General features: G+C 41.1%; 3 protein-coding genes and 2 long non-coding RNA genes across 5 annotated transcripts in view; 2 read left to right on the top strand and 3 right to left on the bottom strand.

Moving 5' to 3' along the window:
- The first annotated feature begins 846 nt into the window (after positions 1-846).
- On the top strand, positions 847-76,135 carry LOC116452167. Its single transcript, XM_032126360.1, has 72 exons — positions 847-898; positions 1,574-1,734; positions 2,709-2,779; positions 4,754-4,919; positions 5,821-5,958; positions 6,739-6,928; positions 7,984-8,111; positions 13,179-13,282; positions 14,777-14,942; positions 15,180-15,362; positions 16,076-16,228; positions 17,522-17,666; positions 19,111-19,269; positions 20,022-20,140; positions 21,167-21,448; positions 22,458-22,613; positions 23,064-23,248; positions 24,026-24,208; positions 25,581-25,672; positions 25,854-26,023; positions 26,310-26,469; positions 27,521-27,600; positions 28,124-28,304; positions 29,336-29,491; positions 30,407-30,540; positions 30,654-30,812; positions 31,397-31,577; positions 32,028-32,239; positions 32,792-32,980; positions 33,853-33,992; positions 35,370-35,532; positions 35,644-35,730; positions 36,228-36,362; positions 36,759-36,878; positions 37,415-37,632; positions 39,269-39,462; positions 40,637-40,939; positions 41,640-41,860; positions 42,843-43,004; positions 43,224-43,301; positions 43,662-44,012; positions 44,589-44,945; positions 45,945-46,295; positions 47,194-47,325; positions 47,974-48,123; positions 48,571-48,687; positions 49,365-49,538; positions 50,260-50,467; positions 51,474-51,640; positions 53,003-53,115; positions 54,004-54,085; positions 54,280-54,417; positions 55,089-55,251; positions 55,746-56,071; positions 57,441-57,581; positions 58,597-58,710; positions 59,097-59,225; positions 59,707-59,868; positions 61,552-61,716; positions 62,791-62,956; positions 64,264-64,448; positions 64,997-65,089; positions 65,372-65,576; positions 66,491-66,678; positions 67,371-67,468; positions 67,850-68,034; positions 69,080-69,282; positions 69,707-69,896; positions 70,536-70,645; positions 72,340-72,459; positions 72,842-72,981; positions 75,142-76,135. The coding sequence occupies exons 2-72, from the start codon at positions 1,723-1,725 to the stop codon at positions 75,155-75,157; spliced, it is 11,514 nt and encodes a 3,837-aa protein (XP_031982251.1). The 5' UTR covers positions 847-898; positions 1,574-1,722; the 3' UTR covers positions 75,158-76,135.
- A 2,737-nt stretch (positions 76,136-78,872) lies between these two features.
- RMI2 (RecQ mediated genome instability 2) lies at positions 78,873-81,159 on the bottom strand. The gene is made up of 2 exons (XM_032125658.1): positions 80,679-81,159; positions 78,873-80,111 (listed from the first exon to the last, which is right to left on the bottom strand). Exons 1-2 carry the CDS (start codon positions 81,142-81,144, stop codon positions 79,963-79,965), a joined length of 615 nt encoding a protein of 204 aa, XP_031981549.1. The 5' UTR covers positions 81,145-81,159; the 3' UTR covers positions 78,873-79,962.
- Positions 81,160-82,050: 891 nt separating this feature from the next.
- Positions 82,051-108,532, bottom strand: LOC116451820. The gene is made up of 3 exons (XR_004243344.1): positions 108,244-108,532; positions 85,866-85,930; positions 82,051-82,209 (listed from the first exon to the last, which is right to left on the bottom strand). It is a non-coding gene; the product is annotated as an uncharacterized LOC116451820 (long non-coding RNA).
- A 111-nt stretch (positions 108,533-108,643) lies between these two features.
- SOCS1 (suppressor of cytokine signaling 1) lies at positions 108,644-112,152 on the top strand. The gene is made up of 2 exons (XM_032126376.1): positions 108,644-108,799; positions 110,709-112,152. The coding sequence occupies exon 2, from the start codon at positions 110,784-110,786 to the stop codon at positions 111,405-111,407; it is 624 nt and encodes a 207-aa protein (XP_031982267.1). The 5' UTR covers positions 108,644-108,799; positions 110,709-110,783; the 3' UTR covers positions 111,408-112,152.
- Positions 112,153-134,246: 22,094 nt separating this feature from the next.
- Positions 134,247-144,179, bottom strand: part of LOC116452161 — an 11,304-nt gene continuing 1,371 nt past the window's right edge. The window contains exons 2-3 of the long non-coding RNA XR_004243421.1: positions 143,518-143,522; positions 134,247-134,256 (exon numbers count right to left, since the gene is read on the bottom strand). This is a non-coding gene — a long non-coding RNA (uncharacterized LOC116452161). The remainder of the gene's footprint in view (positions 134,257-143,517; positions 143,523-144,179) is intronic.

The following is a 144,179-nucleotide window of genomic DNA, read 5'->3' on the forward strand; positions in this document are numbered from 1 at the left end:
CAGTGCTTTCAGTAACTGCTGCGTGTAATTCTGCCGGGTTTATTTAAGCTCATTCAGCATCACAGCATTAGAATGAAAGTCTTGCTAGTTCAGTGTGCACAGACTGAAGAGAAGGAAAGGAGGCTCTGTATGAGCAGCCCCAGCTGTTTCCCCTGTTAATGCCAATGTGAATCTAAAGCAAGTCCATCTGTGTGTGGGGTGTTCTGCATCCCCTTGAATTCACTGCCCTCCCAGTCAAAGTCTGAATGAAAGTCCTATTGGAAAACAGACTCTCCAGTGTTAAAGGACATCTTAACTAATTGCCTCCCTCAAGTTGTGATGTTTAAATGTTCTTTAACATCCTTCCTGCTGCTGGAAAAGCTTTTCTTGGGCAGTAAAGCCTGCTCTTGTTCTTTTTCAAATGATGCTTAGGATTTCTTTTGAATGACCATGTGCAATATAAATCATAGCCATGTAGAAATCTTCCTGACCTGCAATAAAATTGAAAAACTATGGATATGAAGAAGTGTGGTATGTAAAATACATATTTCTTTCCTGGATTCAGAACCATTATTTTAAGTTGCTTCATAGTCCATGGTATTGTGGAATTTCCATACCTACATCAATAAATACACTAAGGTAGGTCATTCCTTCATGTATATGTTTGTGAGATATAGATGTGTGGAAAGGAGCAAGAGCAAAGTCTTGTCCCTGTATACTTGATAGAAAAACTCTCATGGATTTATTTATTTGTTTTGAGAACCATGCTTTGATTTCAGTAATTTCACTGAAATTTAGAAGCAGCAGGTCCGTGCTGAGCTGCATACAAGTTTTCAGTGCTTTTCTGTTCTGTTACCTGTCATTGCAGGGTCCTCAGAGACTTTAAGTTATGGAGCTTCCTGTTTTGCAGACTGTCCAGGTGAGTAAAACAAGACTGTATTCAGGCTTTTTATATGATAAGGAAAGAGGAATTTGAAAACTTCTACAGGGATGTCGTATTCTGAGAAGAATGATACTTATGTCTGAGTATCAGCATTCATGGAAGTAGCAGAGAAGTTCCACTAAGGTTTAGCAGGCCCACACCTGCCTGAAGTTTACATTCTGTGAACTCTGAAAAACTCCGAAGCGTTAGAGCTGAGCAGAAGACTAAGCCAGTGTGGGACTAAGCCCAGCTATGGGCATGAAGAGCAGATCTATTTCATCTTGCTGTTGTGAAGGTCCTGCTGTGCTGCTCTCTGAAAGGTGTCAAAAGAGCACTGCACTGTAAATGCATTACATTCCTTTTCTGCCCTCGGAAATTAACCTCATGCCTTGAAGGAAATTGTGAGGTTATGTGCTTGGGAGAGGGGGAAGTCTTTCCACCCTCCCTACAGGAGCTATGGCCAGTGTGCAGGGTGCTTTCAGAAACCCAGTTCTTTCAATTTTAAGTCCAAGTGGGAAGGGAACAGTCTGAATATCCAGCCCTTTGCTTAGCTGATTTGAATGGCTGAAAGATTAAAAGGTAGAAAAAAAATAGAAGAGAAAGTTTAGTAGGCTAACCCCTCCCCCCTGCTCCTCTCCACCATTTTTTTTTGTTTGTTTGTTTATTTCCTAGGACACAATGCATCGTACTTCCCCAAAAGAGCTAGATACAGCTACAGGTATTCAGCAGTCACCAACACATTCCTGCAGGGAAATATTTACAAAAGCAGTGGCATCTCTCTGGAGAGCACAGTGATTATTGAAGTATTGGGGAATTGCCAGATGGTTTTGAAAGTAAGTATTGTCATAATTTTCTGAGTTATTGGGATGAGCTGATGTGGAATCATATTTTTCTTTGGGATTATTGCTACATTTAAAACATTTGTTTTTCTTGTAATTAAAAGCCAGTTCAATTCTGGATCTCATCATTAGAGTTGCAGTATTGCTTTGATGCACCACAACTTGAAATTAGGCATTTGCTTGTTTTAAAAGCCAGGTTAAGCAAATAATTGTTTTCTAAGTGGCACAACAGTTTCACTGTTCTGTTGCATGAAGTGCAGAACTGGAGATAAAGCCAGTCCTTGAAAGGAACTTGGTTTATTTTAAAGCACTTCCCAGCAAGCATTATAAAGAGAATTTGAGAAACTTGTATGATGTGCTGGATTGGTGCCATTCCTAGCCCAGTGTAAAATTCAGTCTTGTAACACTCCATTCATCACAACAGGAGATCTGTCTCTCAGTGACAAGAGCAACAGGGCAGTTTCAAGTTGCAGAGCTTCTCCTGGGGTGAGCCCTGTGGTAGGTCATGTGGAGAATTACAGTACTTTAGAACTACAGGGGCAGCAGGGAAAATAAACTTCGCAGCTGCCTGGCTTTTCCTTCAGGTTAACAGAGGGGATGATTCATTGGTTTTGCTGGGGGGGTTGACACATATCTGCTAAATACACATATACCTGAGGCCAACAAAGAATAGGATAGTTATCCTTGTCCTAGGACATGGATAAAAATTAACTGGTCAGTGGTTTGACAATGAAAGGGATATAATAGTGCTGTATAAAATCAGTTTAATAGTAAGTGAAACTTCTTCACAGAAGAAATTTCTGGAAACTGCCTCAGATATGCCACCTGAAGATGGGGCTAATGCAGTTCTGTTGCAACACCGAGCCTTTGTTCATGGTCTGTGACATTCTGTGTAGATATCCTGATGTGATAAAGTCCACAAGTTCCTCTTAACAATGAAATATATTGCCTATAATCTTTGCTCCTAGGTGAAAGACGTGCAGATTAAGAAAAGTTTTGCATCCAGACTGGAGTCTCTGAAGGAAATGGACAGTCTAAGGTAGAAAACCTCCTAATCTGCCCTGGTTTTTGAGTTTTTTTGAAGCTATATGAGTTAGCAGCAGCTTGACTGGACATTGTTCACTCTGCTTCATACTCTGTTTAGTTTTAGGGTTTCTTTTGATTTTTTTTTTTTTTTTTTAAAGCAAGGATCCAGATACAAGCACCATAAGCAAAAATGAGAGATATTTGGTCCAAACAGGTTTTTCTTCAACCTAATTGTCATCCCTTTGTATGTAAAACCATTTGGACAGTAGACAGTTCAAATTATTCTGGGTACAAATCACCAGGCCTCTAGCAGCACGTATGGATCACAGCTCTTAGAGCTACAGATGTTACTTCTACAGACTCTTGATTTTTGCAGTACATTTCAGAAGTTCTTGGTTTGGAAGATTCTCATAAGGCAAAACATTGTGGTTTTTTCTTCCAGGATATTTGAATTGCATTTATTTGTCCAATGAGATTTTTGTCCTTTTATGTTTTTGGGTTTAGTAGCTCATTCATAACATATGTCAGTGTGTTTCTCACTGACTTGCCAAGGTATAGTCTCCAGTGTAGATGGCTATACAAAAAGATCTCCTCAAACTATGGAAGTCTGGAATTTTCCCAGAGAGCTGATGCTTCTTGTGTCATCAAAAAAAAAAGCAGTTCTGTTGTCTGATTAAGCTCAGCCTTGTAACCTTCCTCTTTGTCCTGCCACTTGGATTCTCAGCCTTTAAACAACACTGAGAGCTGAGGTAATTGACTCAATTCAAAGGGTCGAAAAGAGCAAGCTTGGAGTAAATGCATTGCTTTTTATATTCATCAGGAAGAACTTTGTGTTCTCTCTATGGACAGTGGTATCAGAGTTCAAATGATTGTACAGGCACATCTTCTGTGAAGTTATTTGTAGGATTTTCATAGCAGTGAGAGCAGTTGTGTATTGTTCTTTGCAGAGAAGCCAAAAAAGAGAGGTAGCAAAGAAAGCATTCAGTGAAGCTTGGCTATTCAAAATAACTATTCAGACAAGTAAGCCTTATTAGCATTTGCCTCAGCCTATTGTGAATATACAGTAGTCTAGCTTGTCCTCTGAACATGCATGTAATTTCCACAGATAATAGCAAAACCAGGCACAGTTGCCTAGGAGTTCAGAAACCCTTATCCTATGCGCCCAGTCTCTCCTGGAAAGACTTAATCCAGATGTTGGTGTATTAAAATCTTATCTCTTACTTTGTGACCTGATTGATTAGATGAATAGTTAGCTCTCCAGTTAATGTGCAGATGAACTGACTAGCTCCCTGTATGGGAGCTGACCACTGGGCTACTGCAGAATTCTTCCTTTGGATGGTTTATTTTTCCCCATACAGAGGAAAAATATATGATTAAAGTATGTTATATTAGGAGCAAAAATCAATGTTAAAAAGTGATCTCTTGGAAAGGTAGAAAACGCTGTACTCTCAATCTGGGATAGCAAAAGCAATTAGGAAGTGTAGTGACAGCAGAGATTGGGGAATCAATCTGGGATAGAGCCCAAGTATGCACACCTAGCAGAGCAGGAAATTATGGGTTAATTGGAAAGCAGTTGTTCTTGTGTGCATCACAGCTGAAGAGGCATGATGCAGTTACTTTGCAATTCAGACATTCTAAAGGCACCCTGAATCTTTAAATGGAATTTCTCTCTTAATTAAACAAGAATCATTGCCATTAAGTACATTTACTTGTAAATAATCTGCCAGGACTGCTTTTATTAAGTGTTACAGTTATGTTGAGGGTGCTGTGATTATCTTGAGAGGATTTGGTTTTAGGGTTTCACAGGGTTTTTTTAAGGACTTCTTGGGTCAGGGGGAATTTATGAAGAATAGAGGCTTACTATAAAGAGTGGAGATACAGAATTAGATCCATTGCGGAGGAGCAGCTTTGTTGAGGAGAATCTGAGTCTAGTCTTAAAGTGACTTGCACTCTTTAAAGCAAGAAATTATAAACTCTTTTATTGCAGGGAAATACTAGAACAGCATCCTCTTCATTTTTCTTTCCACGATGGGAAAGTTCTAAAGCTCTGTCCTGTGAGGAGTGAACAGACCTGGGCACTGAACATCAAGCGAGGCATTCTCAGTGTCCTGCAGACAGTGCAAGAATTCCTTGCTGGTGCTGTCGTTGAGGAGGTGAGACTGTCAGTTGTGCTCTGAGGTGACTCTTAGCTCTTTGTACATGTTAAGTCTATTTCATATAAATAAAGGGTTTTGCCACTTGGTTCAGCTGACAGTGGCAGTGATCTGATTGCTTTTTGTAGTAAATGTTCTAAAATTATCTATAACTTGCATTCTTGTTGAGGCTTGGAATCTACTACTTGGTTACCTGAGTTCTACTGCTAGGGCTTTACCTGTTCTCTGGAGGAAATACAATAGTCACAATTCATGATTATTTTTTGTTATTTTTTTCATTAATTTCAGGAGGTTTTAAGATCAGGGTTCTCAGAGCTCTTTGCAATTATTTCAATTAAACTCAATTTCTGCTGTGTTACACTGAAACAATAGTCCAGCATACCCTGCTGTCACCTGTATGTTTGCATGGGTTCAGCTGACACACCTCAGGGGCTGCTGTGAAGACCTGTCTCTAGACTGACCTTCAGCGTGATGTGCACTGCCTCATTCTCAGGCTACTGCTGCATGTCAGTACTTAAAGAGATGTTCTGCAGTAAGGCTTGGCACACCCATTTGTAGTTGAAGTTACTCTGCCTAGTAATGCTCTTCTGAATTAATGCTTCCCTGCATGCCCACAAAATCTTAAATGAAAAAGCACATGTTTGTAAATGATCTGATTCAGAATAACACAGTAAAATTACACAAACCAATAGACCCTGGCTACTATGAAGTTCGACCAAGGTCTTTAAAATTATATGCCTTTTCATGGCTTTGTGGCAAAGCCGGTGTTCTGCAAGGGAGAATTTAGGTCTCTGTTGTTATTACAAAAACAGTAATTATTAAAACTAATTGCAATAACCTATACTACCTCCTTGTATTGTATGTGTGCATGTGTGATTCAAGAGTGTATATTTGTTACTAGGTGGATGTCCTGGGAATATGCCCAACGAGGTATCAGCAAAAGGGGCCCATTCTTGTAAAGACAAAGGACCTAAACCTCTGCTCCCATCGCTCTTCTGGTTTGACTTCTGTGCAGTCGGTTGTTCTTCCTCACGTGTCGGTAAGTTTTGGGGAATGGCACTGACTCTTCCACAGGGCCTTTTGACTTATTTGAAAAGTGCATCTGCCCAAACTTGAGTTCTTAGTAAAGAAATGGTGAATATTATTCTCCCTGTTATTCATAGTATCTATTTTAATTCAAATTTGCTTTGTAGTTGATGATTATATATAGTATATATATATATAAATATATATATATATTTATAGTATAAATGCAAGAGGTTTTTAGGCACCTGGATTAAACTCATTAAAATATGTTATACAGGTAAACAAAGGTAGACTGTGGGAGGAATAGCGAGATGTGGGTAAGAAAAAATACATGAGGAAAATAAAACTAGTATTTGTAGAAAACTTTGGAAAGATAGAAGTTTTGCCAGACTTACAGCTTTCCACTGTTGAGAGCAAATACAGTCAATATTTGTATCTTGTGGTATTTTTTTAGGTGAATATTACCTGTTTCTTGTATTGTACTAGATAGTGGTAATTTACCAGCCTTTTGCTTTTTTCTACTTTGCTTACAAAAGATCTGCATAACATTGAGGCTTGTGAACTGAAATGAATTGACACTATTTGACTCTGACAGTTAATAATTGTTTTTCTGTGATGAAAAACTAGGCCAAAATAAGGAGTGCATTAACCACAGGCTGGGCACTGTCAGAGGAATAGACAAGAGACTTTTCACTGTCCCAGAACTGGAATTGTCTGTGAAGTTGGGAGAGCAAGGATTGGATAGGCTAGCATAGGTCATCAAGAATCTTCCTGAAGTATCTGTTCTTCTCAGTCTGAACAGCAGATCCTGTCTTCCCAGCTGGAATGTGTTCAGAGCATTAAGGATGGAGTCCTGGAGGAGGCCAAATGCACTGAGTCCGACCGTGTGACGCTGTTCCCTCACCAGGGCAGCGGGGCAGAGACACAGACACAGTCTTCTCTCAAACTCTTGCAAGTGCAAACAGAGACACTCTACAATAAAGGTAACTATGTTTCTGCTAAAGCGAAGCAAATTTATTTCCTAGAAAAATGTTGTGGCTTTGTCTTGCCTGTGAGAACTCTTTGCACCTATGATTCGTACCTTTAATGTATTAAATTGTTTTAAAGTAGGTGTTCTTACAGGCTGGGCCGAGCTGTCCCTTCTTCGAGGGCTTGGGCCTGCCATTACAAAACTGTGTGGATCTTCAAAACTGGGTGGGTCTCCAAAAGTGACAATCCGTAATGGCCAGCTCCTGTTTATCTACTTTACATACCTAGTGCCCTTGTATGTAGAGCATCAGCCTTCCCATGTCTGTGGACAATTCCTACTTTTTATACAAATGGAGCCTGAATAATTGCAAGTCCTAATGGAACTAAGGACATGCCATGTCTGAGAACTGTTTCAATTTTTGCTGCTTCTTTGCTCTGTGTGTTTCTCTAGGAAAACAGTTTTACTGAAGTCAACAGGTGGCTTGCCTGAGGAATGATTTCAAAGTTGAACTCTAAATACTGAGAAACATTTTTTTCTTTGTCTGTTTCTAAGTAGTTGTTTGGTTCTTTTTTTAAAGGAACCCCCAAATTTCCAGGACACTTTGTTTATAATTCTACCAACATAAGATGATAGGATTCTTCCTCAGGAAGAGGTTCAGAGCCAAGCCATTTATTTTTCTTGGCACCTAGATCTCCTGTTGATTTTTTGGGTGGTTGAAGTGTGGGACAAGTGATTAGATGACATTGGAAAAGGTGATGAATGTAAAGTAGCAGGGCCATACTGAGAGACATATCGATGGAAAATAGGGCTTTTTTTCATGTGTATCTTTGTCTTGTTTCTGTGACTCTTTCTTTTGGGTCACACTTGTCTTTATCCTGTTATGTTCTTAAATTCAAGCTGACTGCAGGCATTCATATTTATCCCTTGGCTGTACTGAGCCTAGAGAGACTCTTAAAGAGAGAAATAAAGCCTCAGAGAGAAACTTTCCCCTTGCATATAAGGGTGAGCCATAGCAAATGGCCAGCAACCACCAGAGATCTGATTTTTTCTTTATGTTCCTTTCTCCAGGGGACTCTGAGGATCTGTATGTGACCAATATTCTCTATGAAAGGGAGGTAACTGAGAGGGAGATCACTGGGGGAGAAGTGACTGAACTGGTATGGAAGCTTTGCTTAGCACACAGTGCAAGTTATGAGGTAAGCTGTACACACAACCTCTGCTTCCTTGTGAGGCTCTGTGGGGGCTGAGAATTCTCCTGCACAGATAAGAGGTGGCCAGGAGAGCAGCAGTTTTGAAACACTGAAGCCTTCCATTGTTTTGGGCATTTTAAAATGTGGAATTAGAGAAAATGGTTTGAGGTGTTGTTTTCTTATAAAAGCAGTAAATCACACTGAGGAGTCAAACCATCCTGTAACCCCTGAATATTAGGCAAAAGCAATTTTGAATTATATTCTAAAATAATCTGAAAGAAAATGTCCCAAATTTTTATTTTGCTGTGAAAAAACCAAAAACATAAAAAGTGTCTGGTTTGGGTTGTCACTGGCAGTTTTGATACTTTATTGTAAAACACCATTTTTACAGCTTTAGTGTGAGATACTACTGCTGGTAGTGCTGTTGTTTCTATGCTTATTGGAGTTCTGCTGTCCTTATATTGCCTCATCCCCTCAAAACAGTTTGCATGTGAAACCCTTGCCTCTGGGTCTTGGCTGGTAGGTTCCTTGTGCTTCTGATGGACTCTGCTAATAACCATCATCTTTTCTGGGGATGCTGCTTGAGTCCAGAGGGAATCTCTGCCCCCTAGACCATTTTCATTGATGAAGGCTGCTAAGATAGGGTGGAATCTTCTGGTCATGTGGAACAGGCAGTGGCTTAAATACTTTTTATGATGACCATCATTTTAGATGAGGGTCTGCCTGTCTCCTTAGCTCACTTAGGTCTTGTATTTTTTGTTGATACTGGCAGCAACTGAATCAGTAATTGTCACTGTGTTTGAAATGAAGATCCCTATCTCTGTGAAATTCAGAGGTTATCAAGAATACCTGTTATGTGCAATACAGAAAGATCAACAGATGATTGTGCTTAACCACTGTTCACCTGAGATCAACCGAGGGCAAAGAGAGGACACTTCATATCCCATTATCCTTCAAATAGAGTGATTCTTGCTGGTAGTGATGTTCCTACAGAGAAAAATAAGGAAAAAAAAAAAGTTCATGTGAAAACAGAACACACTCTTTAAGTAATTTTTGGTCAGGATATTACTAGAAAACAAGTATGGTCTAATGGGAAAGGCACTAAACAGGGCATTGGTGCCTCCATGAATTTGCCACTGATGAGTTTAATCAGCTCATTCCTGATATATTCCCTGTCCTCTGATGTCTTGTTAGATTGTTTGTACTTTGGAGCAAGGTGATTTCCTGTGCAGAGGGGCTGAGATCTCTCCTGTAAATGCACATAGGTACAAGTGATGTTAACAGAACACTTCAGACCCAGCATAGAAGGCACTCACCTTCCTTTGTTTAGATTAAGTCCCGTGTCAAAGAACGAAGCTCTGCCTGTCTTTCCCCTGGGTTGTACATAGATACTGGGGGATGGAGTAGAGGCTTTATGGGGACTGCAGAGAAGTGCAGTGCTGGATTCCAGCTCTGCAGTGATATCTTGGGTGTGTTCACCTTTCTCTTAGCATCACCTGTGATTCATGAGCACAGGTGGGCCTTCATGTTTTGTGTGTGAGACTTCAGGGGAAGGCACAGGGTGGAGCAGGATAAGTCACAGCTGCTGAAGCCAGCACCTTCAGTCAGCTGTGATAAATTCCAACCCCCGACTTTACTCCCAATCTGTTAAACCATGATCGTAGTCTGACCTGGTACCACAGCCTGACAAAGGCCTTGGCACCAGGCTGAGGAGAAAGCAGTAGGTGGCCTTTGTGGGTGCTGGAATACTTGGGATAGACTTCTGTCTCTGAGTTATAAGCGGGTCTGCCATTTCTTTTAGCTGCATGCTGTGGGGACTGCAGCTATGGAGGGCTAAGAGAGCCATATAATAATGGTTGGTGCTAATATAGAATAAAAGCGGCCTCTTTGGGAATGATAATTCTTAACTCCATGTGGTTGTCAGTGTTACAGCAGTATGAAATGGCATTTAGGCCCAGGCTAGAGGGCCACATACTGCCTGGAAAATGTTGAAAAAAGAAATTACTGCAGCAGACCTGAGAAACTTTCTCTAAATCCTGCCTTCTATGGAACACTCTTAATTCAGTGTCTTTGAAAGAATGGTAGATGATTTTTCCCAGTAACAGTGGGATGTCACTTCTGCCTCCAAAGAGGCTTACTGGCTTCATGTGTGGGAAATTTGTTTTGTAAATCACTAAGATTAGCACAAGTGGCTGCTGTCTGTGCCACTGCCTAAAAGAGAGGTGAATTATTCATCATGTGCCCATCCCATCCCAGGGTTTGATTGGTTGTCAACCATTTTCACTGTTTCAGGGTGTTCTTTCTGTGTGACAAGACATTTCAAAGAGAATCTTTATCATCCCTCATTTCAACCAGTAAAATGTCCTTTGGGCCAGGAAAGAAGTTATGGGAATGCCCAGAGCGTTGCTTGGGAGACTGCTGTGCTGTTCTGCATGTATAGCTTGTTTGTCCCCTTATTGTTTGACTCTGAATGAGGTGAGATTATGCATTTCTTTCAGGACACAAAACCAAGAATAAATGGAAGGGAAAATCTTCAACTCCAGGGAAAACAGTGAAGGGATGAGAAAATGGAGGTGGAGACTGTGTCATTTCCAAGGAAGCAAAGTTGTTGTTTAATTTTTTAATGCTATTATGAGACAAGATTGAATTTCAATGTGGATGTAGATTAGCTAATGGACCATTAAGTGAACAAGCTGCATACTGACAAAGAATGGAAAAAGGAATGGGGAGAAGGGACCCTCTCTTGAGAGAGGCTGGAGAAAAGCCTGTCACACCACTTCTTCTGGGGCTGCATTTCCAGTGGCTGGCTGGGTTTTGGTGCTTGGTCAGTAGCTCTGGTGAATGTGGCTGTGTATACACTGAGCAATGTGGGCAAGAGTCAGATTTGCTTTGCCTTGCTCCTGAACCCCAGTCTGACCCAAAAAAAGTTTACTTTCAGGGCATGATCTTTCATGTTTTGGTTGTTTTGTTGTTTTTTTTTTTCTCCTGGCAAGGCATTCTAATTGCTTGCTTCTACCTAGTTGCTTTTTTTAAAATATGGCAGGTCTGCAGGTAGAAGGAAAAGCAAGCTTCTATGTAGAATAAAAGCCAGGCTTTCTTATGTTTGTTTCAGAGGTGGGCATGGAAGTCAGATTTGAATGTAGTTTGTTATTATGATACTCCAAAAGAGGAATTTGCAATGACAGCTCAATTTCAATGCAGCTGACCTTAAAAAAATGAAAACAGCCCACCTGGTCAGACAGTTCATTCTAAAGCTTTATTATTGGAAAGTAAAAATAGCTGTTTCTCTGCAAAATTTTGCACGAAGTTGTTAGATGGGAGCTTGTCTAGTCAGCAGGTGTGAAGCAGAATGAAGTCAGTCTATAGTCTAGAAATTGTATCACCTGAAAGAACATCAGTCTGGCAGTTTTATCTTGAACTGTGCTGCAGGCTCCAGCTGATGGGCCACCTGGGCTCAGCAGCAGCTGTACAAACAACTCCTTGTGATGAGATCTGTGAGGGTCCCCAGCCCCCCAGTCATACTGCCCACAGTGGATTTGCCTGTGGAAAAACGCACATAAGGCCCACACTTTAGAAAGGCTTTTAAAAAATTACATAAAACACAGTTCTCTGAATATTTTATTGACCATAAAATGTAATATATTTCACCAGCTCCATAATGTCCAGGTTTGTAATTTCTTTTTAAAATAGACCTTAATGGTAATGATGGGATGGAGTGGAAGAGAAGGGAATGCATGTGGATCTATCTGAATTTTAGCTATGGAATTATAAATTTTAACAGAATTAATGCATAAGTGGGGCTTCACATACGAGAACAAATTTTAATTTGATGAAATTAATGTATTATTTCTAAAAAGAATATAAATCCCAAAAGAATAAAAACATAAACTATATCTGTGTTGGATCTGACAAATTACTCCCTCAGCCTGTCAAACAAAACCGTAAGAAATTACTCAGACTTCTTACTGAAAGACAGCTTCTTGTTACTGAAAATGTCTTGGCAGTCTTAAAATCAAATGCTGGCACTGGGTTATTCCATGTTTTCATTGTTTTTTGGAGTAGCTCCTGGAAGGAAGGTCAGGAAGTCAAAGTAGGTCTCTCCCCAAACCTTTGGAAATGTGACTTAGTGGAATTGGACTTTGTATGATTTTTACATGAAGAAAAATGTTTTCTTTGGGACCAGAAATTTAGTCCTATATCTAAGCCTTTCACATCTGAGGTGAATAAAGCATTGAAGTCAATCTGACATGGACCATGTTTAAAACTTACACATTATAAAATTTGATTAAAATGAATATACGAGATACTGTATTGAACATTCTGCTAATTTTTCGAGTAATGAGACCTATCTTCTTTCTTGAGCTTTGGATCAGGTCTCAGAGGAACACATTAATGTGCTATATAGCCTTTAAAATACCAGGTAAAACAGCTGCTGTATGATGTAGCAGTTCCTCTTAGCGAGAGAGAACAGCTCGTCTGCCTCCATGTTTCCAGCCAGTCTTGTGCTGCCTGCAGAGGTAAGGGCAGTTATCCTGGGCTTTTCTCCAGTAAGATGCAATAATTTCTCACAGCCCAAGGGTTCTCAAGGGAAACTTCTAAGTGTTGCCCAAACTTCAGTGAAATGATCTTTCGCATAAACCTAAGATTAATATACAGTTAGCTTGACTATTGTTTCATTTGCGTCAAAGCCATGTCAGCAGTTCTGGTCATAAATCAGGATCTTGCTATACAAACTCACAGAAGATTATAACTTTCTCTTCTGGATTGTACCCACAGTGTTGCATTTTGGTTTATTATTCATTTGTATGCCAGTGGTGTGCATGGTGGTTGCTGAGCACTCTTGTCTGAGGGACTGACTGACATGTAAAGCAAAAGCCCTTCTCCATATGTGTTTGCAGTCTGGAGAGAAAAGCAAGTGAGGGAAGGAATGTAAAGACATGGTGGAGAAAGGAGCGTTTACTCCCAGGTTACATGGTAAATTAGTGGCAATGCCTGTATAACCTCTTGTGCTCTGTTCTCTGAAGCTGGTTTCTACACAGCAGGAATATTACAGTTGTGGTTGTGCCCTTACAGACTGCAGACCTTTTCATGACACTCGTGTTTGAACTTCGACGTCTTTCTCTTGAGGCCTTAAGAGCACTATGGCAAAGATCTTCATTTAAGTGCAGAGACAACTGGTAAGGCTCCTTTAGTAATTGCATTCAAAAATATACAGGAAAAAAATGTTTTGCAAATATTTAAAATAGTAAATGTTTTAAGTCTGTGCCCAAATGTTGGATTTAAATTTGGAGCATTTTAAAGGAATAATTTGTATTGCAGATCTTGTTTATGTAGCAGAGGGATAATATTCTCTCCTTACGGAATGAATGTTATGTGCAAAATAGACTTTCTTGTCCCATGCCTATTCCCATTGCCAGACTTCCTGTTTCCAAAGCAAAGTGAATGGGAAACCTGAGTCATGGCTTGGATGGAAATCAGTTCTGCTGGTTTTAAGCTTATGTTGCCATTTGTTATGAAGAAGCTTAACCTGGATCTGTACCTTCAATGCCCTTAGTAGTCGTGGATGAGAGGAGACAGATGTTAGGCTGGGAGTATGGATGTGGTGGAGCTGCATCTTTCAGTAGCAGCTGGATCTCAAGGTGGTTTATACCGACTGTAGAACCATGGCTTTAAAGATCAAGGCCCTACTCCTCTGCAGTCAGGAGTAGTTCTGATCCAGTGGTTTGAGACTATCAGAAATACTAATCCAGTATTACTAAAATCAGTACTAAATTTTTCTCCCTTCAGAAAAATGAAAACAATGAAACAATTCTTTTACTTGGTTTCAGTACAAAATGTCATCAGCTTGTTTGAAATTAATCTAATGCCAGGTTTTATGTTTGCAACAATATCTTTACTTGATGCAAAAGGGGGAAATTTTGTTTTGGGTTAGGTTTATTCTCATTCTTTGACAAATAGTCATGCTAATGTTCTTCAGTATTAGACAGTAATTAAACTATTCTTCCTCTTTTATATTAACTTTAGGCTGATTTTACTCAGGACATGGTTGTTAAGTTTAGGAGTGAAAAAGAATCCCATGCAGACTACTCTGTGATGCTTTCAAGCCATTTATTTTAACTGCTTTCTAGATAATGCAAAAGTGTCCTTCCATCAGTATAGAAGGCAGGTATAGAATATTTACAGAGGGACTCTTAAGAGCCGAAATGTGTATGGTCTGCTGGTGTAAGCTTTCCCCTTAGATAAGGTCTAAAAAAGCACAGGAAGTAAAAGCTAGGCAATTCTGGTTTAATATTTTAATTTGTTACAGGTGAAATGAAACAAAAAAACCACCTTAATAAAAAATCAGGGCTTTAAGGTACCTCAGTCTTTAGAAGTCAAACCTGGGATATGATGTGGCTTAATTTTCAGAGAAAGCAACTGAGTATTTTCTTGAAGATCTGGTTAGATACAGTTCTTGAAACACCAGTGCACTTCCATCACATCCTGGCTGAGGCATATTTCCATAAGGCCACTAAACCAAAAGATAATATTGATTTCTGTGAAATCTGGCATTTGCTAAGCCACTGGACTTTTATTTACTTTGAAAGAAGCCCAGCATCAATGTATTTGTTACGTGATTCTTGAGTATTTTGGTCATTTTAGATTTGCTGTACTTTTTTCTTGTGTTACAGGCAACCATTAATAGATGCTCTCCCATCTTGTGCTACAGAGGCATGTGTTGTCCTAATGAAAGACCTCATAGCTTCTGCAGAAGTTGAGGAAGACAAAGTAGAATATTTCTTCTGGTCATTTACATTCATTTCTAATCCCACCTCAGGCATGATTGAATCTCTTGCTGTGAGTGGATGTTGCTTTTTCTTTTTTAATTTGTAATGAATCTAGGTGGCTCATAATTTTTGTATTTTACAGTAACAGTCTTCTTCACAGATTCGTACAAAGCTCTGTCCAGGTAATTTTGTTGAGATTGAGTTTTAGTATGTAAATATTTTGATACATTTATTATCTGTGGTATGTTACAATAGTCATTCTCATGACTTTTCTGAAACACCTTGCTCTTTTTGTACTTGTTTACAGCCTTTGCTGAAGTCACCTAGAGCAAGCCAGAGCTGCTTCTTGGGAGTAACTGCTCTTGTACATAGGTTTTGTTCAGCTGACAGCTCCTGTGATCATGTACCTGCTGTGCAGAGTGTGATGAGGACTCTTGGGAAATTTTTGGGAGAAAACTGTACTGTGCAAGATTCAGAACATCTCAGCAAGGTATTGGTTATACAGAAGCATATGATATAGTGCTTTCTGTTCCCTTTATGATCTAGAACGTGTTTGATGAAAATGGTATTAATTGGATTTCCAGAAAGCTATGAATACAAGCTCAGTGAATGAATATTCCTTGCTAGAACAGGCCGATAAAATTTTGTAATCCAACAAGTATGACCTATCAGTATGGGTGTTCTTGTGTGTGGAAATAAGGAAAAGTCTTGGGTTTCCTTATGAAGCAAACTTCATACTGTTGATCAGTATGAAGAACACCCACCTGCTGACAAATTACCATTTTAATTTAGCTATTGTGTGCAGAACTCCATGTTGAATCACTAAAAGGTCTAAATACCTGTAATCAAAAGGGACAAAATATCAAAGAACTTGAGAAAATTTTCCTGTACATAGAATTTGTGACTTTTTCTTTTCTGTTGCAATGCAGGCTTTTAAAAATGTTTTTTAATTCCCCCAGGTCTAAGTCAGGTTCTTCTCACAAGTGCCACATGGCATTAGAATAGAACAGGGGTCCATATATGTCTTGTCCTCCCAGTAAAGCCAGAGTATAGGTGGTACAGTAGGGGCTGCAGTAAGCTCTCCAAATGACCAGTAATCATTTTAAACAGAGTTTTGCACAGAAAATGTTAGTGCCATAAAATTCAATGTACAGCAGACAGCACATGGAGAGCTTTCTGTTCTACCTTGATTTGCATTTACAGATGCAGCTGGTGTTGAAAGCCATCGGAAATGCGGGGCTAGCAGCAGCTTCGCTGGCTCCTGCTTTGAGCTCGTGTGCTTCCCTGAAGAGTCATCCCGTGGAAATTCGCCTCGCTGCTGTCCAAGCCTTCCGGCGCATTCCCTGCTCTGTCAGGGTATGTGGTTTACTGCCAGAGGTGACTGATGGCTTCCTGGCACTGCTAGAGATTTGGGAGTTTTGGTATAGTTACAAACCATGCAAACAGATAAGGAACAAGTGTAGACGTGTTCCAGCAGAGCCCCCTCTGCTGTTGGAGAAGAGGGTAGAACCACCCAGATGAGCAGTCCTATAATGTGCTTTGCGGCGGTTGCGGTAACACATCCAGTGACTGGGGCAGTGTTTGTGACTTCCTAATTAGTCACTTCAGCTGGGTGCCTTATGTCTGGGGGCATTATGGCTGAGAACCCACAGGACTTGATTTTTCCCATAGTCTGTTTCACTGTTTCATTCTCTGATATATAAAGTATTAATGTGAGAAGCTTGTTGTGATTTGCAATAACACTGCCATAGTTACAACATTTTGTTAAATGTTTTAATGGAAGAAAGTTCAAAACTTGTTTATCTCTAATACCTTGATGTTTAAAAGAATGGCAAAGCCAGTAGTGCTGGCCTGGGCAAAGCTGACAGAGATGCTCCAGAAGAACAAGAGGCTCCACATGGACTTGCACTTGGAGAAGCATCTCTCTATGGCTTCCTAGAATTTAATTTCAGCATGGATTGGTCACTTGTTCTGCAGTTATGAAGCCTGGTGTTGCTCGTTAGACGTGTTCAAAGTATCAAGTCTCTATGTTGTCATATACCACATCATTGTCTAGCAAATGAACTGCTGAACTGGGTGGACTGGGGTTGCTAAATGCTAATAAAAATGTTCGTAGTGTCAGTCACCAGTTTCTTAATTCCTGGCAGTTCACTAAAAAGTCATCTTTGTTGATACTGGGGAAATAGTGAACAGAATAAATTTGTTGCATTCCTGCTCTTTGATTGAGACCAGAAGTAATGATCTTAATAGCCTGTGAACAAAACCATGGCCATTGTTGTCTGTGTATTGGCTGTGGCACGTGAGAGATATGATAGACAGGTCTCCCCTGTGGTGGAACAAAACCATCCTTAACAGTTGTGCTGGCAAGGGATGCTCTGCATTGCAGAGTCCTGTATCGATTCGTCAGTATAGGGTTCAAGGTCATAAGGACAGTTTGTTCAGGAAATTTGTGGGTAAGGTAGTATAGACAATATGTACATACATTTGTATCCATGTTACACAAAGGCACTTAGTCAGTTATAAGGCAATAGCTGTAAATATAGCAGTAGCTCTTTGAGAACAAAAACCTACCTGGGCCTGAAAGTGCACGTGAGGTATTTTAGGGGAGTAAATCATAATTGTCTTTATATTTTTATCTTTCTCTCTTAGAATGCTGTATTACTTCAGTTGTATCAAGCAACCAGTGAAGATGTGGAAATAAGAATTGCTGCTTATTATATAGCAATGAAATGTCCACATGAAGAGTTATTTAAACAAGTTCAAAAGACTTTGCTGAAAGAAACATCCAGCCAAGGTCAGCCAAGCATCTACTGAAGTCTTACATGTTCCTAACTGATACTTCAATGTGATATTTACTTTGCAGGTGTAATGGTACCAACCTATATCAATTTTTATTTCATCTCAATGCTTTGTAGATGGTTTCTAAACGATTGTTTGTATGAGTTTTATTTTGAAACTGCGATAGTGTTAGTTTAGCAATAGTCAGTAAGGACTGACTTTTCATAGATTTAATCCCTTCTACTGTCAGCATTTCATTCACTGAAGGCTCTTGAGAAGGATGTATGGAACAGCTTTGATGCTGAGTGCATTAGAAATACAAATGGATAACTGTAAATTGCGTTTTGTTAAGGTGAGAAAGAAGCAGGTGGCAGAAAAAAATATTCCCATATTCTAAAATTATTTCACCACGTTCAGTGAAGAATACCTCTAGACTAATCCTTTGCATTTACATCTGTCAAGAAGAAGCAAACATGAGAAGGGTATCTAGAAGATTGTTTGCAGGCAGATGAAAGCAGGCTCTGTCTGCACTGTGTCTGGATCCTGGCCAGCTCTGACTTGGAGCTGGTACCTGTTTTCCCAGGATGTTATGTCCGGACCAGTGTATCCTGCAGTGATGGTGAGTCCAGGCTCAGCATTGTGTTCGCCTGCTGATGTGGCTTGTGGTTTGGAGGGCACTCATTCCTCTCTGTTCAGAGTTCAGACACGGAGAAATTGCATGCACCTCCAAAATCCTGTCAAGGTGTACCCTCAGGGATTCCTCCCTGTGACTCCATGCAGAAAATTTAATTTGTCTGATTTATGAAGGAGCTCTATATGTCCATCCAAAATGTTGTGTATTTTAAACAATTTAACGCAGTACTCCTGAATATTCTTAATTTCTTTCCCTTGTCTTTTGTTGAGGTGGCAGCTAAATAATTTATATAATAAATGTTTGAATAACAAGTGCTTTTGAAGGCATAGGGCACATGTTAGTTTTCAATTCCAACGTTCAGAAAACAAAATTTGAAACAAAGAAATTGTGTTGAGAAAAATGCAGTTACATCCGTATTCGGTATCTGTGCATTGAACTAGCACTGGAGCCTATTACCTTTTATCTTCAGGAGACAACAAAGCTGCTATTTAAGAGCCAGACTCCAGAACATATGGGAAATATTTGCCCCCCACAACACAGCACATACATGGCCAAACTGGGACTCCACAGAGTGTCATGCAGGAATACTAATTCTGAATCACAATTGTTCAATTGTATGTGCCTTTTTTTTTTGTTTAAAGTGCTGTTGCAGTAGGTGCATCAGACTGATTTTAACCATGCTGAAAATGAATGAATTCTGTTGTGGCCAGGGGAATGGCTTAGAATTAATGGTGGTATAAATAAATAAAAATATTTCCTGCATCTGTTTTTAAAACTCTTGTAATTTTTCTCTGATTTCCAAATGCATTTCTTCGTTGAATTCTAGTGGGCTCCTTTGTTTGGAGTCATCTCTCTCAGCTCCTGGAGACAGATGATCCATTGAAGGAGCATCTTCGAGATTCTATTCCTGATGAAATCCTTAGCAAAGATTTTGACCGGGAGACATGGAAATACTCCTCATATTCTGATGTCACATTTCACTCAGGTATGTGCAGTTTTAGAACTTAATGCTTTGTAGCATAAGGATTATTAAAATCCCACATGGCTTTTCTGACACTTTAAGACTTGCTCCAGAGAACTTTGATTTCTATGACTTTAATACTATCCAAATGTAAGCTTGATTCTGCTGTGACCTTAATTGGAGTATATGAAATGTATTTCCAGCAAAGCAGATACCATACACCTTTGCCTCTTGTGAGAGAGGAGACTAAGAACCAATGAACATTTAAGATGATTTTTGTGAGCATCAACATTTAATTCCTTCCTTAGTTAACTTCCTTTGCAGCAACAGGGGATTGGGATGTTTTTTTGTTCTCCTGATTCATGTGCTGTCCTTGGTATAAGAAAAGAGTCAAACTAGTTCCTTCCTGTTTTACTATCTGTTCATTTGTTTTCAGTGAAAATGCTAGATGATGTTTTTCAGAGTCACGTTTTGATTTTCTGTCCATTTCTTCCAGTGCATTTATGTATCTTATGTATTATAAATAGTTTCCTTTTTGATGTTAGTGAAATAATACCCAGTAATATCCAGTAAATACGGAATTCCAGTAAATGGAAGTTACTTACAGTAATGTCTTTGCTGTATTAAAAAGTTAAAGAGTTTCACCTATTGACAATGTTTCATTCACCATCTTCTTATTGAGTGGAGTAACAGTTTTCCAAAGAATTATGAATTTTGCACAGTGTATGAGAACAGCTGATCCCCAGCTGACAGACATCTGGTATTTTCCATTGCAGCTGGTGCAGGTGCAAATATGGAAGCATCAGTGGTCTTTTCTCCTGCATCTTTTCTACCACGATCAGTCATGACAAATTTGACTGTTCACCTTATGGGACAGGCTATAAATCTCCTGGAGGCAAGTTTATGGATCTTTTTTAATTGTGGGGGTTTTTTATTCCCTTCCTCAAATGACATTTGGTATATTGAAGTACAAAACATTTTCTGTTTTCCTGTTGCAGTTCCTTTAGCAAAGTGTGCTTTTCACTGCTGTAGCACAGTTGCCTCAGACTGGTGAGTCCTCTGTGCAATGGGCTTAGTCAAAATAAAAGCACTGTCATTCTGCTAGTGCCATGCACTAGGAAAGTGACTTACACTCAGCTCCTGTTGATTCAAATGAAACATTAAAGTCAGTGCTTCCTGAGACACTGCTCTGGCTCCTGTTTAGGATAGTGAGACTCCTTTTCTTGATGTACAGTGGAAAATGGATTGGCTTGGGTACACCATTCCTTTAATACAGGAGACAGACTCATTTGTACTGAGCTGAAGTCACTGTTCTAGTGCCGTTGAGCATCCAGTGCTTGGGATATTTCAATGACCTGCCTGCAACCTCATAATCTTTAGCTGTGCCTCTGCTGTACCAAGGTAACAATGTGCACGTGAAAGAAAGAATTTAACGTAGCCTTCAGATCTCAAGTTTAAGCTTGCAAGAGAACAAAATTTTTTTTTCAGTGTCACATACCATGGATGTATGTGTGTTAGTAATTCTGTTTTAAGCAAGCTTCCAGACAGAATCTTGTTTCAGAGCATGAAAAGGGTATGTTAGTGTTTTCCAGCCAAAATACTGTTTTTAACATGCCAAAATAGCAGTAGCCCCTTCTGGCCCTTCATGGTGTAAATAAACCACAGTACCTGAATGAAAAAGGATTTTTATTTTGGACTGAGCTTTACATATCTAATTTTTATGGGAAGATCTAATACTGAAGTATCCAGTATTGAATGCTGAAGGAGGTAGAATGCTAAACTTTGTAGACTACTGTGATCTTGCTTGGTAAATCTTTTCTGTTGGTTGCATCTAGTTGTATATTTGATTTTCTGCTTTAGAACTGGCCATGGCCTGTACGTGTCACTGTTAGGCTTTTCACTGCTGTATGCTTTTCACTAGGTTGGTGTGCGATTGGAGAATGCTGAAACCCTCATAGAGAAGGGTTTTGGGCCGAAATCTGCTACTTTCAGTGACTATTTTTTTGGAAATACTAATGAAGAAAACCACAAGTCAGAAACCCCAGTGGAAACAGCAGAGAAAGTCAAGCAGAGGAACTCGAATTTGAAGCGATACAGCCCTGCTGATCATCTTGTGACAAAGTTTGGCAAGCCAAAGCTGAGAAAAACAAACCAAAATTGTCTTGGTAGAAAATACAGTAAGATGAATGAGTTAGTCAAAAAGGTAACTGAACCTGCAGATCTTGGAAAAATTAATGACATTTCCCAGTCAAACACAGGGCCCCATCTCACACTGGACAACTGCTCTGGATTACTGTGACTCCTTTGCATAAGACACATTTAACTCATTCTGCTCACTTGCAGAGAATTTAACAGCTGCAGAAAATACCGAGCAGCAAAGAGCCAGATCTTTAGTATTTTTCAGATTGCTTTATTGTCTCAAAACAATGACATTCAGCCATGGGATTATGTTGCCTGTGTTTTGGGCTTCCTCTCATTATTTTGAGCTCTGGTCCCTTTATGCTGATGTGCTTTTGTCTATTGACTGCTGTGCCACTGTAAACAGCCACTTGATGTTGAGTTCCTGAGTCCTGTTGTTTGCAGTCTGACTTCCCAGTTTGATGTCAGATGTTACATTGACCCTTTGTGAATTTACCCATTTTTGGAGAGCGCTATGTTTTATGCACACAACAGGAAAGCTCTGAGAATTGACTTCAATTGTTGATGTATTAGCTGGAAAACTCAGGGACTGTGATTCATTTAGTTTGTCTTAGATCATCTCTCTTCTTGGGACTCATCTTCCTAGGGTTTCTTGTTAGAGAGTAAGCTCATGATCATGTTGTGTTGCTGAGGTATTATAGAATCATTAGGAGAGAAAATGTAAAATTTTTACTTCCTAGCAGTTTATTTAGCAATCAAGGCATCCCTAATGTTGTTTTGAGATTGTATTTTTAAAAGCTTCCTCTGTTTGTGGGTATGTATTGCAATACTTCTCCTTTGCCTGCCATCTTAGGACTGGACATGAGCAGTGTTCATAGTGACATCCAGCTTGTGTGATATGGAGCTGAAGTGTAGCTGGAAAGAACAGCTACTAATCCAGGGTCTTAAGTGGTCTCCAAAGTATTTGAATGTCTCTTTATTAATAGCATAGCCTGCATTGAGGAATTGTTTATTTTGAGTTTGAAAGGAAATTATAACACCATTCCCTTTGATTTCTTTCTTTATCATGGCAGTTCACTGAGAGAACAGTAAGAAAGGAGGCACTGAAATGTGAGCTAAGCATGAAAATCTTTGGAAATGAACTTAGCTTCTTAGATTGCGAAGATTTAAGAAAACAGATGAAACATTATTCCTTAAATCTGGCTGAGTTGGCTGTTAGACTTCTGAAGGTAAAAGGAACCTTTTTTCTATTTGAAAGTAAATATCTTGAGAAACTGCTTTCTGACAGATATGTAAAAGATACAAAATATTACTTGTTTTTTCTCTAAAGTGAACTCTAAAAGACTCCAGTGTGTATTTGGTTTAAACAGCATTCAGTACATTAGGCAGACTTGTTCTTTTGTCTAATGGTTCTTAATTCTTGCTTCTCGCATTCAAATCCATTCATGCTTAAGTGCAAATTCTTTTTTTAACTGGGGTAGGACTGGTGTCTGACTCCTGCCATGGCCATATGCAGGCTTTGGGCTGCTTTCTTCTTGATATCCCAAATCAGCTCAGGTAAAAACACTTTCACAATAGATAGATGCAGTCAAAAGTTATATCTGGAAAAGTTCTCGAATGCTCGAATTTTGTTATGCAAAATAGAATTCTGGTTTTTGTTTGTGTTTTTTTCACCACAGGGGCAGGAGGTCCAGTTTAACAAAAGGATGAGTTTGGCTGCTGAACAGTTGCAGTTTCCAGCAATTTCAGGCTTTCCTGTTCAGCTGGCAGTCAATGCCTCAGCAGCAATCAACATGAAAATCAAAGGGAATGCAGATTTCAAACAACAGTCCAATTTCTTTCTAAATGGATATATCAAGCCAAGGTAATAAATGCTGCAAATGTGTCCCTTTCACATATTCCTGATGTAAAGTAGCAATTCCTGAAGTGAAAGTTTTGTGTGAATGCCTACTAATTAATTAGGAGATTCCTGAAGAACAAAAGCAGTCATCAGCCTTCTGCTGAATGGTTGCCATGGTGTAAGGGCAGCAGTGCTTTGCTGTCCTTCCTGTCTGATTTTGAACTCTCTTGCTGTGTTATTCCAGTACTGGTTTAAGCTGACTATTCCACTCTATCCCTAAATCAAAATCCTTTAGGAGCCTGCTTGCATGCAGATGCTTTACCTGTTACAAGTGGATTTTTCTCAGGATCAAACATGCTGTTACAGGTTATGGATGTACAAACCAGTGAATGATTTAATGCTGTTTCCTTTCCTGCCTGTTGTAGCTTTTGTATGTGCTGAATACATTGCTAAACTTCACTAAGGGCTGTACAGACAGAGAGAAACTTGCCCTGTGATACTCAGTTCTCATCGCTTTCCCTTTCTTAGTATTTCATGCTGAAGTCTGGGTTCAAATCCCTTCCTTAGGAGATACAGTAAAACTGTACTTTAATTCATGTTAGAGTGTGTGTGTTGGTGTATGTGCAATCTTTTCAGTTATTTCCTGAAACAAAATAGTTCAATTTATCAAAATATATTTTAATCATAGAATATACTGTGTTACAGCATCAAGAGCTGTGTATTTATTGAAATGGTTTAAATTAAGTGCTTTAAAAAGAAACTGCATTTCATAGAAGGATATGTACATGAATCTTTCAACAGTGCATTTGTCCAGCTTTCTGTCCAAATGGGAACTGTGGGGACTCTGGGACAAGCTGGTCTAAAGTGGTTAACAGGAATGAGGACATCTACTAGTCTTGATGGGGGAATCCAGGTGAAGAAAGGGAAAGAGTTCAAAGTTTTCTTGAACACTCCAGAAGAATCTCTGGACATAATTAATTTCAGGTAAGATTAAGCAAGGGAATCTTCTAAACCAGTTACTGTTAACTTTCTTGAATCAGAGCTTAACTAAAAGGTAGATTGATAGAGCAGAAATAGATTTTGTCAGAAAACAAGCTGTTTCAGTCTGACTCATAGTCCAAATCTGCCATTCAGAAGAAAAGGAAGGGGAGATTATTCTTTGAATTTTCTATTATTTTACCATTAAAACATACATTCATATCAAAGCCTTATAACAAAAGATGGAAATGAATTTTTTGTATTACCCTGTTTTTTCCTACTGAACATCAGTGCTGTTTCTGGAACTTCAGTATCCAAAGAATCTAGATCAGGATATTAAAATGGTGGAGGAAAAGTTTAGCTTTGCTTCCAGAGATGGTATTTAGCAAAACACAGGTGTAATTTGGAATATAGTAATAATAAACATGCCCAAACATTTCTGCTTGGTTTTTAGTTAGGTTCCTTAATGTTAGGTAAAGGTTGCATTGTAACATACAACCTCAACAACTGTCAGGTGTTAAGCAGATTAATTGCTTGTATTAATACAATCTAGGCTTTTTAGTTCATTTTGTTCTGCTGGCTTTCTCTTTCATTTGGACTTTTAGTTCTGATAGAAGTCCAAGAGAAGACACATTGTAAATGACATGTCAGCATGTCTTGGACGTGACAGCGGATGAAGTATTTACAGTTTGTGGATTGCTGCTTCTTCGTGTTTCTCTTGATTTGGGACATCATGGTGCCATAGGATATGCAGTTCAGAAAAGTGCTGAAAGTTTCTGGATTTCACATTTAAACCATTCATTCCCTTTGGGCTCTGGGAAACTTACAGATGTCAGGTTCAGTCAGCTAGGATGGATGACAGACCATAATGAAAGTCAAAATAGTCACTAACCCGTACTGTGCACTGTTTGAACAAAAGCCTGACTGAAGAGTCTGTTAGATGTTGCATTAACTCTCTTGCTCCCATCAAGTGCAGAGACCATGATTTTTGTATCAGCAGTTTAATGAAGTCCTGGAAGAATGTCAAGACTGGAACAAAACTGATGTCCCTACATAGCCTAACGGGGGAAAATGTATCTAGAAGCCAGGAAGTGAGTGGAGTTGCTATAAGCTGACTATACCAAATTGCTCAGAACAGAGAAATCTAATACTGACTGTAAGGAACGGCAGATGAATCTCAAGATAGTGACAGATTAAACATGAAAACTGTGGATAAAAGTCAGTGATAATTAGTAGAAATGTAGACTGACCATTGCAGAACTTCATCTTGTTTTTCACATCTGGGAGAAGGTGGCTTATAACTGAGAATTTTGTTTAAATATTACTGTAACTTTAGCATAATTGATTTTAAGTTATTGTTCAAAATTTTTGTTTGTAGCTCTAAACTGTACTTCAGAGTGGTGAATGATACAGAAGATATAGACGTCTTCCAAGACCACACAGAAACCAGGTCTTGCACTAGGGAGGACGGTGAGTTCAGCTATTATGTTTGTCTTAGAAATGCATTCTGAAATATCCACGACAGATCATTTTTATTCAGTAGTTTCTTTTTTCACATGTTATTTCTAAAAGGTCTACAATGCAATGTTAATTTTCATGTTTTCTTTGTTTGCTGTTCTAATTAAATGTTCAACTGTTGTCTTCCCACCAGTATCTGAGATTATTGGCTGGCAGCTGTGTTCTGAAATGTCCTATCCTGACCCAGACAGTGGTTTGGTTTTCCCCCTTAGTGTACCTTTGAGAGTGGCTGTGACATTAGCTAAGCAAGACAGAGGCCTGCAGCAGTACGTGGTGGAAGCTGCCTATAACTACATTGCTCAGGTACCACTGGCACACTGGACTTTGGCTTTTTAGTTGGTTATTCTGATGACAGAGTGCTGAATCTCAGTACTGCATATTCAACCCTCTGGATTCCAAGGTCTACGTTATTATTAATTCCATTCCCAATATAGGAGGAAGATATGTTGAACAAAAATTACTGATGCTGATAGTAGGTATATACTCTTTTTGTCTATGAAACAGCACACACAATCTGTTGTCTCAGTGTGAGAGATTGTTTTGTAAATGGTGTGCCAATGATAACGTGCTTATCTTTTCTTTCTTTCAGGATAATTCATGGATCCCAAGTGAAGCTGTCTTTCACTTCTTCATTGGGACTCCAAAGTCAGCATTGAAAAGAGATGTTGGTGTTGACCTAAGTTTTAGTGTCCCACAGAAGAAATTCAGAATCCAATTTATACAACCTAAGAAAAAAATTGAGATTGATGGTAGGTTTTTCAACTAAGAGCCTGATTGTCAGCTAATATCAGTTAGGAGAACTTTGTTACAATTAACTGAGAAATATCTGTGTATTTCAGTCACTAATCTAATGCTGAAACTACATTATGATGTGATAGCTGTTCAGTTTACTGCTTTAGGTAGCACCCATTCTCAATGGGGTTTGCATCTAGGTTAAGACTATATTTTGCACAGTTACAGGTTCGGTACCTGGTTCATAAAATCATGTTAGAGAAGAAAGCTGTTACCAGGATTGATGAAATGAAGGCTAAAGGACATGGATTGTTCTGACAACTTTTACATATGCTGAACTTGCCTTGCTGTTTCAGTTTGCTGTGTTCTGTTAGTTATGATATGAAGTTATGTGTTGCTAAATCAATTAAGTACTGACTATGATATTGCCATGCATTATAATAAAAAATAACATTTTAATCACAGTTTAATATAGAACACAAAGTCTAGTTGAGGAAATACAAACTGATAAATTCGTGGTAATAATATAGACAACATATTTCAGCTTCTTTGGCATGCTGGTCAAGTGATGTTTTGGGCTGATGTATTCTACCATATCACATATTTAGAATTTTCCACTCCATTTTTATTTTTTTTGATCCCGGTTATTTCCAAATGGATTGCAAGGAAGATTTACCCACACTGTGCAAAGCTTTGTGTGCACAGTGTTCTGAGCTCCTGAAATGTCTTCACAGCACAACACAGTTTACAAATTTTAGCACAGGCCTAAAGGAAGTATATAAATCAGTTCCAGAACTAAGCTGTTTTTGTTGGAGACAGCTTCATTGCCTCTTCTCAATTGTTCTCCTTAGAAAATCCTTTCAAAGTTACTAGTTTATTCAGAGGACACTTTGCAATATACCTTTGCAAATTCTGATCCTAACTTTTTAGCTTTGAGCTAATATTTATTATATTTTCACTATCTCTCTATCTATTGTTCATAACAAGAACAAGTATCATTTCAAGTATAGTTTTAAGAAGCATCACTGAACAGTAAAGAAAAAGTAAAGAGTTTTCTTTTTCTCCAAGGGAGAATTGAGTTTTCTAAAAGTTCACGAGTTGGACACCTGGAGCTGATAGTGGATGACCAAGATGTGTATTACATTAAGGTATGTTTGTATTCAATGAGCTCTCATTCTAGGGCGAATAGTTACATAAAAGCACAGAAAAGAAAGGCAATGAAAATACAACTATTGAAAAACAGTTTTGTGAGCAATCCATCAGAGAAGTTACCAGTTCTCCTTATTACATATTTTTGAGATAGACTCAGTGCTAAATTTTAACCTAAATCTCTGTGAGACTGCCAATATTTTCAGTAACACCGTATTAATTTCTGGCCTGGTATTGCAATGTTCGTAGTGATTCCAGTCCTAAAACCAGCAGAAGCTGAAGGAAGTAGCATCTTGCATCAGTTCAGTGTAACTGGAAAAACAAATTCATCCTTCCTCCCCATTATTTATGAATGGGGTGTGGAAGGTTTGTTGTTAGATGTATAGAAAAACATACATTTTCTTCTTCCTCTCATCTCGTTCCTGAAATACCCAAGTCTATACTACTGCTTTCTCAAAACTCAATCAACTTGTCTTGTTGAGGGTCTTGGAGTTGGCTTTTTGATTTATTTGTTTATTCTAGGGAATGACAGATTTTCAGATGCTGAATGGAGAGCAGAGATACATGACCCAGCTGGAGGTAAAGCTGATAAAGCAAAGCAGTCCTATCATTCTGTCAGGAAACATGACTAAACAGCTTGGCAAGAAGATAGCTTTTTCAGCATCTCTGAATAATTTGTTGAAGGATGCTGCATTTATTTCAGGTTAGAAGACAGTAAGTATTTGCCATATAAATGCAAGTTCTGGAGCACTTATTTGTTAGGATTGACTGGTTTTGGACACCTAGTCCTAAAATTCCTTTCAAATCCATAAAGACTGCATTTTAAAACTATTATTCTTCATAAATTAATATGAATATATACATTTCAGAATAAAAGAAATTTTTTTAAAAGTCTGTTTTGAATTACTGAAAAAGATGGAGAAAATAAGATATAAGGAATTACTTAACAAAAACATACCAAAACAATAGCAGCTGTTTTTCACTTTTGTTAGTACAAAACAATGCAGAGACACATATTTGTAGCTAAATGTCTCTTAAGACCTGTTGTTCTGAACATCTTGAAGACTTTTTTTCTCGCAAATAAGCTGAGGAAAATACAAGAGAAAGTATCAGAAAGAGAGCCTTAATATTTGTATAACATCAATACATTAAAATTAAAATAATACAGTGGAATAAACCCGTAATTTATTTTATCTCATTTTTGACTGAAGTGTCATAGTGTTACACAGTACTTTCAAATAGAACTGACTTTTAAGGAATGCAGAAGATCAGTTTGTCTTTTGGAAGAGGATCTTTTGGTGAAATTTTCATCATTAGCTTTCACGTGGATTGCCAGTGCCTGCATCAAAGCCAGTTCTGGTCTGATTTCAGACTCCTAGCACCTGAGAACTTGGCTGCACCAGTTTTACTGCTGCAAAGCCACAGCCTTGCTCTGACTTTATGTAGAGGTAACCACCCACGTGTTCACACATTAGGCCTTAATTAATTAAAAGGTCTGTATGTCAAATTTATTTCCTTTGAGAAGCAGCTTTGGCTGGATTCATTTCAGTAAGCTTGAAGCAGGTTGTGGGAAGTGTGGTCTGCAGGAGAGAGTCTGAGCATCCAGCTCTGTGTCTTTTTATCTGTTCACTACACAGGGAGTTCATCATGGTGGGAGAGTATGTAGTATTCCTTTGACTAGCTGAAGTAACTTCAAGTTTTGCCACTGCATAACCACTTCTATTCTTTCTGTAGCTTTTCTGGAGAAAAAGGTTGATGATAAGCTGAGACAATACTCGCTGGAAGGGGAGACTCACCTTCCAGGTGTTCTTGGAGTTCATGCCGTCGCTCTTCTCCAGCAGCGTGAGGGTTTGTGGGCTCATGGTCTGCAGATAAAATATGGACTCCTAGGTACACTGAAAAACAGGGAAAGTAAAAGTATTCTGTATTACTCATTTTTCCTACAAGATTTGCCTCTGTGTTTAGAACACTATAGAAAGATTTCAGTTCATTTTTAAACTGTGATCTGTAACCTGGGACAAGTTTCTCTTCTCAGTTGGATAAACTTTACTCTTTGAGTCTGCATATCAAAACAATTCGTTTTTAAAATGGGCTTTTCACAAGCATGTCCAACATTTGATTAAAAATCAGTTTTTCAGTGAGAATTGCTCCTCATTATTTTGTGTTTTTAGATGTTTGCATACATACACTTAATAACAATCAAAAGACTTAAACAGTGTCTTATGATGCCTGGCTATAGCTATGTAATTGTGAAATAAGAGACTCGGAGCATAGTTACACTTTGGTATAAACCCAGTTTGACATCTATTCCACACGAAGTGGTCAGCAAATACTTCCTTGGAGAAGTACTGGATTTTTTGTTTTAAAAAGTTATCCTCCTCATTAGTTGGAACTTCAAATTCCTTGTTTTAATTTCCTTCTCAGTCTCCAGAAGGGCTGGAAGTTCATTATTATTTTTTGTTTCAAATGAAATACCGTGTAATGTCATGATGTTGGGAGTAGGTGGTAACAGAAAATCATCAAATATTGTGAGCTATATCAAGAAAGCTGCAAAGGTTGATCAGGATTAGTTTGTAGTGCTTTTACTTCAACCAGGTAAAATTCTGTTTAAGTAATGAAGTTTGTGCTTTCCTTTGCATTTGTAGGATAAATCAACAAGTATATAGCTGTAAAAATAGACAAATCTAACTTTGATATTTTGCAAAACAGAAGTCTTGAAGCCAGTGTCAGATTTATACTATTAACATTTTGAAAGATTACTTCTGATTTATTTGAATAGGTAACTTTGTGATTTAACTTGAACAGGAGAGGCAAAAACCCCTTGCCACAAGTGCACTACGCAGCAGAAGGTTCAGGTGGAGACGAGTGCACAGGGCTTGTACAGACTGGAGCTGGGGCATGAGTTCCACTGTGTGCAGGCTCCCACCTACAGCCACAGGGTGGGTACAGCCCCAGGCACTCTGTGCTGGATGCCCATGCCACTTGTACTCGGGGCTGTCAACATGGACAGAAAGCAGAGTTCACAGCAAAAAGGTGATGCTCTCTTCTTTAGGTTCACCTGGAACATGAAGCGAGTGCATCTTGGATTTCCTCCCAGATGGAAGTGAACTATGGGAAACACTGGGATGAAATAAACAACAAGAAGAAACTGCTGATCAGCCAAGCCTTTAAGAACAGTTCCAGTTCATCTGTAGTCAGCTATTTCATAGAGGTAATAGTGATGGTTGAAAAGTAAGACCTCCACTTCAAATATTTAATAGACAAACTAAGAAGAAATTTTGATTTTTTTTTTTTTTTTATTATGACCTTTTTTTTTGTAAATATGATATGTACTAATAATATAGGGCAAGTACCCAGACTTAATAATTTTGAGTTAGGTGAGGTCTTAGCCCAGAGACGCTGAGATTGCAGACATTTGCTAAAAGACAAATTTTGCAAATACTGGAAAAGTTTGAGTGTAATTTGGTCTGAGGTTTTTGCGCTGTTAACTCATATAAAATGATTGTAGAGATTTACAAAAGCTGCTTTGCTTGACACAATATGGAAGGAGGTTGCAGGTTATAATAACTCAGAATATTACAGCATTTTTCTTTTTGAATCTCCTGTAGTTGTAACAAATGCATCTTAAAGAAACCTCAGTCTGTAATTGGTGAGCATGCATGAAAATCTATACAGTGAATGGCAAATGTGCAAAAGCAGAAGCTGTGACCTTCCTGCTACTGTGTGTGTATTGACTTAGACACTCCTAAAAACGGAATCTTGTTTTTATTTAAATTTGCTTCACTTCTTTTCCAGTTTACCATGCAAGTCCTGGAAAAACAGGTGAATTATAGAACCCAGCTGCAGCACTTGCACACCTCTCAGGTGTATTTGCAGAGCAGCACCAACTTTGAGGTGCAGTATAATGACCATGTACCATTTGTGGCTGGGTTGCAGTGGAAGGATGCATCCAGAAATGGCCTGAAGAAGTGGGAAGGTGAAGTACCACAAGCCATTTCCAGTCTGTGATTAGAAAAGCAGGTGTTGGAAGCTGCTGCCAGGTTTTTCTGAGCAGTTTTGCGTGAGTGCAACAGAATGATAAAGATTTTTGTTGGAAGAGAGAGACCCGGAGGTTGTCCAGCCCAGCTTTCTGCTCCAATCAGGACTGTTTCTAGCAGTAGGTCACATCTGTTGTGGATTTGTCTAGCTAAGTTTTTGAAATCTCCAAGCCTAGCTGGCTGGTCTCTTCCAGCAGTTCCATTTACACTAGTGAAGGACATTAATTTCATTATATACCTCCCGGAGATTTTAGCAATTGGAAAAGGTTGATAGTAGCATTTTAGCTTCATTCTGAAACCCCAGGATCTTATCAGCCTTGTTGTGGAGTTAGAATCCAGGTAGCTTGAAATCTCACGTTTCTGTCAGCTTTAATGTATGTCCTTTGCAGGTGGGTTGAATATGGACAGCCCATGGCTCTATCTGTACACAGCTCACAAACTGCATCAGCCTCAGCATTCTGCTTATTTATTGACATCTGAGCTGACAACTGGAAAAGCTCTCTCCATTAAAGACCTTGTACTGGAACTATTCTATAAAGATCAAGGCAATGAGAAGGAAGGAAAAGTTCACATTTACACACCAGCTACCACATACCTGCAGGTTGGTGACAGGGTGCTTCACAGAGTGTATGGCTTTGGGGACAGGGCTCTGTGCCATCACTACGCCCTGAGTCTATGGTTTCTAAGCTTCCTCGTAATTTATTTTAGACTGTGTTATGCAGTAGAGGTTTAAAACTAATTTCATCGTGGTTGCTGTGCATTAAGCAATATGGTAGACTTCTGTCATTATGCAATTGTCTAAATCTTTGACTTATGTTTATGATTAAGGTGTTCTTTTATCAGCTTTTCCTCCTTAGGTCACTACTGCTTCAGGCACAGCATGGAGGAATGTGAGAAACATTCTTGAATGAGAAAAAAGGGGTCATCAACTATTTTCTTCTCAACTATTTAGGTCTTTGTCTCTCCTTGTTTAGAGGAGATAAAATGAACTTTGAGCTCTGTATGGCAATTTTGAATATTTTTATAATGGAAAAGGTGGCACACATTTCTAATAGTTCTTGTAAATGATCATTCTGTCACCTCTGTGCTGTGCTGCTGCACAATGGAATGCTGTCTGTCCTAGCTCAGCCTGACTAATGTCTTTGTTTTTCAGGCATCCACATTTAATCATCTTGGGAGGAATGTTCTGCATAGCTATAGTGAAATGATATCTCTGTGGAATCAGCTTGTGAAGAATGAAATTCATTTGGAAAATAATGAACGAGCCAAACTTCTCTGCTTTAAGATTAAAAGTACAAAACAGGAATTTAACTTCACGGCCAGCTATCAGAGTCTGCCAATGGTGAGAAAAAAAAACAAAAGCAATTTTTTTGACTCAGCACTCTCTTCCTGAAAGATGTTATTGCTAGTGTTGAAACTTAAACCCTTCCAGTCCTGCATCTATTTCTGTCTGTTTTGACAGGCTGCAGTGTAAAACTAGGTTCAAAAAGAAAACAAAAACTTGTGTGGCATAGTTTGGAGTACTTCTCACCTATTTTGGAGGCCAGCTACAGACAGTCAGGGAGGAGAGGGTGAACAGAGACTGTGTGACTAGAAAGGGAGCTGGAGATGTGATTACTCACAATTTGATGCAGATATATGACAGGTGTGGAAGATTCTGCTGTCTTGGAGAATCAGAATCTCTTGCCTGCTAGTGAGCATGGTAACAGCCCATGTTTATATGCTGTTTTAATCTCTACATCCCTTCCAGTCTTAAAATAATTTTTCCTTTGCTTGATGTCTGCAGCAGAGGAAGGGTAATCAGCAGTTTCTCCTTGAAAGAGGTACTTTGATCAGTTACTTTGGTCCAGTCATACCTTGCAGGAAGTCTTAAAAAGTATTTTTCTAAACATAGCATTCTATACTTTGAAAATCCAGTTAGGTTTTTCACGTACCAGAGCTTGCTTATGTTGCAAATAGGTGACACTCAAGTGATACATTAGGGGACATTTGTCTTCTGCTGGAGTCAGTTTTCTACTGATGTCACTTTTAATCCCCTGAGAAATTAATGGAGATCTGGACTGAAACTGTAGCAGAAATGGTTTGATCTGTGAAATGACAGCCTTGCTGCATCCTGTTGAACAATATGGTTTCCATATTGATGTTCCTGAATATGAATGCAGTAAATCTGATGCAACTGTCCTTTCCTGTTCTGGTCTCATGATCTGAGTGCAGCCTAAGACGACAAACTTTTCTGTGGAGATTGTATGGAGAGATTATAAGAGTCTGCCTGTCATACTGCAGTGTGAAGGTCAGATAAAAGAGCTGAAGAAGGAGAAGATGCTCTATCAAAAACGTGCAACCCTCCGTTTCAGGTTTAGTATTCTTATTTCTATATTTTAAGAATGTTTTGGCCTAATTTAATGAGCATCTTGATGCTCTTAGGAAATGTTCTGGGCTTTACAAAGTGAGAGTGCCACATGCACGAAGTCTGTGCTTTGTCCTGCCTGGCTCTCTGAACTTGCTCAAGCACAGCATCTTCCTGGGCTGGTTATTTGCATCCATTAGCTTTTGGTCTCTTTGTTGAAATGACAGTGAACAAAGTTGTCAAAGGCAACAAGCCATGTGTGCTGTGACATATTTGTTGGCAACTCAGTCATATAGCCTCCTTGCATGAAAACAGCAGGATTTATGGTGTATCCAAACTTGGAAGTGGTGAGAAGTTCCAAAATCCAGATCTGATCCTCTGTGCCATCCATGTGCCTTTTTCCTGGTCCTTAGGCATTAGATAGCCGTTCTAAAGCCAAAGGTATCCTCTTAAAACATTTAACAAATGGTCTTCTTTAGATTTTGGAATATGTTTCCATTTTCTGATGAGAAGGAGTGCACTGCTTCTACATATTGGCTGTCCCTGAAATTTTTCTCTTCATTATCCATTACTAAAAAAGGCCTGAAGGCCTTTTTAAAAATATATGCTCAGACTAGAGACATCTGGATCACCTCTGGGGAAATCTCAGCTTTCTTAATGCATAGCAGGATCAACAGGAGTGCACAGGCTGCCTTAGGAGCCACTGTGCAACTCAGAGATAACTAAAACACTGTGAGGTGTCTTTTCAGTAAAAAATTATGTAAATGAAGAGCTGTATCAGATATTCTAACATGTATAAAGGCAGTCCAGTGTCTGAGTTTATAAAAGTTTGTGCATGTTTCCAAGAGGTCTAAGTAAATGTGCAGAAACATCTAATAAAGTCCATAAAACATTGCACTGAAGTAGTAAACCACTCCAAGAGCTGTGTAGTGCTGAACATCTGTTGCACTGGATCCTTGACATGTAGATTTTTGTTTGTACAAAAAGCATAAAATGTGGATGGGTGAGATTTTCAAACCTGCCAGGAGCTTTTGGGCACTATCCCTATTTGAACTGAAGTCTTGGTCATGCAGGTATAGAAGGTGTATGTGCTGGTTATACATGTCAGAATTTTAGAGCAGCACCTCCTCTGCCCTTCCAGGCCTTTAGCAAATTAAGGATGGAAACGCTATCAAAAATTCTGGTAAGTGTGTGGAGTTTTTTTGAAGTTGTAATTATGCTTTGTAGTTTCTTAAACGTCCTGGTCCTATGTGTTTTACTTCTGTACCTGACACCCTGGTCGTAAATGATACATTTGGAGTTCAAGCTGATCTTTGCATGATTTCTTTTTGTAGTTGTCTATTAAGATCTTTTACACTATGTTTCTTTCTTGTTTTTTTTCCAGGCATCCTTTTAAAGTGCCCTTTCTGCAGAGCTTCCTTCTGCAGGAGACATTTACTGTTGACAAAAAGCAAAAGCACTATTTCATGGAAACAAAAGTTTTGATAAATGGGGTGGAGGAAACAGTTCAGACTCTTATACTTGGTTACCAGCCTGAAAACCCTTATGTGAGTTATCCAAGAACTTCCTTTAATCTGACATACCAAAACAGCCTGCAAATGAGTGATTTACTGCATATATCTTATGTTCCTTGCATTTCCTCTCAAACTTCTGTTTAGATTTGTGCTGGCTTAACTCATCCTTATAACTACAAGATGTTCCCCAAAGATGTTGAAATGTGCATTTTAACTCTAAGTCATCAAAATGTGAGTAAATTTCCCATTAAATTCAATTAGGAGATGTTAATTACCTGTTTATTTACACTTCACTGTCTTTTCAGACCTAACTTGCTATAGGTCTTTAGTTCCTCACCACGTAGCTGCTGCAACCAAAATGTTCAGAGGTTGATTATGTCCTTGGACCTCCTTAATTTTGTATAATAATATGTTGTGTAGTAATCTATGATAAGAATACTCTATCCATTATTTTTTTAGAATGTTATTATGCATGAATGTTTTTAATAATAACCGGTACTGGGATAGAATGGACTCAGGGTTCTCACCCTTATCTAGCTGTATCTATTCTTCTTTCTTACCAAATGTAGCTATTTTTTCTGCTTTTCTTGTTTTTCATTCTGAGCCAAAACATAAAATCTTGCAACTCTTTCATTTCTCGTGATGTGTAGGGATGACTTCTGTGATCTTTCATAATGCACAGGGTTAATACTCAATGCAGTTTGCTTACTCCCAATCTTAACACACAGGTGAAGCATGAGCTTGAGACTATCTTAAAGGTGAATAAGGAAGATGTTCTCAGTTTTCTAGGGAGGTATCAGGACAAATCCAGTGAGGCAGATTTTAGACATCTTTTACACATGGATGTGACACACTCATTCCAGGTATTGGTGGTTTTAATTTTTGGCATTTTATTTTTTATGTCTTGGTGGCTGTTTTACTGTGTTGTCTTTAGAACTGTAATTGATGCTGGTAAGTGTCCTAATCCAATTGAGTCCTAGTCCTGACAAGAAACTGTAGGTATCTCAGCGGGTCCAATTGTGGATCAATAACTTGTATCAATAATACCTTATAAGACATACATTGACCTTTTGTTTTCATGCTTTTTTTTACTGCATTTGATTTATTTTTCAGTATCTTGGGATAAAATTGGTAACATTTTATACACACATTTGTTTATACTTATTCTCCACTTCATGCTAGAAGTTCAGACATTAAATCACATGAGGCAATTGGTGGGAATGCAATGTTCTGTTCTGATACTTTACTTTGTCAAATAGCTTGAATTTCCACAAGCAATGGGCCTAAGTGGGGAGCTGTTTTCCAGGCAGACTAAACTGGAACACTTTGACTGTGGTGTAAGTGTAAAAGCCATCATCAACAAGAACATGTCTTCACAGGTCAGTCCCCTGGTAATTACAGTCTTGTTGCTTGAACTTGAAGATTTTGCAATTCATACACTCAATGACTGTAGTGGAGAGGTGTAAATTGTTAGGGAAACAGTTAACTCAGAGTTTGTTCTGGCTAGATAGCTGCGTGTGGTTGGTATAGTTGGCTTATGTTTTGGCTGAAATTCAGAAAACTCTTAAAATTGAGTTAAATTGTACTTAAAATTCAATGTAGCTCACATTTTTTTGTTGAAAGCTCTAGCATGGTGACAGGATAAAGACAGGGAGATCACTTACCCATTAACTTCGCAGACAAAACAGACTCAACTTGGGCAATATTAATTTAATTTATTGCTAAATCAAATTAGAGTTAGATGATGAGAAACAAAGATGAGAATTAAAAGCTCCTTTCCCCCTTCACTCCCCTCTCTGCTTTTGTCCAGTCCCAACTTGTTGTCTGCAGTCTCATTGCTCAAACTGATGTTTCAGAATTGTGTATTGTAATCTGAGGTCCTTAATGTCCTGCTCTCCTTTTTCTGTATGTGCAGGCCCAGGCAGTCCTGAAGAGTTATGGTGAAAACAGTGTCAATGGCTCTCTTCACCTTCATTCCAATGGACAGGACGTGCTGATGCTGGAGGTTGATGTGAACAATGAAAACAGGAGGAATGCCAGAATTGTTGAGCTGAGGGCTTTTCTCCATCAGACAGTCCTGACAAACCCAGAATCAGTACAGTTCCGGCTCATGGGCAAAATATTTCCATCAAGGTAGAGAAATCAGAATGTTGGTTAATTGAGGAACTGAGGAGTGTTCTGTGATACAAATTTAAATGTAACTGCTTTCATATGGCTGCAGCAAGGCCACTGAGTAAATGCCAGTTCATGTGTTATCCCTGTCATTGAAATACTTCTGCTCCTTATGCTTTCTAAGTTGGTGTAAGTTGTGTTTGTGTGTTCTAGTTGCTTTCCTAGGACTTTGTACAGAGAACTTTGAATGAACAGATGGTGAAAGCTATGCCAGTGGAAAAGGGCACTTCCCAGTGTTTATTATAAGGTTTTTAAGATATTGTAGAAAGCTTTGAGGCGGCAGAGGTGGGAAATAGAAATTTGGCCCTCCCAAGTTTCAGCTGATTTTTCAAATTTTATAAATAGGAAGTGTATAGGGAAGAATTTTGTGTCTGCAGAGGTCCCAGTGTTTACCAATTGGATGAGATAAGGAAAATGAGGAAATAAGAGTTAAAGAAATCAGAAGTTACTACAATTTAGATGAAGCACATTAGATTTACTAGTAACAGTAAAAATAAGAGAAAATATTCCAAGAAGGATATTTCATGTGGTTCTGCAGCTTGCTTACGGTTCTGGGCATCCAGTACTGCACTAATTTGTTTAAATACCAGGGTAAGCTGTTCGAGAGTAATTTATTACAGTTCACTTCACAGGCAGGAAAACAGAACACTTAAAATTTTTGGAACGAGTATTTGTTTAGGATTTGTTTTACAGGGAGAATACAGAGAAAAATAAACTGTTGAATGTTTCTGGGGAACAGCTAAAAGGATGCAGTCTGTACAGACTTCAGTTGCTGACTGATGGAATGAATCTTAATTCCCTAAGCTTTTAGTTTTGTTCTTCCCATGGAGTGGATTTTCACTCAGGTTTTACTCATCATCAGTGTTTCAGAGGGTTCCAGTGTCTAGGAGGGAAATCTAACGCTATGAAAACTGGAGTAATTGCCTCACTTTTAGGTATTTTGTGTAGTATACTCGAGTCTAGAAAGTCAGATAGTTCAGTGGATAGTTTGTTGAAGGCAATGTGAAAGCCGTCTCAGTCTTAAAACACTGAAAATGGAGCTTTTTGTTGTTCCAGCAGGTTTCCCCAGAAAGCTGTGATGTGTTTCTCTAACACTGTTCAATTCAGGACCAAGATACAAAGAAATATTGTTGGTTCATTTACCAAACTCAAATGATGGTGGCACTTAGAATTATTTTTTTAAGCTGAATTCTTAATGTTGGTTTTAAATCAGCACCAAAGTGATATTTCATATTGTGACAGAGAGGGACTAGTTTCCAACTCAAACTCTGTCCAACTCTTTCTTTTATTAGGAACCATAACAAAAGCATTCAAGAAATTTAAAGAAAAAGTAGTCCGCCAGTCTTTGAAGCTTTACTGAGGAGTTTTAGAAACATCTTGTGAACAACATGTGCTGACTGCAAGGCATCACAACACTGGAACAAGTGCCCAGAATGTCTGTGGAGTCTCCATATTCGGAGATACTCCAAACTTGACCACACACATTCCTGAGCACCCTACTCTCATTGATCCTGCTTTGAGTAATGAGGGGTGTCTTGACAATCCTGAATCAACCATAATAATATCTTACTAGCAATTTTTATGTCTGTCTTTTTAGACTTCTGTTGTCTTCTGAGTTGAATCTTAACGAAAATAGGCTTCACATGGATTTCATGGGAGCCAGGGAGCGAAAAGTTGGTTTTGTTTTGTCCCTAAATGGAAGAGTCCAACACACTTTTACTGGATTACAGGCCATACCTCATCTTCTTTCTCTGGATGGATTACTGAAGTGCAAAAACAACAAACATGATGGTACTCTGTTCCTTTGTGTTTTTTTCTAATCTGCAGCTACCTAAGGAAGCTTCTTAATTTTAGTGTAATCCTTCCTGAGCTGCACAATGTATTCAGCTCTGGTGCCCCAACAGAAGAATAACGTGTGCCTGTCAGGGCAAGTCCAGAGCAGACCACAGAGATGATCAGATGGCTGGAGCACCTCTGCTCTGGAGCTGGGCTGGGAGGGCTGGGGTTGTCAGCCTGGAGAAGAGAAGGTTCCCGGGAGACCTTAGAGCCCCTTCCAGTGCCTAATGAGGCTCCAAGAGAGCTGGAGAGGGACCTTGGACAAGGGCCTGGAGTGAAAGGACAACAGGGAATGGCTTCAGACTGACAGAGGGCAGGGTGAGATTGGATACTAGGAAGAAATTCTTCATTATGAGGGTGATCGGAAAATGGAACAGGTTGCCCTGAGAAGCTGTGGCTGCTCCATCCCTGGAATTGTTCAAGGCCAGGTTGAATGGGGCTTTGAACAACCTGGTCTGGTGGAAGGTGTCCCTGTCCATAGCAGAGGGGTTGGAACAAGATGGGTTTTAAGGCCTCTTCCAGCCCAAACTATTCTGTGATTCTGTATAATGCAGAGGAGAGTATTTAGCATGCAAAATGAACCTTGGGTCATAGGGTTGAGGGTACTTTTCAGTGAACAAACACAGTTTATAATTTTTCATATTTTCATGGATTGAAGGAAATAGTGGGTGGCCTCTTTCCTCTTCTGAAATGTGGGAGCTGACTTGAAACCCTTACTCCTTTGAATGGCTCCATGGGTGGAGCAGGTCACTGCTGAGCTCTGGAGGGATTGTTTCGCCTGCAATTACACTAGTAATAGGTCACAGTCCCTCTGTAAATTTTCCTTCATAGGGAGTGCAGTATAGTCCATGGTCTAAGGGCACAAGCAGCTTCGTGAATAAAAAGGAACAGCTGCTAGAAATACTATTATGTAATTTGTTTTAAACACAGACACTCACTAGTAGAGAAACCCTCAATGTGAAACTGATTTGCTCTCTTGATTAGGCAAAATTATCTATTATAACAAATGGAAATTTTTCTGCTTCCTCCCAATATTAAATTGATGGTTAATTTATATATTACTTCTAAAACTCTGGTTATTTTTGTCCCAAGAATCTCTCTCCACAGTAATAATTTCTGCCTGTTTCAGGTAACATCAATCTGATGGTCAACAAAAGACTATATGGACTCCATGTCAGGAACAGGAACGTGTTTGGGAATACCACCGTACACAATATCACTGTTGCCATGTTTCAGAATGGCAGTCAGGCAATCCCAGTGGAGGCAAGACTGAAAGGACACCTGGAACTGAGTAAAGAGAAGAAAAGGGGGCTAGCTAGCTTCCAGGTGGATGAGAAGGCTCTTTCTGTAGATTTTTTCAATGTCTTGGATCGTGGGCACAGCAGAGTCAGTGGGACTTTCACACATAATATCAACTTTTTAAAAAATGCAGGTAGGAAGAAAACTCTGACTTGAAGGTGTGGTGTAACAAGGTGAATTTATCTAAATGACTGCTGACCAGTGGAAATAGATGAGTTGTGTTTGCTCACACTAGAACAAAATGTGATCCAGTCTTAGCAGCATTCTTTTTAATGTTGTTGAGAAAATACAGTAAAATGGACACAGAAATAATTCAAAGAGTTTTGAAATACTTCAGAGTAAATTGTTTCTCTTTTGTATATCTGTGCTCCTGCACAGGATCTAAGTTGACCAGTTCCTCTAGGTATAGTTTTATGCCAAGTGTTGTTTCCTAAGCAAAGCAGTGGGTTTTCATGAACTGGAATTATTAGTAATTTTGCATGGGTTCTTTTGGACAGAATAAATCTGTTCTGAATCTTTTGGACAGCTGATTTCTGGAGTTGGACACAATACCAATTGGTAGATATCCTTTATTAAGAAAAGGAAAATCCTTGATTTCCAAAGTGAATGCCACATTTTAATTTAGCAGTCCCATTTCAATACAATTTTCACCTGGTAGATCATGTCCTTCTATAAATATTAGTAAAATGATCACATTTTTTTATAAAGGTGTATCTTTTCTTACGAAGAACTACAGAAGGCTTCTTTTGATCTGTAATACATATTCTCTGTATTGGATAATGACAACCCGGAAGTGCTGTGTTGATTTTCCTTCCCTCCCTCCCTGTCAATAGGGTTGCCATTGGAAGGCATCCTTACTGCCACATGTGAGCATGGCACAGGAAATCACACCACTGCCATAGCCCTGCAGAGTGGCAGTGAAAGGATTGCTGCTGTGTTTGGACTGGCCACAGAGCCTCCAAAATCCCAGCTATCTGTGAGCTTAGAGCACAACATCTCAAAGATAAAGAAACATGGGATTCCTTTTTTTGTAGAAGCTGCTGCCTATTATGAGGTAAGAAAAGTTCTGCCTGTGAAAATTTCATTTCTGGGATGACAATCTGTGTATATATAATAACTCTAGGCTTTTCCTGTGCACTGTGTGTATTTGTTTTAAAAGCTGCTCCGTTTTTGAGATGTACTAAATTACTGTGTGAAAGAAAGGTGTTGTCTGGCTCCTTGTCATACTGTTGACCTGTCATCTGAGCTCTTGGAGCTGAATCTAGACTAAATGAGATACTACATTCAGTTCTCATTTATCTTTCCCTTATAAATGGGATGTGGACCAGCAGGCCTAAGGTGTGGAGCCATCAGGTGTCAGCCTCAGGCCTGCATTGCATCTGGTACTGGATTTAACTGGTCCTGATGTCATCCTTTGGATGGCTGCTAAAGAGGAGAAGGGTGGTTAGCACGGCTTTCCCTTTTAAACTTCCTACCCACTGAAGCACTATGGACCATGATTCTTGGTATGGTGTTGCTTTGCCAGTGCTCTCTCTATCTGCATTTCTGCTATAGATCTGTGAACAACATTACAGCTCTTTGGCATTGCAGATTATCTTTCCATGAAAGAATCCTTTGCTATCTCAGACATCAAGTCACTTGCTAATATTTGGCTGGGTTCAACCACTATGGTAGGGTGAGACACACAGGTGTGCAGAGAAAAAAGCAAGGCAAAGGAATTTTAAAATTCTTAGTAGTGTTACTGCTTTAATTGTTTGTGCCTAAGGGCTCAAATCCTTCAGGGTACTGAATGTTCTCAATCTGTTTTGGAGCCAGAAGAATTAGTGGTGCATTGCATTTAGAAGGTCTGGCATAACACTAAAATCTCTATTAGAAATGAGGCTGCCTTGATGAATTTGCACTTTTATTTTACCAGTGCTGGTGCCCTGACACAAGCTGTGATGTTTAAGCACAGTGAAACAGACTCTGCCTTTCCCATTTGTTGCTGGGATGTTGTTGTTTGTTTCTTTCCATGATTTGATTTCTTCTGTGCACAGAATTTCTCCAGAAAGATTGCTGCAGGGATAACAACCACTGTGGAGACAGAGCAGCTCAAAATTGAAATAGAGAAGAAAACCACTGGCATTGCTATGGAAATTTCTCTTTCATTTCACCATGATGTGAGAGGACTGATGGACATTGTTCCACGTGTACTGGAGGTTTGCAGAAATCCTGCCGAATGTCGTAATATATTTAGTGCACTAAACACTGAACTGTTTATCTTTTTGAAACTGAACTTTAACCTTTAATCTTAAATCTGTGTTTTGGAACCTTCATCCATTTGATCCTTAAAGCAGCCCTGTAACTTGCTCCTTTGAATTTTAGTCCTACCTGCTTTTCTTCGTGCTCTGAATGTGCTTTGTTGACAACGTCAACAGGTTGCTTGCAGTGGAGAATCTGCTAACAAACAACTTTCTGGCCTTTGCAATGGTGCAATTGCATTTCATCATTTTGAGGTACTGGCTTAATTTGTAAACTTTGCTCTCAATAACACAATGTCTTAACTACCATGAAGGGAATCTAAGTATTAAAGTGTAGACATTTAGAAATGAACTTGAACTACCTGGAAGTTTTGTGTGCACTTTCAAATATTTTCACTCCCTTAATTGTTGGTTTGGGTTTTCTTCCTGTTATTTCTAATATGGAACTCTAAAGGCTTTAGGCCATTTCTCCATTTGTTTCTGCATTTATAATTATGTAGGATGAATACAAAATGGTGTAGGAGAACAGTTCTCTTCTATTAATATGGGCTTTTAAAAACAGTATGTGACCTGACAGGAAAGCAAACTTGACAACAGTTTTCTGTAATTTTTCAGACTCCAGCAAGAGTTTCACTGAATGGGTCAATATTTACCAGCAACTTTACTGTCATCTTCTTTGGACATGTTTCTTTTCATGACCTGTTTGCCTGCCTGCAACTCTGTGCCACCACTAACACCCAGCCTCATTTAGAAATCGACTTCCAGCATTCTTTGCCTTCACTTCATTCTTTGGGAATTGCCAGAGAGAACCAACTGAAGATGTCAGCCATGATAAGTGACAAGTACAAGGGCATCCTTGGTATTGTCCTTGGGCCTTGCACTTTGGAAGTTGATGGAGAAGTGAGCCTGGCAAGCAATGAGACAGGATGGATACTTGCTCTTAGAAACAAGTGCATCAGTCTAGAGGTAAGCCCAGTTTGTTTTCTGCATGCCCTTCCAGTCTGTGTATTTCACATCACTGACTCACAGAAAGCTGTCTCCTGACACATTTATGGACAGGCCAATTTTGGTCATTAAAATTGTTCTGGCAGAACAATGAGTCAGAGCACTTGCAGGGGGAAGTGTATTTGAAGATGATAATTTGGAGTAATACAATGGTAGATGTTACTGTTGCCATAAAAATGTTGCTTAATAATAGTTTTTTAATTAAAATAAACTTTTTTCCTAAAATCTAGTGAAAAGCATGTTCTTTTGTTTTGTAATTGTGGAGGTTAAGATTTGTTTCTTCTATATTATTTATGAAAAGGCTATTGTAGGATTTATTCTTCTTCCCCACCCCCTGCCCTTTCCTCCCCATTTTTTTTTCAGGTTTTTCACAGAGAAATTTCTGATTTCTCTATGAAACAAGCCTGTCTTGTATGGTCCTTTCCAAAAGCAGATTGTTTCAGAAAGAAGAAATGCTTTCTCTTGAATTAGAAACAAATTAGGAAGACAGTTGCTTTACCTTGTGTGTTTCAAACAGTGTAATCTTTTCTGTTGCAGAGGATGGGATTGCCTCGTGCTGCAGTCTTGGGGGGCTCATTTCGACAGAACATCTGCAACGTGGGCTTGTTAATGAACCTGCAGTGTGATGGCAGAGCAGTGGATGTGCAGATAGACACCTCCTGCAAGCATGAATATACACTCCAAGGGATGCTCAAGCATTCACTTCCCTGGCTCAGCCAGCTTGGGCTGCCTTTTGAAAACTCTGTCTTGTTCTCTGCAGCCACAGACTCCACCACAGAGGGCATTTTCCTGCTGCAGGCTGGCAGATGCACACTGAGGGCTAGAGGGGATTTCTCTATTCAGAATAAAGCTGACTGGACACTGGAAACAGAAACAGACTGTCAACTTCTGCAGGTAGTTCTGGGAAGCTTTTAAAGAGAGTTTTGGGATCAAATGAAGGCCATGTGGCTTTTAGCTTAAATAACAGTGCTGGAGTGTTGGAAAGGCACTGTAAAGGCACACCTGTCTCACAGCATTAGGCAGAGGCAGTGTCTCACGTCCTGCTCACAGGTGCTCTCTGGAGATTAGCTCAGCCTTTGCTGCCTGTTGCCTTCACAGGCCGACACTGCCCTCTAAGGCTGAACAGCAATATTAGCCTGAACTCTGGCAAAAACAAATTCCCTGGTCTGTGTAGATTATATTAAAATAGAATTTCCTTGATTTTTCCAGTTAGCCCCACTGACTACATTAGAAAGAATTACTATGGGAAAATTAGGGGTTTTTTTCTAGATGTTCATAGGCATTTATATTTTGCTTTCAAATCCTCAAATTGAGTAACTTTCTCAACTACAATGTGGCAACATAAAAATAAAAATGACAGGAAAGTTGTAGTGAAGAGGGACTGAAAACCCCTTAAACTATTAAAAATAGTAGAATTTTCAGTGCTTTTAGAAATCCTTTGAAAGAATGAGAAGAAACATTTCATTTGGAATATTGCACAAGACAAGCTGGAAGTTTAATTATTAAAAAAACCAAAGCTTGTACAACCAGATGCAAGAATGTCTGTTAGGCCTATGATTTTTTTGTATGTTAATTTGTTTGAAAACTGAGATTGGTGTAGTCTGAATGAAGCATAGAATGTTCAGTAAACTTTGCCAATCTGAAGAAACAGGTATTTTGTATTTTTGTAAATGTAAAACTTTGTAAAGATACAGAAATTGTGAATTCTGCAGGACAGTCCTTAAATCTTCCATCAGGTCCTATTCAGGAAAAATCACCACCTTTCTTGTAGAGAGGGGGAAAAATGGCAGCATGGAGATTGTAGGTTTTGTCTCTGATATTGTATAATGCAATACACACTTGTCTTAAAGTGTTTGTATATTTGTCAAGGATTTTTTGTTTAATTCTTGATAGGATCTCAGTTTCCCAACTCAGTCACGGCTCACAGGATCCATTCAGAAAGACAAGTGCCAGGCAGAGCTTCTCTCTGTCCTGGAAACAGAAGGCAAAAGTGCCCATCTTGAAGTAAGAGCAGAGTGCAAGCCAAGGATTACTCTGAAAGTTCAATTCAGGCATGATGTCCCCCAGCTGAAGGAAATCCCAAGGGAAAATGAGCTGTCCATCACTGCATGGAAACACTCAAAATATCTTATTGGAATTGGGATGAAATTGGGAGCCTGTGAGATTCAAATGAATGGGGACTTTGACCCTGAAAAGAACCTTCAGTGGAAAATACTTATAGAAAACCAGTGCCAAACAATTCAGGTATGAAAAAGAATTTCCTTCTTTGATGTTGAATTGTACCTGCTAAAGTCAAAAGAGAATAATCTAAGGATTTCAAGGTTGTAGCAGAGAAGTAATAAAAACATTCTCTTTTGATGCTGCGTCTTACTTTTGGAGCCAGTCATTCATATGTTTTTTCATATGGCATAAGCCAAATTTTCTGTTAATCAGTACCTGCAGATAATGCACTTGCTTGTACTAGCTCTGATGTGTTTTCTAAAACATGGTTGAGAATTCTGCAGGTTTTTTATATTCAAGAAATAATGATTATTCAAAGTTGTCTTTGGCTGTATCAGCAGTTACAGTCTCTCAGCAGTCTGAGAAACAAACTTTGAAATAGTTTAAAAATATATGAAGTAAATAGATAATCTTCTAAAAGGCAGTGTATGGAAAGTTTGAGAGACATGTTATCACAGTATGATCTCTGAATTCAATATGCAAGTCAAGGAAAATCTGAGTATACAAAGATATGATTCATCTGCCCTTTCCCAAAACCAGAACTGCCATAATAACCTTATGTATACTGTCTGGTTTCATTGAATTTATGGATGCATTGGGCCACTGGGACAATGCCAAACATAGAAGATTAACTAACTTTTCATTTAGGCGGGAAGAGCTGCCACATTGCCCAGTGTTATATTTATGCTGACTCATTTATCAAAAATATTCAGACATATTCAAAATAAAAAAGACAAAATTTATAAAATGTATTAAAAAGCTGTCAAGATTTGTGGAACATCCTGTGGCTATGCTGCCTGATATACTTGATTTTACAGCTAGGTGTTATTAAAGCTACTAGTAGGAATTAAAAGTTTCAGGGGTATGATGTATTTGTGGTTAAGTGGTGGTGAATTTTTAAAATTTTTTCCTTCTTTTACAGGATCTTGGAACACCAATGAAAATTGATGGTTCAGGCTACCTTTTAATGGATAAAATGAACCTAGATTCACAGACATTGATCACTGTTGATAAAAGTAAATTCCGAGGACTCCTTATACTAAAAGTCACTAATGTGAGTACCCTGCAGGCTGTTGGAGTTTGTGTACAAAGTACTGAGTAATGTACTCTAACCTATTTTATTTGGAACAAATAGTCAAGCTTTAGTAATAAATCCTGGAATAAAAATAAAATAACAAAATCTTTGAAAATTTGGCACCTTCAGTGTGCAGTAACCGATGTGTAGGATAATAGGATACAGGCTCTGGCACTTCCTGAATCATTTCCTTGTCATGCTCTTTATGTGTAAATTTTTGTTGTTTGTATTGTACTGTTGGATGTTCCTTATATCACTGTGATTTACCCTGCAAAATAATAGGCAGTGATTATTCAGACACAGCTGTTTGTTTATTCAGTGAGACAGCAGCACAGGAAAGGCTGTGAATCTCTGGCTTCTCTGTTGACAATTACAAGTTTGGCTTCTCTTGCCATCAGAGCAGGAGAGTAGAGAACACACACAAGTATCTGTTTCCTCATGGTATTTCACTTTCCTGCCACAACTGGTAACTTTTGCATGTTTCTGTGCCATAGACAAACAACGTAGCTAGTGGGAGTTTAATTAATATTAAATGTAGGACAGACAGATTTCTGGTTTGAGCTCTGTATTGCAGCAAGCTTTGGATTCTACACGTGCTTTGCTATCTATGCTGTGAAATATTAACAGGAAAGGCAAGAGTTGGATGTGGTGCTAACCCATAACATTCAAGGAGCTGCTGACATTGGCATTCCCATGAGGGTGTTACTTGATGTGATATCAGAAAAAACCACTGACTTCTATAAAGGATTTATTCATTTCTGTGTGAACAGCAAGCAAGTAAGTGTCTCCTCCATGTCAGTAATATGTGAAATAGAGGTTGAAGTGAGCTAATTGGCTTGCTAAACATTGTTTCTGCAAACAACCCAAAAGCAATACTCTGCTGGGGCTGGTTTGCTTCTAACGACCTTAATTAAATGAAGGCAGTATCTTTCAGCCACTCCTTCTGTGCAACAAATTTGACATCAGCAATGATCCATGACTCCCGTTTGTAAATTACATCAAACCTTCCTTATCAGGTATCTTCACTTGGTGCAGCATATTCCCTCTTATAGTACAAAGTTGTGACTTCTAAAAAAATTAGACAATCCTTCACCATAAAGTTTTCACAGTTTTCATAATTTTATTCTAATGTGTAATTAGCCCAATAATTACATTATTCAGAGAAGTCTCTGTATCAGAGATGTGCCACAGTTAACTTTTGTCATATTTACTTGGACTGAGCAGATTACAGAAGAACTGAATTTTGTCCAGAAGTTGGATGTTGTGTCTCTTAACTACAAACTTGCTCATAACATAGAGACATTGAAGACTTTGCAAATAAAAGACAGGATTGAGTTTCAGGTAGGTTATCAATGGCTGGGGAGACATGATTGTGGAGTCATGCCACGCGGGGAGCAGCAGCTGTGGAAGCGAGATGGCGAAGACCAGCAGCTGTAGATGTGACTTTACGCGCTTGGTGTTTTGGTGAAGGGGGAGTCCAGATGCTCCCTTTGCTCTTGAGGGGAGTGCAGAAGCTCAGTTTGTTCTCATGGGAGAATAGCTTAGACCAGGACTTTCCACAGGCCTGGGGTTGGAGCTTGGCTCCCAGTGTGGAGTGAGAGGAGGGCACTGCATTTGTGTGTCTGACAGAGCTGCAATGTCCCCTGGACACACAGGGCAGAGGGGAGCATTGGTGGGATTTCACTGGATCCTTTCCAAATGGTATTTCCCTCCCAGACTACCTGGCACATTTTTTTATCTGAGAAACACAAGACTTCCAAAAAACCACTTACTGTTTATTAACCATGTAGCTGCTTCAATACCACTAAGGCATGGCCATACTGGAGAATATGCGTTAAATGGTTGAACTCTAAAATAAAAGGGACATTTGTAACTGTGTTGTGTTATAAAATGATAAAAGATGCATTTTTGACACATCTTTGAGATGATACTGTCTCAACCAAAGAAAGAATCCTGACCAGCAGGAGCTTTAAGTTTTACAATTCTGTCTTTTCACAATCTACTTTTGTTGCACACAGACTATCTTGAACCTCAAAGTGACCAGGAGCTTTAGTTTGAAAGTACTTTATGGCACTCACTTAACAACTCTTGAAGGACAAATCCAGGAGTTTGAAACAAGTACCAACATAACAGGGAACTTCCATCACACTTTGCCATGGCTGCTACAAGCCAGAATCCCATCAACTTTACAGGTAGTTTGGTGGTTTTGTTGTTTTGTTTTGGTTTTTTTAAAAATTACAATTACTGTCCTGGATAATGATGTAATTCAAGCCCGTGGCTTGAATGAAAACTACCATTTCATAAGGTACAGGATGGAAGCTGAGATTTTCTGATATTTAAAAACTGTGGATGGCTAAAACCTGAACTACTGAAATGGAAAATTTCTTCTTGACTGCTTTCTGAATGAGGTTCTTCCATTCTGATTAGGGTTAGTAGACTGGGTATTGTTGATACAGTAACTCTACAGGAGAATAGCTTGAGCACATTGCACCAGGGACTGGAATAGTGCTCCTGTGCTCTTTAATGGGAATTTTATACTTAAAGAAGTATTTCCTTGGGTGCTATTTTCAGGGGAGTATTGGAGTACCTACTATCTGATAAATACTGTCAGTAGGTGTAGGTTAAGTATCTTTTATATAAAGGAAGTTGTGTTCGTAGGATAAAAGAGAACCTCAAGAGAATTTGATATAGATCAGTGAGGCTGGCATGGCTTGACATTCATTCGGTTGAATGAGCTTCATACTGGAAAGTCAAGGATGATTAATGAAAGGCCAAGATACATTTTGTTAATGGACAGGTTTTGACATAAGTACAGACTAAAGAATTTTCTTTCACTTCCATTTTCTCCTGTCTCAAGATTAAATAGTATTTAAATATTGTTTTGAGAACTTATATCTACATGTCATTTTCTAGGTAGATGTGGTTTTTCAAGGGAGAACCACTACTCAAGAGAGATATGTGCACATTGCAGCTGGAGAAACATCAATAACATACATAATAAACTCCTATTATGTTGGCCACCAAGTGGATATCTTCTGCCAGAGTGTGCACAGCAGTGAGGTTCTCCAAGCATCTGGCTACCCTAAGGCAATCAACTTGATTCTCAGTTTTCAGAAATCAGGTGGGTACCTGCCAGGAATTTTTTTATTCTATAATAGCTCTTTGAGGATGTTTTAGCTGTTCCTTCAACAGCTACAAACTAAGATTTCCTGGTAGTACCCAAAAAGAAGTTTTATCTTGTTTGTAAGTAAAATTGTCATTCTGAAACTGTATCTGTGATTAGCTGATGAAGCCAGTCTACCCTCAAAGCTTGCCCTGGCATAAATCCTACCTGCATATCCCTCTTACACTGTGATCAGGTACCTTAAATGCCCCCAGGGGAATACATTCATGTTTGAAGAAAACTCAACAACAGTGAGAGCACCAAAGGGCAGGAATTACTGAGGTTAGCAGGCACTGAATCAATACTAGTGTGAGTGGCATCATCTCCTTGCACCCATTCAGAAAAAAAGCAGCAAGATGAGAGGTTGCTCTCAGGACAGCCACAGTCACCATGTGATTGCATTCATTTCTGTGGGTTTTGTCTTATCATAAAGAATTTGGGGGGGTTTCACATCTCTCATCTCATTTTTATCTTTTTAGCAGTCTCATATTTTCCTTTTCAAAAATGAAAAGCTGGTAGGAAAGTGGGGGAAGGTCTTCAGGTCACGCTCTTTGGACATTGTTGAGTTGCTGTAGCTGGAACCAAAGGAGTCAGTGGAGGTCAGAACAGCTCAGAGCTCTTCCCTGGAAGAGGCTGCTACAGGCCAGGAATGCAGTTGGCTGTATGGATTAGTCAGCTCTAGCTGCACAAAAACATTCCTGACAGGAAATGACTTGCCACTTAACACTGGATGTGGGTACACAAGCTCTGTTACCACAAGACTTTGTAAGGACAAAATTCAAGGACATCCAGAAAAACTCTGCCCTTCTTCAACCATAGGCCAAAGTTTTTGTAATGCTGAATGATGACTGTCTTGATGAATGTATTAACCCAAAAGCTGGCTGGATTGATTTTATGCAGGCAGTACTGAAATTTCTCAAAAATTAGCTGCTCAAATTGGCACTGTTTTGTCCCTTCTATATAGAAAACAAAGCCAAGACTATCTGTGAAATCCAATATGACGAGAAAGATGTAGCTGTGACTGTGGATGTTGACACAGACTTTGAACTCTTTGGTATATTTGTGTTCATGGCAGAGGTAAAGCACTCAGTATCACTTTTCCATCACCTGGGACTTCCCTTCTTTTTTAAGGTAACGCACCACAGAACTTTTGCTGTGCTTTGATTCAAGCTGTCACTTGAGGTACATTTGCATTAATCCAGAACACTTCCAGTGGCCTCAGTAAAATTACTCCAGGTTTATGCAAGTGCAGCTGAGAGCTGACCTGGCCCAATTTATCTGAATCCTAGTTTAACTTAAGTACAAAGCTAGTGGTCTGTTTCCAAGGAACCTGGTCAGGTACCTGAAATCCCTGGTTTCAGGGTTAATCTTTTCAGGAAGGCACATGTTTACTGTCACTTTGCAACCAAAAGGGCTCACAAAAGTAGAAAGAACTTTTGGTAGAAAACAGCTGTCCTTCATACCTAGAGAGCTCCTTGGCTTGGTTAAACCACTCGTAGCACAAATACGTAAAATGCTTCAGTGTTGAATAAACAGAAGTAGATGTATATTCCAAACTACTTGATAGGATCAACAAAGGCTGTACCTGTTTATCCCTTGGGAGAAAGAAGTATTAATTGAAATGTTTCCTTCCCTTTTGAAGGGTAGTACACAGAAAAACACTTCCAAATGATCCACCACCTTCTCTTCAAATAACAGGACATGTAGCTAAGGATGCGAGAGTAAAGGTCAACTTTCCTGAACGTAAACATTAGATCAATATTAAACCTGAATATTAAGTATCAGTGTTTCAAAGGAATATTTAATGCTAGCATTTTATTGAAAGGTATAAGACACTTTCACTGCTTCTTTTCCATTAATATTTAGTGAAATGTCTTTTATCCTCTAAATGTTTGAATGAAAAAAAAAATAAAAGCAGAGATGGTAATTCTTGAGGTGCCTTATTCATGTATAAGGTATGAGTATAACCAGGGGACTTCAGAAATTACTGTTCCCACAGACAGTGTTGATATTGAAGTGTTGTAGACGGCCCTCATCTTTCCCAGAGGGATTCTTTAGCATTTTCAGGATAAAGCTGTAGATGATGCAGCAGCTGTGGGAGGAAGAAAATGCCCTGGAGAAAAAAAAATTGTGGAGCCCCATCTGTTTCTTTAAAAAGAAAAAAAAATGAAGGAGAAAAGGCAATTTCTTTCTAGTATATGAAAAATGAGAGTGGGGGAGACGTAAACAAGAACCAGTAGCTTTAGACTTAAATCAGATAAGGGTACATTGAAAGTAACACTAATATTTGTCAATAATGCAAATGAGTAGCTATGTAAAAATACAAAAAAAAAAAAAAAAAGGAAAACCTTTCTTGAGGCTTTTGGTTTACATCTAGGAAGCATCCAGAAGGCCTGTCTGGAAGATAAACTTCAGTCAAGATAATGGTTTTAAGTAAGTCAAATGATGGGTAGAAGTTATGGCATGTGATTTGTTTATTTTCCCCCTCCACAGATAACAATTCAAGAAGTCATGACTGGAAATGAAACCAAAGGAGCTCTGAGGCTGACCTATGAACAACACACAAACTTCTCCTTTTCCATCAGTAGAAAAAAAGACCAGCAAGGGTAAAAGGGTCATTCTGAGCACTATAAAAAAATGTCATTAGGCCACTTTGATTCCATGGAAAACAGTTACTGTATTAATCACCAAATCACTGGTGAAATGGATAACAAAACCTGGGTAAAGTGAGTAGTCACACCAAACAGTCTGTAAACCTCAGGGAGTTTCTAAAGGGCTGCAGACAGATTCCTCCCCTCACAGCTTGGGACATGCCTGTCTCTCTGCCTGCCCACACTGCATCCACGGAGCAGACAGTGAAAGAGTCCATAAAACTCTAGGCCTGAGCCAGACAAGTACTTAAAAATGTAACTTAAGTTGACATAATTGATTAAATTGTTTTGGCACAGTTGAAACTTGTAAAATTATGGAGCCTTGGTTTGCTAAGTTGGTATCATTATGGCTGTATCTGCACAAAACTGTAGGGTTTAAAGGGTGTTTAATAGGTTGATATTTTCAGCCTTGGGGTATTTCAGATATTTCTTAAGTTTCTAGCAAAAAACCTTTGCATTGAGAGGTGTTGTAAGTTCTGTTAAAATCTCTGAGAATTGTAAATTCTAAGTTTGTAAACCATGACAGTGCTTCCAAAGTCAGATTCCAACATACCTTTCTCATTTTTAAAAAGCTGAGGCATTTGCTATGGCAAAGTAATTTCTGCTCCAGTGGGCTACATTTTGTCCCTGGGATGCATACACAGATTTTTTTATTGAGCTCAGAGGTGGTAATTTTGTGTGAATGCATCAAAAACTGGGAGCTGCTGTGTTCAATGGAAGGCACTGCCGTTTGTAACTCTAAAAGCTGTGGCAGACTTGGAGCTAACTCAGATGAACTTGTGCTGCCAGCCAGAGTGGACCTTCTGATACAGTGTTGAACAAAAGTTCATTTCTTCCCTTTAGTGAAGAGTTGAATATAAAAGCACTCCAGACTCATCCCTTCTTTCTACCGTACTTCCCCTGTGCAGCAGAACTGTCTTCTAAGGTAACTATCTGCAAGTAATCCATTGCATACATCACTGCAAAGTATTTTAGGAATCAAGCTGCTTTATTTCTAGTACTAGGATCTCTAACATTTTCGTTATTGTTGAGGATGTTCCTGTATTTAAAGATGTTAACAATCCCAGTTTATTCTTTTTTCTTTTTTTTTTTTTTTTAATTTAATGGGAACATGAAAAGGTAAATTATGATATGAGTGAAGCAAAAGGCAAACTCCACCTCAGGATGGAAAAAAGGGATTTCAATATTTCAGCAAACCTAACTTTCACTGGAGCCAGCTACAGTAATGCCATTGAAGTGGCACAGACCATGGCCCAGGTTGGTACCACCCAATGATGGCAAAGGCAGGCTGTGACAGAAGGGCACTCAGGGGGTGGCTGCCAAGCAGTGAAGGGCAAACGCAGCTCCTGCTGTGTGAGGTGTTCAGCCCTTGATTTCTCCAGTAGCATGAGCAAACATTTGACTGTGGATTAGTTTGAGTTCATATTTGTTTGCTCCTATAGATGGAGCACACATATAGGATTTATAGGGAATAAGAAAAATAATGTGTTACAAACTGAACAATTGCCAGTTTTTATTATACAGGTATCACACATTTCTTTTTCTAAATATGAAAAGATGTCACAATACCTATTGTTGTTTGTGCTGTCTGCTGGATTTATTCTGTAATAGTGGGACTCTTGATATTGTAAGAATTGTTCTGTGAGATAAAAGAAAAACTGTATAATAATCAAAGACTGTTGTAAAGGGAATACTCAGTTGTTTATGTACATTCCATCATTTGCAAAGATGACTTTCTGTAGAAATGAAGACAAGTAGAAATGAATAGTTGCTTGTATAAGAATAGTGGGCTTAGAGTATCATTGTACTAGAACCTATAAAAACACATTCCTACAGACTCCACAGGACTTTGGGGTACCAAAATTACACTTAGGTTTTCAACTTCTCAGAGAACTTGGGGTTTAATGTTTTCCCTCTTTTATTTTTAGTTTAAAATTCTTCCAAGGCAACTTGTATTTATGACAATTTACCAAAAAGGCAACAGAACACGTCTGCTGAGGCACATTGCCCTGTGGGATGGCAAAGAGATAAAGCTAACAGGCACTTACACTGGACTCTTCCCAAAGCTGCCTGGAGGTCATGGCATTCAGGGTAGGTTTCTCAATTCTTTTACAAGTATTCAAAGCAGACTATAAAATAAAATAAACTACATAAATCTGATTTCAAAATACATATTCAAAATGCACGTTCAAAGGGTTTCAATCCTGGTTTCAATTTAGAGCTTCTAAGGTCTTATTTGCTTTAAATTCATTATAGGTCTGGCTGTTAGAAATGTCAACTTCAGAACAGTCTTCCTGCTTTGTGAATATGGAACATAAAATTAAAGTACTGGGTACTGCAGGGAGCACTGGTCACACTGGCTGCTACCTTGAGATTTTAAACCCTTATGTTGAGGCTTTATGATCTGAAAACAGAGAAGATAACTGCACTTACTGGTTTGAGTGTTGTAGGCTGTTCCCCTTCCAATGTGAGGCCATCTCAGTTTTACACAAATTACTTCCCTGGCTGTTGTTGCTGAAGTTGCTCTGGGTGTAGCTGTCAATCTTTTGATTATTGCAGGTAACTCCTGTTTTGCTGGTAAATAGGGAGAAGGTTCCTGTTTTCACTTACATGTTGGGCAGATATCAGCACACTGAAGTCATTGCGGCTGCTGGGTTGGGGGGTGTGTGTGTATGAGCAGAGACCGTGTTTCCCTGGGAACCAAGGGATGTCGTGCTGCCCGTGGGAAAATGTCCTGGGAATGGTCATGATTCCTGGTGGGAAATCTTACTTGTTTGTTTTCCTTGTAGTGGAACTTCTCCATCCTCTCTCCATCCCTTTTCCATGGTATGCCAGGGTCAACTTATATGTGAAACATTCGGCACGCAGTCACCGGGATGATCTTACTGTTGTTTGGAATGAGAAGGACAAGGTACAGTGGCCCAGAGCAAATAAATGTCAGGAGAATGACAGGAATATCAAGAGTTTTGGGGTTTTCTTAATTAAAAAAGGCACTAAGCAAGTCAGGGAATTCAACTATAAGGCAAACTATCCCCCTTCTTGGATATATACAAAGTTCTGACTATGAAAGATGAGCAGCTGATATTCTTGTAGGAAGTATTTTCAGGCCATACTATTTTTTTGTTTGCAGTAACCCCACACCTTGCTGCTTAACCAAAGGTAATGAAATGCATAAACTTCAAAGCACTGGGTAAAGGCCTCTGAGAGTAGGTGGAAAGAACAGCACAAATGTCATGCTTAAAGCAGCTTAGGGACAAAGAAAATCTAAGACAAGTGAGCGAGTGTGAGCATTAGTTGAGATCAAAAAGGATAAAGAACTTGTTGCATGGGTATAATACCCCCACAGAATATTTACCCCCACAGAATAATATTTACCCGCACAGAAGGGGGTACATACCATACACAGACCTTGCTTAGCATTTTCAACTTTACTAATTCAGTCAAAACTCTTTTGTATTTCATTCTTTCACTCTCCTCTTTATTAGCAAGACTGACAAATATGGAACAGTTGAAACCAGTCTTTGTTTTCTTAAAGTAAGTCAGCAGTATTCTTTAAAAATATAAAAGACAGAACTAGAAGAACTTGGGGTAGGTTGATTTCCGGATGTTAAGTGGGGACAGTTTTCTGACTTGCTGCTAACAGCATCTTGGCTGAGTATTACATTATTTTCTGAATAGTGGAAAGATAGAAGACAATGTATAAAATATGCTACCATACATAAACATAAATGTGCCTGCAAAGAGCACAGAATTTCTTGATTTCTTTAAAAAGTGTTAAAATTCCAAAATTTACTTTAGCAGTAGGGTTTTTTTACTATTACTTAAATTACCACAACTATTTAAATGCCACCACTATCTAAATTACCCCAAAAATATTTTGCTCTCAACAACATAACAGAATTTAGTTCCTAATGAACCAAATGTCTTTTTCTTGTGCTTTAACTTTGTAAGCTGTGTTTAATGACTCTGTGGCAGTGCAGCCTGCAGTGCCTAAAGATAAGACCAACATTAAGCCTCAACAAACTTAAGCATTGTTCGTGATTTTAGTAAAATACAGAGAATAGTTCTGCTTTGAGCTGTGCTATGCAGAGAATTCAAGTAGCAAGAATTGTCCTAGTTTGAACATTAACTTTCCTCACTACTTCAGAAAGGTCTTTATTGTGCACATAATTATTCTGAGGACAAGGTACAGGGAAATCTTACTGGCTGCATGTTTGAGGTCAGTATGTGAGACGTGTTTTATTTCACAAGTTCCTTTTCCATCTGTTGATATTGATCAGATATCAGTGTCGTCTTCTCTGAAGTTTGGAAGACACTGGACAAGCTACAGAGCCACTGCTGTGCACCCATTTAATTACACTCTGAAGCAACTGGAGGTGCATTCTCTGTCAGAAAGAAGGGGCAGAAAGTACAACCAGCAGGTGAGATCATGAGACTGGGCTGCAAAATGCACAGCTGTGATGCTGCATTTACTGTGAGTGTGCCTTTCACCCCTGAGAATTGCAGAACCAGATATCACCCTGAAAAATGTAAAGAGCACCAAGTGCTGTTATTGCCTTGTGTCCAAACCACCAGCACTGTTTCCCTTTTTAAGTATAACTGTTCCTAGCTGACAGTCTTGCACTTTCAGCATTGACCCATTTTGGATGGGAGGAACACAGAAGTGCACAGGAACCAGCCAAGCAATGAAAATGAGGCAAATTTGGTCCATAAAGCAATGAACAAACTCCTAGTTTGCACACACAAGAAAAATAACAACAACAAAAAAACCCCACAACAAAACCAAACCAGAAACCCTTTGATACCCCTGTGAAGAAAATGTAAATTTTTGGAGGAATGTAGAGGAAATTGCAACACAAATGTGAAAATGTACATGGCTAGAGAGGCTTTAAAATATAGTTGTGAAGTGCGCTTGCAAAGCACATGTAGGGAAAAAGAGGAGGAGGAACTCCACAAACCATCCTTCAAGATCAAATACTACAGTATAATTTCCATCTGACTGCACTGTGTGGATCATTGCAGCTGCTGAGGCTGAAGACTTTCAGCAATAAGCTGTGCCAGCAGTGCAGTGTTTGTTCATCTGAAGCCCTTTGGTGCTCAGGGGTGTTTGCACAACACTCAGGATGGTTCCAGAATCGTATTCAGAGGAATAAGTTCTCTTGTAGGGTCATTATTGCAGTTGTGCCATTAATTGCTTTGCATGACAGACCCCAGGCAGCTTCCAGAGAGGGTAACAAAAGCCTTCCATGGCCTTGGTTGTGGAAGTGTAGCTTCCCTGTGTTTGTCTCAGGTTTGGAGCTTCCAGGCCACAGATTTCCACTGAGTTTTAACATGGATCTCTCACAGCTTTCACTGTGGCTCTGTTTTCTTCCACTGGATGGGGGTCATTCTGCTGGTTCTAGTCTTGCTGCTGGACAAATCTTTCTCTGCTTTCAGCTGCAGGTCTCAGGAAATGCTGGGCAGCCTGCTCACCTCCAGCTGAGCCTGGAGGATAAATCCAGGATGGACATCACTGCCTGGGGTGGCTGTGTGACACTCACTGCAGGTCAGGTATGAGTTTTGCAGCCTTGGAACGGATGAGTGTAGCCAAATTCCTGTGTTCAGTCCTCACAGAATGACTTTTTTTCTGTACTTGTTACCATATGAAAGCCTTGAAGTCAACCATTTTGTGTCTCAGAGGAAGAAAAATAAACCCTGTGAAAAATTCTGTTTCATGTTGTCAGACATGGTTGTACTTGGGCAGCAGCTTTCCCTGAGGACAGACCTGTCAGCCCCTTAGGTTTCTTGGGAGAGACTGAAGCAGTGTTTTATGGGTATAGACCATCCAGAGGTTCTCACAGGGTGTGTTTTTGCCCAGGAAACCTATTGCCCTAGGATATACTGAATACTTCTTTTAAAAAATTACTTATATGTGTCAATTTTTTCCACTTTTCCAGCTTCAGAGAATAGTAAGCATGGAACACCTGCATGCATGCGGGTCTCTCGAGCAAAGACCTACATTATTTAATGAATACCTCGATCTGAACTGGGATGACAAAAAATTCAAACACAATTTCACATATGAGGTAAGAGAAGGCAGTTATTTGTATCTGACAGATACTTGTATCTGTTGACTCACCATTTTCATGGAAGCTGTTCTCAGTAGATGAGAAATTATTTTGATTTTAGAGGTAATGTTGAGTGGATTTTAAGAAAGCTTCTGTAGAGCACCATCTTCGGTGAGATACATTATTTCACTTTACCGTTTACATATCTCTCTACACAGGAAGAAAGCTAAATGGAGGATAGTTAAGAAAGAAACGGTTCTTACAAACTAGAGGCCTCACCTGTGCAGTAAATTTGCAAACCTTGTAGGACAGGGACCAGTAACAAGGCTGATAAGCCAAAACATTGTCAAGTGGAAATGTTATGTTTTGGAAATGTTACATTAAAATCCTGAAGCTACTGGAATAACAAAAGCCAGCCTGGGGATGGGATGAGTGGGTTCCAAGGAGTGTCTAAGATCCTGCTGTCATCTTTTAACTTTGTTTTCTTGGTTCATTGCAGAGAAATCAACTCTTGTATCCTGATAAGTTTCAGTTAGAAGCTGTTCTGGAAAATATTTTCCTGACCCCATGTACCAAACAGAAGATTCTGAGTAAAATAGAAACAAACTACTGCTCTTGCCTGGATTACTATACAAGCTTTGAGTTCTGTGACCTTCCAAATGTAAGTTTGACATAAACACATTGAACTTACTTCACTCTAAATGTAATTGCTCATTTGGAGACTTAGTTTTCCTCAGCTGCAACTCTTCACAAGAATTACCATACTTCTGTAACTTAAACAAATAAATAAACAGTGTCTTTTGAGGGACTGAGGCAGAAAGGCTCTGTTTGCCACTGTAGTGTATTCTATAGGTCCTTTTATGGTTGTAAACCTCACTTCCTCCATGTTCTTTCTTTCCTCTTCCTCTTTCAGAAGTCTTTTAATTTCACGTTTCTGGAGAATACCAAAACAGGCTCATAAGTGATCAAAAAGAAAACTAGAGAGGAGTAAAAGTGCTTTCCTTCCCCTGTGGGTAAAAGTTTGCTGGTTTTTATGATTGCTCTGCTGGTAGTTGATGGATTTTTGAACTGTAACATAATCTTATTTTTCTATTACACACATAAACTGAAGGCCCATCTATGATCTTCCTTAGGCACATGCTGGACCTCAGAGCTGCTTGTAGAGACTCACAACAAACACAGAACTTGGAACTTGCAATAAATGTTTCTCTCGAGTTTCCAGTGGCTGAAACACATCTTGGTTTCCTTATTTACTGTCAGAGCAGGTCACACTTTGTTAGCAACAGGAAAACTTTTTCCCAGACCAAGGTGTGATAGGACCTGCCTATAATGCAAAGAATGTATATGCAAGCCACTCCAGAAGCAGGTGCCTCTGTATTTTTGGACCACCTCTTCAAAGGCATCATGGTTTAGGCCCAGCTGGAAATTAAGCACCACAGACACTCACTCAACCCCCTCTCTCTCTCTCCTCCCTGTGGAATGGGGAGGACAATCAAAAGTGAAACTTGTATGTTGAGATAAGAACAGTTTAATAATTGAAAACAAAGTAAAATACAATAATAATAGTTAATACTACTACCAGTAGTAGTAGTAGTGGTAATAACAAAAAGGAAAAACACTAAACAAAGTGATGCACAACACAATTGCTCATCACCTGCTGCCTGATGCCAGACCCCCCTTCCCAAACCCAGATTTGCCCCTTCTGGGTAACTCCCCCCAGTTTATGTACTGGACATGATATTCTGTGGTGTGGAATATACCTTTGGCCAGGTTGGGTCATCTGTCCCAGCTGTGCTTTTGTGCACCTCCTCACTGGCAGAGCAGGAGACAAACGCACATCAAAGTCTCCTTGACTTAGGATAAACACAACTGAGCAAAACACAAAATATCTGTGTATAACCAACCCCATTCCCATTCCAAATCCAAAACTCAGCACTGTGCCAGCTATTGAGAAGAAATTAACTCTATCCCAGTTGAAACCAGGACAATATTCACCTCACCTCCCATGCACCCCCAACTTTATCAAAATGTCTGGCTAGAGTAGCTGAGAAATGTAGGAGCAAAAACATTGGACATTTTAACAAAATACAGTTCTCTTGCAACTGTTCCTCTGGTCTTCAGCTGTAATCACAGAACATGCTTTGTTATAGCACAGAAACTGAAGCTGTAATGAAGACAGTGCTGTGAGGAGCAGGAGGATGTGCTGGTTTCTGAAACTACAAGTTTTGTTCATGCTGTAATTTCATGAGAAATGTTGTCACTGTACAACTTCTCAGTACTCAAAGTAGAGCCCATTTGTCTGGAAGAATTTGGAATCTTTAACACCTTTTTTGTGCATACTTAGGTAATTGTTTTATCTGGAAAGCACCAGCTCAACAAAGATGACATCATTTTGCAGTCAGAGGGCAGATTCCACCTTGCTGGTCACGGGAGAGATGAGGGGTTGATTGGAGTATCCATAAAGAATCAGAGCACTGCTGATGTGAAGAATTATTCTTTGGAAATTGAAGTGAGTTTCTATTTTATTTTACTTGCACTGGGGTTTGGTTTTTAAAGGCCTGCTGCCATCTATCTCCCAAACGGATCAGGTGCAGGCAGTGACTGTAAAACAGCAGGCAACACAAAACACTCCTGGTTTCTTTAGTGCTATCTCTAAAGCAGCAGTTAGGCAGTGTCCATGTGGTGTGACCGACATACAAAGGAAAGCACCAACATTAGTTCTTTGCAGAGCTGTCACAAATGTAGTAAGCGTGTTTCTAGTGGAGTGTATCAATTTTAAGAGGCTGTGTGCTGTTATAACTTCCCTTCAGCGTAACTGCTCTGTTGTGTGAGGTATGGGGTTTTCACCTTGTCAGAAGAGGGAAACAAAATACAATGCTTACACAAAGCATCATTTGCCAGAAAAAAGAACTGGCAAAAAAAGAACTAAAAAAGGCACAGAACAGCTCATATGATGCTCATTCCGAGAAAAATATCTTCCTTTTTCTCTACCTCCTTCCCCCAATTTTGCATTTGTTTTTAATTTCCTGTGAAATCAATATGGTGGAGAGGCAGATGGAGACAACAGAGTGAGGCAGAAAACTAATGGGGTCAGCACCATCCAAACTTTTCATTAGCAGGAATGTGGATAGTCAGGCACTGAGACAATAGACCACCCCTTAACAAAATTATCATGATGATTTAATCAGTAACAAATACTAAATTATTTTTCCATGTCTCTCTCTTTAGAGAGGAGGGAGATGAAACAAGTATCAGCCGCTCTGCATGAGCTTGCTTTATTCTGTGTTTTGGAATAAACGGCACAAATTAGCAACCTCACAGAAAGCTGACTGGGACATTGTTTCTTTCATTGCTTTCATTAAAAATTTGTCCACAAGCCTTGTGCTATCCAGTCATTCAGCTCCTGGGCCAGTCACTCTGATGCCTCTCTTAGTGTAACTCCGGCATAGTGCACAAGCACTGGGAAACACTTCCCTCACCACTTACCCTTTTGTGGGAAGCACAGATATTTGAGCACCATCTCTGAACGATCATTAATTCTGTATAGTGGCTTTGAATAAATGTTTTTCCTTTATGGCTGCAGTTAAGAGCCTTTGAAGATATTTCGCTAGGCCTGACAGGAACTGCTGCTTCCTCATCTGTCCAGAGCCAAATCCTGGTGGAGGGGATTATTGATCAGAAAGAGAAAGTAAAAATAGCTGCTTCAAAAGACAAGGAGTGTTTTCAGTACTACATGGGCTATCTGAAAGGTACGTATCTCACTGACAATGCTCTCAGCCACAGGACTTAGTTTTAGGTCATCCTGCAAAGAGCAGGGAGCTGGACATGATGATCCTTATGCATCCCTTCCAACTGGAGCTATTTTGTGACTCCCAGCTATGTGTGTCATTGCTATGAAGAGACAGGAAGAAAGGCCCTGTCTCTAGTGCTGAGCTAGCTCAGTTCATTCAAGCTATGGTCTTTCAGATAAAGAAAAGCTGAAGCTTAAAATTTGTTACAAAGGTCAGTTTGGGAGACATTTTCATATGATTACAATAGATGGTAACAAAAGATAGGATTAATTTCCTCTTGGTTTAGCCATCTTAAAGTTGTATGCCTTAAGACAATCATTACATTCCATATTCAATAAAGGAAATGAGAGGAGGCAACTCCCAAGACTGACTGTAGCACATGCTGGCACAGCTGGGATGTGTGAAGTGGGATGTGTGCAACCACTGGCTGCAGGGGATGGTCTCACAGCAGTCAGCTCTGACTGACAACAGAGAGGTAAAAACGGCTGTTGGTTCAAGTTGTGCCTAATTAGTGTTAGTGAGTTAGGTGAAATGAGCTGCAAGAGGTGGGGCTCATCCACATTTCAGCTACATTACAGTTGAGTGCAAACCAAGTAGATTTGGTGGCATCCCAGTTGTCTCAAACTCGTACTGCTGACAATCCCAGCCGTTGTTTCACTTACGGATTTGCCATCCCACACTTCTGCAGGGGAGTTTCTCTCATGTTCATGTCTTCGCCTGTAAGTGCTATGAGGTTTTTGAGATTAGGACCATTAGTTTGTGAATCACTGAAGTCAGAAGTCTGTAGAAATGACTCAACTCAGCTCTCTCAACCCAGATTCTATGTGCACTTTGCCAACCATTTGTTTATGCTCATCAGTGCTTCTGTAGAAATTACTTGTGTGTGTGCTGGGTGGAACTGACAGGTCTTCATTTAAGGGCTGAGCAATTTTGAAACATCTGCAACAAGGGACAGTGAAGACTAAAGTAGAAAAAAAGGCCTGTAAATCAGTGTGACTGAGAGATTTAGATTTACATTAATCCAGTGCTTCCTTTGCAATAGCGAATCTGTATTTGTAATTCATTCACAAGCCACACAGAAGAGGCGGATCAGACCCTGACACTGATCTAATTTTCTCCTGTTTATCTCTTGTGTTTTGGTTTTTTTTCCTCCACACTTAACACACTCCAATTCTGATTGATCACCTAAGTAATTAAAAGCTGGCTTTGAAACAATGCCTGTCAGCGTTGTTCCTGTAAATGAAGTGCTCTTTTCATTACCTAAGGGGATTTGGAAGAAGGAATGGACGTCAGTGCTTGTTCTGATGGGCAACAAATGGCTGTCATTAACACCTATCTCAGCATCAATGGTGAAAGGCAGGAAAACGTCGGACAAGTGGCTCTAGCAGCCGCTAATGGAAGCTTGAGTTTTCTAGCGCATGGATGTGGAGATCCAGTTCTTAAGGCTGAGGTGAGACCCTTGAGTGGCTGTTAACTGCAGCGTGATTTTCCCAGAATATTATTTGATTTTGTCATTTTGGTGGAGCACCTTCCATGTAGGCTTCAGGTGTGAATCTTGGTGAGTAACCAGGAAAAATTATGCAATTTTTAAATTATTCACGTTGATGGTGAGAATTAAGAAGTTCAGCCATGCCTAGAGATAGAAAATACAGGACCCTCTTCTAAAGGGTGGGTCCTCTGAGGAGGGTAAGGAAATAAAGTGAGAGCAGCAGTAACTGCTCAGCGTGTTGGTTACAAAACTAATGATTAGAATCCTGAATGTACTTTCACTTTTAATAGGGTTTCACATACTCTGTTTGGGGGTTGCTTTTTGCTTTTCATGGTTTGACTTTTCTGTTCCTATGTCTATCCACTGCATAATGCAGAAGTTGTTTCCCTTAAGACGAGGCTACTGTGGCTGTTTACTGGCATTTAAACTAGTACAAACTTTGAATGATTTGGATCCAGCACAAGCAATTTTAAGTTAATGAATTCAAGGTTTTAATAATCTTCTCACAGAACAAGCTTAATGAAATTGGGAGCCTTTTGAAAGCCAAACTGATAGAGAAGATAAAGAAGTTTGATGGAAACCTGTGGAGATTCAGGAGATCAGTAAGTATCTGTACATAATCTGTGAAAACACCATGAAGTGTTCATGCAGTGTTAATTAAACATCGTTATATTGCCTGTGGCTGTTTTGTTTTGCTCAAACATTTCAATGATTACTCCTGTGCTGACCTGTAACTCATACAGAGACAAAAACCATGTTTTATGGTGGAGATCCTGTATCTCTGCACCAACACTGTGGAGTCAGAATTGCCTTGCAATGAAGTCAAAGCTTTGCTTGAGATCACTGTGTGTTTTGAAATTGCTTCTTTTTTGGAACCACTGTAGGTGCAGCATGTTGGTTTCCTGTCTGAAGCAGCTGGCTGGCCTTCAGCGGCCTTGCAAAGGGCAGCAGCATTCCTGCACAGTGTGGGTAGAGCTGTCACCCAGGCGTGGAAGCAAAGTGGCATTGGGCACGTTCTGAGAAGAAAGATCCCGCTTTATCTGGAGAAAATTCAAGACATTGTCCAGCAAATGCTGAATGAATTACAAAGTAAGCAAAACAGTGCAAAGCAAGAATAGGGGCAATGTCAGTGCAGGGCAAACCAAACTTGACTGTAAACCATGAAACATACTGAACAGCACAAGGTTTTCTATTTTGATTTAGGAAAAAGTGCTGACCTTGGCTCTCAGTGTACAGAGTGTGAGCCTTGATGCAATAAGCTCTAAAAAGGCTCTCTGTGAGCACCTTTCTAATGAAATCAGTGGTGAGGCTTTTTCTTGGTCATAGGAGGCTGAGTTATACATGATGAGAACAGAGCTCTTAATTCCCAAGCTGAAGTATTTCTGCTAACAGTCCCCTGGCAAGCCTTTCCTCCCAAAGGGCTGTTCATATCCATCCTTGAGTTTTTAATGCTTGTACTAATTGGATTTCACTTGATCTGTTTTTTTCCAAGCCTATCCAGTAGCCACTAATTCACTGTTCAGCTGGACTGTGGCCCATATGGAAACTTTTGAGAAAGGTGGTCAGCTGGAATTTAGCTGCAAGAACCTTCATTTCTCACAAGGGTAAAAACTCACTTTGAGCCACTTAGCTTCAGGCACTTCCCACTCAAAGGCTGGATTTAGTTGATACACCACGCTTGAAATCAGTTGTGACCAAACTGTCCTGTTGCTCAGCAGGTGCAGTTTGTGCAGTACAGCTCTGATGGAGGCACATTGCAGAGCATCCCTTATGTTCCTTTTGGACAGCAGCAATGTATTTGTAAGGGGGTCAGGGTTAGAGCTAAATGCCTCTTTGAGTTCACAGCTGTACAATGTGCCTGACTGCCATGGAAACACAGCTGCCTCTTCCATTTTTCTGTGCCCCTCCTGCACTTATGCTGGAAATTGGGTGGAAACAAACAAGCAAACAGCCACTTTGTACCAAACCAGGGAAGGTTTGTCTCATTAATGTGTTTGCTTCAGAGCCATTAGCAACTTTGAAGGACGCCTACTACGATGTAACCTTGAAGCCACTGGATGAAGTCTGGAAAGAGAAGACAGAAGAGCACATGAAGAAAATCCAGGCTTTCTTGCCCAAGATTTTAAAAGATGTGTGGCTAATGGAATCAATCCAGGTGGCATTAAAGGTTGTGAAAGCAAGCTTGGATATGGTTGGTATAACTCAGTTCTCCATTTTTAATGGTTTGAAAGACAAGGCCCACAAATTTAAGTCTCAGATTTGAACTATGGCTACACAGAAAAGTTAACTATTTTTGTTTATTGAAATAGTGTAGTTATCTTGCCACATAATAAGCCTGTGCACAGCTGATTTACTGTTCTTGCAATATTTGTCCCTGCTTTCAAAGAGTACTTTTCCAGCTAGAGGAGAGGTTGTTTTACTAGTTCTGGTTGAAATCACAGTAGCAGTAATCTGTCATCCATGTAGTTTTTACTTTGCTTCAATAGAGAGGAGGAATTGTGATTCCAATAAACTGTACAAATAAATCTGGGCTCTTCTAGTTGAAATGAAAAGCAAAAAAAGATATATCATGAGGCAAATTGATATTAATAAAGATACCAGTCTTTTCCAAGCTACTGAAGCACATTAACTTAGTGAAGCATTGGTATACTTTAAGTAATGTTATTTGGGAAGAATATATTTCTGTCCATTATTTGTTGGTGTTGTGACTAGAGTCTGTCCTCTGGATATTAACCTCTACATGACAAGATGCTGGTCGGCAGGTGACAAATGCAAGAGAGACTAAAGCGGAATTTCACATTTATTTAAAACTCACCTGCAAGTACTGACCCTGCCCTGAAGCCATACTGAAATTTGTTTTATAATCTCTTGACTCTTCAACAGGCTACACAGCAGGTGCTCAGGTGGGCAGAGGCCATGTTTTCCAGAGCTGTGAGCAAGATTCGGAAGCCCTTGCTGAACCTGTACAGTTTTTCACCCAGGTAACTGGTAACTGGTGTTTTTGCAGGATCCCTGCTCTGGGCAGTGTTCTAAATGGGTATGTGCACAGTTAGTCTTCCTGTCAGTCTGCTGCTGAGGGTTCTGGACAGCCACCCAACCACTCTTTGCTTTGGGCACATCACATCCTAATGTTTATTTCTGTTGGCTGCCAGGCCCTACTGGGCAGCAAACAGGCTATCAGTAACTGATAAGTGGCCTGAGATGGCCTGGGGCAGTGCAGCTCTTGGCCAGAGTAGGGTTGTGTTTTGCTGTTCTAAGCAGACTACAGTTCTTATGAATATTTCACTTCCACATTTCTAATAATAATGCAATAGCATTTCATCAGTTCAGCAGGTAAGGGGTGTTCTCTTCGTATTCTACAGGAACTGTTCCGTGGCAGGAAAACTGCCAGTACTGCCTAAAGCAGACCTGTCCCTGCAGCTGGCAAATGTTACTACTTACCTCATTGGAGAAAAACTAATGAGGCCTCTGCAAGACCTCTACAATCTCAACATCCTTGCAGAGTACTATAGATTCAAACGGAGGATGATGGAGAGCCCCTTTGAACGTAAGCCCTTTCAAAGTGCTGCTTTGTTTTGTACCTGGGTCTATTTCCACTTAATTCTTTATTTTAAAAATCATATTTGGAATAGTAGTTTACATAGAGATGGTTATTAATAATTTTCCTATAAACTTACATAGTCTTTCTTGTAAGACAGTGATGGTATGTGTAAGAGCAACACTCTGGGCAAAGCTGACATGCAGTAACACTGCTCTACTTAATATTCATGCAAATTTTGCAACTTCTTACACTTCTACTCTCGAGACTAGAAATCAGCAAGTGTCATTTATTGCCTTATCCATATGCTCCTGTGAGTTGATACTACGGTTCAGTGCCAGTCATACCTGTTGGCTCTGTGTCCTGGCAGAGAAGCTTGGAAACTGGTGCCTTGACCTCTGCTGCCTTTAGGATGAGCAAGCTCAGCCCTACCAAAACTTCAGAGACAGTACTGCCTGTAGAAGTATTGCTAAAAGCTAAAGGAATGCACTAACAGTCCCAACTGTCCCTTAAAGAGAATGGCTTTTCCAGAAAACCCTTTTTAATGGTTTCCTCCCCAGAGACAGAGACACAACAGCAGGCTGTGAGAGTAGGTCCTAGTGACCAAATCAGGGGAGTGATGATCAGCAGAATTTCCTGGACTGCAGCTGTTTGATGCACTGTTTTGGAAGGGTCGTTTTTGGAGACAATATTCTTGTTTTTTCTGCATAAGAATGTATAGTGTGTGTGTTTATAAATATGACTATCAAGTCGTATAATGATAAATCAAGATGAGCTTTGAATCCCAATTCAAGTTTATCGAAGTTTTACAGCACTCAGGTAAATATATAACAAAAAATAAATAATGAAATTGCTTTGTTTCTGAGAAAGTTTTGTTGCAGAGCAACTACAGTGTAACTAATTAAAATGTAAGTGTAGTAATGTCGGTGTAATAATAAGTTGAGAAATTATTTTAAGAATATGCCAGCAAGAAGCTGTGTGTGTTGCAATATGCACAGCATTTACTGCTCTGTGGAAAACTCACTGATGTTTCTTCTGAAATGCCGTTCTCCAGATCATGCTATGTTAGTGGGGACCAAGCATCTTGTGACTTTTGATGGAAAAATGTATGATTTGGCATCAAAGTGCAGTGTACTTCTTGCCAAGGATTTTGTTCACAATGCTTTCACTGTAATACTAAATGAGGAAACTAGGAACTCAAGATCACTGTATGTGAAGATGAACCAGACTGTGATGAGTATCTACCCACGACTAAAGGTAGGAAGAGCAAGTCAAACATTTTTTATTTTTGGCAGAAATTTTCTTCAACTGACAAAAAAGAAGTTTTTAAAATATTAATTCTCAAAACATAGATCAGAAGCACTCTCAGACAAGGGCTTTAAAGTAACCACTTCTTAAAAAGAAAATACCTCGTCAAAGCAAAACCCTTAACTCAAGGGCTGCCTCTTTGCTCTCTGTGTATGAAAGAAACTTTTCAACTTTCCTCTGACATGGCCTAAAAGAATGGCAGTGAGGGAGGCTTTGCGCTTTCTGCTCTTTCGGAAGTTTAACACAACCCCGTTCTTATTCCTGTAATTCTGGACTAAGTTGGCCTCATCCCACATGCAAATCCAGACTGTGTTTGCCTGTGACTGAACTTACCCTATGACAGATTTGAAATTGCATTTTCATTTTAAAACAGATATCCAAGATGTATAACTTCTCCTTTACGGAAGAGAACTGCCAAGTACTGGATCAATCCCTTGAAAATAGTACCATGAATTCAAGGCGAGGAACCAACAAAATAGAAATATCTGATCACAAAGGAGTTTCTGTTTCTTGTGACTTTCAGTATGATCTCTGTACTGTCACTCTGGCTGGGTGGCACCACGGTGAGTATCAATCATACAGCTGTTCATAATTTTTGCTATCTCTGAATTATCTGTATGATCAGTAGTACCAGCATCTGTGCAGTCCTTCACTTGTTTTTCTCCATTTATACACACCCTGGAAATGGCCCTAGGCATTCCCAGTAATTGCCATCTAGAGCATGGAATGCACCATTCCAGTAAGAACAACAAGTTCTATTTTACTGTTGATTCAATGCAGTAAAGCAGACAGAAAGCAGAGGCAGAGGTACTGCAGTCAGCCCAGCCCCAAACCCCGGCTGAGAGATCTGCTCTAGAGCAGGCTTAGCTTGCTAGACCTGCAAGACAGCTACAGAGGGACGCCCAAAACCTCACAGGCCTTTTGGTATACTTGGAATGCATTCCTATCCATGTACCCCACACTATTCTAAAACTCACCCCCCAAAGATTACCAGAGAATGGATCTGATGTCTTGGTATGCTCAGGAGAAGCCCATGACCAGCTGAGACATGAGATGGCAATGCAGGCTGGGCAGCTTCCCCTCTTCCACACTAGAGCTGAGCCCTGCTGGACAGAATAATCAGAGCCCAGAGACAGCTGCTGTAATTCTCCTGCACCTACTCTGGACAACTCCTATTTTATTCCATTTTAATTTCCTCCCAGGTATTTCAGCTGGGCTTTTTGGTACCAATGATAATGAAGCTGGAAATGAATGGATGGTGCCTAATGGTTCCTTCACTGACAATGTGCAGGAGTTCACACACAGCTGGCAGGTAATGAACTGAGGGGCTTCTGTGTGCAGAGCTGCTGAGCACAGAGGGCAATGTCTGACACACTTGGTTGGCTTAGATGAACTAAAGCTCAATAGTGAAAACAGCAGCACACTGTATTGTTTTGTGTCTAACCAGGGAAGAGGTTGCACAAATTTGCTAAAAACTGTTTAAGAATTCCCCATAAATAGGCATTGAATATTTTTGGCCTAGGTGGTAAGGTCAAACACAGAGGTGGCTCCTGCTGCTGCTTTCACAAGAAACTGAAGTTGGAGCCAAGTATCTTTGATGTTTTCCTCCTTAAAGCACCTCTTCCTGGAATGCAGGGACGGTGCTATCAGGTCTCGGCCAAATCTGTATCATCACTCAGGCCACAATTTGAAGTTTTCTTTAGAGCTGTTAGTTCTAGGTGGGTATGTTGAGCCTCTTTGTTTTGCTGTAACAATTTTATACCAGTAACATTATACCTCTGCTTACTTCATGTACTCTGTCATCAGCTGAAGATAATCTAAATACACAAACGTGCAGTTGTACAGAACCATTTGTGAATGCAACCAACCAAGAAAAGTAGCCTTAACGTGCTCTCAAGCCATGTTGACAGGATCCTCTAAATCCCTTGTACAAATCTATTACCAAAAAGAAAAGGAAGCAGCATCTTATTACCACAAAGATTTTGTGACTGTTCCATTTATCCTGTTTCACAGAAGATGTCCGAGTTCTGGGAACAGAAATCTCATTTTCTGCTTTATGTCAGTGCTTTACTGTAAAAGAGAGAATTGCTTCAAGTATCTTGTACTACTTCTTGCTGTTGCAGAGATACAGTTCATGAGCTTGCAGCCTATGTTTATGTTAATAATGAGGCAGGATCACAATGTGACTGACCATAGCCACAATTTTCTTAATTGCTAGAAATATTAATTTCTAATATATTCCTAAAAATGGAAAAGTTCCCCAGAGACATTGAACAAAATAATCCATTAAAAGCAATACATAAGAAATTTAGTGTCATAAAGAAGCAAGGCAGTCCTGAGTGCCCTTCATTAGGGGCAGAATGGCTGCACTTGCACTACTGATTGGAAGGGTTTACACTGAACTGTAAACTCTGACTGGCTCCTAGGAGCTTTATCCCAGCCTTTGTCACACAGTGACCTTGCAAAGGACATCAGCAGAACTCCACCATCACAAGGCCAGGGCTGCACAACAGAAGGGGACTGAGTGTCTCACTTCTGCAGGATGAGGGTTAGCACAGATTAAATGGTCAGTTCATTTTCCTTAGTAACTAAAGTAACTACAATTTACACTTGCTTAAAACTTTTTGGTGGTGTAGTTTTGTTGTTTTTTTTTTTTAAAGCCACCTTTACCTTTGACCAACCCAACAAGGATCTGAAGTTTTTTTTCTCCATCAGAAAGAGCTAGTAAAAGCACAACTTTGAAAAGAGAACTAGCCAACTGCCTTCTAAGTCAGCAACTACACAGCAAAATCCTTCAGCGAGTAACAGAATCAATAGGAAAAGGAAACTGGCTAATCTGCAAAGTGCCTCTCAACAGTAATGAACAATAAACATTAGAGCACAGTACTGAGCTGCCCATATCTTTCTTCAAACCAGCTCACACTGGATATCTGAAGAACTTGTCCTACCCTGATGTATGTAAAAAAACCCCCAAATCCACCAACTTCCGTAATTCTGTTTTCTCAGGTGAACAAGTGCAGTCTTGCACCAAAGAAAGAGAAGCCATGTCCAATTACAGAGAAGCAAAACATCTGTAAAGTGTTTTTTGAAGAACCACATTCACTTCTTAGGAACTGCTTCAAAGTTGTAAGTAGAACTTCAGCTAGAAGCACTGTCTTAATTATGTGTCATTCTTCCAAGGAAGACACATAACCATTGCAAGGATATAGAAGTTTAGTTGCAGAGAACTTTAGAAGTAATCAAAACAGCAATCCAGATAGAAAAAAAGGTGGTTTTATCATCATAAATATAAAGGGAAGTTTTTGATATCCACAGAGTAGTGGCATGACTGCACTACTCTTTAGGATATAGGTCTAGAATATGGAAACAGAAATAACCTCCTCACTGCTAGGAAGGGAATAAAGGTTTATGAATGGTCCTAAGTAGGCAGGAGCAAGGGGACACAACCCCAACCTCTGGATTTACCTGTAGGTCCCCCTGCTCCCCTAACTCATCCCTTTTTGCCCAGGTGGAGCCCGAGCCATTCTACACCATGTGTACACAGGACACCTGTGACTCCCCAGCCTTGGGGGCTGCCTGCACCATAGCAGCAGCTTTTGTTCATTTGTGCAACCGGAATTTTGTCCCTGTGGAAATCCCTCCACAGTGGTAAGTTTCATTTCTGACTGCATTGCTCCAGTACTTGCATGTCTGCAATTCAAGAACACATGAGAAAACAAAGCTAATGAATGTGACTGTGGGCATGAGCAAAACTGATCCTATTCCCAGAAATGTTCTTCTTGGCTACCTCCCCTTCCTGCTGTTCACTCAGCAGCACACCAGAGCCCATCCACTGCACATTCTGTACTGCCTTTCTTACTTCATCCCAATTTGCTGTGTAAAAGAGGCAGAAGGATACCTGCAGAATACTGTGTGATGTCCCTAGGAGCTTCTCCTCTTGGATACTATTTCTGGTTCCATCTTTTTTTGGTCTGAATAATGCATTTGGGAGTCACATTAACAACAATACATATTATACAGACACAAAAAGAGACATTTTTGTAGTTTTCAGCTTCTAATAATGAAATTTGTCTATGTTTTCAACCTTGAATACCCAGATTATCAATACTTGTGTTTTAACGCAGCTGTCAGCCAGACTGCAGTTTTAAGTGGATTCCCAGAATACAGCTAAGGAAGATGAAAAGCCTGAATGGAGCAGTAGCAGTTGCTTCAAATTTTTGTCATTACAATCCTTGCCCACATCTGTAGTTATTGTGCAAATTCATTACAGAGCCTCACGTTTCAGTGAAAGTGCACACACTGCTGCACTGCACATTGCTGCAGAACAGCACAGTTCCTTCTCCAAAAGTCACTGGAGCCATGTGTGCTGCTAACTGGAGTTGCATTATTGATACTCTTGCCCAAGTAGTAACTTACCATATTTTCCATACTTTTACAAGACTGCAGTGGGAACATGTACACCAAATAAATGGCAGGATCATGCAGAAGAGCCAATTATGCTTTTGCTTGAAATGAAGCACTTCTGTGTTTACTCCTTTTATGCTCCATGCTTTGCTAAGACTTAGCATTATTTATTTGCATTTGTAAACTCGCTACTATCTCAAAAGAGTGAGCTGATGCCTACAAACCCATTTGTAGTATGCCTTAAAAATCTACAATTATTAGCTGATTTCTTACCCATTGAGGAAGGGAGTAGTATTTGTAGATGGGTTTGTTGGCCATAAAATAAAAACCTAAAAAAAGAACACTCACTGTATGTGTAAGTGCATCACATCACATTCCCACATGCTGCAACAACGCCGCATGTCAGTATCTGCCCGAGCTGTTCAGTTCACTCAGCTCCTAAGCAGTAGATGATCAGGACATTTCTGGGTAGCATCCTGTAGGCAGTGAGTGGTTTTAGCTCTCAACATATAAATATGAAATACAGAGACAAATTTTGTTAAATGTGAATCAACACAATATTCAGTATTCAGACAATAAGGTTTGGGAATAGCCTGGTAGCTGAATGATTGAAGTCAGCTAATGCTGCCAGTTTACATTATCTCATTTCTGAGGAAAAAGATTGGAATGAAGGTGGATCACAAGCTCAGTTAATGAGAACACACTATTAAAGAAGCAAAGTACATTGGGGATGTACATGTGAATAAACATATTTAAGATAAGAAATACTTCTTCTCTATCTAGCTTATTTTATGTATCCAGTTTTGGACATCATGTTTTATTTAAATTGTGAACGAGTTGAGAACAGTCCTGAGGAAAAAATGGAAGGGCTGAGGAAAGACATGAGTTAAGTCTCTAAATATGTAAACACTCTAAAGAGAAGGAAGTTGAACAGACCAAACTAAGGGAGAATTAGTTTTGACACAGTGAAGGAGTCTGTAATGGTTGGGTTACTCATGCACACTAACTGATAACCAGCTACGGTCATGAGAGCAAAACAGAAAGTGGCTGTCAGCAGAAATTTCCTTTGCACTGTTTCTTAGAAATTCATGCTTATCAAGGATGTTCCACTGAATAGCTGAACTACCCAGACCTCATAAACTTTAAAAATAATGCTGCCCTTTTCCTCCTAAATGTGAATTTATCAAATATGAGAGAACCTCACATCTTTATTTCAGTTCAGCGATCTAAGATAAAACCATATCTAAAAATGCTGGAGTACTTTCCCCACAGTTTTTTGATATCATAAATATATCTGATGCTATTTTCCCTTCATAGATTTTTTGCATTTCATTGTAATGAGAGGTTGCATTACACATGACTTGTACTTTATTTACCTGGACTTCATCTCTTCTTCATTTTCAGCTTGAGCCAGTTCTGAATAGCAGATACCAGCTCTGAAGATGGAAGAACCCTTTCAGCACCCAAAGCAGAACAGTTATTTTAGGTAGACAAGCTAGAGGCAAGAATAGAGAGAGAACAGTAGAAGTGGGAATGCATTAGTGTTAACTGTAAATATCATAAAGTATATATAGTATAAAAGGAAAGCCTTCCACCCAGAACCCCTGAGGGCAAGAGCAATTATTTCAGTACAGAAACTATAATCAACCAAAACAAACTGGACATGAAGTATCAGTTACTCTAAAAGAATTCTCCCATTCAGTGGCAAAACTGCCTCTCCACAAGCCTTGAACCATAGCACAAATACACTGAAAAGCTGAGACAAGCTCTCTTCCAGCTCAGATTAGTACAAGTGGACTACTTTGTAAAAGCAGCATTATCAGCTTTGAGTCAGCAGAGATGCTGACTTCTTTTTTCTCCAGAAATGAAACTCCACTGTTCAGTGGTTCTGGAGAAAGTTACATTTTTTTTTTTTTTCCCAAGTGCTCCAACGCTTAAGAAGGCTAAGATAGAAATAAGATGGTTAAATAATGGAAAGCAGTTAATAATTTTCTCATTTTTATGCTGGTTGATTTTTCCCTTATTAATGTATACACTGTTAAATGAGAAACAGCCTTCTTGGTTTCTGTGCACCAGTTTCACACGTTCCCTTTGTGTCTTTAGAACCCCCTTGTCAGCAGTCAGTTGATCTGTTGGGAAAAGGTGACCAATACCTACCCCACCCATAAAGTAACATTAAGGTGTTACAGCCATCTCATCTGTCAAATCACTTTCTGTACTGTAGGTCACTTGATCAAAAAATTGCATTACCTTTCTCCACACAGTGCCTGCAATGCAGCTATTCCTTGATAAAAGGTAACACTGCAAAATCCATCCAATGTCTTTGCATAATATGCAAACATTGAAATAATGGTGTTCTGAACTATGACATCATGCTAATAAACATTTGACTGCCTTATTTTTATGCTGGAACACATTTTTATTGATTATTCGTAATAACAAAGTTGTACTGACCTGGAGAGTTGGGACTGGCTGGGTTTGAATGGCTCATAGACAAAATCAGCAGCTGCCTCTTGCCTCATGTACACTGCTTGCAGCTGCACTCACTTTCTGAGCACTCTCTAGCTTGATACAAATTAAAACACGATTCCTACACTAGTCAGGAAAAAATCCTGCCATTTTTAGGATTCCCACACACATCAGATGGTGCTGTATAAAACACAGTAGAAATCAAGTCTTCCTCTGTAATAATTTTATACCTGCGCCCTTGTAATGAAACCAAAATTGTATGAAATATTCCTAAAATATTTAATATATTTCTATAATTTATAAAAATATTTATACCAGTTACTGATTAAAAAAACCACATCATTTTCTCTCCAGTCACTGAATGTCACTTCACTGCCCAACTAAGCACACCAAACACCTCTGAAAAGTCTTGAGGTGACAGCTTCAGGAACAAAGAAAAACATCAGCAAGTAGAGGAAAGGATTCAGAAGAGCTCAGTCAGCAATATAGAAATACAGGAATTAAACTAAATACTGCAGACAGCAACACTGAGCTGGATGCAGACACCAGGTCTCCTACAAGCTGCATATAATTTATCACTGGTGATAAGGAAGCCATTTAACTACGAATAAACATTTTAAACTACAGCCACTTTGCTCAGCCCAGTTGTTCCATATCTCTGAGCTGTTCCCAGGTTCTGGATGTGCATAGTTCCTGTCTAGATACTCCAGAGAGGCAAGAACTTTAACAGGCCCCCAGACACACCTCAAGTCCTGAAGCTCTGCAGGGGCCAGACCCAGCCCCACTCCTACCCTGAAGCCATGAGCCAGCTGGAGACCCTGCTGACCCTGTGGGCCAGCCCAGACACCCTGCGGATGCAGGGCACCTGCCTGCATACAGGGCATGCACAAGGCACCACTTACATGGAGCAGGGCTAACAGAGCCACCCCTGGGGGCCAGGGAGGAAAAAAACCCCACCAACCCCATAGTTAAATGAAGTGTTCAACATCATGTTCATAATTGGAATTTAGCACTGATTTATAGCTGCCATGAACAAGGTCTTACCTCCATGTTTCTGCACTGGCAGCTGTGCCTTTGCTCCCTGCCAGACTGCTGCTGTTAATGTAAAGGCTAGTGCTCTGTCACAGTTGTTCACCCAATACCTGCCCACAACCACAGCAGTGTCACAGGCCACAGGGTTCTTCAACTGAACTGTGTAAAACCTTTAATGAACCAATGAAACGATCCAGCCAAACAATTTTTAAGTGTGTCTTATTTACTGCATGGTAATGTCTCATCTTGGGAATTAAAAACTGGAGCTAACATATCACCCTCCCACCTAACAGAGGAGAGATGGCAGCTCCTATCAGCAAACACAACAGCTGTGACAGACAGGGATGTGGGGAAGCCCATTCCAGATGTACCTGGAGGGAGGGACAGCAGTCTCCCTGCAGGGCACTGTGCCAGCTGTACATAAAACATCCCTCAGGCTGACTGAGACCTTTGTGATTTCTCATGGATGTGAACCTCTGGAAAAGAAACAGCCTGAAAGTATCTGACTGAAGCATTTATCAGGTCAGTCCATCAGCTTCTGTATTTCAAAACTGGCTTTTTTCTCTGCACTAGCCCTGGCTTTATCAGGGCTAAACTTCTAGTACAGAACTACTGACAATGCAGCACATTATTGAAGTAATCCAACATGTTTATGCCTCAGATGCAGGTAATGCAGTATATAAACTATGCTGTCATATGGCAAATACATAATGTCCATTTCACGTATCAGGATCTCCCATCACACAACACACAGGAATTTCTCCCTCTGTAACTCCTGCTGTAAGAGCACTTTGAACACACCAGCCCACATCAGCTGTCCTCGCAGAGCACAGGTAAGTTCAGTCATTCTTCCCAGTGTAGTTTTAGTGCCTTCAACTCACCTCCAACATGTTCTTTATACAGAACCCCCAAGGTCTATAAAGTTCACAGAATTTCTGCATACTACACCAAATTAACCCCAAAACAGATGTAACAAGAGCCCAGCTTTGACTTCTTCCTCCTCAACACAGGGCTAGAGAGGCCCCTTATCCTGTAACTTCTCAGTTACATGCTCTGCTGTACAATAGCAACAAAAATCACAAACCCATGCTCTACTGCAGAAGTTGAGATACAAGGTGAGGAAAAGGGAGAATTTCCAGTACGCAGTAGAGCCCTACAATGCCAAACTGTGGAAATCCAGAGAGAAGACCCTTCAGCCCAGCCTTAAACAGCCACCAACATCCATAAGCAGCCTCTCATTAGGTGAAGCACAGCTGAGCTGTGAGTCAAAGCCATCTCCAGCAGTCTTTTGTTTAGAGCACAACACTCACCCCAGTTACAAGTGTCTTTTGAATTCCTAGGAAAATAATTCTTAATATGAACCAGCTGCCAACCAATATGCTGAACACATGGATTATTTCTGAAAGGCTACAGCACTCCACAAGTGGATTTTTTCCAGAACACATTAACCCAGACTACCAAAATTCTTTATCCCTGTATGTTTTGGCATTTCATCAGCAGGATCTCAGAGCACAGGATTTCCACTACCCAGCTGTCTGTGATGTGGTCTGGTTTGGAATACCAAAGTCAAGACTGGAATTGTACTCTGAAATCCAGTCTTTAGTCTGCAATCTTTAAAGGACACTAGCTAGTTTCCACATGCTTTGAAAACCTAATCCCACAATCAAAAAATTGAATTACCACCATGTGATTCTCATCTTAATCTCTGACTGAATGATCTACAATTCATCTCCCCTTCCAATATGCATTCCTAATTAACATAACGCTATTGCTGGACAATACAGTCCCTAATCACAAAGTCATTCCACAGAGATAATGCCAATGCATTCGTCAGGACCCAAATTCTCTTCAGACAAGATAGAAAATAAACAGTAGTAACCTTTCTACTTTTTATAGGTTTCTTGATGTGATTTCATTGTTTGTTTTTTCAGAGGAGAAGGAAAGAAAGATAGATAAGAATAGAATAGAATTATTTAAACCGTTAAAAATAGCATACATTAGAAGAAGAAAACCTTCAAAGAGAAAAATGCACTTAGGGACAGAATTCTTGCTTCTGGAGGTAAAAAGTATTTGCATCTTGCACCTGGAGAACCTGTTCCAAGGAATCCTGCATCACATCTTTTCATTAACTTCACTTCACTGGAACAAAGGGGTCATTACCATACCACTTTCAGTATTTCAGAAACTAGAGAGATATTTTAAGTACAAGACACTGCTAACTGTTACCAAGAAACACCTGTCTTACAAGTAGTTTACAGACACAGTGATTACTGAAAGAAAATACAGGTGAAAACGATTACTTCCAACCACAGTCCAAACGGATTGAAACACGTTTTGCCTTCATGCCACGTTACTGAGTTCACCCTGGTAACACGAGTCCTGTGCAGCCCTTGCTGCCATGAATACATTGCTGTAAAACAACTGCCTCAACACGTGCTCCCACAAACAGCAGCTACACACACAGAAACATACAGCATTTTTAATAGTGTAGACATCTTACTTAAAACATCAAATAGGTGTTTCTCAAATATGTTGGTATAAAAAGAGACTGTAAGATACGAACACTGTGATTATTATGAGATAAGCACTGGTCCCCACACTTAACTGAGCCCAACTTCTCACTTTGGTTTACTCCAGGAGTGGTTACACAGCATAGTCCAATGTTCTGCACCAAAAAGCAAAAGAAAGCAAATTCTCAGTTCTTCTAGGCAGAAAGTAAAAGTATTAGGGGATGACTCTGTGCAAATCCTCCACTTCAAGGTCCCACATATTCTTATGGACGGGGTTTTCAGAGAGATCTGTCATCTTTACTGCTCGAAGAACGGGCTCAGGACTGCAGGACCGCACCACACCCATGACCATTACATACTTCCCTAAAAAACAAGTAAGCGTTAAATTTAATTAACCTTTGTATTGTCATTTAAATTAATAAACCAGATTACTAAAACCGAGTAAACAGTGTGAATTGAAGATAACAATACTTGTAACACAAGGAATGAAACTTGCTTAGAACTAAATTTCAGAAAAAGACGTAATTATCTGTACAGCCACTTTCATGGCATATTTAACTACATTGTCACATACGGTAATAGCCAAACAAATACAAGTTTGTCCTGCTGTTTAAGCGGATTGAGGATAGGTCAAAAGACTGAAAATTTAAGCAATGTGCCTATTTTGTACCACAGTTTCTGCAATTCTGCAGACCAACACTTCTCCGTTTGAACTGGCAGTTGTGGTGAAGGGGAGAGAAGGAAAGAAAGAAGGAAAAACAGAAAAGAGAAACAGGAGTAGAATCCGTCTCCTTGTTCCGGGCCTCCCGCGCGGGGCCCGGCACGGCCGCCGGGCCTGGCCGGACGGAGGGGATGTGCCGAACCGCGTTAGAGCGGCCACGGGCAGGGACAGAGCCTGCTGCCCGCGGGGATCCCGCCGCCCCACGGTACCTGCGCTCAGGCACGGCCGGCCCTGCGGCACCTGCTCCACGCCCAGCACCGTGAAGGCGCCGCTGCCGTCCTGCAGCCGGGCCGAGCCGCCTTCGGCGCCGCGCTGTACCTCGAGCACGGTGCCCTGCATCCACACGGCCCGCAGGGACAGCGACGCCCGGCCCGCCGCGGTCCGCCGCAGCTCCCACGTCCCGCCCGCGCCTCGCTGCGCCCGCCGCAGTTGCGCCGCCAGCACCTTCACGGGCGGGCCCGGCGCCGGCCCGGCCATGCTGAGGCGCCCGCGGCTGAGGGCGCGCCGCCGCTGGGGGCGGGAAGCGCTCGCCCCGCCCCGCCCCGGCAGCGCCTCGGCGGCGGCGCTACAGCTGTGGAGCGGCCGGCGGTGAACGGGATGTGCATGCCCGTGCACGGCAGGGTTGTGTCGGTGCAGATCACAGGCAGTGCCCCCCAGCTGGTTCACCCACCCCATAGCGCTCGACTGCCCAGCGGCTGCACCGTGCACCGGCCCCCCTAGCCACCGCCCCTCACCTGGACAAGGGACCCACAGCCTGGCTGGCCCTCATTTTACCTGATTTCAGTTCAGGATCGGCCCCTTCACGTGCAAAAGACAGTGTGAGATGTCACTGGTGGTGTGTCACAGCGGAGGGTGCTGCTGGCAGTGGCTCGGCCCCACCCCGGCCGCCCGGCCTGCAGGGCCGCCGCTGCGCTCCGCCGCGCTCTGCCCCTGCCTCTGCCCCTGCCTCTGCCCCGCTCTGCCTCTGCCTCTGCCCCTGCCTCTGCCCCGCTCTGCCTCTGCCTCTGCCCCGCTCTGCCCCTGCCCCGCTCTGCCCCTGCCTCTGCCCCGCTCTGCCCCTGCCCCGCTCTGCCCCTGCCTCTGCCTCTGCCCCGCTCTGCCCCTGCCCCGCTCTGCCCCTGCCTCTGCCCCGCTCTGCCTCTGCCCCGCTCTGCCCCTGCCCCGCTCTGCCTCTGCCCCGCTCTGCCTCTGCCCCTGCCTCTGCCCCGCTCTGCCCCTGCCCCGCTCTGCCTCTGCCCCTGCCTCTGCCCCGCTCTGCCCCTGCCTCTGCCCCGCTCTGCCCCTGCCCCTGCCCCTGCCTCTGCCCCGCTCTGCCCCTGCCCCGCTCTGCCCCTGCCTCTGCCCCGCTCTGCCCCTGCCCCGCTCTGCCTCTGCCCCTGCCTCTGCCCCGCTCTGCCCCTGCCCCGCTCTGCCCCTGCCCCGCTCTGCCCCTGCCTCTGCCCCGCTCTGCCCCTGCCTCTGCCCCGCTCTGCCCCTGCCCCTGCCCCTGCCTCTGCCCCGCTCTGCCCCTGCCTCTGCCCCGCTCTGCCCCTGCCCCTGCCCCTGCCTCTGCCCCGCTCTGCCCCTGCCCCGCGCCCCCGCTGCTGGAACCACCCTGGGCTCCCACCCTGCTCAGCGAGAAAGGGTGCTTGGTGTTTACTTGGAGTTGGTGAAGCTCCTCCGGTTTCGTGACAAAACAGGGAAATGCACATGATGATTTTCCCAGGGATGCTCTTACGGGGAAATCCGGAGATTAATGCACTGAAAGCATGGGCAGATTTAAGATGGGAGACTTTAATTCCAAGGGCTTTACGAATTTATTTGCTGTCTGTTTATAATACAGACAGGCTACTTCATTTCGCTGCAGTCTGAAATTCTTGAAATGTTACGGTTTCTTTTGGGTGGGTGGGTTGACGTTTCATTTAGAAAATAAGCCAAGAAATAAGCTAATGAAAAAACGGGAGGATGGAACAAACAAAAGAATCAGGAAAACCAAGGGGATGGGTTAATTACTTTACAAATCCTATTACCAACAAAAGTGCAGAATGGGTAAAAATACACTGACTGCAATCATTCTTCTTTAGAAAAGCTTTTGTTCTCTGTTAAAATAAGCAGTTGCTTTATTTTAAAAATCTGGTTTTGTCTTGAGTAGCAAAATACATCAAAAGACCTTTTTTTCTACTCATCCATCATGTTGTGAATTATTTATTCAGTATATCTTTTTTTTTCCCAGAGATATTTTCTGTTTAGAGACATTCTGTAAATGGGACTGTATTCTTTTTATAGTGTAAGGAAGCAGTTAACTTTTTGTTACCACTTACAGTAAGAATAAAACATAATATTGGTAATAACAATAAAAACACTGACATCTAAGCACAATACAGAACCATGTAATCTGGCAATCAAATCATATGGCTTACAGGAATAGAAAGACATTAGATGGTTACTGTATATGAATGCAAGATTTGAGCGAGGCTCACAGGAGAATATTTGTAATTTATGCCCCTAAGCTGCAGTCACTTGACAGCATCAATATTTAGTTTCACATAAAAAAAATTAATTGTGCCAAATATTGATAAAAGTATTGTATTCCTTTTTGTTACTGCATAATAGGAGGGTCTAATGCTTATTAAGCCATTAAATCTACAGATCAAGGCAAGACCCCTACAAGAGTGTAATCTTTAGGAGAGACTAAAAGGTTCCTTGTAAAAGATTTGCCTTCAAGAAACTGTGTTGTAAGAAGGGCAGAAGCACTGGCAACATCAAGAAATGGATTTGTCTTCCTAAACCAGAAAATCCTTGTCTTTCAGTAAAACGCAAAGTTATACTGAATTATCTGCAAAGCTCTTACCCAAGACCTGGTGCAGCTCAGCACAGAGACAGATTCTGCAGCTGCAGGACAAATGTCTGATGCCTCAACAGACTGTTCTGGAGGTGACCCCACAGCAATCATCCTCTGATTTAAGAGTAGGAGAGGAAGCTCAGCACACAGCTGGAAAAGGCACTGAGTTGGTGGCTGCCAGGCTCTAAATTACACTGGATTAGACATGAGCAGATTTTTTGAGATCACGCTGGATGAGAGAGTTTTGGTTTGCATGGACTAAAAAAGAAGGAATCAATCTTCTTCTGCCTGCCAGTACAATATGCACCTCACTTCAAAGCAATCTTCAAGGACATTATTTGTCAGGCTGACATGCATGTGAGAGATCACGCTGTGGGTAAAAAAAAGTCAAACCGCACCTAGATAACACAGTCAAGATGATAGCAGGAGTCAGGGCTCCCTATATTAGAAGGGCTCCCTCAATTGCACTGGGACTGTTTTCTTGGTATGATGCCAAGAGAGCTTAGAAAAGGAATTCGACCCCAGATCTCTGTGAAAAGAGATTTGCAAAGAAGCAGCAACTTGAAATTTTCTGTCCAGCTCGGACCTTTTCACGCTCCCACTGACAATACTACTTAAAATGGAAGTAATTTCCTGCTTCTCTCCCTAATTTTGGTAAAAGGCTGATAATACACAAGCAGAAAAATCCTTCTTTCCCTTGGTCAGGAAGTCTGATCTTTTACAGCCTTTCATCCTACCCAAAAGAGTTTAACAAAATATCTTCTTTCCAGTCCATTGCCAGTGTGTACAAAGCAGGTTCTTCAATTTTATTTGTTTCTCTTTCCTAGTACTGAGAAGTTATGAACTGGATTTCAAACAAATTTTTCATTTTTTTTCCTAAGATTTGGAATCCAAGTAATCATGGGGTTTTTTTTTTTAATTTTATTTTTAGTATTTTTGCAAGCACTTGCTTTAGAAATAGGGCTACCTGGGACCTCCACAGCTGACTGCAAGAGAAGTCACAAAGTGTGGAGCTGAAAAAAATACATGGATCATAATGGTTATGTCTGAATGGCCCACAAATGTGCATAAAACAGATACATTAAAAAACCCCTTGTCTCTGGCAGCCCAGAAACTCAGAGGATTCAACTGTGATGGGGACAGGCCAACATCTCCTCTATTCTGGCATCTCCACCAACACTGGCTGCCCACAGTCACAGAGTAAAGGGATATGATTGAGCCTTTCATATTCTCCTTCAGCAGAAGGAAGCAGCACATGGGAGCTCAGCATCACAGAAGAAAGTTGTGAAAACAATCCTTTGCAATAATGCATTACTCTCTAAGTGATGGGTCTGAGACTGTTTTCCTTTCCCTGGTATTCATATGAAACTTTAATGGAGGACAATTTTTAGCACAACCAGCATCAGGTTTGACCTTCAAGAGATCTGTCCTAATTTAGAGTTATTTTCTTACATTGAACACAGAACTATATGACACAAACAAAAAAAAATTATAAAACTCGATTGTTCCTGGTGTTTGTTTTGTACTGCATAAAAGATGCAATGTGGACATGCATCTGAAGTCTGGAAAAACATCTTCATCCTTCAAGGTTTTTTTTTTAGACCACCTCATCATCACTGAATTTAATTAATGATTTGAAATTAATGGATCAATGAGTTGGAATTAATGGATTGGAAGTCAGTCATATTTACATCCCTAACATGAGCTTCAGCTGCTCATAATTTATGCTTTTGGACTGAGCAGTCTGGCAGAGGGATACTAAATTGTGTTCAACCAGGAATTTCTAAAGACCTGGAGCCAGCAAAGTCATCTGCTGGAACAGGAAAACTCTAGGTGCAACCTGCCAAGGTTTTAATTAGGAGGTAGCTCTGAATAAGTGGTATTTTAGATGTGACTGGACAGGGCAGGTAAATGTAAGTGACAGACATCAGAATTCCACTACTTACAACAAGAAGAAGAATCTGGCCTCTCCCATAGTGTCATCCAGCCAAAACTGCACAGGAGTCACTCTAAGATACGGTGACCTAACTTCTGTGGTAAATACCATCAACTAAAGTGTTAGCAAGGCACCCCCCAGTCCTCTTTTTCCTTGAGACCTAATACAGATGCTCTACATGGCAAGTGAGCTTATGCTTAGTGGAATCAGTAGAGGATTACGGCAAGAGCCTTCCTGCAGCTGCCAGGAGATGCCAGCTGGATCCAGCGTGTGGAAAAGAAAAACAGCATCTCCTCAGAGAGTGGGAAAACCTCAGCTTGGTACAGCCAGCGTTAGCATGAGAAATTATTTCACTGCTCCCACCAGCATGCAAGCTTACTCAGTTCCTGTCACTCACCACACATCCCTGCCACGGAGCCTGCAGGCTGTGAAAAGGGTGATGCTGTCCTGCTTAGCTGACTCATTTCACTTACAAAGAATACTTAGAGAACTCCAGTTGTGTTCTGCAGAAGTGGGTGTCACCTGTTTGTTTCTTTCCATGGTATAAATATGCTGGCATGTAAATCAAATAAATCAGTGTTCTATGGGATAGGACTATGACATGATTAAAGAAAAGAATTAATTAATCAGAGTCTTTACCAGTACTGCTTGCTGCTCTGGAAACAGTCTGCAGAGCTGGCTTCCCGGTGGGCTTATTCAAACTCCTGCACAAGAAAAAAAGAACTCTTTAAACAGGAAATATGAATGGCATCCAAAACATTAGATCTTCATCCTGACTGAAGTCAAGCCAGTAGCTAGGAGATTTCAGTCACTCAGCCTTTGTGACTGAGTTTCACTTTATAAAAGAATTGAGTATTTAGCAAAAGCTTAACAAGACTGGAGAGTCCCTACAACCAGTCCCTACAGATCATAGTGCCTTCCCTTGGCAGCTGCTGCCTTTGCATAAATACACTCTGATTAGCATGGTCAGCATCCAGTTCAGTGATGTGACAGAAGAATAATTTTCCAAAAGAACAGTAAGCAGAAGAGTGGAATTTTACTGCCAAAACCTTAAAATATCAGATATTGTCAAATATCAGACATCTACATAGAAACCAGTAAGGCTGAGAAGGTACAGCCATTCCAGGGCATACATTGGCAGGATTCTGCAATATTCAAGGCCTCTTCAAATATTAATAAAATAAATTTCTGGTGCTTAGTAGGGACAGGCTTTTACTAATAGTCCCATTTTCATGCACACAAGATCTTTCTCAGGTCCAATCAAAAAGACCATATCTCCTTATGAACCTTATATTGTTTTAACTAAAAACGTCACAGCTACAGCACCACCCAAGGTAATTTCAAATTAATAAAGTGTTAGAACAGAATTGAAAGGAATCCAGAATTTTAATATAACTCAAGAATTTTACACCAGTCTCACATTCAGCACACACATGCATTAATTTAGGAAAAAGCTTTTGGAAGTTAGCATCAAGCTACTTGAAGAGGAAAGTTTGAAGTGAGCATCCAAGAGTTACAGGGAGCCAGAGAGGAGAAAGCCCACACCTCTGTTACTGTGTGAGGTGCTACTCTGCAGTCTTCAGGAGACACACATTTAGGCAGGTTTGGTGGCAGCTGCAGGTTGCAAAGCCAAGCAGACCAGACAGCTGTTTCTAATCACTGATAATTCATGTGAAAAGTGAATTGTCCTCACTACTCCCTGTGCTTTGGCCAATGTTTGTTACCTGTATTCCCATGTATTCCCACGTGTCGTGACTGTCCTTAACTAACCAAAGTTTGCTCTGAGATCAGAGGATCTTCACGTAAAATGGCTGCACTTAGTTCTCCATGAAGCTGTAACTAAAGCTTTGTCCATGTGATTGCCCAGGGATGCAGACAAAAAGGATCCTGGACTGGACACAGGGCACCAGCAGCACTGGCATCTTCTTCAGAAAGTGCTTGTGAGCAATGGTGTCCTGACTCACGTGGTGCTGGCAGTAACACGGGAGGGGAGAGGAATGGCCTTGGAGGGGAGGATGCTGCCAAGGGCTCAGTGGGAAGGCCCTGGAACTTGTACTTCAGAAAGCAAAAACAAAAATCACAGCTGGAGGAACAGCTGGCCTTGTGTTGCTCGGCAGGGGGACACCGGGCATGGATTCACAACAGCTGAATGACTGAAAAAGCAACAACAATATAAAGAGGAAATCAACAGCAGTGAAACTTTGTTTAAAGCTTCTCAACAATAGCACTTACATGTTTTCGTGTACACAGGTGGACTGGGACCTAAAGGAGCTTGAGTTGTCAGTTGCTTACATTATGGTGTGCATTCTGTAAAGCAAGGTTCAGACCTAGAAGTACTTACAAGCCTGGATCTAGAATGCATTTATTGCCATAGCCCCTACAACTAGCAGCCTGCTCCCCAACTACTGGCATGAGTGAATGAATGGATGAACAAATGTTGTCGTATTAATAGCGGTAATTTTGGATGGAAGTCACATTAGTGTATGGATATACAAGGCCTACCTATCTGTTAGTAGGTCTAAGAGAAGATAGGAAATGTCATGTTAAATCACAGAGTTCTTCCTAAATCAGAACATTCAATGTATAATTGAAGGTGTTTTCACATTCTTAGGTTTCTTTAATTTATTTAAAAAGTCAAAAGACACAAGGTTGCATGAACCAATGGGGAGACATCTCATCAGTTCATTTTAGAAAGACCTCTACAACCCACATGGAAATGTCAAATTTTAAAATACAATTTGACATTAAAATGTCACAAACTGCCTCCACCTCTTCATTTAAGTAATTTTAATCACAGGTTTTAGTTTGTAGTTTGTACGGCACCTTATGCTAAGCACTATGTTGAAACTCTCTAATTTAGACCCATCTCTTTCCACTAAGCCCAGAATATGCAAGGTCCAATATGAATTTAATGGAATGAAGGTCAGAGTCTTATTGCTGGCATTATTGCTGGCATTCACTGTCTTGAACAGCCATCACTGACAACTGATCCATGAGCATCTCAGTACTCAGCTTTTGTTAAGGTAAATACACCTACTGGTGCTCCAAGATTTTAATCAGCTCATTCCAGTGAGACTTTAGAACCTCATGATGGTATGAACTGAACAGGAAAACAACACAAACCAGAGGAACATAGAAAGAGATTGCAAAAAGGATCTACTTCAAGGAAAAATAGTAAAATAACTTTTTATGGACAGGTAAGCTGACCTTTCTACTGAACTAATGGTTGTGTGAAGTCTGCAGTGAGGCAACTGTAAGAACATTTATTTACCTGAATATATTTAAATAGATACTAATGACTGATACAAAAATATTTGATTTTTATAGAAGGCTAGAAGATTGCACATAGCTGTGCAACACAATGGTTGTTTCTGAATGTAGCTCTATTTGGGGGCAGCCCTCCAAACTAAATGAAACTTGGACTTGAAATTCAAATACAACCAAAAAAATGACTCATCAGGGATCCAAAAATATTGGACCCAAAAACTTAGTAAGCTTTCAGCTTGTCATGAAAAGCAGCAATAAATGATAAATGCAGACCCAGTAAACCTTATTTTCAAAACCTGACAAGCCCACAAAACCAGACTTGCAGTAGTGCACTCTATTGCAAAAGCCATCAGTGCTTGTTTGTTCAAAATAGAAACTGTCAATACTTTAAGAGCCAACCAGGAGACATCAGTTCAGTGCAGATGGTGCCTCAGATTCATGCAAATGTCACATAGCACAGAGTGGCTGTGCAGAGCTGGCAGGACACTGTGTGCACATTTTTGGTTGCACCTTTGGAGTTTTGACGTTCCAAACATCAAGCACTTACATGCAAGTAATTTCAAATCTTACACAGGAGCATTTGAAGAGCTGTAGCTCTGCTACAATTTGAACAAATACAAATTTCAGACAACAGACACTTGAGAACGGAAAAGGGCAGCACACGACCTTGAATTTGCAAGGCAAAGCTTGTCAGATCTTGGGCTCTGTTGCCGGTCACAGCTTCATTTATGAGAAATCGTGTAGGATGAAAGTGAAAGGCACATACAAGTTTCTTTTTCTTACCTACAGATATCTCTAGTTTGCCAATGCGTTATCTAGACTCCAAAAGATAACACTGTGATTACTAATAACCATAACAGATGTGGGTTAGGTATTTTCATTTTTGTTGTTTTCATAGATTTTTAAGGCAGAAGGGAGACTTAACAGTTGACCCCACTATTTGACACAGACCATTGGTTTATTTGCATTCTGGTACCTCTGGCTCTTCCTTTGCTGGGAACTCAGTGGTGTTTGAGTCCACCCCAGACCACAAGAGCTTCCAGCACTCACCAGTGGAGCTAAGGAGGCTGAAGCACACTATTGCATTTATGCTGCCATTTAATGCAATTGGTTTTACATTCATTTCTGCCAAATGAAATACTTGAGTGAGTATCTGAGGATAGAAAAAATATTCTCCAGGTCCCTTTTTTCCCTCCATCCAGGGTTGTGAACAACAGTTAATCATATTGATGAAGGAATTAATACATTTGGGCAGACATTTTTCAAATGCAACTGGGCTGGCTCCAATCACTCTCCAGTTCCAGTGCTCTTCCCTGCCCGGTAAAATTTAGCATTCAGGTATCTAGGTTAGATTCAGAATATATAATGTGGATAGTTCACAAAACACTGGCTGACCCAGTTAAATAACAGTATATACAGCTCATAAAACCAGTGCTGCTCAGTATCAATCACTGATTCTTCTGTCTGAAGGCTGTATTCCTTGTTTTGAAGGGTACACAGTGCCTTCTGAAAAATGCTACACACCTCAGGCTCCTGTGGTATCAGCCCAAGTAACGGTCACTAGCAACTTACAAAATCAAGGCTGGGAGGAACAGTCCTTATTAAGAAAATCTTTGAAGTTTACAGTCACAGGAGTGTTCATTTAAATAGTGCCACATTTTACTCAAAGCTGGCAGTGTTTGGTGAATGCCCCTTTTGCTTGTGGCAACTTTCCCTTCTGTTTCTTAGAAATGTCATTGTACTACCCTGGGTTCTGGCTGGACACATGATTGTCTGGGGAAACAGAAATTCCAGCCAAAGGAAACAGAACTGAAAGTAACTGGAGAATCTTTCTCATTCATTATTTGATCTGTACAATAGATAGATGCATTTCCTTCTAAAGGCTGCATTTCCCAGATGTAAAACAGTAAAGGTCCTTCCACCGATACTTCCGCAATCTCTGTCACACAGCTGTGGAGTATTGCGAACTCATAACATTTGTAAAGAGTACTTGTCAAGTCAGAAAAGGAGCAGTGCCATGAAATTCTTACTCATAAACTGTGGGGAAAGTTTCTGTCCTTGAATTCCAAGCAATTTTCATGTTTTGCAATGTCCTCAAATTATAGTTTATGGTCTGTAACCTTACACTAAGCTTGGTAAATTCCTGGTACATGAGTGGGAAAGAGTGTGCTATTGTTTATTTTTTTCGTCAGAAAAGTCACAGATGGATGCCCTAGGAGCAATGCTTTCATCTTTCCTGGTAACTGTCTCTTGCAGGTTCACACTGAAGAACAAGTTTCCATCATGGTTTTCATTTTGCTGGTTTTCATTCACACATTTAAATATAAATATAAATAATATACATTCACACATTTAAATATAAATATAATAATCTGTAAATGGCTGGATATATAATGCCTCAACTCAATAGCTCTAAAGTTGTATCTTCATGTTGCAGCTCTGCCTAAATGGGCAGACTGTGCATTTCAGATGGTAAGAAATGAACAGGCTCTGCATGAAAAGGCCTCTGGAAAGAGACACGTTGTGTCCTGGGTCAGTCCTTGTCCTACATCCCACTGAGTGGCAGGAGGGAACATTTGCTTGTTTTTCCAGCACTTATTACTAAGTGCTACAGCTTGGTTGGGCAGAGTTTGGCCTCTGGAAGCAGTTTAGCTCTGGTCATACAAGCACCAGAGCCCTGTGAAGGTGGGATGAGACCCCTAGACTGCAGACTTAGAAACTCTGAGGTGTATCTAAGCATGTCCAAATGCCTCAGCAGGATGGTGCTCCTCCTGTTGCAGAGCTGACTCTGGTTACTGACTGCTTGGGACTGAAGCACTTACTGATACCTTTCCCCCCCCTTCCTCTCTTCTTCCTTCAGTGTGCACAGATCCTGCAATAAAACCTTCTCATTCAGAAGGAAAGGGACCTCTTTATTGCACTGAAATGGTAAAGCAACAGATGACTTACACCTGGGAGGTACTGCAGCTGCATTTCACCAGCCAGGAAATGTTGCACAGTCACAAAATGTTGCATACAGGAGAACTGAGACTATTTGTTTTTAACCCTCTGCCCTGTTGGGCATCAGTTTCCAAAGATGGGCTGGGTTCTCTAGCTTCCCTAGAACTCAGGGCTAGTTAGATTTCTTTCTGGTCCAAACCTGTTGTTAACTTTAACATTTATTTGGCTACTGCAGCTAAGGCTGAATACTCATTTAACCTCACATGTTGTGCTTACAGTATATTCTAGGAAACTTTAATTAGTTCATGTTTTCATCTGAAATACAATCACATTTTTTAAAAAGATATTTTTTAACATAAACCACCAATTCAGTATGGTTTTCCTTACCTCAGTGTTGCTGGTTTCATGTTTGTGGAACAATTGTCACTGTATTTTCGAACTGAATTAAATAATAGAGGTTTGAAGTACTTCTCATCCCTTCAGAGACTTCATTAAAAACGCTTTCCTAAAGGGGTATTATTATCTTTTTAACCTCCTCAGTTTTATCCAGCAGTTTACTAGTGAGATCTTTTGTGGGAATGTGGGTGCTTCCGGCATAAATTTGGGAAATCAGGCTCAAACCCTTTCCTGGCATGGACTTGAGGACAGGCTTGTCAAGCTTATTTTGAAATTACAAAGGACCTCAGACCATAGAAGGAAACATTCTCTGGTCTTCCTGTGAACTTGCTTAAGAGTTCACAGAAAGGCTTTCAAGAGCCATTGACCTACAGAAAGAATGGGCCTTGCCTTTAGGCCTGCAGGGTGGGGCATTGATTTGACAGAGGTGAGCCACTGAATTCTGTCTCAGCTTAAGTAGCTTATCTAATAACTGATTAATGTAAGTAAGTAACAGCACTCAGAAGACTCACCAGAATCCAGTGTTTCCCATCCCCGAGTGACTGCTCTAGCTGTTAAGTTCCCAAATACTTAACAAATACTCCTCATTCCCTCTCAATGACAGGAGACTGCTACTTACTTGTTAGGACAACTGCAAGAAAAGGGAGAAACTGAAGTTTGATTGCTCTCCTGCCAAGCAGGGACATAAGCCTCACTTTTCCACATTCTGAGGAGGTCTAAGTACTAATCAGCTGCCTCAGCAATGTTCTCTTGGCTTGCTCCATTTTTAAGACTGCCATTCTTCAGAGACTGATTTTTGAACAATCTTAAGAGGGGGAAAAGCTTCAGCTCTGTAGGCAATAGTTCCTTGCTGGCTGCTTGCATGGCACACTGGCTGCTTTGGATCTCCTCTCGAAGAAACTCAGTGCTCTCAGTGTACACCACAGAGGACCATAAACAGGTCCAGCACTTTATCTCAGACACTTCCAACTTTTGTTGGCAATGCTCAATGTTGTGACACACTTCTTTTCTGGCTTTTGGCCCAATTAACTAGAACAAGGCAGTGTGTTTCAGAGCAGGGCTGAAATCCATGTCTTCATTCAATGCTGAAGCTATTGGATTGTCTTTCCTTGGTGTGCCTATTTCCTAATCTGTAAATGTAAAGCTGGTCCTTCCAAAATGGTTTGTCATACACAAATGATGAGTGTGGTTTAACCAGCACATTTTCTTGTCTTTCACCCAGTGGCTGCTCTTGTCACACTTGAGAGACAAGCAAAGCACACCTTTGCAGTTTGAATTGCCTTGGAAAAGTATGTGGCTTCTTGCAGTCAGATTTTTCCTGTTTGCTGTGAGTTCACTCTGTGTGTAATGATTGCTGACAAAGGATGTAAATAATACATACAAGATATAGCAGGAGGATGAAGATGGTGGACACTACTGAAAATAACTTGGATGATAAAAGAACCAATTGAGAAGATGAATTTTCAACACACTGACTCATTCAGAAGGAAAAATTTGAACCAATTTGCAGTGATCATCCAGACTATTCTCTAGAGCACAACTCATGACTGATAAGGATAGATAAAAATAGAAATATAGTAAAGCTCTTGTGAACTCTGAGCCTTTAATTACTTGCACAGTAATAAGCTGGAATGCTTTTACTAGATGTCTTCAGCATGCAGGGATGAAAACATGGTTTTTTCCTCCAGCAGAGGGGGCTTGGCAGTTAAGTTTTCTAAACACAAAACGGAATGATTTCTTCGGAAATTGAGTAATACCAAAATTAAACTGACTTTTGTAGGAACTTGCATAGTATTATAGGTAAAAAAAAGAACTTCCTCCAAACAAGAGATTCAAATATAAACAGACACAATTCTGTGTGTGTTGTTCTGGTTATCTTTGTTTCCCTTATTTCTCAGTGTGGTTTTCTATTTCAGCAGATAGCCCTTGCAGTTACACCTGGCAGGCATAGTATGCAAGTAAAGGTTTTGCTCCTAATCCCTTCGAAAAGCTGAGTCCAAGTTCCTGTTAAATCTGTCCCTGTAGACTACTTCAATGTACGTACAAGAGAAAAAACAGAGAAGACACTGAGGTGAAGTCCTGGTGGAAAGTTTTCCAAGCCACAGCAAAGGTCAGTATTTGAAGGCAGAGCACGCCCTCTGAGTACTCCAGGAGTTTACAGTACAGTTATTTGAGGTCATAAAGAATTGACATAAATCTGGAGGGCCAAAAGAGACACTGGCAACCTCACAGTACGGGTGAGACCAAAATGGTGGATGTAATCCAAGGTGGTACAAAAACCAATTTGAAGCTAATGCTTAGTGTTAAGTTGCACACAGTGTTATGTAAAGACAAAAGAGTGACACAACATTTCCCTTTAAATTAAAACAGGCTTGCTAGTCATCTGGTAAATTCCTCTTTTTCATGGTTAATTGGATTTGTCCCCCAAGTACTGTTTCCTTGCTCAATTTCTACTCTAATGGGGAAAAGTATACAGGCAGGTGCATTTGAATACCTGGAATTATATTCTCTTTACTATTTCTGATGAATAGTCTTACTCCACATGTGACTACTTGAAAATGGCACTGTTCAGTGCTGTTCAAAACCTAATTCTTTTACTTCTAATGAGAACTAGCTGTCAGTTTTAATGACAGATTCTGGTAAATGTAATTTCACTTCTGTGGCTCCAGCTTCTGGTGAAGGAAATATTGAAAATAATGATGCACAGGAGTAACTCAAAATGAAATTCATGCCAGATGTAGCAGAAGGTGCAAATGACTCACCATGATCAGTAAGGGTGCAGCACTTTCCCTCCCTGATGTGGGCACGGGCTGTCCTGTCACAGCCACAGTCAGCAGTCACCTTGCAGGATGCTGGGAGGTGCAGCACTCCCAGCACTGGGCTCTGCCCACTCACTGCCCTCACTGGTCATTCTGGAGAGCTCTTCTCAGAAGGCAGATCTCAGCACCCACTCCGTCTTTGTGGGGCACCACCCACGTAGCCCCATAATTTTCTTTAAGTACTAATATACTTAAAATAAGAATATGTGGGGGAGGAAGAGGAGGAGGAGGAGGAGAGTTCTGGTCACCTGGTGAAATAAAATTATCATTTAGCGTGGATATCGGATTGATCAGATTGTCTGTCAAACCTTCTATTTGGAAGTGGATGTACTATGTACTGACACTATTTCTAGTATTTCTGGTAGAAGAAAAAGGGGTTTAGGACAGTTCATTTGGGAGGAAGGGGGATGGGGCAGGTCACTGTGTGTCCTCAGTCCCCAAGCCAGAATCTCAGCTGATGGCACCAGCTCTGATAGATGGTGAGCCCCAGCCCCTCCTGCCTTTGAGTCCCCTCATCCAGGCCACATCTCCAGCACTTCCACCCACTGATACCAGCTCCCCCTGTCCTTGGACCCGGCGTCCTCTGCATCCCTCACCCCCCACCTCCAGTGCCAGGTCCTCAGTGCCAGCCACCCCTCAGTTCCCTCTGGCCTCTGCAATAATCTGAGCTCCTTCCTGGCACCAGCTCCTCGGGTATCCTCTCCTCGGGTGCACTTGGGGAAAACCCTGACTCCTGCTTTTCAGACTGGAGGGTTGCGAAACACACCAAGTCCTCCACCATTCACCACTGTGGCCTTGGCTGAGGGAAAACAACTGGGTGTCAGCTTTGATAAGGCTATGCCCCGCAGAACATTGCTGTGGGGGGCACTGAAGGGGTTTGGGGAAGAGAAAAGAGAAGAAAGGTGGGCAGTTATAGGAATTTGAAAGAAAAAGAAGAATGTACTTCGATGTTAATGACTTGAGTCAGAATACAAGGAGGCTGAACTTCCCAGAAAGGAAGTTCACTAACAAGGAACCACAGATAACCTTCAGATGCCAAACTGAAAACTCTGGAGAAAGTAGACAATTCTCAGAAGAAAAAAAAAGCCCTGTACAAGGTATACTTAATATAACAGACAGAAAGCAAAAGACAGACAGGATCTTGAAACTAAAAGAGATATTAAACAGAAATAAAAGGTTCTCTTATATAACATCGGGCTGAAAAGCAGAAAAAAACAGATTTGAGTAAATTTTCAACCTGGGACATTGGTATTTGTTCACACGGAGAAAGGTCAGATGGGACAAAGTCTCAGCATTATTATGGAGGAAGCCACTAAGGAGTTAGCTGGGACCAGCACAGAGGGAATACAATAAATTAAAAAAAAATAAGAAAAAGGACTGTGGAGGAGAAGAGACAAGGTAGGAACAGAAGAGTAAAGAAAGAAGCAGCAGAATAAATATTGTATGGGATAAAGAAGGAAAAAAGAACAGAACAGCCCCTTCTAGGTCAGCTCATAGAAACCTGCAGATCTCCCAAACCTGTTTTATTAATTCCCAATGCCAAATTTAAAGCTGTGTGCGTACAGAACTTTTTACATTGAAAGCCAACTATCTGTGCAAATTCAAAATGGACCAGGGTAAGCATTATCTCAATGGCAAAGGATGTTCCAAAACCACGAGCCCAGAGGAGTAAATTGACATCTGACTGCTTCAGACATAAAATAATCTAGTGCAAGTGAGACTGGATGCTGCTGATCTAAAAGCTACTAGACATTGCTACTGCTGTTATTTTAATAAGGGCTTCTTCCAGCTCAGTTCATCTTTCCATAGGTGCTAATTCTTTGAAAGAACAGTAGGTACATTAGAAAATGTATTTTAAGTAAATACGTAATTGTCTCCCATTCAGCATATTTACACACATACTCTTTAAAAAAAAAGAAAAAGAAAAAAGGAAAGGTAATTTCTGAGAATTCTTGCACTTGAAATGAAAGCAACAAAAATTATAGTATTTTTAGGCCATCAAGAGATGCATGTAAGAGCCCAGTAAAAGTATGTGAATATAAGTCCCAAGACCTTTCACGTGAAAGATCCAAGCAGGCACATCATTTTGCAGGTGTGGGTGGGGTCACTACTAACCAGACAAGAAGTCTGAACAGTCCTGTTGGGTCTACTGTGAGATCATTACCTTAAGACACTAAAAAGTAATGGGTCATATTTGTCAATTCAATTCTTCCAGAGATGAATGGAGCCCCTCTTGGAAGAATGCAAAAAGAGAAGTAAAACCACCCAACTAGAAAAGGGTGTCTGTGCTGAGTTCCCAGTGACTGCAACGGCTGAGTCACAGTGGGTTCTTGGACATGCAGGGGAGTTTTAGCAGGAAACCGCCTACCATTTTATTTACAGCTCTCCTTCAGCTCTGCCATTCGACTCAGCTCGGTAGGTGATTTTATCACTCTGCATGTTGTGGATGCAGTTGCACAGAGACACTTTCCAAAAGGCCACATATGTTTAGCGTTGGTTTTTCATGAAGTTTCAATACATTCACTTCAGATGGAAGAAATACTGCCCCTTCTGCCTCCTTCTCTCCATCAACTCGGATTTGAGTCATCCCTGACCTACACAGATGCTTTGCATTGCTCAGCTCATCTGTTTAGAAACCAGCACACTGGCAGTGTGTACCTTGTGAGCACAGGCAGATGCAGTAGCACAAAGGCACTTATCTTCAAAATTTGAACACTTCTGGTGTCTCGTGATTAATTTTAAGGAAGGCAGGAGCTCCAAAGTCCAGAAAAGCTGGGGGAACCCCAGTTCTGCCAGCCTATCCCACCTCAACTCAGTGATTTCCATGTTCAGCACCTGCGAGAGTCCTTCTCTCCCACGTGCAGCACATTATCTTTTTGGCAATTAACATAATTAAAACAACAGTAAGTTAGTATAAAGAACCCCATTCTAGAACGCTAGCAAAGTTTCTTCTTTGTAAAACACAGAATTATCTACAGGAAACTGTATTTTAAAAAATCTGGTTGTTTGCAAATTTCAGCCCTTAAAATTAAGACAGGGCCTTCCTTGTGTTTCCTGCCAACTCTGTCCTAGTTTTTTAGAGCTGAGATCACACTTTTCCCCAGCACCCCTGTGTCAGTCAGTGCACACATGTGTCAGTGGGCAGATTTCAGGCTGCATATGCAAATATAAATCTGATATTGCCCAGTTTTTCAGATTTTGGCTTTGTAACCAAATACCATTGGTGTGGCGTGTGTAAGAGGGTACAGGATGGCAGGAAGGCTGTGGTATGTGCTCTACTAAAGTGCAAACTCCTGATTAGGAGAACAGAAAAGGAAATGGGGTAATGGTTCTCTGGAAGAGTGATGGGCTCTCTGCACAGCCTCATGACTGCACTGAAATCCCATTTTCAGAAAGGAATGGCAAGTAAATCCCCGGTGATGAGGACTTGTCTCCAGTCATGGAGTGCTCCTCAGCATGGTAAACACAGTGGAGAAAAATGCACAGAGGCTCCCAAATCTGCTTCTGCCTACAGAGGCATTTGTTATATGTCCCCAGCCCTGAGAAGAGGGGTGGGAGGAGATAAGGGAAGAAGCAAAAACCAAGAAGATACCATTTCTGTCTGCATATAGCAGTATGCAGAATAGTTTATGTAAATTAGAATCAGCCACAGGACTTCTGGGAAGTTGGCAGTGACACTGTCAGTGTGTCAAAGTTAACGTATGAGTGAAATTAAGAGAGGGAAATCTCTTAAAGCTGTTTCTAAATAACCAGTACAAACATGCAGTTCATCCAAAATGAATTGCTTTGGCAAGCTATGTTGGCAACTTCAGACAGTCAGGATCACTTTCTCTTTTTTGTGCTGCACAAAACTCTGCTGTTTTTTTAAAGCCAGATTCAGCTTTAGCCCTGCCTTTCAAGGTCACATTAGAGAGATCATCATAGGCAGGGCAGAGAAAGGATGCTGCATGAATCATGAGGGATGATCTGTTTGCCAAAGCCCTGCAGCATTTTGTGCAGCACCTCTGTCACATGAAGAGGATTCATTCATGACCTGAAACAACTCAGTGAGCGCGACTCCCCAACAGCAATGGGTTTTACCTCCCCAGGCTCCAGCCCAGTGTTTCCCTCTCCCCTCAGATCACACCCCTCCTACTCTTCCCCCATCACAACCACGTGTTGGTACAAAATGAACAGGAAATAGCCACACTCAGATCTGCCTGCCACCTCGCTGGCAGAAACTGGGAAGAGAGGAGAGAGGAGAGAGGAGAGAGGAGAGAGAAGAAAGGAGAGAGGAGAGAGGAGAGAGGAGAGAGGAGAGAGGAGAGAGGAGAGGAGAGGAGAGGAGAGGAGAGGAGAGGGAAAAGAAAACCCCACAGCCTTTCAGGGGGATCAGAAACCAGTTTCAGGAAACATTACCAACTTTGATGGTAAATGCAGCCACTGGGAGTAAATGCATTTTTTTTGTGTGTGTGTATTGGACCAAGTTTTTTATTGAATTTCCTAGAAACACAGGAGTAAAAGTGTGGAATGCTATGACTTATTGCTGGAATACCACAATGCACCCGTATCAGTGGTGAGCTATTTTTAGTATGGCCCATGAGCAAGCAAGAAGTGAGGACTTCTTTGAACCAGGCAAGCTGCTTTTTCCAGCCCTGACACCTGGAACCCTCCAGTGCAGGGATCTCTTGGCAGCCTCTGCCTGAGGCTCCTCTTGTTTGTGGCCCAATGGTCAATGATTGTCCTGGGGAAAATGGGACACTAAGAAAGTAAGGATAAAATAGGCAAGGAATAAAAAGCCAGAATTAACCAGGAGGGATTAGGCACTATCCTTTCAGATAATTCAAAATTTGTAATGGCAAGTGTATCTAGAAGAGACCTTTGAATGTCTTTGTCCTTAATCTCTTCAAAAATAGGCTATTTTTAGCAGTAGAGCTAAGGTCAGGACTACTCTATTGTGGGTGCGATCCTGCTTTTCCATTTTGCTAAAAACATCTACTTGGAGAGCTCTGCCCAACTGCCACTGGCAGCATTTTGGATGCAGAGGTCAAGTCTGCACGTGAAGTCATGCTTGCATTCTCCTATAGCCACGGCACATCCATCACATTCCTATTAAAGCAACAGCAGCAACTACAGAACAAAATGTTCACCTTGCACAAAAAAAAAAAAGATTCCTGAGACACTTCCTAAGAACACAGACTGGAATGCGAAATCTTCTGAAGGGCTCTGATTAAACTCCTGCCAAGTCTTTAGCAAAGAAGTCTAAACTCACAGAAATGCCCTCCTGACCAGAGCACAGACTCTGAGCATGGACTTGGGAAGATACTGGGACATTTTTAACTTACCCAGAAATTCTGGGTGTCTGGCTGGCCTCTGAAGCTCAGCAAACCTCTCAGGATGTGCAGGATGTTGTCTGTAGCCTGCTCCACCTTTGCCATGGGTAAGGACAGCACTGTATGAGGATTACAAAGGGTCTAACTGCAAAAAGTACTCCCTGTTAGTAATTTAACCTTTCTTACAGACTCAGGAAGAGAGTATATAAACATATTTATATGGGAAATTAGGAGAGAGAGCACAGTATTTAAATTTACATTAAATTTACATTCATATGTTTATTGGTATTTCTTGGTAGTATTGTAGTAGGTGCTTAACTGCATCTATTTGCCTGTAAAAGTTCTACAGGGAAAAAGCCCCAACACTTGGCATGGGAAGAATTGTATCTGCTTTTTCTTTACAAGTTATCACACAGCTAATTTGAATTTTTAAACTGGTGATTAGAGAAATCTAATTAAGGAACTTCAGCTTAGATATGTACTAAATCAGCAACTACCTGAAGGCTATATTAATTTATGTTGGATGAGGCTGCAATGTCAGGAATATACAGATCATTTTGTTTAGAAGTAAATCCTGAAGGTCACAGACAGTTTTGGTACTACTGCAAAAACTGAGAGGTAACTCAGTCCATACTCCAGTGGTATATGACAGAGCCAGTACAGGACAGCTGGAGCAAAGAACTAAGGAGAAATACAAATTTAAACTGTTCCCCTGTACAAATAGCTCCAGTTACCTTTCCAAAAGGCTTTTCTGTGAGTAAAGGTGTATCAGAATTATCTGTGGTTTCTGGCCACATGTCACTACCCACATGTCCAGTAAGTTTTTGACAGTCATTTTGCCAAGCTCAATTCAGTTTATGTGACTAAGGTTAAGTCTTCCTCTAGACTCATTATCACACATTTTCCCAGTATTTTCTTTTGAAGTTATTGTGAACTGAAATAGATCTGCAATTGAAATACAGCACAGCACAGCATTTCCAGTTTAACATAAGTGACAATAGGACTTCTTGCACTCTCAGAGGACAAAGTGGCCCTGGAAAAGTGAGTCACCACAGTCAGAAAACCTCCCTACAACAGCAACTCAGTGAGATCTCTCCAGAACTCCTACAGGAAATCCTCCAGGCTGGGCATTCTTCCCACTTTCATATTCTTAATTATCTAATTTACTGATAGGGGACATCAAGGCCTGCATGCTAAGCTACACTAATTTTACATAACATAATATTTCTTCTTAAATAATCCAAACGTGTGTGTGGTGAGGTCTGTATCTAACTAATAAAGATCTTTCTAAAATTAGAAAATGCTTCATTAATATTCTTGGATGATGTTTCTTTAACATCAGATGCCAAAAGTTCTACATTTAAAGGACTTTTTATCTTTCGTTAGAAACTGTCAGCTTATTCTCCTGATTCCTAGAAATTTTCCTGGAGCTGGAATATGGTGAAGCTAATCTATTTTGAACTCAGCTTGTTGAGGTCACATGTAAAATTGGCTGAGGTTTGCAATAAATCTGGAGAGGGAAAATGTCTGAAGAAAAAAATCCAATTCTTTTTCCACAAGAGCAATTATGGTGGAGTTTTTTTCCTTTTCTTTTCTTGACAAATGAGGAATTAATATTTGTACTCTGAAGAAAACTACTGACCCACCTATCAGGACCTATCCTTTCTCCAGGGATAGAGGAGGAACAGAAATCTGGATTATTTCTCAATACTTTGAAGACCACAAGCCAATAATAAAATCTAGATTGGATCTATCTGTACAGTAGAATAAAAGGCGCACATTCAGTAGTTTCTATTTGTTGGGTATAGGAGTTATTAGATACTGCAGAACCTAATGTATTCCATCATCAAAAGAGTTTGGTGGTTTATGATTTGGGATTTGACATTTGACTGCAACTGTAAAAAGGATCTGTCAATTAAGGTAAATTACATGCACAGTAGGAATACAGAGGTCAGCATATCATGCCCATGGAAGATCTTTTCCCTGAGTATTCATAATGATTTATTCAGATTTAGTCATCCAGGCTTGATGGCTTCAAGTTTTACAAATCCAACCAAATAATCTGAAAGTGTCTTAGTGAATTGTGAAAGAAATAAGACTGTCCACCTGGATCTGGCTGACAAGCTGAAAAACACTGCTTTGCCATCACCTTCTGATTTCTCAACTTCCAGTGTGCTACTTCTGTCTTCTGGAACAGTACCACATCAGTCTTTGTTCACCTTAAGAACAAGACCACTTTTTTCCTTTTAATTTGGACTATAGTATCTCTCTACATTCAAAGAGATGGAACTGAGATTTGGATCCATTTGACCATATTAAGAATGAATTTTAATCAGTTTCCGTGGACTGAAAACCAAAGGTGAGGGAACACTTGAATAATTTCCTCTACCTCACCTCAACCATAAAAAATCTGCTCATGTGTTGATTATGCCCAAGAATAAAATGCATCAGAAACTGATTCCACAATCCTTGACTTACTACAGTAGAAGCTCAGTGTTTGCCTCTGGAATTGTGGGACCACCAGAAAGAGCATCAACACTATCCATCTGCATCAGCAAATGAAAATTTGTAGTCATGCAAACCATTTAGGACAATCTAAACTGGCACTGAAAAGGAGAAGTGGTGGAAAATGCCTGAAAGAATGGGAAACTATAAAAGCAGAGAGTGAAGATACCTTTGAAATAGCAATAAAAATACACCGGAGACCTTTTTGGATTGTTAATTGATATTTTGCTTGTTATCCTCAAGGTTCCCACTCAAAAATAATTTTTTCCGAAAGCTCACGACCTCTCCTGTTCACTCTTTACAGTCAGAATCCCCTTCCCATATTTCATGGATCTGTATCTGCCTGAGGACTCAACTGCATATGCAAACAATACCCTCAGCTCCAAAACCCACAGCACAGTTCAGCACCTCAGCTGATTTTCCTGTGTCAAGTTACCACTCTCCTTTCACAGGCTTGGGATCTGAAAAGACACGAGAACAGGGAGCTGGAGAGAAACAGAGTGTGGCTTCAAGCAAGGGAGGGAGTACTGGGGAACAAGGGAAGCAGCGGAAAGGCAGCAGAGCTCTGTACTGTCTCATTTTGGAAAGGATCACTCCAGTGTTTTATTTCAGCCAGACTGGAATAAAGTTAGCAACTGGCTCTGAATTCAGGATCTGTGTTCCTCCACCCAGCACTGAAAGCTCTGTAGGTGTATCTGGAAGCCAAACTAGCTTTATATGCTTCTGCTTTACAGTGTCCAGCCCAGTATTTATTGCTGCAGTTCCCCTGAATAGCACCCTGCTACCTCTGCAATTAGCACCAACATTATTTTTAGGGACCTAAAGTTCCTTCATCAGTTTTGGATTATGCACATACAGACACACACACACAATCCAACACGACAAATTTGTCATTTGGATGAAAAAACAGCAGAAAGCAGGCTGCCCTTTCGCAGTATTTTTACCAACAATTTGAGACTTTCCCTTTTTTCCCCCCACTCAACTAATTACCAAGAAGGATGTCTAAACTACTGAAATGCTGAAAGCCTAAACCACATTTTTGTGTGGTTAAGCGCTCAGCATTTGAATTCATGAGACTAATGCGAATCTTGATTTGACTTAGTATCAACAAGGAACTTCCACTGAACATCAGACAGGATCCATTTAGTCTGGGCTCAGGGAAACCACCATTAACTACCCCTGAAAAAGTAATTAACAGCATTTAAAATAAACAAACAGCCAGCTGAAAAAGAAACTTCCCTCACAGCCTCAGACAGTTAATTTATTGCTTATTTGAAAAATAGCAGTTTATATCTCTTACAGTGAAATATTTCAAACATGGACTATTCAAAGGAACTTAAAGGACAGAGAAGCTCAGCTGTTATTCAGCCTTAGTCCACAAGTCCTGTGCAGGGCCAGGAGCTGGACTTGGCAATCCTTGTGGGTCCCTTCCACTCAACTTATTCTGTGATTCTGTGTAATTAAGCTTAATTTGCTTAACTTCCAACCCCACAGTTCTCCATTCTAGCCAGACGTGCACTTTCTAACAACTAAAACAGTGATCCTTTTTAGAAGACAAAACCACAAATTCCTCTCATCCATCCTACCTGGATGGGATCTGACTCGTACATTCTCTGCAGAACAGCACAAATTCCAGATCAGACAGAATTTATTAATGCTGTACCAACTGGCTTGCCCTTGTCTAGGTAGATGCTTATCAAGGCTTGGTGACATCCTCAAAATGTATTTTGTTCTTGGCATAATGACGAATTTGCTGTGACTGACATCCTGGCCAGACACGCATTGTTCTTCAGTGATACCTAGCATGATAACTAAGTGTAAAGTGAGTCACATCTGTAGCTGTTTTACCTGGAAGAGTTGACTAAAAGGATAAGAGGATGACCTGCATTCATCAGGCCCACTTTACTACCTCTTAACTTAGAAAATGATTGACTGGATAGTATGGGAATGGAGATGTGTGAGGAAATGTCTCATCACAATAGCTGCATCTCTTGGACACACGTCCTGTTTAAATACAGCAAACTCTAACCCAAATACCTCACCAAAGTGGGTGACAGAGGTTCACACTTGGCTCAGTGCTTCTGGTTTCACTGCGTCTGAAAGCAGACTCAGAGACAGTGTGGTGTCTAATTTACTTGCAAAATCAAAGAATTCCGATTTCAAGGGTTTCGTTTAAATGAAAATTCAGATTCTGGAGAAGAAAACAAAACCCACTAAAACAGGAAGGATGGTATTGTGGTTAAGTTTCTAGTGTAGGGCTGCGAAGACCTGAATTATGTTCCATTCCTAGCCCTTCTGCAGAATATCTCACCCTCTGACTTCAAGCAAATCACTGAATCTCTTGGTGCTTCAGTTCCCTTTTTCTCAAGATGGTGTTGGTGATTTGATCAGTTTAGATACTGAACACATTCACATAAGAGCTACCATGTACAGTATCAGCACAAGAGAGGCTCTAACCTCAAAAGACTAATAGTAAAATATGTGACCCTATTTACTGAACTGTTCTTGCAAGAAAATAGCAATTCTATATTAATTCCCACACTGATCACCCACTTACTGTACCAAACTCTAAACAACATGCTGTCCCACAGACACACTGGCCTGCCAATTAATCCAGATTCATAACAGAATCAGTGTCTGCTTCTATTCTCAAAAGTTAGGAAAAAGCTAAAATGGGGAGTGCCTGCTGATTTCCTAAGCCTTTCAGGTTGATTTTTTTTTCCCACAGGACTGTCCCTGCAGTGGGGATGAATTCAGCACGGTGTGGAGTGCCCCATTATGGAATTTATACTGGGGAACACCATACATGGTATCACAACCTCCTCCCTCCCGGTGGTTTCAGAGGGTGAGGAAAGGCTTGGAGCACAAACAGAGGAAGCTCTGCCTGTACTACTCTGCTGTTAGTTGGGCTAAGAGTGTGGAGTTTAGAAAACTAACCAACAGGCAAATGTCTCATGTATTCCCAACAGATACAGTACTCTCCTACCTTCAAAACCACCTTCAGAACCATGTTTTTTCTCTTGCTGCCTCCTGGCAGACCTTACCCGGCATCCCTATTCCCAGTGCTTTCTGAACAGATTCCTTGTTGCCTTTGCCCTGTTTCTAGCCAGTGAGCCATGCTCCTGCTGCATAAATGCCCAGCAATTCTTCTTAATTTTCTGTCATTTTCCAAAACAATATCTACAAAATAGGGCTAAGGACTCTTATTTTTAGCAAAAGCTGAGTTTGTTCTTTATCCTGGCTTTTGGAGGTTTACTGATACAAACCTTCAGAGCAAAAGCATTTACTTTCCTGCTCTGGAAACAAGAGAGAAAGGAAGATGGGGTAATATCTCCCAATAATTTTCTCTCCAGATTTTGCTTTTCTTTTCTGAGATCATCAGCAGGGAAGAATGGGAACACAATTTGTTCCTCCACATGAAAAAGATAAAAATAGGCATTTCACGTGGAAGGCTTTACTTATCAAACAGATTCTAAGTCTAATTCACTTCGCAAAAAGCAGCAAGTGCTCATTAAGCTGCCAGACCACGGATCAGAATCACCTGGACTGGCAGCAGTGCTTTCACCTTCAGCCCTTTATCTAGAGACGTTTCCCCATGTGCTCTGTCCAGCAGCTCTGCCTCGGTTCCCATTTCTGCACTGCCCTCTACTGGGTACAGTGACCCCATCCTGCCGGATCCTGCTGGCACGGAGCTCTTCCCAAGGCACACACTGCCGGGGGCTTAAGTCGAGGGAGAGGATGCAGGAAAGGCAACGAAAGGATGGGAATGGAGGATTGCAAAAACGAAACATGAGTGGGTAAAACTGAAGATTTCTCAAGAAAGCTTAACTTGTGCGACCCTCACATTAAACCCTCAACTCCTATCACAAAAACTTCACTCACTCTGAAAATCTTCACATACTACAGCTGAAGCCCACTTCTCCTGGGCAAGCCTTTCTAAGGCACTTCATGGAGCACCCCGGACCACTCTCACTTTGATTCACATAGGGATGGTGTCAAACTCCATAAGCAGCAGCCTAACACACTTGGCTTCTGGTGTCCGAGCTGGCAGGTTCACTCCATTACTTTCCTCTGTGGCTGGGGAGTTCACCTACCCACTCGAGCCTTGCCAAGCTCTGGAGCTTTGCAACTGAATATTATTACCACATTCCTGCTCAATGAAGACGACTTTTTGGACAGACACTTTGTCAGCTGCACTACTCAGTCCATGGCAGACAGGCTGCATGTGCACCTGCAGGATCTCTCTTTCCCCTGTGATCTTACAAAATTAAAAATTACATGAGAGTGAAACAGCTTTCCTGGCACATCTACAGCAACCTTCAGCCAACTCCATCTCATGTGAGAAACATGCACCCCACTGTGCTGCATTACAGCCATGCGGTGCTCTGCTTCTTAAAGCCACAACGATGGCAGGAGAAGGCTGCAGCAGCAGGGAGGGAGGAGTTAAGAGAATCTGAGCTGTACTTTTGGTTCTGATTTACCTTATCTTGACAAGAGTTAAACACTTCAAAACCCTTTTCTTTGAAGGGTGGGCGGGGAGGAAGGGGACTTTGTCTTGGCTAAGTAGACTTTAAGCTGTTAAGGGCAAGGCCTCTCTGTACTACCTGTGTGAACACCAACAGTGCCATATCCAAACCAGCCATGGAATCTATTCCTGCACGGAGCACACTATGCCAAAGCGAACAGTGGCGATATTGCATGTTCAAATTCTAAGGGAAGTTTCAGTTCCACCATTCCTTCATGCTTTTGCTTTACACAGCAAAGCAGATTAGCTTCCCCCAGCTGCTTACACCAAACCTTGACTAAAGCTGTGTTGCTCAAAACTTGAGAGAGCAGTCTGCAAAGTGATAAAGTGAATCTCTGTGCCAGGTCTTAAAATTAATGGCACACTACTACTCCAAAATCATGACAACTATGCTCTTGCATGACAGAACATGAGCAGTAAATTTTGGTGGCTAAAGCATCATCAGAAATTTCCAGGTTCACCTGGAACACTGGCTGCACATCACTGTAAGGTGCTGTATTGCCATCAGGTAAAGTCAGTCTGTGACCACACTGGATTTTGACAAGAATATTTAGACTCAAAGCAGGAAATACATTCCCTCAACTTCATCCCAAAGGACAACTCACAAGGCCTTGCCAGCCCCTCTCCCCTTAATCATTTGATAGAGACATTTCCTTTTCATTGTCACATAACATCACGTTAACTGCAGGGAAACTTCTTGGCCTTTAAAACGTGTTGGTTATTACTTTAAGGAACATCCTCGTTGGAAGAAAGCACACTTTACTGGGCCTGCTTAAGGGAGCACAGAAGACGCTGGTGTGGTACTTGAGGTTTCAAATCTCCTGGGTGAGCAGAACAGCATTCCAAGTCTCCTGCACTGGCTGCTGGCAAAGCTATAAATACAGCTGCGATTAAAACAGTTACTTTTAATTCTGATTACTCTGCAGAAAACCCCAGGGAAATTCTGCTTTGAAAACTCAAACCCCAATTTATCATCTTTAAAGTCTTCTCAGTGGAGGGATCATGAGCTTCTCTGAATGCTTTTCTCGCTTTGTGATTACTGGTCTATTATTTTGTCCTTTCTTGGACATTCAAGTTATACATTAAGTCCTCTCACCTCTTCTGTCCACGCCGACCTGTTAGCTCTGAGGAGAGCAGCTATTTTCACGTTAAACCTCCCCCCATTAGTCTCTTGCTTGCTTTTCTTGCCGTCTCCCCCCCGCCCCCGCCACGTTTTGAGGTAGCTGCCAGTCAGAGCCTCATCCATCACCTACCTCTAGTGTCCCCTTGCCTCCCTGGGGCCTCAGAGCGCTCCGTGCTCGCATTTCCCCCGCAGCACCTCTCGGCCGTGCCCGCGGCCACCGCCTGCTCCGCCGGGGCTGTCCGAAAAAATAAAGCAAGAAAAGAGCAAACCCAGACGTAGTCGGACATGAGAAGAGAGGTCGAAGAGCATCCCCAGCGGCGGGGCGGGGAGCCCGCGGGGCGTTCTCCGGGGCCGGTGGTACCGCTGGCTCAGTGCCACCAAACTCTTTGGGAAAGCGAAAGTGAACAGAGGCCGCGTGTTTTCCGAGAATGCGGGGGAGGAGCCGAGCTGAGCTCCGCCGCCTTAAATACAAGCCGGGACGATGCGCAGCCCCAGAGCGCTGGAAGTGCCGCTCGCCCGCTCCCCCGCCCGCCTCGCGGCAGCCCCGGCTCGCCGCGGCGCCAGGCAGGGCCCCCGCCGGAGGATGCTCGGCCGGCCGCCGGGGCCAGGACCAGGACTAGCAGCAGGATTGGGACTGGCAGCGTGTGCTGCCCTCCGGGGACGGCCCCCACTCGCGGCGCCCCGAGGTAAGGGAGGGTCTCTTTCCCGGGGGGTCCTCGCGAACCGCGACGTGCACCGAAAGGCTCGGGCGCCGCAGTCCGATGAGATCAGATTTAGGAGGAGCCCTGACAGATGTGCAAGAGCGTGGTGGCTTCGGGGGTCTTTGCCCTTTAAATTCTTTTTTTTTAAAATATTTTTTTCCCCCTCCTTTTTGGCTCAGTGTCCGTGCTCAGACAGACCTGTCGTGCCTGGTGTAAAACAGTGGGATAAGCACTAAACCGAACACGCAGCGGGGCTTGCAGGGCCCCACGCCGGCGGTGGGAGCCGGGGCAGCCCCGGGCCCGCAGTGCCCGCACGGCCCCGCCGCCGCCGGGACCAGCCGGGTCGAACCGGGCCGGGCCCCGGACCCCGCCGAAGGCTTCGCTCCGCCTCAGTCTGGCACCCTTGCCCCAGATTCCTGCGCTGGTTTTCGGGCTCCGAAGACTTGCATGTCCCCTGTTTGTTCTGTGCCCTTTGGAAAGGCACTGCAAGCTCTCGCTTGGCTCCCTACGGCTTCTGCTAGAGAGCCCTTTGATTTTTAGATCTCGGGCTTAGTGCTTATTTCTCCCCAGGGTGTCCTGAAACTGAATTTTTAACTTTAAATACTGGGTGATAATCCTGGCCCAGTAATTGGAAAAACTGGCATCAGTTTCCTTCTGCTGCGCAAAGCAAGCCCAATGCTACTTTCAGCCTGTTTCTTGCCAGCTTAAGGATTTTATAACCCTCGTAGCTGCTTGAGGAGGTAATAAGACCTAAATGAAACCAAACATCAAATTGTTAAATTAGCACAGACAGGAATCCGGCGGCATGCTTTCTTTGAAATCCTCATTAGCATGTTACCCTGAACTGTGAGACGGCTGAGGGATTCATTTCTGAGAATCCTTCAAGGTTTCTCAACAAGCTGCTGCTGCAGATCTATATCTGACTATAGGGATAAATCCTAAAATCTATGCTTGCCAGTAAGGTCAAGGCAGCCAGCGGAGATGTATTGAACCACACTGTCAGAGGCAGACATTTCAGGCCAAACTCATTCCTGGTGCAGCACTGCTAATTCCTTTGAAGTAACACGAGGGATGAATTTAGTCCCTCATGCTGAAAGATATATCAATAGGAAGCAATTTAGATTGGACCACTTAAAGTGCATGTAATACAAAAAAGAGAGAGAGAGAGAGACTGCGGAGTAATGCTTTAAGGGTTCACAGAGGTTGATTTGTGTAAGCTAGTAGGTTGTAGCATTGCTGTCCCGAGGGAAACTTGGGGGAATGGAAATTGCCTTTTATGGCTGAGCCTCAGGTTAACAGGAGAGAGGAAAGAAGTTTTGGGATTACTGTGTAAATTGACCGTGTTACAGGCTGCCTCTACAAGTTACACTTCAGTCGTACAACGGCACCTCACCTCACTCTCTTCCCCAATTATCTGGAAACACAGCCTTCACCCACTTTCTTTTTTTAACACAATGCAACAAATAACAACATTGTCTGCTGAGTTCTGACATCATAGTTGGGGAAAGAAAAATTGATAATTCAGTTGTAAAACCTTGTTGATTTCTTCTGTAAAAACTTGAGAATGGGAGACAGTGTACATGAGAACTCATAAAGCAGTCGTTTGAGTTGCTTGGCCCTGAAGGTGGCTCACAGAAGGGAAACTGTATTATCTTCTGTAGCCGTTAACGATCCCTGCTAAATATTTTTGGAGCTTTGGACTTTGCCATAGTTGATAGACTGCTAATCTTGTCAGAAAGCGAGCAGTTGTTTACCTGGTGTAAATTGGAAAATGAATATTTTATTATTTTATAATGGGTGGGAGGTGTATCAATGGAAGAGTTGGTCATTCAGCGATTGCAGCCGTTTGTTCCTGGGGATTTGTCTCACATGATGTCTCTCCTTGGCATTTCAGAATAGCTGCTGGAAGGCCGCCCTGCCGTAGCTGCTGACGCTATGGAAGACCGCATCCGCTGCTCTCGGCTGTAGGATGGTAGCGCACAGCAAGGTGTCAGCAGATAATGCACTTGGAGCAGACCCAAGACGGCTTCTTGACCCTCCTGCACGAGATCACTCACAGGCACGAGGCTTCCAGGGCCCCGGCCGGCCCGGCACTGTGCAGGCACAGGGCAACACACACTTCCGAACCTTTCGCTCCCAAGCGGATTTCAGTAGCATCACTCGAGCCAGCAGCCTGTTGGATGCCTGTGGCTTCTACTGGGGGCCTCTGACTGTCAGTGCTGCCCACGAGAAGCTGAAGTCTGAGCCCGAGGGTACCTTCCTCATCAGAGACAGCACACAAAAGAATTGCTTCTTTGCTATCAGTGTTAAGACTGCAACTGGGCCCACCAGTATCCGGATTAACTTTCAGACTGGGCGTTTCAGCCTGGATGGCAGCAAAGAGACTTTTGACTGTCTTTTTAAGCTGCTGGAACATTACGTAAGCTCCCCGAGGAAGGTACTGGTTACCCCCCTGCGCAAAGTCCGGGTGCAGCCGCTGCAGGAGCTCTGCCGGAAAAGCATCGTGAAGACTTTTGGAAGAGAGAACTTAAATCAGATTCCACTCAATCCTGTTTTAAAAGACTATCTGAAATCCTTCCCATTTCAGATATAAGTGCAGCATTAACTGTATAGGGAACCATTAGAGATGTGTAACGAAATCCAGCTTCCTGGGTTTTTAAATATGTTTGACAGTGAGCAAACTTATTTTTGTAGCAATTTACTGTATTTTGTGATGGAACCTGAACACTTGACTTCTTATGTTTACAAAAACTGTTTGCACAAACCTGGGGTTTTAAAACCCTGGCATAATTTTTCTGCCAAGCAGAATATTTTATTATTTTATAATATTTTTAATGATATTAACATAATAAACTTTATTGTCACAGTTTTTAAAAAAAACAGCATCTCTGGTTTTAGTTTAAAGGCTCTGGCACCTATCCTGCTGACAGTCAAATTGTGTAACTGAGTGTGTAATTGCAGACAGGTCTCCACGTGGTCCTGCTTCTTTGCCCTATCAAATTCGTCTTAGTGCTAGTCCAGCAGGCAGGGGATTCCTGCCTGCAAAAGCCTACAACAGAAAGGTACAAGCAGTAGAAAATATACTCAGGGTGAATCTGCCCAGGAATCCATCTCTCTCCTAAATCCATGAGAGCAGGGACAATGTATTGAGACTGCAGTGATGCATAGTTTTTGATAGAGTAAATCAAACCTTTGGCTGAGCAAACTGCACCAACTATGGTTTGACTTACTTCTGTTGAAAGGTACAAAGCCCTAAGCTAGAAAAGGTTGCTGTCTGACATAACCAAACCCTATGAACCTCGGTGGGGAAAAATAAAACTATCCAGAAATGCTCTTCACACACTTTAAAAGTCTGTGAACACTGTATCATTGTGGTGCATTGGGGAAAGGATAGCTTAGTTCTCTTTGAAAATTGGCATACACAAAAGGACAAAGGTGTAGACATCCTTAGACCTAAAAAGATGTTTCTCATCTTAAATTCCTCCTGATCTACAGAGCACAATTTGACATGTTAAAAGAGTCTATGACTTAGCTCCATGACAGGATCCAGAGAGCATAAGCCTCTACATTTGCAGCTGTAATTTCTAGTGGCTAAACTGCATTCAGAGAAAGCTAAACGACATTAGACTGTTCTGTTTCCATCTGCTCATGAAATGCAGAAACAGTGCCTCCAGAACTGCAACTGTGAATGACTTGAGATGCCTGATTTGGCAAAATGTCACCTGCATTATGAGAAAGTGATTCTCCCCTCCCTCGAGCATTTCCTGAAATCCATGAAAAGCTGACTTAGAAAACCAGCTGAACCAAATCCCTTCAAAGAAGGCACAGAGTCTTTCACAGAAATGTACTCTATCAGCTCAGATCTACAGTGCTTACAGGAACTGCAAGCAGTAAATGAAGTAATCTTCAGAGTCTGGGAGATAAAAGGTCTCTCCCCCTGCTGTAATTCACATTCCTTTTAAAGATTAAGCCACTACTTTGAGGCAACACTGAGTGTATGTTCTGTAGTGATCCTTACCGAATCATTTGTTTAATATTTACCAAATCAGCTCTTACTTCATTGATGTTTCTTTGGAATAAGTAGGTTTCCTCCTCAGACATGACTAAGGATCACTCAGTGGACTGGACATTGTGAAAAAAGGGAAAAAGAACACACAGGCAGTATCATGTGAGTTTCTGGTGTGTTGTTTCCCTAAAAATGCTCTTTGGATCAGTCCTAAAACAGCAGACAGCATTTCTGCTTAATTCTAAAGCTGGAATTAGTTGCCAAATGATGCATTTTCCCACAGAAGCTGCAAGGATATAAATTTGGGAAGTAGTGAATGCTGTTCTATGCAGCAGATAGAAGACAGGAGCAAAGCTGCTGCCTGAATGTGAATAGCACTCTTAAATTGGAAAAAAAAGTCTTTGTAGGGTGAAGGCTGCCAAACTGGTTTGCTGTCAGCAGAGATTTTTATCCCTTTCCCATATTCTTTTTTTTCCAGCTCCCCACTAATATCTTTTAACCCTTCAGGCCCCAAATTAATGGCTCTTGCCCTGCTACACAGAAGAATGTCCACATGACAGCATTAGTGGTAGAACAAGCACAATGTAATAATTTAGGAGGTTCTCTGCTACCTCTGGTAAAACCAAGCAAAACTAGATCTAGATATACAGGAAGGGGCTTCCACTGAGAGGCCTGGAATGAAAAACGTAAGGGTTGAGCCCATTTCATTTTCTTCCTGGCAGAAACAAACCTATTTCCTTTCTCTCTCTCTTCTATTGCTTTAGAATAAGTTTAGCAGAAATAAGCCATATCCTCCCACATGAGATGCCTAAGTATCTTCATTTTGTCTTTAATATGAAATGCAAATACGGAATAGCTCAGAAAAAAATATAACCAAAACTATTAATAAGGACAAGAAGGTCAGAATTCTATAAAATGTCTCTTAAGTAAAGAGGAGACAAAGCTGACTTGTATTTTTAAATTACATTATCTTTACCTGCCTTATTTTTCTTCCCCTTCCTTTCCTTTTCTTTCTCTCTCTCCCCAGCATACAATACAGTGGCCAGGCAGATCCTCCTTCTAGTAGGTATATGTAGGTTGCTCCAAAGCAACAAGGAAATCCTAACCACAGTATGTGTGTTCACAATGTCACTCTGAATTTCCCTCTGTAAGAGCAAATGAAGGGCTCTCTAAAATGTCAGTTCACCTGTGTACACTGATTTAAGGGTGGTGTCACATCTGAAGAGCACAGCAGGAATCTCCTGAAGATTTTTGTAGTAATTTCAGCTGTCAAATCTCTCATCCTCAGCTTTATTAAAGCACCAGCAAGGTCAAATAGGGAATTCGCAGTACTCTGCCCCTAAAGCAATAGAAACACACAAGAGATTTTAATCCCTCCTGCTAAACAGTACATGAAGAGTGGTGATTCCAGTCCCTTCCCCTCTCGCCCAGCTCTTTCCTCTGACCTTTTGACTGCGGCCGAAAAGTGAAGTAAACAGCCAATCTGTTAAAGGACTATGGGAGAATTTGAGCCATACTGAGGAGCACAGCAAAGCCCCATTTTTGAAAAGGCTGCAATATTTACAGTGGGGACGGGACAGCTTTAAAATAATACCATTTGCAGCATGGCTGTATCATCCACAGGACCCTGTGTCCCCCAGAGCAGCAGGGTGGGCTCTGAGCAGGGCCCTGCTGGACCCAACCCTGCTCCTGGGACTCCACAGGCCGAAGGGCTTGAGGCCTCCTCGCCTTTCAGACTGAAACACCTTTACTGTCAGAGTAGGTTAAATTACATACAATGCAGCAGCTGTAAAGCACTTGCTAACGAGCAGAGCCAATTAATAGACCTGTAGATGTTCAGAAAGCTGCTTATTTAAGCTGTGGAGAGCTACTGAATGCTCAGGAGGAGGAGCTTGTTGAACGCGAAGCAGGGCCGTCCCGCTCTGAGGCTGTGGTCACACTAATTCTGTTATGATTGAAGTCATTTACAAGAAGTGAGGCTTCAGCTGCAGTCAGCACTGATGCTATTTTCAACAGACAAGAAAAAAAGTGTCCCCTAGGGCAATATGCTGCCCGTATCTAGCCATCAATACTCTTCACCCAGCTCATACTGAATCCTCTGCTGAACAGCACATCCATCTCCTGAACCTTTTCCTCAGATCCAGGGTCAGCTCTTTCTCTTGTGCTGGGCTGGCATTCAGGCCCTGACTCTCCTGCCCTCTCCATTCACAGTGCCAATAGCTGTGTGAGCAATGCATGTATTCATTGATTCCACTGACTTGAGACAAAGGCAGAGTAACAGGGATTTAATTTGGACTCTACATGGCTTTCGGTGCAAAGTGTAAGCTAACAACTGCCCATGTCATCGCCTCTGACTTGTCTGTTGTCATACTTCTGCATAACTCAGATCCTGTCACTGGATCTGTAGTTTTCCTCCACAGCTGTTTCCCAGTACAGCAGCAAAATTTGCAACACCCTAGTCCAATTTGCTCCTTGTGTCACCATGGAATAACAGAAACACGGACCAGCAGGAAGCATAAAGAGAAGCCCAACTTCTCCCACACAAACCACTGCTCAAGTAGGGCAAAGCAGGAAAGGCCAAAGAGTGAGAATATAAACTGACTGACAGATGGCTGAGTTAGCCACATACCAGAAGTATTTCCCCTCTGTCTGCAGCTCAGTGACATGCTTTGGATGTAGCTATTGAAGACAAGAATCATAGATGATTGTGCATAGCACAACAATTACTCTATAGTCTTCAGCTATGAGAGGAGCAGATACACTGTGAAGATAGAATACAAGGCAAACAGAATAAAGCAAATAACTGTGCCACAATCCCCATTTGCCCAGTTTCTTTCATTCTGTTCTTCTTCACAATATTAGCAACGCAAAGTAGGATCACCTTTCTGTTGTCATTTTAGTCTCAGTTACTCTTAATTTCAGTTATTCTTTGTAGCTCCCAGTCACATAGAAGAATGGTAAATCCAGTCATCACTCTTAAAGAGATACAGAGGATACCGCAGACCCATTATTTCTCTCAGTAAATCTGTTCTGGTCACATTTACACTTATTGTGGAAAAAAATGAAATTTTGACCATATTAGATTGCATATCAGAACATCCAAACATCTGTAGTAAAAATTTTAGCTCCACTGAATCCAGGGGAAAGATTGACTTTTCTACAGACAGTTTTATTAAATAACAGTAATTATCTTTTTAAAATTAAATGCAAGAGCTATAATTGCATCACAAAGACCTCTTACTTGATAAAGCCCCAACAAACTCGAAGGCTGACGGTGCTCTGTTTTGATGCTGTGTCTACACAAGGTTCTGGGCAATTTCCTACCCCCATTCCTTGCAGCTCTGCAGAGCATGTGCAAATCAACCCTGTGCCCCGCAAACTGAAACTGGTAACCGTGTTCCATTTTCACCCAAACCAAACTTTCCCCAAATCAACTTCCCTACAGCAGAAACTAATTATTACTGGAATTTGAGTCAGATTGAACTTTCAGGCTGAGATTTTAGGTATCCTCTCTGGGATTTGAACAACTTCTGGTTCCCAAACTGAGCACTGAAAACAGAAACGAACATAAAATATTGTCCCCAAAACGTTACAACAGAGACTCGACTGAGGCTTACTGATTTTGTAACACTCAGTGTAATAGTCTTATTTGGTTATTTCTTGACTTGCCTGTGTACCATCAGTGTTCAGACAGTCCAGAGAGATCTGAAGATGGAACTGGTATATCCTTGAGACTCATGAAACTGAAGTAGGATAGCTATTTCTCTAACATTATCATTGGGATGAATTTGGGAGATACATCTGCTACACAACCAGTAAGATTAGTAGCTACTTTCTTAGCTCTGCCCAGATAAAAAACAATAAACCTTCTTGCTAGACTTTTCTGGCATCTATTCTGCATACACAATCTGTTCAGAAATAGCTTTGACAAATGTTTCAGAAATTATTTTTTTTTTCTATCACTCTTACATTCCCATTTGCTCTCACCAGGTAAGTTGTTCACACCAGCTAATTTAAACAGCTGAATAAGATGAAAATCAGAAGCTTTCAGAAAATTGCATAACTGCCAGGACCTGCCAACTAGGTGCCTAAAAGACATTGTGTGAACCTTTCTCCACATTTCTCCCTAGTTCCCAGCAAGGCCAGCTGTACGAAGTAAAATGAAATGAGCTGTGAAAGCTTTATGAATATTATATACAACTGCTTTCTGTTTAAAATAAACTGAAACTACATTTCAGTACCTCAAGCCTTTTTCAGCTTGAGATAGGATCTTCCCTTTACAAGTACAGAATCTTCTTTATCTAATCTCTCACAGTCAGTCAACAATTACGTGATTAACGGTAAATCCATCGCTGGCCTAAGACTAAATGTGTTGTGTAATTCACTATCTTATGCAAATGCAGGTCTTTTTGTTTTGAAAAAGCAGAAAACATTGTTTCTGTAGGAAAAGGAGAAAATTCTTGTCAATGTCTGTAAAACTGGCAGCCAACAGAAGTTTTTCACAGACATTACAACAGCACAGTAGTCCTGAGCACAAGTACACTCTTGTAGCCCAAGCTCTGCAACGTATCACGTACCTGTTAACTGTTGTATGTGTTCAGCATGCACCATATTTGTGTAATTATATGCAAAGTAGATGGTGCCTTTCTTAAAGAAAAATTTTCAGTTCCAGTATTCTCAGGCCAGTACATTTGGCAATGTAATTTCGATTTTCATACCAGGTTTTCTGGCTGCTGTAAATTTTCTCATTACTGTTGATGCACAGAACAAGCTGAGGCTGTGTCAGGCTGAGCTGTGATAAAAGAACGTGCCATCAACCTGCTGTTCAACCTGAGTTTGCTACAGTTTTCCTTTCTATGGATGCTAATTACAAAGGTTCCGGTGTACAATGGCATTTACAACCAATATTGTTCTTCTAATTTGTCAGCTATGCTGACAATGATTCCTCTGAGTTTACGGTCAGTAAAGAAAAGGAAAAAAGGCTGCAATGACAGAAGTCTCTGACCCGACAGAGAAATCACTACTGGCCCAGGGGGCAGAGCTATCTAAAGCACCCCAAGGCTCATGTAGGGTATTGGAGCACTGCTGTGCTGCAGTCTCAACAACTGAGATGTGCACGTGCTGCTGTAACTCCTCACCCCTCGGAACAAAGCACTTCACTCCCTTCTGGAGTGGATAACTGAGACAACAAGAGTCTAGAAGGATGCTCAGAGATGAAATGAGTGTTTGCATACAGGGACAGTGATTCCTCCATCTTCCTCTAAAGCCTGAGAAGCCAGACACCGTAAACACTTCATGGGCTGGTGTGGGTGACCTTCTCAGCTACCCTGTTTGTCTTTAGGGCCATGACTGTCATGGTCCAGGTCACATTGCCATTTAGGGATGTTGTTAAGGGATTTCTCAGCAGGCTGCAGTGTCACTTGTCCTTGGGAACTAAATAAGAACATCTCACATAATTTGTGTGTTGCAGCTGTAAAGGTCTCAAGCACTGGTGAGACTAAATGTCTTCAACTTTGTGCCAGGGACAGCACAGTTCTGAGGACTTTCAGCTTCGTTCAGAGCACACCTGGAACACTTGCTAAGTTCTAATATGCAAAGTTGAAAGAATAGCCTACATACCACTCTGGCTGTGAATTTTAGGAATAGGAGCCATGTACATACTGGTCAGAGGGATTTTCTCTGGAGAACATGCAAATAAAATGCAAATAAAGGAGGCCAGCTTTTCTTTCAGGAGCAGAGAGTAAAAAGGAATGTGAAACATCAGGGCCTGCTGAAGCTGTAAGGCACAAAGGATGATCCACTTAGGCACACAAGTACTTGGGATAGGAAAAGAAAATAGGAAAGAATGGAAATCCAGCCCTTGGGTGAAGTGCTACTGAAATGAGGCTTAGGACTCTGAACTCCAAACAAGGAAATTTTCTTTTGCCCTGTGATTCTGGAATCTTGCATTATATAGTTTGAGTTTCATTGTGGACTCTGCCAGCAAATTATTCTATATGTCATACTACTTTACTTTGTAATCTCCCCCCAGCTTTTAAATGTATGGATAATTTAGATTGATTTTCACAGCACATAACAGAATATGTACCATCTTTTTTTTTTTTTGACCATTAGACAGCACTACAAGTGTCTCAGTAATAGAGTACTCAGTAAAGAGAGGTTTGGCTTATTTTTTAGTTCATTAAGGCCTATTCTCTTTCTAGTCCTTTTACAGCTGCCCTGCTGAAACAACAACAAACTTCACATCTTTTTGACAGTGGAATAAAAGTCTCTTGATACAAACTCTGAGACTATAAACCTCCCCATGCATTCACTTCCTTATCAGTGCATGCTCAAGTCCTGGAAGTCTTACTGTAATACACAAATGTATTTAGGAAGAGTTTTTATCTCTAGGGACTAGAAGTACAAAGGCCTAGCTAGGTATCAAGAAATACTTGCTGATTATTTTCTCATGTATCCAAGTATTATTTTATATCTACCCTTAAAGCAAATATGTCTGATGAGGAAGACACTATCCTTGTGAGCTGCACAGCCTGCACTGTGTATCTTTTTATTATGCTTTGGAACTAATTAAACCTAGGTAATCTTTCTTCCTGATAAGTGTAATTTATGCACTGTGTGCAAGACCATACTCAACCTCACTGCCAAGGTGAACACAATGACAATTTCAATCACTGATACTGAACTAGCTTAGAACTTCCAAACCTGCATTAAAAGACACAAGTGAAGAGTACAGGTAAAGCTATGTCTGTGTACTAAGTATCAACTGAGGATACACAGTCCAGGGCTGCCTTTCTCAGCCATATTATCTTCTCCTCGCTCTCCTACATATCTCATTTCCTTTGTAATTTCAATATAGGTTTAAGAAGACAGTGATTTTAATATGAAGCACATTTTACATCATCCCAAAATATGCTTTGGGCCTGGAAGCTCAGATGGGTTTTAGCAGTGACATTTCTAGTGGGGAAGAACAATCTCTTCTGACCCCCTGGAGTTTAAAATACTACAGTTTATCTGCCAGACACGAACTTCTGATTCATGATGGGGAAGAGCTGACTGCTGCACACAGTCTGCAGTACATCAACTATTATCTGTTAATGTTGAATACAATCCCAGTTGAAACCCAAGGGCAATTGCATATAAATGCTAAACACAACCCACGGACACATTCCAAGCTGGTATAAATAGGCTTTGAGTGAATTTATGGGTGCATGTGTAATTCCATGAATGTTGTATCTTGAGTGTTGGCCATTGGGGGAACAAAAAAAATAACTGCAGGGCTAGCTTGAAGCAAATGCCAGGTTTAATTTACAGCCAGTGGACTTCAGGGCCTAATTAAAGGGGCCTAATTCAATCTCTAGTGAAATCAACAGACCTGAGCTGAAAAGTAACTTTGGAAGAAAATCTCTTCTTTCTAAAGAAAAATTATGTGTGAAATATGGGACGACTGTAGCATGCCAGAGAAAATCCATTTCTTCCATTCTGGAAGACTGTGAAATTTTGGAAGGAGGTAGTGTATTTGAGAGAGCCAGAGAAACTATGAGCTAGGTTTTGAAAGAATTGCACAGGGAATAAAAACTGCAAGAGGATACAGGTGGTTCTCACAAGTTCTCATGCCAGCTCTAATCTCCATTACAAAAATGGAGTCTCAGGTGCAGAACAGTTCTACACCAAATTTAGAGCTTCTAAGATTCAGGCCTCTTATGTAATCCAGCATAGTCCAAAACTGCTCTGCTTCCACTGACAACAGTGAAGGCCTGAGCCTTTATTAAGGACTTGAAGAAGCCAATTATTTTCCATACAATTTATGCTACTGTTAGTCCAATTTTTTTTGTTGGACTTTATTATTTTATTGGACTAAATTACTTTATTTATAAAACTGACTGCAAGTCAGTTTTAACAGCATCCAGTGCTTGAGCTGAAATGAATGTAATCCCTTTTATTCAAGTTTAATCCACAATGTACAATTAAGATAATGTGCTGATTGAAGAGGGAAAAAAGAAGAAAGCGACACCTTTTAAGCACCTTCATAAGGCATAAATAACCATTAGCAAAGTATTTATGAAACTCCCCCAGTCTGAGTCATAAAGTGTTTATGTAGCAGGCAGATTATGGAAGTAGCTTGGTCTCAGTAGTTCTAAAATATACAGAACTGGCTGAATTTTAACTACTCTCTGTTGGGTTATGTGACCATTTGTCCATTTGCACTAGGACAGCTTTGGCCAAGTGTAGCTCAGGAAGTTCTTTAAAATGGCACCTTGAAATTTTGTTCAGAATCTAGAGGCTTGACCTGTGGAGACCACATGGCACCATATCAAAACTGATTAGGAGAAAAGAAACTAAATTCCAAGTAAGAATAGGTACAGTCCATTCACTCTAATTTTCTGCAGGTTTTTCTTTTGCCTAGTTGCATAATAAGAAGTAAAGATTGTACAGTAAATCATATGGCACTAACATCCAAACACAAGGAAAACAAATCCCTTCCTTTTAATTCAAGTCCATCTGGCTTCCCATGACTTCCTGTTCTCCAGTACAGTTCAGTTCCTAGGAAAAGTTGCACAATACAAATATACTCTTGCCTGTGCTAACAAAATAATTGACCTGCCATGAAAAAGCTGGCATAAATATTATCTCCTCTTGGTAACTACTAACAGCTAAATCATATGTGGTAATCTTGTTTGCTATTAATGTCATTTTAAACAGACATGATGGTTAAAAATCTAAATAGAACAAACAATGACATTCCATGCAGGATGTACAATAAATGACACATTTATTGTAAAACAACTACACCAGCACTACCACAGTTGAAGAACATATCTCACAGTCACAGCCATCTAAATTTGCTGGTCAGATATGATCCTCCAGGAAATTAAGGGCTGAGAAGGGAAAGAGAATCATCAAAAAATAGTTTCTAATGTTATTGTTATGGGGGGGGAGGGGAGCAACCATCTTTCCACTGAACTCAGTTTCTGCTTTGTTAATCAATTCATGTTTTCTGCTCTGTATAGTTCAATACAAAGAGATCTGAAGAGGATGAACTAGTCAATATTTGAAATCTGGTCCAGTTTTACTAATTTTATCGTAAGTCTAAGTGAAGGAAATATATGATCAACTTAAGAGTTCAGACTTGCAAACACTAGTCCTGCTTTGGAAATACTCCAGTCTGTGACCTTTGGCTCAGCCACTTTAGGAAATAGAGCTGGTAACCCAGGAGTAAGTCCAGGAAAATAAATAAAGCATCTGGAAACTGCATAGGAGTGTGCATAGGAGATGGAATAAGGATTTAACAGTGAACAAATAAAATTCAGAAATATTTCTGGAGCAATGACTAAATCACAGGATTTCTCAGGCACAGAAGCAACTGGAGCAGCAGCTTGCAGACCTCCCCTGCTCTCTTCTGCTCAGCCAGAGATGCCCTAGGGATACCCCACTATTGCACAGCCTTCACAGGCCATAGTGCCATCCCCTCTGCCACAGAAGCCTGTGTAGTGCAGGACCTTCACCTCTGAGGGAGGCAGCAAGGACTGAAACCAAATCCACTCCTGGCACTGGATCTGTTTGGCTGCTGGGGGAAGGAGAAGTCTTGGCAAATACACCTACTACATCAGGACTTTCATGTTACACACAATCAAGAGTCTTGATTTCAGTACAAAGATTCACTCTGTGACCCATCACATAACATCACCTGGCCTGCACCAGTCAGTTCTACCTGAGTAGCTCTGACAGTAACAGAAGCAGGGTGTTAGTACTGACAGAAAATTCAGGTGCTGGAGTACAAGAAAGTTTGAAATGCGTCCTCGCCAATTCTTCTTGCACAGACAGAAAGTGCATGGCCTAATTCAGGAGAAACAGTCTGAAGACCAGAACATTAGTCTTCCATTTGCCACCTCACCAGTGACAAACTTGAATGTGGTGGCTGTTATATTTCAGGAGCTTGCCAGTGCTCAGATGCTTAGAGGCTTTGTTCTGATTTTTAGCACTTGATATGAGTAACACTGAGATTTCATGTCAGGATTTTGTTGTTTCTTTTGTTTTATTTTGACAAGTCCAAAGGACATAGCTAAAAACCATAGTAATATCTGGGTCAAGATTTGCACATCTGATTATTGAATCTCTTGGAAAAATTATTTGCCTGGGAATCAGAGAAAAATTTGTGTATTAATTTCCACTAATATAGCATAATTCTAATAGCCGGATTTTTGATCAATACCTAGCTACAGTTCCTGCAGAAAGGGGCCCAGTTGCTCTACATGAAAAAACAAGGCTTTGCAGAGAACTTTCTACAGAGGCAACACAGGGAAATCATGTCACAACCCCACTCTCTCTTCTCCACCATTTGGCTTCTCTTCAACCCAATGACAATTACAGAGTATTTGTCACAGACAATCTGGAGGATGGGAGTCCTCTTAAAAAAACCTCTGCTGGCTTCAGAAGCCTTGTAAAACTCCTACATTGCAACCAGGCTGCAAGTAAGCAAGGAAGAGACAGGAAAAAGTGACAAGGGTGGCTGTCCTGACTCCTTCACCCTCAAAAAGCTGGAAAATACAGTGGTAGGGGAAGGGGATCATGCCCTCACCTGTAAGTAAAAGTGGAGGATTTCTCTCCTCTTCCCAAGAAGAGCTCTATAAGGAAACTATTATGGCTTTGCCCTGTGTCTCTCCTCCTGTGTGATTTCCAAAATTGTTGTTACCCAAGTTGTGAAATCTGCCCTATCCCTTCCTAGTGGGAGGGGGCAAGCACAGACTTGCTGGAGCTGGATGACAGCAAAGGACAGGGGTAGGCAGACTTTCTCACCCTGTGCCTATACTGGCACGAATAAGAAGTTCTGTAGTACAGGAGGAGCTGGTTCTGAGCCAACCTACTCAGGCTCTCAGCAGGCATTAGTCATTTTGATAATGGTCTAAATGCAGCAACCCAGTTACTGCCTGGCAAGCTTGAATCTTTGTGCCATGAACAAGCTGATAGAAAGAGTCCCGGGGGCACCCGTATCAGCTGAAACATATGCTGCTAGTGGCTAGGGGAAAGCAAAACAGAGGAGGTGGGTGTGGTGTGAGCACACAAAGACGTGTGTTGGGCCAATGAATATACTCAGGTAAGTGAGAACCAAAGCAGAGACTGCTGGACGGTTTGAAAGTAATGATGGAAACAGTTACCATTGGGAAAGTGGTGCCCATGCACTCATTATGATGTTGCCATGTGAAATTTCCATGATTTTCCTTAAAATGGTGATTTGTTATACTTTGAAGCCCTTACTTGGTAGGCCAAATGCATTTACTCATGGAAAGTGAAAAAGGAACTCATTTCATCTAAGGACCTGTAAGGTAATTCCTTTAACCGTTCACACATGGCAGATCCTACTCCTCTTTCTAGCTGGAGCAGATAATTCTTTCCACTTCCCACACAAACACTGCAGTGCCCTCGGTCTGTTCTTGTAACTGAGTGGTTGATCCTCCAAGCTGAAACTGGTAAGCAGGTTAAAAAAAGCTCTGAAAAAGCACACTCATCCATACTGTTTATGTTGTCCCCACCCCTTACCTTACGTTTACCTTTGAAAGTGTTAAAGGTAACCTTAAGGACTTAGTCCAAGTAGCTGGGACCCTCAACAGCCAGTATAACCTTTCTTTGAGTTGCTCTAAATCAAAACTGCTCAAGTCTGGTAAAGTAAAACCAGTCCCAATGCATATTTTGAATTCCTGAAAGTGAAATTTTTCTCTATAATTTTATCTTTTTTTTTTTTTTTTTTGGTGACCCAGAAACTAGAAGGCTGCTGGCTGTGTATTTTTCATGACAGAAACAATGTAGACAGTGTTTTCTAAACAACTCAAGAGTGTGGTGTCATAGACAGCTGAGACAATCCAGCAGCTTCCCCCCCAACCTGGCCTTTCTCCATTCCTGCTCCTGGGCCATGGAATCCTATGGTGGATCCTTTATGGTGGCTCTTGGACTCCTCTAAAGCCAAAACAGCTTGCTGTTTTAGGGGGGGAAAAAAATCCAGTCATGTCACAATAAGGAGAAAAAATGGCTAAGAAGAAGTGTCCAAGAAATGTGAGAACTGGTGCAAAGCAGAAGCAGGAGCATGTGGCTGGGATGGGCCAGCTCCTGTTTGTGTACCAAAACTGGCAAACCCATCATGCAGAACATCAATAAATGACAAACTTCTCATTCCAGACCAGAGTCACTGGACAACTGTTGCAGGAACCTGCTGTTGAGTTTGGCAGAATCAGACTGGAAATAAAATGCTGAACTGAAAACACATATCCCATAGCTGAGAGAAATCATTCAGAGTCTATTAATAATGTGACACGTAGGATCCAAAAAACATGTAAAGTGATTGATTTTGCTAATTCTGTTGCAGAAAGTACCTTACTGATATGAAAATCCTGAAGAAAAACTTGAGTACAAATGTCCTACCTCTTAATTCTCCAGAAGGGGAAAGTTAAAACTTTAAATACTAAATTTAGATTTCGTAGCAAAAGAAAAACCCCAAAACACCAACCAACAATCCCAAAATAAAACAAAATAGCTGTAATTAAAGCTGAATACTTATGGAGTAAAATGAAAGACTGCCCAAGAGAAAAAACACGTCACTGACTAATCAAAAAATATTTCAAAGCAGGCAAAATTCTCACTGAATTTGCTGCAGAAAGTTGACAGTGACCACAAAACTGATTTTCAAAGAAATCTCAAAAAAATTTGAGTTCTTCCTAAAACACAAAAAATTTCTTTTGTGCAAAAACTAATTGAGGGGCTGGAGAAAACCAGCCAGTTTTATTTGGGTAACTACACCTTCTGCATCGGGTCAGATTTAATTTGTGATTTCACGGGTAGGGCCATCAAATGTTAGCTTTGCACAAACCACACTCTCCTCAGGGGAGAGCTGCAGCTGAATAAGAGCCTGAGTGTCTGATCCAAAAGCGATTGGCGATGGAGAGAATGTTTCCAATGATCTGTGGAGGTTTAGACCTCAGAAGAGGAAGAAATAGCAGAGAGTTTTCTGAGTGCACAAAGAACCAAAGCCTGTTGGCCAACAGCAGGCACATGCAGGGACTACGACAAGGCTTCCTTTGGATGACTGGTACATGCACATCATCACTGCTTCAAAGAAGGCATACAAGACAATACTGAGTTCTTGGAAAAATGGGAAGAGGAAGGAAAAAAGGAGGGGAAAAAACAACAGTAATTTTTAACTTACTGGAATCCAAAATCATTTCCACAGAAAATGTGGTTGGTTACTGTAATTTGGAAAATGATTGTTGCAATCTGCCTGTTGGTAATTCCCTGAAAAGAAAGAGCAGGCTTTAGGCCAGTACGCTTATTTTCTTGCATAGGAGTTGTTACGTCCTTTCATCTTGCTGCAGAATACTTTTTAAAAACTTTTTCATACCTGAGGCAAGAGGGTAGCTCTGTGAGAGGAACCCCTCAGGGCAGTAGTTAGTTTCTCCCTGGAGGATGTCCTTCCCACGCAGGGAAGCAGCAGGGACTGTGGGCTAAGGCTGGGTGCTGAGTCTGCTGTGCTTTGGTTACTCCTTCTGGCTGGAGAACATGGCATGGATTTAATGAGGGCTAGAGGGGGAACAAAAAGGGCCATAAACCAACTGCTCTGCCACAACACGGTCTCACCTCAACTCAACGCAACAGAATCAGCCCTTGGCAGGGCTGGGTCAGGACAAATTAACTTTTTCACTGTTCACTGACCAGAAATGCACATCTGTGCCAGAGAGATCCCTGCCAGGGTCATACATGTGCCTCTTTCTGCCTGTAGCAGAACTTGGCACACCTGTGCTTTCTGAAGGTGCTTCAGATGTAGCATGCACAGCACCAAAGAACTCAGGTGTCCTAGGAAACACTGAAGGAATACACAACAGGGATTTATTTGTTCCCACACAAAAAATGGCAGCTCAATCTGCACTAGAAGCAAGAGATGACCTACAAATCTGAATTAAAAGAGTATATTATGGTGTACATCAACAAAATGTTCCCAGGCACAGTTCTGGAGAAATGACTACTCAGCTAGTAAAAGTATTTTAACTGGATTTGCATAACTCTTGTCAAATAGGCTCAAAAATGTTTGCAGAGAAACATTCGATGTGGCACATGCATGTTGACGTCAGTTCCAGTGGCATGCTCCCTGCACACTTGAATCGTCCTGACAGTACTTTAGTAGCAAAGGCTGCTAAAATAGTTGTTTTTAAAAGAAGTACAGGAGGTCAGCTCAACATGAGAAGTGACTGTAACTTTCAGTAAAGTGCCCGTTTAGTGAACTGAGTCTGGGAGAGTTGTGCTTTTGTAGTTCAAAGGGAGCGTCTCTCTACATGTATGGCTTTTAACACCATCCCTCCATGTGATTAAAGAAAGCCACAAGAAAGAGGTTTCTACATTATTATCTCTTCCTGGAAAACAAACCTGTCTGTTTCCCCGAAGTTTGCTGGTACAGAATTATGCAGCTTTAAAGGCAGCCAGACATTTTGGCTGCCCATCCACTTGCTTTCCTTGCAGCTGTCATTATCTCTGTTTTACTTTACCTGAACTTAACAACCCCTCACTCCCTTTCCTCCTCGGTTTCAGTAACTCTTCAAAATGAAAATCAATAGCACTCCTTTTACTCCAAAGTACAGCCTTTCAGATAATCACGTCATATCATGAAGCAGCTGCTTGGAGCCTGTGCAGCAGAAATAGCCCTTGGATGAAGGGTTTCCAGTAAAGAAGCTGCCTTTTTCTAGCATTTCACTCTTAACTTGTAACATTGGTTTAGATCAACATTGGGTTTTTATCAAGGGATTCAAGTTAGTGGCATGGCTAAGAAAACTCAGAAAGCTTTTTAAAAATTATTTCCTCTAAGAGACTAAATGAACACATATCTGAGTCTATGGATTTCATTCCTGTCAAATGGTCATTGAATTAAAACAAAGTTACCTCAAACCTCTCATTAACAGAATTGCATGTGTAATTTCAGTTTCTGTTTTGCTTTTAACAGGCTTGTAAATGGGTTATAGTAATCCTACTCCTTTTTAAGAAACTTGTCCTCATGACAGATACATGAAAGGCCTCGGGAAACCCCCCTCCCTCTTCCTCTAGAAGTGTCAGGTTTGTGAGGAAGAGTTGGCATTGCAAAAGTCTGGACATCACTGAACGAATTTTCCCAGCAGACAGGGCCAGAGCCTCACACACTGAAGATCCAGGGCAGTCTCCCTGGTACTGCCGGAGCTGTGCAGATGGGTGGCCTGGTACCTCCCTGGAAGGGAATGGCACAAACTCAAAGACCTGAGCACTGAAAGTGAATGTGCTACAGCTGATAGTTTTCATAATCCAAGTTATCTGAAATACCAAATCACCTTGGAGACAAGCCAGGTTTCTGTTAGTACTGCAGAGAAGCTGACTTATATAAAGCTTCTAAGGAGTTCACAGTATAAGTGTCACATGGAAAAGCTGAAAGTGGCCTATTCTGAGAAATACATTGACAGGGTTGTGAGCAAAGGACTGCAGCAAGGCAAATTTTTGCATTTATTTTATCTTGGGTCTTTTTTTAAAAAAAAATTTTTAGTTCTTCTGTCTTTGGAATATTTTATACATATATATATATATATATATATATATATATATATATATGCTACAAATGGAGATAACTTTGTGATGAATTGTGGTACCATAATATAAATGTAACTAGTTGCCCTTCTGCTTTATCCTTGTAAGATAGAGGTGGACATAACTGTCCCTCTGGCCTGTCCATGGGACAAAAGTCACCCTGCTAAATATTTCTTTTTCCCCCCACCATCAGCTAGGGTGGACTGTCTCCTTAAGTTTTATTTGCCTCATCTGTTGTTATCACAGGGTGAACTCTCAAGAGCAGAAATAGCAGCTAAAGACAGATGTTTTAGTCTGAAAAAAGATCCAAAACTTTCCTTGAAGAGACTCATCTCTTTTAGTAAGAATAACTGAATTTAACACTGCCACAACATAATTTATGATTAAACTATTTTTAGTTAAAGTTAAAAGATTTCTAAGAGGAAATTGTTTTAACTTTCCTTTTCCCTCAGACTCTTGTGCTGTTGTGTAGAGGAAACTTGGGTTTATAAGCAGAGCGCTGAAAAAACAAAGAGCAAAACCAATCAAAATTTACAAGTGTGCAGTTTGGCTAAGAGGCTGCCTTGTGACAGTCACCACAAAATCTTCACCATCATTCCCAGGGTAAAAAATGCTCTCACTGAAGAACCTGTACTGTAAAGAGTCCTGAACACAACTTTATTTACAAGGAGGGTCCCAAACCCCAGTGAAACTCGTCCATATTGGGGCATTTCAGGATGTCACGTAATTTCAATGAAACCAAGGCCTGGTGAGAACTTGGTTGCAGATTTATACATGGCTGTCTCTCTGTCAGGTCTGTAGGGTTGGTAAATAAGGAAAAAATACATATTAATCTTGGTCAGAGAAGTGGCACAAGGGCTTCCTTTTCCTGTAGAGACAGTGGTGTCCTATAGGAACACTGCAGCTGAGGGTGTGTGAAAGCTTTGCTGCAGCTGCATGGTGACCTCTGTATAACTTTCTTTACTGCCTGCATGAAGGACCAGTCAGCAGCTGTGTCACTCAGTTTGGATTTTAAGATTTCTTCCTCTATACAACCCCAGCCAGGTTTTCCCCCCATTCCAGAGAACTGCAACTGGCTTTGTCCCAACTCCCTCCTCCTCACAGCTCTTTCCTGTACAAGCAGACACCCTCATCATGATGGCACTGTCAAACAGCAGCAGCTGTGATTACACTACATGGACTGCATTGGCTTCCTTCCTTCCTTCTTTCCCTCCCTCCCTGTGGCAGGCACAAGCACCCTGGTTCTCTCTCTCTCTCTCTCTCCCCTATTATGGTGCTGCCTGGCTGCCCAGGTAATACCTGGTATTTTATTGGGTTTGCAATATCTTCTATGGGAAGAAATGACAGACCAGAAGCAAGTGTCCTGCAGGCTAAAGCTGACTCACAAGTGCCTTTGCTAGTGTAGTAATGTTTCCTTAAGTCTAGAGAAATGAAGCTGAATTCCAGATGGGGTGTTCAGGGAGAGTACAGACACTTCAACTCGTCTTTGTCAACCAGATGGGAGAAGGTTCAGGGTTAAAACAAGAGGAAGAAACAGCAAACTTCTCTTTAGCCTACACACAGGCTGATCGTATGATCTGATATCAGAAATACACATAGAGACAGATGGTGCAGTAAGTCACTTAGCTGGGTGTCTGTTCATTCAAACCAGAATTACTCTACAGTGCCCACAATCCATTAGAGACAGAGTGCCTTAATTGAAAATAATCTGGTGAGAGAATTATTTAGCCCAGACATGTGTGGATGATGAGCAGGAGTTCCAGGTCCCAAAATAGCTCCATTAAAGCTCAGCAAACTAAGCAAGCATCACTCTGTTGATTTCTGCCAAAAGCAGGACCCTAAAGCCACCTCATCTGGCAGCCTTCCAGAACTGATGTTCACTGAGAGCAATGATTCGTATTTACACTGTTCTTCCTCAGAATACAGGGGGATTTTGAAGCATATCCAGACACATGAAACTTTTGTTTAAGCAATAATCTCATTGCAAAGTATTTATATGCTGAGAATTCCCCCCTACTTCTGGAGTAACTGCAACAGAGAAAGTAACAAAATGCATCGCAGTATTGTGCAGCCCAGTCTGACTGGGGCAGAGCTGAAATGTTTCTTGCTGGAAGTTTTTAAGATATAGATTCTAAGATGAAGTCTTTAACCAGGACTCGAGTCCAGTTATTTTCAGCCCACATCCAAAATTCATGCCTCACTGAATGCCATGCAGTGTTTCAAAGACAAGCATTTTAAGTGCCATCTTCACTAATGTTAAAAAAGTAGTTTATTTTTGACTCACATTTTACTTTCTACCTGTATTCAAATCCCCGGTTCTTATCACCATTTCCAGTTAACCCTTACCCATTTCTGGAGATACATATGTTCACTAGTTGGAGAGAGGAAACTCTGGACTTAAGCACCAGAATTACTCAGTAATGAAACAAGGGGTTTTTTTATGACCAAAAAAAGCTAGACTGGAAAAAATGTATCCTCTGTGGTCCTGACTCAGTGTGATGAAAAGTGGCAGATGATACTATTGATAGTATTGTTCTTCTCAGGTTGTCACCTGACAGGCTCCTTCAGTGCTGCAGTACGAATTACAGGAATTGGCAACAGCCAGACACACAATCCACATCTCAGCAGCAATAATAAGGTTCAAAGGTGGATTACACATATGTTGATTATGGGAAGAAGAAAACTGATTCATTGTTAGAGGATGGAGCATTTTATGCAAGCTCTGTTACCAGGAATATTCAGAAATGCTGCAATTCATTGCTGCAGTCCCCTCAGAACTCATGTCACTCACCTATTCTGGAACAGGAGGTCAATGACCTCAGGTTTTACCTCATGCACACACATCCTGTCTCCCATGCAAGCCATTCAGCCAGGTGGGTACTCACAGCACCCATCAGCCATTCAGCCACACCACTTTGGTGAGATGCCTGGTGGTGGTGCTGGTTCTGGCTGGCTGCTCATTCAGATGTGCATCCCCCAGCTGGGGGTTGAAACTCCCCTTGACTACTGAGGCCCTTCCTCTCCTGAACAAATATTCCTGCTGTAGTAAATATGAACCAACGACCAGGATGAGTGGTCTGGAGGGGACATTGAAGAGCAATAGAAGAGTAGGCAAAGAAGAATTCAACATCACCAAAGGAAAATACAGTTTAATATCACTGAGCTTAACTAGTTCAGGAAAATATCCCAGAAGAACCCTTATTTGGTAGTTAAAATTATTGGGAAAAACATCAGGAAGCATGATGAACAGAAGGGGAAATCCTGCTGCTATGCCATAGACAAGTTGAACATAGTTTATATTTTCACTCTAGGTTGTGCTCTGTGCCACTCACTCCTACTGACAAAAAACACACACCTGCAGTTAGTATCAAGATCACATTGAGCAGAAAACCTGCACAAAGTCTAGCTCTGATAAACCACAAAATGAAAATACTCACATGGTAAATATTCCAATTCACAGTTTCCTGATGCTGTTTAATATAGGTGAATATTTATATTTCTAGCTGACAGATCTCAATTTCTTAGATTGTTTATACTTCCTTTGGAAAAAGCTATATTTATAACAGCTTTTTATAGAGCATAGTCAATGAAACTAATGTACAGTACTTTTAGTGAACTTATATCTTAAAGGACACTGCTTTAATGATTTAAGAGCAGGAGAAATACACATAGGTCCAGAGAAGCAAAAAAGAAATGTTTGAAGATAAAAAAAGGGAAGATGTGAGATTATAATGTCTGCAGTGAATCCCAGAGCAAAAGGCTAGAGGGGACTGAAAGAAAATATCAACCCTATATGGCCAAAATAGGGGCAAGAAGGAAATAAGAAAGAAGGTGCAGAAAAAATTAAAGTCCACAGATAAGGAAGAAGTGGCTTACAGGAACACAGTCATTGTAAAGCTATTATCCCTAGTTTACTTTGGCATCTTTACTAGATATGGTTTGGTCTGAGATGGGATGAAATCCTGTATTAATTTAAAAACACTCAATAAAATGTCCCATCTATGAACCACACAAGGATTCCCTTTCTTCATATATTTTAGTATAAACATTTTCTTATTCTATTATTCTATTATTTTATTATTAAAAATGTGCTTTATTTGTTTTAGTATAAAAGAAAAATGTATACTGCAGAGTCCTGAAGAGGATTAACAGAACAAATCTGTCACTGGGGCCCAAACTTAAAAGGGCACAGGGACTTGAGCTGCCTTAAACTTCAGCTGGGTATTAGGTAAGTGACATATAAAAGATTTTGATAGAGAAAATATATCAGAGTGTAGTTAAATGGATTTCTGGAATGCTATACTGGGTTGCTGTGAACTGTGTCAGAAGAAAAGTGTATACCTGTAGCAGGATTTTAAAGCACAATTTCACCCAGCAGCCTGCTGAGGTTAACTCAGTGACATCTGCTGAACAAGCTGGCAAAACATTTTCTTCTCCTTTTAGACATTTCTCTTTTCAAGAGCCAACCTTCAAAATTGCATGTAGAGAGGGGATTCTGAGCTCCAGCTCTAAGCATAAAAAACATTTTGACACAATTTTGATTACATGCTAGAGATAACATGTGGCTCCAAATCCAGTTCCTAAATTGCTGCTAGGGAGAGCAGAACACAGCAGAGCTTGTGAGCAAGTGCAAACCATGAATGGCTCCCACAGCAGCTGTGGGCTGGCTCAGCTCGTGGCCTCACTGCAGTGCCCACTGCTTCCCTGCTCCGGTGCAGTGACAGGAACACAGTGCCTGCAGCCCTTCACCTGCCATCAGGACTAGGATCAATAAACACAGGCAGCAGCTGCTTGGTGCAGGGACACCCAGCTTGTGTGGTGAGGAGAATCCTGTGTGTGACAGCAGAGCCGGATCTTCAGAGGCACAGTGCTAACGACCAATGTTTTAGGATAAAACTAATGACACCAGCAAACAATCCACTGTTTATAGAGCTTATCCTCTTTTGTTGATACTCGGTATGGAGAGCAGGCTTTAGACCTCCCACAGTGAAGATCAAAGTTGTTATGAAAGGGTTCACATATCCCAGGATCTTAAGTCTTACCCTCAAGCCAAACTGCTCCTTTAATAACAAGGCTGTCAGCTAGCAAATGGAGAGTCAGAGATTTGGTTGTGGGTGAAAAGAGAGAGACTTTAGCACAAACTTGTCATTCACGTGGGATACTCTCTTCATCTTCCTGCTCTCAGCTTTGTCTCCTAACAGCTTTGAATCTCTTACCTATGTTAGGCTTTAACCCCAGCATGAACCTTATGAGTTGGCTGTTCAGAAAGACAACTGTGCAGGAACCAAGAGTTGAAGCACAAACTGTGCTACAGGGTCTGCCACTACTAATGAATTTCCACACTAACTTTTGGTCTAATCAAGCCTGGTTTTACTCTGCTAAAATTACTTGGTCGGTTATACCAGAATATGCCCCAGTATAAAGTTCACTCTCCACTCCCATAGGAATTACCTTAATTAGCCTAAGGCACCTCCAACTCAGTGCATTTCTAATCATCTGATGCTGCTGGACTCCATTATAACCCTACAGTCATGAACAAGGACTTCTGCCTTTAGAGAGATAATGGTCTCTATTCTAGTACAAGATGTAGAAACCAAAAGGAGTTACAGCTTCATACTTCTTGTAAATACCTCCTCTTATGCAAGCATGCTTCTGCCTGAGAACAGCTTTTTCCTTTTAACTTTTGGTACCAATTTGTTTAAACTACAAAGCAAGGGCTTTATACTTGCAGAATTAAAGATAGATGCAATCTTTAGAAAAAAAGCCACATTTATTTTCCCACATCCTGGGCAGCTGCAAAATCCTTTGCATGTTATTTATGACCTTTCTTTGTACTTCAGACTCAACCACTCTGGGAGAATACTTTAACTGGTTACCTGAAGCCCGAATTTTTCACAAGACTTCTTACTCCTGTGTTCTACTCCTAACTGTGGCAGGGACTGTCATTCAAAGAACATTTTCTTCACTGCCTGCAGGGATGTGTATCTGCATCTTTCTCTTAATGATTTATGGTATCAATTCAAAGCTATTTTCACATCTGTTTATAACTGCATTCCATACATCCTCTTGAAGATCCAGGAACAAAAAAAAGCACTGGGTTGCCACCAGCTGTCCTAGTGGCATGGATGTTCCAGGGCATAAGTGCCTTTGAGGCACATGAAGCAGGTTCTGACTACAGGAAACACAGATTGTTCCCAAGTTACACAGAGCTCAGCTGATGTTAACAAGAATTTCAAGCAAATGAGTACATTCTGTGCAGGCAACAGCAGCTCACTAGATACGAGAACACTCTGAAGAGATAAGGTAAAAGATACCATATGCACTGTGTGCTAAATGATTTAGCCAAATGTCTTGCAGGAAAATATTGATATATTCTATTCCAGGAATGTTTCCTGGGAAAAACAGCTGGCGATTCAGGACAGAAGATTTCAAGGCTGCCTCCATATGCCAGCTGCAGCTAGTAGCACAGAGTAGGAGTTAACTTATATTCATAGTTAGGGTATGTTTCCACATAATTAAACAGGAAAGAGGAAAGGCATTTATGAGTATGAGCAGAGTAAAATACACAGGCAGAACTAACTACTACGGTTTAAAACTGGACCCACAAACTCAAATGTAACTGGAGAAAGCACTAACAGACACAGCCTGTCCTGATGCCCACTCCCAAATGATACATGGGAAACTCAGTCACTTTGCTACCTCAAATTTAGGCAGTCTTTGCTGGTTTCAGACTATGTCCTCTTCCTTCATATATATTTTTAGTGCGTGTAACTGCCAAAAATCTAAGAATATAGAAAACATCTTCTGCATCAGCTTCTCCTTTAGCTCCAGTAGGAAGAACTGCTAGTCAGCTGAGCTAGAACTTGTGCTGGTTTTTACTAGTTAGCTAGTATGGGGCTGTGTTTTCAATTTGTGCTGAAAATAGTGTTAATAATTCAAGGATGTTTTTGTTATTGCCGAGCAGTGCTTACACAGAGCCAAGGCCTTTTCTGCTCCTCACCCCACCCAACCAGCCAGGAGACTGGGGGTGTGCAGGAACTTGGAAGGGGCACAACCAGGGCAGCTGACCCCAAGTGACCCACAAGACATCCAAGACCATATGGGTGTTATGCTCAGCATATAAATCTAGAGAAGAAGAAAGGGGGGATGTTTAGAATGAGAGTGTTTTCTTCGCAAGTAACAGGCATGGCAGAACCCTGCTTTCCTGGCATGGCTGAACACCTGCCTGCCCATGGCAAGTGGTGAATTAATCCTTTGTTTTGCTTTGCTTTGCTTCTGCATGGGGCTTTTGCATTTCCTATTAGACTGTCTTTACTCAACCCACGGGTTTTTGCACTTTTACTCTCTCAACTCCCTCCCACTGGGAGGGAGTGAGCAAGGGGCTGTGGGGGGCTCAGTTGCCAACAACAGAACTATGGGCAGCTTCTCTGTGCTACAATTGCTTTTGTGGTCCTTGCTGTTCTTGCTTGCTTTTTGCTCAGGTGGTGAGAAGGAAGTAAAAGGAGAGAAGACGTAACCAAAGGGGTTTGCATCAAGAAGCTGTTCTTTCTCATGCAATTTTCTTTCACACCATCACAGCATGAGATTTTTCTGGCAGCACACTTTGAAAGTTGTAAATCTTGAGGGTAACAAGGGTCAAAGGTCCTGCAGATCTAACTAACAAGCTGAGAAGTGCTATCCCACTGCACAACATCAGAACCATCCTGTCTTATTTAAATGCTGATGCTCTCACAGGTGAAGGCCACTTTCATGCATGTGGTCCAACATACAACAGCTAGATAGCACCGTGGTAAAACAGCACAGCACCTGTGGACTGTGGGCATCAAACTGCACAAACTTGCCTTTTGGGGAGAAGTGAAAGAACAGGGAGTCCTTGCAGATGCCTCCACAGAGGGCAGATGGAGGAAGCTGTCACCATAATGATGACTGAGCAAAGCCGTTCCCTTGGGTACATCCTGTACCAAAAGCCAGAAGTGTTTAAGAAAACTAATAACCGGATATCCTGTTATTTTATCTGTCATGCATGGAACTGAACATGCAGGGGTTTTTTTTTCAAGGACATGACCAGCACCTTAACCTGCAGAACCTGTGAACCCAACCTGCAAAGGATGAAGAGATGGATGAATTGTCCTCCCCTTTATAAGTCAAGATGTTCCTGTGAGGAAATCATGTATGGTAGAAACAAACCTAGCAGAGAACTGCATGGTAAAGCTGTGGAATATAAAAATGAAGAATATTAATGTTGTTGGGTAAAAATCAGCATGGATGAAAATAGCAGAATGGTTTCAATTGTGCTGATGCGCAGTTCATTAATTGTGCAAAAGCAAGCAGAGCTGCTTATGGTGACTTCAGATTTGAAATGCAGTTAAAAATGGGATAAAGCAGGGAGTGAGACAGAAAATATCATGGGGTGCCCTTGATGTGTCTTAATACCACAGAGAATAGAGGAAGCACAGGGATGCTCAACATCTGTGAATTGGACCCTAGAAATTGATAGCATTGAATAAAATTGTGCAACTTTACAATTAACTTTGGATCCTGCTGGTTAACAGTTTTTTTTTTTTTTGGCTTGGACTTCATGGTTTATACTTGCCATTTGTTTCTCCTTGACAAAAACTTGGTTTTGTTTGGGGATTTGTTTGCTTTTGAAAACAGACTGAGAATTTTATATCACTAAATATTATGAATCCATAATGAAACTGAGAGACCTGGTAAGGCTGCCACAGCCACTGCATCAGGCACGTTTTCTGCTGAGCCTTCTGCTCAGCCCTTCACCCATGGCTTGTGCTTTGTCTGAGTTCAGGTACTCTGTGACCTGCAGATGCTTCCACCTGTCCTATCCCCACCTTCCCCCAAGGAGACAGGAACAGAGGGGCAGATCCTGGCCTTTTGCTGCCTCCACCTGTCACAGGTTGGAGGGCTGTTTTGATGCAGCAAACCTTTCTAGTGCTACCATGTAGCCAGGACAAGAAACTGCTCCTAAACAAAGAGGACGGTGTTCAACATTCTTTCTTGCTCTCTTCCCCAAAACAGCAGCAGCCCTCTGGAAAGAGATGGGTTAGCTGCTCTCTGGACAGAGGAGCCCTGGCCTGTAAGAGAGGGGTCTTAAACTCCAGCTCTGATCTCTGAGCCTGCAGATGTTGGGCCAGCCCTTGCCAATTAAAGAAATGACACAACTTCCTATTGCAAAAGAGTCCAAAGGTTAAAAAAAAGGCAAAAGTAATATAGGATAACAGCACTGCACAAAGCCAAATCCATCTGTAGCCAAAGTAAAACTTAACCAAGTTATAGTCTTCAGTAAAATCACAATATTATTCTGTTTACAGGTTGGTGACTTGCCCAAGTCATTCACTATGTCAGTAACTGACTCTAAGAGTGGAGTTAAATATAAATACAATTAAATGTACTCATGTCCCTGATTGACTTGGACACTAAAGAATCTAGACATGTTTCAGCCTAAAGCATTATCTAACACACTTCAGGGCATTTCTGCCCTAAAAATGCTCATTTCTCTCCACTGACTCCGAAGAGAGCGAGGGGATGCCACCCCCATTCTCCTGCATGCCAGAGGCAGGCACTGTGTGGTGATGCCAGCTCTTTCAGCTGCACTTTTTGAGAAGGAAAAGAGAAAGAGGGTAAAAAAAAATATGGGGGTAGGAAAAGTGAGGCCATTTCCAAGAAGAAAACAAAGAATCAATCAATCCAATTGAAGAAAAAAGCAAAGAAAAAGTAGCCTTAGGAAAACTTGGCCTCTGAAAAACAATGGACTGAGATGAAGAAGAAAAACATGGATAGGAGAGGCATGTGGTGTACTTCAGCTTTTGTGTTAGAACATGTGATTAACAGGAATTTGAATCTCCTTTCCAGGGAAACTGCTATTGCTAACACTGCTTTCACTTCTGAAAGGTTTTCTGAGCTCATGGCAAAGATGTGTCAATGTCCCACTCCTTAGGTGGCCCCTCCAGACACTGATGATCCCTTGTTTTCCTTGGAAAACCATTAACAGGTACACCTGGCACACACAAACATCCCTTCAGGCAATCTGATCAGCTCCTGGCTAAATGATAACCTAACCGATCCTCAGCAGCTCATCTTTGTATTTTGGGAAGGCGGGAAGATTATTTTGTTTCTACAGGGACTAAAACTGACATCTGGAATGCCAAATGCAGCTCCCTTTTCCTAAAACTCGAGGTCTCCGTGGCATATCAGTTATGAGGGCACTGGGCTCCAAGAGGAGGGCTAGAAATAGGCCACCCTGAGTGGGAAGATGCATGACTGGGACACCAGCACAGCTGGTAGTGCTCTGCAAGGAAATCCTCCCTGGACGCTGCTGGAACATTGCAAAACATGGCATGAGCAACTGAGGGGCCTCCTGCTGCTGGCACTACCAAAGGATGCCGCTCCAGTAATTAGCTGGAAGCAGTTTAATCCCTGCCCTGTAGCATGCTGCTGTGGATGTCTGCTCAGTCACACATTACCTTCACTGATCATGTGCACAGGCAGGCTTAAGAAAGACAGAGGATGTTGTAAACCTCCTGTTCCTTTCCAAGCTTGTTTGCTGTGTGTATCCTGCTCTCTGCATCTTGGGGCACTCCTGCTTTCACAATTATTGCTCATTTAGTGTTTACAATGTCAGTTATCTCTTAATTCTTACTTTAAAAAAAAATTTAACTGAAAAAGGAAGTAAGTGAAAAGAGTGCTGCACAGACAGCCCTCAAACTGCTGTGCATGAATTCATCTGATGGAGCTTTGTAGCTGTTCCAACTCAGGTGACTGGGATGCAAAAAATGTACCACAGATCAACACTCTTACAGTGTGACAATACACCCACACTCAAAGCCTGTCTCAGCCCTTTTCTCTCCAGAGAAAGGCAAAGCCTTGGCAACCTCCAGCACAGTTATGACACATGTAAATGATTTTATGAATGTTATTTATAAAAGGCTCATCACAGTCTCTGTGTCCTTAAATTACGAATTAAGGGTGGGGATGTTATTTCATTAGAAGATAAATCACATGTTCTAACACGATGGCAGTTTTTAAAAAGAAACCACCCTACAGCAGTTGGACCAGCTGATTAGATATTTTGCTCCTGAATTTACAGGCTGGCCCCAGACAAGAAGCTGCTGAGCAGAACTGAGCCCATGCCAAGTCATTGTTATGCCTGGACAAACATTGAATTATTCTCCCTGGTCCTGACATAACATATCCTTGCACAAACTTCAGCTGCTTTGCAAGTCCCTTCTCACCCAAGAGAAAATCCTGAAAAAGCTGGGATCTCTATCATCAGGGTATCAAGCCTTTTTCACTCACATGACAGGAGATCTGTGCCTGTGTTGGGGGGTGGGGAATGACAAAGCCTCCTCTTTCTCCTGCAAGAGAGATTTCTTTAGCTGACTGGTAAAACATGCTTTGAAATCTAAACAATATATTTTTTTCAGACGAAGTCATTCATGCTCGTACCACCTGAATTTCAGCTGATTCTGTTTTCATTCCTGTGGATGAGGTTTGGAGCACATAAACACGCTTGTTAAAAATAAGGAAGAGGCCACAGTCTTTTGGGATTGAGTATCACAAAGGACCACTACTGCATTGTTCCTACTGTTATTTGTGGTCAGTGGGTAAAATCTTGGTCAGAATTCTTCATTTGTTTGGCTTGGATTCATTAAAAAAAAAAAAAAGGGATGTGGATTTTTAATCTGAAATAGGAGGGGGGAGTTTTTGATCTTTTCTGCATCTGCTGCAGATGAAGCATTCCTTGCAGACTGCAGCCAAAGCACAGGGAAACCAAGACCATCCTGTGCCCTGTCCCAGACATTGCACTTAGGCAGGAATTGTGACTGGCAGTCGAGGCCAGTGATTTCCTTGCTCAGAAGAGGTCCCAATAGGGGTCAAAGCCTTGAGCCAGTGAGAAAAGCAGAGAGTATGTTGTTGGTATGGGAGATCCATAAGAGTATAATAGTAAGATGAGGAAAAATTATTCAAAGCGTTATGTGTACACCCCTCAACATGAAAACTCTAACTTGTCAAGTGTGGAGGAAGTGAAGCCTCATTAATCCTGGAAATGCTTGATCCATTGTGTCTGGGAAAGGGATCACTTTCAGCCTCACAACATTAAGGAAAAAGGCCCCATCCCAATATTCCCTTCTTCTTCCCTCACCTCCCTATTTCCCCATCCTTAAACCTGATGTTCAGCTCTGCCAGGTACACTGCTGTCAGACTTGTCCTTGAATAACTCCAGTACACTGAAGTAGATCAGAGCAGGAATAAATCTAACTTGCTGGCCTGGTAAACCAACATAGCTCCAACATTTGTGTTTGGATGACGTTTCCAGATGGGAGTAGCTAGGCTAAGCACTGGTTTGACACACTTCTAGCAAACATTCCCAGCTCCCAGGGGAGGGACTGAGTCAGTGCTGGCCCCGTCACACAAGGGGGGGGGGGACCTGCAGCCCTCACACAGCTGCTTTCTTCAGATGAAGTTGTCTTTTGCTCTGACCTCCCTCTGCAGCTACACTTTGAGAGAAGCAGCACAAGAATTAAAGGACTTGCTGTGCAATCTTTGTTTAACCTGTGCTCTGCAGTGTCTCAACACGACTGACATTGCTGCCTTCTTTCTGCTGCAAGGAGGGCAGCAGGGAGGGATTAATGCACTGCTTCTCACTACATCCCAAGTTACTGTTACATCGCAAACCACAGACACTGCAGGCCAGGCAGTCATTGAATGAATCATCAGACTTTTGCTCCTCAGGAACCTTTACTGTACGAATCAGTGGGAAAACACGATTAAAGCCCCAGATTTATCCTTGGTTCAGCCTGTTTGTTCAGAGCCTCTGCTCGCTATTTCCAGGATTTCCCCTCTACCACCCTGCTTAATTTCTCAATTAAGCTGTCACATATCCCTTGTTTCTGGAGGCAGAAGGCTCACTCATAGGCCATCAGCAATTTTTGACACCAACAGAGACATCACAGCTTATCCTACACGTACCACAATAAACCACTAGTCACTGAGATATAACTAAATGTACCGAAAAGGTACCATACAGTACCAATAAAATCCAAGTAAGTATTTTAGATTTTGACCTAATGTATTTCTTTTCAGCATTGGAGTAAACTCCTTAGTGCCAATTCTCTAGTAATTGGCTAGAGCTCCTCTGGACATATTTACACTTTCCAGTATAATCTATGTTTAGATGCACAGAACTTACCAGTTTTTGGGTGTAGGATGTTAAAAAAATTTCTCCATTGAGTTCAGAAAGTTTCATTCAGAAACAAAATGTTTCAGGTTTCACATTTGAGCTGCTATAAAGCAAATCATGGCAAGAAGCCTTGTGAAATGCTTGTTTTGTGTGATGCAACTCAACACAAGGTGGTGTTCCCATGGCTGTGCAATGCTCTGTCCTTACAGCCCTGCATGGCTACGGTGGCTACACTGATGCTGCACCATACCAGTAATGTAAATGAAAAGCATTTTTGTAATTCAGTTTCATTTCACAGAGTAATCAGAATTTTCTATGGTTCCTTCAAATTCTTCTTAAAAACCAACACTGGTTTTAATAGAAATGTGGCCATCTTACTAATATTTGACTGAAGCAGGTGCTCTCTGATACCATGAGCAAGCAGTGGGGAAAGGGAAAGTGGAAGATGAGGACACCAGGGTGAAGGAGAGTAATGTGGCCATGCAGGCGGCAGGCAAAGGGCAGCATTGATTGCTAATGCCGAAGAGCTAAGGACAAAAAATCTGTCTCCTGTTGCTGCATTGGGAGGAGAAAAATGCTGCCTCCTGCAGGAAAACCAGCCAGGGTTCTGTGATTTCCAAAGGTTCTAAGCAATTTGAGTCATAGTTTCCTTGATTTGAGGATAAAGGCATAAAAATCCCCTTTGTTTTCTTTAGAGACCACAACCCTTTTTGGCACTGTGTTGTGTGACTTTTATCATGAAGCAGATGAAGGCAGCATTCAGTAGATGAAGACAACCAATTTAACAGGATGGCAGCACCCAGCAGTCACTCAGGAGACATAAAAAGCCCTGGTGAGTCGGGTCTCACACCACTTTTAGTGCAATATGTAACACGAAACACACTTACAGGCTGGAGTCTCTTGGGGTGGTAGGACATGACACCTCTCCATCTGCTATACACTACTATGTTACAAAGATGTCTGAATTGCAGGGAAATTTCTTCTTCCCAGAGAATGAGGACTCATTTCAGTGATACGATGAACTATAAAGAAGTAAGAAAGATGCTAAGAATGAAAAGAGTTTGCCTGAGACAAAGTTATCCTGAGATAACTTCAGTAAAGGTGGATCTAATGGAGAGTACTGAGGGTGTTGTATACCTCCAGGCTTGCCCTAGGTAGTTCTCTCTTATTAGAGACAGACAGAGATAATGTAAGGAACCAATTCATCATGGACTGCTTTGATTTCCCAAACAACTGCCATACAAAAAAATGCTTCCAGCAGTGACAGATGCCAAATATTTTTGTATGGTACACTTATTAGTCAATAGAGTTTTGGACTTGTTTTGGTAACTGTAAATCTTCTGCCACTTTCAGTGTGGTATTTCTGGGCACCCTGCATCCTGGGGGTGGTCTCACACAGTCATTTTAAGCAACAGTTTGTCTGTCTTATGACAATTCCACCCCCCCCCCCCTTTTTTTTTTTTTTAACCTGCCCCACAGCCTTTTGTCTCCCTGATTTGGCTTGGTACAGAATTTTAGCTTTGGATCCTAAGATCTGCATCACACCCAGTCTGTTTTTCTATTCTGTTCCATAGCATTCATGGCAGGCTGCCTGGGAGTGTATCCTGCTCTGCATCTCACCGGGATAAATATGACATAACCATGCTAATTCCAAAAGAAAGCACCTGTAAGCAGCCTGATATGGGGACTATTTAAACAGGATGGTAATGCCTACAGACACAATTCCAGCAGAGCAGATGCCCGTGCATGTTAACATACACCCATATCACATCACAAAGTGTTTTATCTCCTGCTTTTATGTATGGTGGTGCCAAAGTTTCTATCAAGCTTCTCAAAAAACTGCTGTACTCCCAACAAAAGCTTAGAGAGCCAAAAAATGCAATTACTTTTAGAATGAACTTATGTTAAAATACTTACGGGTACTGTCAAGGCTGAGAACCCAAAAATATGTAAATAGAGACATCTTATAGATATCCATGAATGTTTGGATAGCAAGCTTGTATTAGTTTCCAGGGGAATTTCATCCATCTGCTAATTTTTTTTTATCAGGGAAACACCTCTGCAACAAAAGTAGGTTATTGGGAATGCAGGGATCCCTTACAGTGTGCTGTGTGGCAGCAGGAAGGTGTGAGGCAGCAGCTGGCTAAGGATGCAACATCCACTTGTCTCCTTAGAACACTTTCTGATTGAAGTGCCGCATGATCAGCACTCTATAACAATGGCACAATGGCTCTTTGGAGTTGTCTGGACAGTCTCCTGTTTTTTAGTCAATAACTTAATAAAGGACTAACTGCAGAGGATGGCTGCGGACTGAATGGTTTTGGGGCAAGTTAATAGATCAGCTGTAGGATAAAAGAGTCTTAGGATTATCAAGCTGCTGGGTGGTAGAGAAGCAGAACTAATTTACTGAGCAGGGTGCTGAACACAAACATGGGCTCTCAGCTGGGTGGGGAAGCCCCATGGTCAGCACAGATAACTTCCCAGCTATCTCGGCTTGGTGTGATCTGCACAGTTTGCACTGATTTCTTTAACAAGATATTGGAGCTCCCACTTAGGGGAAGTAACTCCTGTTGAATTCA

The sequence above is a fragment of the Corvus moneduloides genome, chromosome 16, assembly GCF_009650955.1.
Source record: "Corvus moneduloides isolate bCorMon1 chromosome 16, bCorMon1.pri, whole genome shotgun sequence".
In the NCBI taxonomy this organism is placed as follows: domain Eukaryota; kingdom Metazoa; phylum Chordata; class Aves; order Passeriformes; family Corvidae; genus Corvus; species Corvus moneduloides.

What these genes read in the sequence shown, in the direction of transcription:
- LOC116452167 (XM_032126360.1), top strand. An exon ending in GATAAAATATGGACTCCTAG is followed by an intron (nt 29,492 to 30,406) that starts GTACACTGAAAA and finishes TAACTTGAACAG; the next exon opens with GAGAGGCAAAAACCCCTTGC. An exon ending in ACCAGCCTGAAAACCCTTAT is followed by an intron (nt 35,533 to 35,643) that starts GTGAGTTATCCA and finishes ACTTCTGTTTAG; the next exon opens with ATTTGTGCTGGCTTAACTCA.
- RMI2 (XM_032125658.1), bottom strand. Translation starts at nt 81,144, where the DNA reads ATGGGGTGGGTGAACCAGCTGGGGGGCACTGCCTGTGATCTGCACCGA. An exon ending in CCGGCCGTGCCTGAGCGCAG is followed by an intron (nt 80,112 to 80,678) that starts GTACCGTGGGGC and finishes CTTGTTTTTTAG; the next exon opens with GGAAGTATGTAATGGTCATG.
- SOCS1 (XM_032126376.1), top strand. Translation starts at nt 110,784, where the DNA reads ATGGTAGCGCACAGCAAGGTGTCAGCAGATAATGCACTTGGAGCAGAC.